At 48.3% G+C, this 111,225-nt stretch overlaps 4 protein-coding genes, 1 long non-coding RNA gene and 2 pseudogenes across 17 annotated transcripts; 1 reads left to right on the forward strand and 6 right to left on the reverse strand.

The window, feature by feature from the left end:
- Nucleotides 1-37,549: 37,549 nt before the first annotated feature.
- LOC115248906 (uncharacterized) lies at nucleotides 37,550-45,445 on the reverse strand. Of its 8 annotated transcripts, none has more exons than XR_003887627.1 (8): nucleotides 43,910-44,425; nucleotides 43,637-43,708; nucleotides 43,382-43,462; nucleotides 43,003-43,201; nucleotides 39,992-40,035; nucleotides 39,839-39,895; nucleotides 39,230-39,553; nucleotides 37,550-38,632 (listed from the first exon to the last, which is right to left on the reverse strand). XR_003887627.1 is itself a non-coding variant. In XM_029832994.1 (8 exons), the coding sequence occupies exons 3-8, from the start codon at nucleotides 43,641-43,643 to the stop codon at nucleotides 39,324-39,326; spliced, it is 618 nt and encodes a 205-aa protein (XP_029688854.1). In that variant the 5' UTR covers nucleotides 43,644-43,708; nucleotides 43,910-44,097; nucleotides 44,476-45,445; the 3' UTR covers nucleotides 37,550-39,323. The 8 variants fall into 8 exon arrangements, 5 of the variants coding, with proteins under 5 accessions (XP_029688854.1, XP_029688856.1, XP_029688855.1 ...); XM_029832994.1 differs by adding an exon at nucleotides 44,476-45,445 and having other exon boundaries at nucleotides 37,550-39,553; nucleotides 43,910-44,097; XM_029832996.1 differs by having other exon boundaries at nucleotides 37,550-39,553; nucleotides 43,003-43,060; nucleotides 43,166-43,201; nucleotides 43,910-44,424.
- A 988-nt stretch (nucleotides 45,446-46,433) lies between these two features.
- LOC115248898 (peroxisomal targeting signal 1 receptor pseudogene) lies at nucleotides 46,434-50,983 on the reverse strand (annotated as a pseudogene).
- A 280-nt stretch (nucleotides 50,984-51,263) lies between these two features.
- Nucleotides 51,264-52,853, reverse strand: LOC115248897 (mitogen-activated protein kinase kinase kinase kinase 4-like; annotated as a pseudogene).
- Nucleotides 52,854-59,873: 7,020 nt separating this feature from the next.
- On the reverse strand, nucleotides 59,874-76,623 carry dicer1 (dicer 1, ribonuclease type III). 3 transcript variants are annotated; one of them, XM_011618603.2, is made up of 29 exons: nucleotides 76,228-76,623; nucleotides 75,016-75,108; nucleotides 74,628-74,822; nucleotides 74,369-74,531; nucleotides 74,097-74,224; nucleotides 73,540-73,674; nucleotides 73,294-73,454; nucleotides 73,056-73,224; nucleotides 72,186-72,658; nucleotides 71,904-72,036; nucleotides 70,745-70,987; nucleotides 70,463-70,617; nucleotides 70,234-70,366; nucleotides 69,939-70,014; nucleotides 69,385-69,524; nucleotides 69,128-69,307; nucleotides 68,832-69,045; nucleotides 68,603-68,756; nucleotides 68,333-68,515; nucleotides 67,842-67,947; nucleotides 67,560-67,735; nucleotides 66,603-67,314; nucleotides 65,306-65,458; nucleotides 64,052-64,681; nucleotides 63,615-63,867; nucleotides 63,231-63,499; nucleotides 62,932-63,094; nucleotides 62,785-62,860; nucleotides 59,874-62,709 (listed from the first exon to the last, which is right to left on the reverse strand). In XM_011618603.2, exons 3-29 carry the CDS (start codon nucleotides 74,739-74,741, stop codon nucleotides 62,544-62,546), a joined length of 5,658 nt encoding a protein of 1,885 aa, XP_011616905.1. In that variant the 5' UTR covers nucleotides 74,742-74,822; nucleotides 75,016-75,108; nucleotides 76,228-76,623; the 3' UTR covers nucleotides 59,874-62,543. The 3 variants fall into 3 exon arrangements, with proteins under 3 accessions (XP_011616905.1, XP_029686404.1, XP_029686410.1); XM_029830544.1 differs by lacking the exons at nucleotides 74,369-74,531; nucleotides 74,628-74,822; nucleotides 75,016-75,108; nucleotides 76,228-76,623 and adding exons at nucleotides 73,780-73,858; nucleotides 73,946-73,994 and having other exon boundaries at nucleotides 62,544-62,709; nucleotides 74,097-74,222; XM_029830550.1 differs by lacking the exons at nucleotides 74,369-74,531; nucleotides 74,628-74,822; nucleotides 75,016-75,108; nucleotides 76,228-76,623 and adding an exon at nucleotides 73,780-73,858 and having other exon boundaries at nucleotides 62,544-62,709; nucleotides 74,097-74,225.
- Nucleotides 76,624-78,030: 1,407 nt separating this feature from the next.
- Nucleotides 78,031-90,818, reverse strand: clmna (calmin a). Of its 3 annotated transcripts, none has more exons than XM_011618602.2 (13): nucleotides 90,480-90,818; nucleotides 85,865-85,926; nucleotides 84,120-84,215; nucleotides 83,899-83,982; nucleotides 83,725-83,817; nucleotides 82,995-83,191; nucleotides 82,697-82,890; nucleotides 82,410-82,492; nucleotides 80,363-82,303; nucleotides 79,985-80,130; nucleotides 79,585-79,663; nucleotides 79,461-79,513; nucleotides 78,031-79,124 (listed from the first exon to the last, which is right to left on the reverse strand). In XM_011618602.2, the coding sequence occupies exons 1-13, from the start codon at nucleotides 90,562-90,564 to the stop codon at nucleotides 79,013-79,015; spliced, it is 3,225 nt and encodes a 1,074-aa protein (XP_011616904.2). In that variant the 5' UTR covers nucleotides 90,565-90,818; the 3' UTR covers nucleotides 78,031-79,012. The 3 variants fall into 3 exon arrangements, with proteins under 3 accessions (XP_011616904.2, XP_011616903.2, XP_029682737.1); XM_011618601.2 differs by having other exon boundaries at nucleotides 80,363-82,318; XM_029826877.1 differs by lacking the exon at nucleotides 85,865-85,926 and having other exon boundaries at nucleotides 80,363-82,318.
- On the forward strand, nucleotides 90,735-92,812 carry LOC115246931 (uncharacterized). Its single transcript, XR_003886033.1, has 2 exons — nucleotides 90,735-90,870; nucleotides 91,533-92,812. It is a non-coding gene; the product is annotated as an uncharacterized lncRNA (long non-coding RNA).
- syne3 (spectrin repeat containing, nuclear envelope family member 3) lies at nucleotides 92,241-108,834 on the reverse strand. 2 transcript variants are annotated; one of them, XM_011618599.2, is made up of 18 exons: nucleotides 108,646-108,834; nucleotides 107,769-107,840; nucleotides 107,533-107,684; nucleotides 106,349-106,521; nucleotides 105,837-106,146; nucleotides 105,543-105,698; nucleotides 105,097-105,456; nucleotides 104,800-104,936; nucleotides 103,744-103,918; nucleotides 98,560-98,742; nucleotides 98,122-98,265; nucleotides 97,654-97,788; nucleotides 96,635-96,796; nucleotides 95,684-95,856; nucleotides 94,682-94,946; nucleotides 94,093-94,422; nucleotides 93,918-93,971; nucleotides 92,241-93,293 (listed from the first exon to the last, which is right to left on the reverse strand). In XM_011618599.2, the coding sequence occupies exons 2-18, from the start codon at nucleotides 107,782-107,784 to the stop codon at nucleotides 93,111-93,113; spliced, it is 3,108 nt and encodes a 1,035-aa protein (XP_011616901.1). In that variant the 5' UTR covers nucleotides 107,785-107,840; nucleotides 108,646-108,834; the 3' UTR covers nucleotides 92,241-93,110. The 2 variants fall into 2 exon arrangements, with proteins under 2 accessions (XP_011616901.1, XP_011616900.1); XM_011618598.2 differs by lacking the exon at nucleotides 107,769-107,840.
- Between the last annotated feature and the right edge of the window lie 2,391 nt (nucleotides 108,835-111,225).

A 111,225-nucleotide genomic window follows, 5' to 3' on the forward strand; every position in this document is an offset into this window, starting at 1 on the left:
TGACAGGACGGAATTAGCCACATATTTCCCCTCCTAACTCTAATTTTCTTTTTCGCTGCGCGAGCTGGGGCCCTAATCCCATCTTTATATGGTCCCATCGCTGAGATGCAGGCTGCCGTACTGCTGCTGGAACCTTCTTCTTGGCAAGATGCATTTGTACAGCTGCCTCAACGTAGCCTTTGTGGGGCAGCTCCGAAGAGGAGGGGGATGGGGGCATTGTGCCAGCTCCGGGTTATTCAAGAGCCTGAGAATCAATCTGGAATTACATTTAAGCCCTGTCGTAATGAGCATCATTAGGGGCAGCTGAAGCATGCACATGGCCAGACTCTGCAGGTACACCTGAAACGCAGCATTCCCTGAGATCTTTGTCATATCTATAATTCAATCATCCTGGAAATGCAGGCAGACCTCTCCCCAAAGCTAAAACCTACCAGAGCGTTACCATTCAGCTCTCTGGATCTTTATCTGAGGACTTTCAAAGATCTACTTCCACACATTTGCCTTGTTCCGTTTCCAAGCAGGCTCTGCAGGAGGAAGAAGGGCTCACGCTGCACAAAGCTGCTCAATTCAATTACTGACCTGGTTTGGGGCTAATTCAAGTCATCGTTTGAGATTTTTCTAATCGTGCATTCAAATGTGGCTTCAGACAGCGGATAGAGAGCCCTCCAGTACCGACATCCCCAGCGTGCCCTCTTCCATGTCCCTGTGATGGAACGTGGTCAGGAGCCTCTGGAGTCCTGCTCAAACTCAACAGTGCCCCACAACCCTTTAACACAGTTTGCTGACAGCCGAATCGGCTCTAATAAATATAGCCTGGTAATGCTTTAAACCTTTACCCTGCCCTCACTGGAATCTCCTGCCCAATTAGCCCCTTCTCAGTATGTTGGTATTGGCACATAACCGCTGCTGATTTCTATCACATTTCAGTAATTCAATAAGCTTTAGGACATTCGGAAGATAGCCTTGCACCACTTGAGCAGGTTATGCTATGGTTAATGCAATACTGGTTAAATATGCATTTATGGGAAAAGTCTGGGAGATGTTCAGATAAAACCCTTTTGAATAAACATCAGAAATGTTCCAAACATAAGCTGTGTAAAGGAAACAGCGGAGCTGTAGAGTGTCTACAGACCACAGGCTCCATAGGAAATGATTTTCTCATCCTTCATAATCAAACACCATAATGCAAAACAGCACCAGCAAAAGCTGCTCCAAAACACTCCAAGAACCTGGGCCAGAGCCTCTGGTACCATGAACCAGAGCAGGTTCTTCACCATGCTCCATGGACAGATGGATGGATGGATGGATGGATGGATGGATGGATGGATGGATGGATGGATGGATGGATGGATGGATGGATGGATGGATGGATGGATGGATGGATGGATGGATGGATGGATGGATGGATGATGTGGATGGATGGATGGATGGATGGGAGAGGTCTGTGTAACTTCCTGATGCTGTGGCTCAGGAAGGTTGAAGGTTCTAAATCAAATCAAATCAAACCAAATCAATCTCTATTTATATAGCGTCTTATACAATCAAATTGTTTCAAGGTGCTTTCCAGAATCCCAGGGCCTAACCCCAGACAAGCAACAGTGGCAAGGAAAAACTCCCCTTAACAGGAAGAAACCTTGAGCAGGACGAGGCTCATGTAGGGGGATCCTCTGCTGATGGCCGGCTGGGTAAAGAGAGAGGAGAGGAGAGGAGAGGAGAGGAGGAAGGGAGAAGGAGAGGAGAAGGAGAGGAAAGAAGGAGAAGGAGAAGGAGGAGAGAGAGGAGAGGACGGGCACAGAGCAAACACAAAACACACACAAAAATACACTATTTATACAGGGGGTCAGCGGGGCCGGAGGTCGGTTATGCAGCTCCGAAGGCAGCGATACCTGTAAATGAATAAGAAGGGGGGGAGAAGCAGAAAAACTACACAGGAATCAGCATAACTAGTCTGCTTGATGACGGAGGAAAGGAGAGGAAAGGAGAGGAGAGGAGAGGAAACCATGACCCAGTGGGGGGGGACAGAGGCCTGTCAGGTGATCATGTTTCCGGACCCCGGCAGCCTTGGTCTATAACAACACTCTAAGATGTTAACCTAATGATTAGATGACCCCCTAAGTATGATAATTTGTCTGTCTATGATAGTAACTGGAACTACAGAATTAGTAACAATAAGCTTTTTCAAAGAGGTAGTTTTAAGTCTGATCTTAAAAGTAGATGGAGTCAGCCTCCCGTACCTGGACAGGGAGCTGGTTCCATAGCAGGGGGGCCTGGTAGCTAAATGCTCGGCCCCCCATTCTACTCCTGGAAACTCTGGGAACCACAAGTAGACCAGCATTCTGAGAGCGGAGCGGTCTATTGGGCTGATAAGGTATCACTAGCTCCTCCAGGTAGGATGGAGCTAGGCCTCTGAGGACCTTGTAGGTCAAAAGAAGGGTTTTAAAAATTATTCTAAATTTAACGGGCAGCCAATGAAGAGACGCCATTACAGGAGTTATGTGATCTCTTTTTCAATACCTGTCAGAACTCTGGCTGCAGCATTTTGGATCAGATGGAGACTTCTTAAAGAGTTGATTAGACACCCTGATAATAAAGAATTACAATAGTCCAGCCTGGAAGTAACAAATGCATGGACTAACTTTTCAGCATCATGCTGCATCACTAGTCTCCTGATCTTTGTGATGTTCCTCAGGTGAAAAAAGGCACTTCTAGAGACTAATTTAATGTGTGAGTTGAAGGAGAGGTTTTGGTCAAAAGTTCCTCCTAAGTTCCTCACAGAAGTCTAAATGTTAATGAGATACCATCTAGAGTGATCATGTGATCTAATCTATCCCTGAGAGGTTCAGGACCAAACACCATGACCTCAGTTTTTCCTGAGTTAAGGAGGAGGAAATTTGAAGACATCCAGGACTTTATGTCTTTAAGACAGGTCTGAAGCTTCACTAACTTCTCTGTCTCCTCTGGTTTCATGGATAAATAAAGCTTAGTGTCATCAGCATAATAATGAAAATTTATCCCATGCTGCTGAATAATGTTCCCTAAAGGAAGCATGTACAAGGTGAAAAGGATTGGTCCAAGTACAGAACCTTGTGGAACTCCGTGGCTAACCCTACTGTATGAAGAGGGAACACCATGGACATGAGCAAACTGGTATCTATCCGATAAATATGATCTAAACCAGTCTAGTGCTGTCCCTTTAATCACAATCACATGTTCCAGTCTCTGTAACAGGATGCTGTAATCAACTGTATCAAAAGCAGCACTGAGATCCAGCAGAACCAGCATAGAGACCAGTCCACATCTGAAGCTATGAGAAGATCATTAGTAACTTTAAGAAGTGCTGTTTCTGTGCTGTGATGAGCTCAAAAGCCTGACTGAAACATCTCAAACAGGCTGTTTCTCTGCAGGTGCTCCAGTAACTGAGTCACCACCACTTTCTCAAGAACTTTAGAGATAAAAGGAAGGTTGGATATTGGCCTATAATTTGCTCATACATCAGGCTCTAGTGATGTTTTTTTAAGCAACGGCTTAATCACTGCCACCTTGTAGGACTGAAGAACTAAAGAAACATTGATCTGGTCCAGGATAGAACTGCCTATCAATGGTAAAACATCCTTCAACAGGTTCTAGAAGTGCAGATTTCAGTGGAGACGGTCACATGTTGGTAGAGGTTCCGTCTGCTGGGCCCTGCAAGAGAACACACGTTCATGGAGCTGGGAGATGATGGTCCTCTCCTCTCCTCTCCTCAACCAGATGTTTTCCTACAGAAGAGCAGTGTTGGATCAACAGATTTAACCTGTTTCATCTCTGTAGAATCAGAAGTGAAACTTGGAGGTGTGCAGAAACTTGGAGGTGTGCAGGTCGGATCACGGCCGACCCTTCCCACCCTGGTCACGGACTGTTTTCCCCCCTCCCTCAGGCAGGAGACTACGGTCCATTCGGACCAAAACCTCCCGCTACACAAACAGCTTCTTCCCCTTGCCATCAGGCTGCTGAACACCAAGTGACTTATCACTTAAGCACCATGTACAGCAGCCAGTCAGACTCACGAACAATACATCACATTACTCCTGCATTGACCTGCACTATTTCTTACCACTTACCTCTTACCACTTACTATTTATGTATACTGTATATGTCTTATTTTTATTTTATTTATCTTATTCTAGTGTGGTCTTCTTTATGTTGAATGTCGCAGCGTCTCACCAAGACAAATTCCTAGTTTGTGTAATACTGTGTATTACATGAACAATGGCAATAAATCTGCTTCTGATTCTGACCTTCTTGAACTTGTGGACTGGTCACATGTGCCATAACTGCAGTGCGCCTTGCCTGTGTGTGTGTGTGTGTGTGTGTGTGTGTGTGTGTGTGTGTGTGTGTGTGTGTTTTGTTTTTGGGGGGTAGGGGTTCTTGTGACGGGGAAACTGATTTAGAGCATTCAAGCCTTCATATCAGGTTACAGCCTGAACTCAACTGCTTCAAATTATTTTGAGAATCAAATAATGATTAGTTTAAAAAATACAGTGAGGGAAAACAGAGCTGGACACGCACCAATACACAAACACACACACGCACGTGCGCAGCCATACAAACGAAGCGTGGTGTGTCACTCCAAATGCGATCAGCACCCCCATCAGATGAGTCCCTGCAGTTCTCTAATCCCATCTCAATGAGAACACTCATAAGGAACTCTGTAATTAATCAGACAATAGAGGACAACAAACATGAGGATTAGAAAGACCACCAGCTGTGTGTGTGCGTGCGTGCATGTGTGTGTGTGTCTCAGATGTGACACATTCCAGAGCCTCCTCCCTGATGTGGCACCAACAGCCGTCCTGCTCTCTTGCTGTCCTCCACCTGAGGACTTTCTTCACCCCATAACAGACCATAATAGCTTGTTTTGTTGGGCCGTTGACATGATAGCCCCATCTAGCCCCCAGCTGGAAACTACATCTTCAAGAGTCAATTTGTCTGCTTTCTTTCTGTCTAAAGTGGAGAATTTGCATTGCAAGTGGTGTTTTTCCCCCCTTTTTTCTGTCATCGTTTTTGTAATTATCAGTCAAAAGATGATCATGGTGATAGCACAAATGCAGAAGCTCAAATAAAAACTTCTTTTTAAATTACGAGTTTTCACCACTTAATTTGACTTTTAATGGTAATGGAACTTTTAATATGTGAACGTACACTTATTGTGTTTTTCTGTCTCCCACACAGACACACACAAACATTTGCACACATTTACAGCTGTAAAATCTTTTGTCCTCCAAACAAGGAAAATGAACCATGAACGTTTCCCCAGAACTGACACAGATTGTATCCTAGGAGATATTCTATTTTAGCTGATTAAAAAAGCAAAGGGTTCTGGGAAACAAGGGCCGATTGACATCTCGAGGTGTGGAGCGAAGACTCTGGGCCTCTGTGCTGAGGCTGCTACCCCTGAGACCCAGATAAGCGGCTGGAAGGCGGATGGACAAAGGGACAGAGCCTAACAGTCTGAGGGCCTCTTCCTCAGTCTGGAGGTTCAGTCTGGACAGGAGTCTGTTCCCGGGGGTAAGGATCTGTTAGAACCAGGGGCCTCGTGTATGAGGACTTGCATAGATTTCATACTGAAACCTGGCATGCGCTCAAATACAGAAAAGTACGTATTTGCAAAAAACCTCTGAAGAATGAATGAAAAATACATATGCACAGTTGGGATTCACCTCTCTGCACCATCAGATAATGGAAACAAGCCCCGAGCCCCAAAGAGAAGAAGAGGAACTTTTCCTGTTGGAGACACTTGTCAATGACCTCAAGGAATGCAAGAATCTTCTTTTTGGCACAGCGGTGTCCTCTGGAAATACCAGTGGATGAGTATGTGAGTGAGTGTCAGGCCATGGATGCTGTGGATCGGGGCAGCGCACACTCGTTAAAACGCTCTTGGACGTTAAGGTGGATGTGAAACGGAGGACCGCCGCCCACTATGTGAAATTGCTCCCATTGACATCCACAAACTCATCTTGTGATGGTTCCTTCCAAGCAGGCTCTGCAGGAGGAAGAGGGGCTCACGCTGCACAAAGTCTCCTTACATTAGGAAAACCGGCTCTCAATGCAATAGGTGCTTTTACGTTGACCTGTCCAACTTCAGTGTATCAGGGACGTGGCTGATTTATGGGATGGCTGATAATTCCATCCCACACAGCTGGTACACCTCGGTCCAGATGGGTCAGCCAGTTCTCACTGAAATGAGCCCCTGTTTGGGAAGCCCAGTGTGGTCAGCACAGGTAGGAGCTGGCTCCTGGCCGGGTCATGCTCCAAGTGTGGCCCCACCTCCACAGTTCCTTGAGGATTGTCCTTGGGTCCCTCAAGCAGCTGATAATAAGGAAGGTGATGGTGAAGATGATGATGATGGTGGTGATTTTCAGATCTGAGCTCCTGACCTTCTCCAAGGCAGATCCTAGCCACCCCTCAAAGGAAATACTGGTACAAGAGTTGCTCCCGGACTCTTTAAAAGTAGAATGGGTGTAGAGTCAGGACCCATGGCCCTACCCTAATGTGTAAAGAAGATAGCCCTTCTCCCACTCTGGTGAACTCCAATAAACTGGTGCATAGTTGGGAGGGTCTATTATGCTTACCCCAGCTCTCTACCTCTTACCCGGGACAAGTCCAGCATATAGAAGAGCTCCGATCTTCTCGAGAACTTTGGTTCCATAACCAATTTTGTGGATTCAGGCAAGGCTAGTTGCAGTCTCTCTACTGCATCTTCCAGAAACTTTCAGATTGGGTTAGCCACCTTAGCTACTCCTGGTGCCTCCTCAGAGACACCTACATTGTTGAGCACAATCCATGCAAGCAAATTTCCAAATAGCTAAAACGTCTTTCTGAAACAATGTAGTTTGCTGTTTTTTTTTGCTTGTTCTGGTTTTTGGGTGTCCTCATGGTGCAATTTTTTATTATTTTTTTAAAATTCAAATTAACTTGAGACGGTGCTTCGCTGATTTAATAAAATTGTTGGGAGCCACTTTGAGTGTAAACCCCACATCCCATAAATCATTTAGATTCATATCAACTTGGTTGTTTATTGAACTAAAGTGCATGTGGAAGACATTAGTTTTATAAATCTACCCAAAAAGAACAGGACCACATGGAACTTTTGAGTAATTAATAATAGAGTATTTACACCAGCATCAATTACAGCAGTCACATGTAATGACGTGTGGGAGTTGTGTGACAGGTGTGATTAGGACCCAAAAGCAGCACTCTGGAAAACTGGACCGTGGTAATGACTTATTAGCACACAGGCAAACAGGAACTCAGGAAGACAAGGAAAAACAGGAAATAGTCCGTTCTTCAGGCTCAGGGAGTGGGTCGAGCAGAGCCGGAATGTGGAACCAAGGGGGAAGGACATAAATCCTCAGAACCATGCAGTTCCGCTGAGAGCGGGCAGGAGTGACAGAAAGGGTCTTACAGGAGAGAAGGCTGACGATGTAGCGGAGCAGACTGGGGACGAGCAGCAGCGACGTCGGGGCCAGGCGGAGAAGTCAAAACCAGGTGAGCAGACAGGAACCAGAAGCGCTGAGGCAGAAGTCATAGTCAGGGGCAGAAAGCAGGTAGGTTGTCCAGGGAACAGGCGAGGCAGGCAGAACGAAGACAGGCAGGGTCAGTAACAGGTAATCCAGCAGGGAAATAACGCTGGAAAGTCTCACATCAAAGCAGAAGAACAATCTGGCAAAGACTGAGACTGCAGGGGAGGCTTATAAGCAGGGCTGATTGGGAAAGCTGCAGCTGTGCTTGCAGGTGAGTGGCGTTGAGCTGACGGGGTGGGAGTGGCTGGCAGGTAGAGTGGAGCAGAGGCAGTGAGAGTGGAAAATTACAGGGGCAGAGGGACAGGAGGGAACTGGGGAAATGGGGCTGTGACAAGTTGAAATGTTTCTGAGGACTTTCATGCCCCCCAGTTGTCAGTAGAACTATTGAGACCTCTGTCACAGCATAAACCGGGCCCCTCAGAAACCAGACCTTGGCGTTGGTGTGAATACGTTCACGCCCCACAGAGATGCTGTTATAATGTGGGAAATGACTCCATTCCCAGCCTGATGGTCCCACAGAGGCATCACACTGATACCAGTTCCCACTGAGATCATCCCATTTTCAGTCATGTCTCTTCACGTGCACTTTACTCACTATTAAAGCTGTATATTTGTATTTATGACAACAATTTATGTGGCGATTAAAGAGTGAAATCCTATCCCAATAATAAAGCTGCACACTTTAGCAGTCAAGGACAAGCAGAGCAGCAGCAATAACTCTGCTCCCCCTCCAGAGACTCCGAGTCCAACCAAATCCACAACACTACATCTGTTTTCCTGCCGCTACACAACCTCTGACAAGCTAAAGGATGTTACACTGGAGGATCATTGAAAAGCTCTCATACGTCAAAACTTGGAATAGAAAAGTTACTGATCCTCACATGAGTTTGGGAAGGGATATCAGGATGGGTGGACGGGTGGGTGGACGAGTGGGCAGATGAGTGGAGGGTGGGTGGACCTAGCAGGGTAGGTGGCATGAGTGGACGGGTGAGCAGAACGGGTGGGTTGGGACGGTGTGGGCCAGAATGAGTGGATGGGTGGGTGGATGAGTGGAGCAGATGACTGGTTGGATGAGTGAGACCGATGGGTGGGGTGGAATGACTGGACGGATGAGTGGACAGGTTGGGTGAAGCAGATGAGTGGACAGGTGGGTGGATAAGTGGATGGATATATAGGTGGATGAGTGGATGAGATTATAGGTGGATGAGTGGGTGGATGAGTGACAGGTGGCTGGATGAGTGGACAAGTGGGTGGGTGGCGGACGTCCACGGAAGGATGATGGATGATTGGATGGATGGATGGATTGGATGGATGGATGGATGGATGGATGGATGGATGGATGGATGGAAACAGCACTTCCCTGCTCTGGGCCCCAGCTGGAGTGACGTAGAGCTGAAATATGCTGCTCTGCTTCACCTGCTGTCAAGCTGTGCGGCTCCATCCTGCATTTCTCACATGTGCTCTGTGTTCTGCTGTTGGTTCATCCTCAGGGCAGAATTTTCTGAGCTTAATCAATGTTTTCCTGGACATTGTTTCATTTAAGAGGGAGGAAATGTGACCCCTGGCTCCTAAACAGGAGCTTCACTTCTACTGTCCTTGCTGGGGCTGGAGCGAATGAGCTTAACAATGAGCTAACGCAGCTATTTAACGAGGGAAAGTAGCTCTTGTTCTGTGTAATGTGTCAAGAAAAAAACAGTAGAATAAATGAGAAGGTGGAATACGTAGCCTTAGCATTTAGCAGCACTAGCTAGGGGTTTGTAAGAAGTTGAGTGTGTGAACAGCAGCAAGAACAGTGGAACTATTGAGTTTCCGGTGTCAGGTCCGGTAGTTCTAATCAGAGCTGAAGCAGCCCAGCAGATCACCTATCCAGCTGTGCACTGAACTCTCTCTCTCTCTCTCTCTCTCTCTCTCTCTCTCTCTCTCTCTCTCTCTCTCTCTCTCTCTCTCTCTCTCTCTCTCTCACACACACACACACACACAACACAACACACACACGCACACACACACAAGCACATCATGGCTGATGTCAGCCCTAATCCAGTCGTAAACCGTGTGCACTGATGTGCAGTGACACCCAGGGGAAGTGCAGGTTCAGGGGCCAGGCTCCGGCTGGGTGGGGCCTGCCCTCACCACGCTGCGAGGCAACGGCGGACTGAATAGTCGTGTCCTCCCCACTGACGTCAGGTTTGCCCAGTCCTCCGGTCGCGGAATCCCGACTAGGCGCGGTGTTTCTCCCCTCAGCACCATCAGAGGTTTTCCCAGACTTCCCAATCTAGTTTCCATCCCACCTCCTGCTCAGTGCGCTCTCAAGGCCAAGCCTGCATGAGAGCCCACATTTATCCATTACTCCAATCTACTGGATCCCCCTTCACAGGCTTGAAAACAGTCGGAAAATATGCAGCCGCGCAGGCTTGATGGGGAGCTGTGGTGAACATCATGTCCACGGCGTAATTCCTGTTGATTTTTGGCTGCCGAACAATCTGACAATGGCTAATACTTTTCTCTCAAATCCCTGTTAAAAGCATATAATTTCCACTGAGGGCTCACACTTAACATTCACAGCAAGCGGTTGGAAGGCGTCCAGAGAACACACATTCTTCAGACATCTGAACTGGGAGCTGTGGAAGAACGGCGGAAACAAAGAGTCATTCCGAGGCCTTCAGGTCCAGCTCTTTTCTCTCCCTGCAAAATGAGAAAACGTCCACCGTTATTTCACTGAGAAAGACTCGAGGAGATTCGTTGTGTTTCGCATGAAGCAGGCACAAAGGTTCTGGACGGCTTTCCCCTCCACATTCCTCCTCCGGAAGGACGTTTCCTTACCTGGACTGGGAACAGGTCATCCACACCTTTAATCTCTGGCTTCAAATGACGCTTTGAAGGGTCACTGATGAAAGCTCATCACAGGTCAGAACATCAAAGAGACAGTTCAAAGCAAAGTTCAAATCAAAGCCTGATGAATGGCGGATGATTCTGATCAGATCAACGGTGTCAAGCAGCTTTGTTGCTTCCTGCTGAAACCATGGAAACAGGAGGTGGGGAAACCTGCCGGGACGAACCTCAATGCTGGCAGACCCACACTCTCTCTCACACACACTCTCTCTCTCTCACATACACACACACACACTCTCTCACACACATACACACACACACTCTCTCTCTCACACATATACACAATCTCTCTCTTACAAACACTCACATACACACTCTCACAAACACACATGCACTCTCTCTCTCTCTCTCACACACACACACACACTCTCACACACACACACACACACACTCTCTTTCTCACACACACACACACACAGTCTCTCTCTCTCACATACACACCAACTCTCTCTCACACACACACACACACACACTCTCTCTCTCACACACACACGCACACACACTGTCTCTCTCACATACACACCAACTCTCTCTCTCTCTCTCTCATACACACACGTACATACTCTCTCTCTCTCTCTCTCTTCACGCACACACACACCACACACACACACACAACACACACACACACTCGACTTTTAAATCATTTGTCAGGGGTTTCCAGCAGCTCTGCCCAAGATCAGCTGGTTATGAACGTATGTTTTATCGTTCATTTCTCGTCCAGGTCACATGAATCTTTATCTTCTGCAGGTTCAGGTGCACACATTCACCCATTCACAGACACATTTATGCACTAGCTGTGCATAAACACAACACAGTCCTGAACGGACTGGTACCAGTTGTGCATGCAGGTGGAACCGGCTGGTGAGGATGGTCACGTGGACGTCCATTAATGGGAGAGGCTGCTCGGACCAATTAGAGCAGGGGAACAAATGGACCTCGGGCCATGGTGACAGAATCCTCTGGAACACACAAACAGGCGATTATTATTGTTGTTATTCAGGTTGTTATTACACAGAAGCTGGGAAATCTGTCTGATCCTGTCCTGGATCGCTCTCCTTGTCCTGCGTCCAACAATCATCATGAGGAACTCTTCTGTCCCCTCAGTCCCCCTACAGACCTCAGAGGCTGGGTGGGGGGGATCTATTCCATCATCCTATCCACATGCTGAGCAGGGCTTTTGCCATTTGTTTTGCTTTGAGGAGCTTTCTGTTGTTTTTCGTGGTTTGAGTATCACTCTTCAGCAGCTCTCCACAGACACTAATCCTGTAATGGCCTGAACGTGTCCGTCAGCAGCAGGCAGCCCCTGGGAAGCCCCCATTAAAGCACCTTTCTGACACGTTGTTTGCTTTAAAGGCTTCAATTATCAATGCACCAGCACCTTTTACAGGACCCTGGTGGATGTTCTTTAGCAGCTCCAGGAGATGTCAGTTCTGTGAGGTTCCTCAGCTCTTCCAGCAGTGTGTAAGGGGGTGCCAAACACCCCCACAGCTGCCAGTGGGACATTCCCAAAAACAACAATTCTGGAGTACAGAGGAAGAACAACAGCTCGTTTCTATTCCACGAAGCAACGATGGACCTTGAGAGACACATGAGATGTTTCAGATCGCCAGTCCTAGTATGACCAGTCCATCAAAGCAGCCAGCGATGAGTTGGGTTGGAGATGGCGTCATTATGAATTAAACAAATGCTCCCCTTTATAGAACCTTTTCAAAACAATGGTAGATTGACTGCCGGGAAAAGACTCCAGGAACATTTTCCCCAGTAGATGATCAGGTACCACGTCAGCCTGATAAGATCCTCCAACCGTCACCACACGACGCACAATAATACATATATAATATGGCACAATCAAGGACAGTAGGCTGCAGCACTTCCTCACACAGCCTCTAACTTATTACCTCAGCCAAGGTAATGGGTCAATCCTGGGGGGAAATGTTGAAGGCATCAGCATCATGCTATAAATTCTGCATATGAGTCTGGGGTGGGTGGGTGGGTGGGGGGGGGTGAAAGTTCAGTGAGAGTGCAGGTCTGGCTTCCATCTCCTCGGCAGTTACAGTAACATTCAAAATAAAACAAACACAAATAGAAATTGTGCACGTCGCAAATGTTTTGCATCATAAATAGGATTAAAACACTAAAGTGTTATTAGAATGTTAAACACCATTAATTGGTCTGGACACCAGTAACCCAAGGGAAAAGTGTGTGTGTGTGTGTGTGTGTATACGTGTGTGTGTGTGTGTGTGTGTGTGTGTGTGTGTGTGTGTGTGTGTGTGTGTTGTGTGTGTGTGTGTGTCAGGGTGTTTCTGGACGAATTCCAGCTGAACAAAGTGAATAAAGTGCAATAACTGTTCAGAATTTTCCATCTGTGTGTGTGTGTGTGTGTGTGTGTGTGTCCTTCTTGTAGCATTTTCTCATAGCCAGCTTGTCTCAGAGCAGATTGAACACAGCTGAGAATGTTGCTCTAGGCCTGTAGTGCACCATCCTGGGGGAATTGGCAGGAACCACAAGGCTGGACTTGGCTCTCCCTGCAGCGGCTGAAAACTGCCATGCACTCAGGGCAGGGGTCCAGGTGGATTGGCTGGGGAGTGGGGGAGTAATTTGGGGGTTATTTAAAATGATCTATTAAACCCCTGAACTTTAATCAGGGTTGCTACTATACTGACAGCCGTGATTTACCTACAAATCAGCGGCATGGGGACGGGAGGGGATGCAGAGACTCGAAATTACCGCTTCATCTGAATTATTTTCTGGGGCAACCAACGTTGAGCATTAGCATTGATGAGGCTAAATAAAAAAGGATCACTTTCATGAAAATGGCATTCCCTTCCCAAATCCAACATTATCCATGTCTGGCTGTTGACAAAGAAATTGCTGTATTATGGTTTTTCAATCAGTGTAGCCTCCTGGTATTAGCATGTCCTGGCTCAGAGGCACCTTGGACTTGTCAGTGAGGGCCAAACATGCCTCACACAGGGGAGCAGACCCCCCCCACTACCACCCCACCCCTACACCACCATCTTGTTTGAGTTCTGTGTAAATACAGGCAGTCTCTGACAGCACCTCAGAGTCAAAAATGGTTTATGGTGGGCCAACGACGCTGACAAGGCAGGCCCGGCTCTCATTACTACCGCCTGGCCCGTCACTGGGGTAACTGGAAAACCACAGGGTGTGATGTAATCCTGGAGCAGTTTACATACCAATGTACCAGTAAATACCCAATCATCACAGAACAAAGACAAAAGGGTTTAACAGTCAATCACGAGCCCACTCAAACCAACTTTCATTATTCCTCCCTCATTGATTGTTTGCACAAAATACTGTTCATTTCAACAACTATTTCCCATATCTGCTTAAAATCAAGGTCTCGGCTGGAGCAGCATCGGACTGTTGATACTCAGAAATGCCACATGGACACCATTCAGAGCCATGGAGGAAGCAGCTGGAGTGGGGGTAAAGTACGGACATTCAGGAGGATGTTCGAATCTGCAAAGGTTCCTCCCTCTCAGAAACATCCATACTTTCATGTCAAATCTGGTGAAAGCAACAAATTAACAACAAACTGATGACACAGCAATCAGATACAAAGGGAGGATATGAAGAGCATGACAAGCTTTCATGCCGAGGCCACAGAAAAGGTCAAAGGCTTGGTGAATGCTCTGGAGCCTCAACATGAAAGGAAAGACCCCAAAGTTTGATGGTGGGAGGTGAAGAGGACATCATGAGTTGGACTTCTGGACTTGACCAGGACCAAGTGTGCATGGATGGAAGGAAGGAAGGAAGTGAAGGAAGGAAGGAAAGGAGGAAGGAAGGAAGGAAGGAAGGAAGGAAGGAAGGAAGGAAGGGTGATGGATGGTTTCCTCATAAGCGAAAAACACTAAGATTGCTCGATTGCCATTTTCCAGCCGCATATTTGATGGCCTGCAGTTTAAAGTAAGCCTCATTCATACGCGTGTCGCTTGACCGGCGCCATTTTAGGGGGATCCTTACGCGTATGTGTGCCGCTAATCGATTGGCGAGTGTTTACCGTAGTGCACCCACTAAAGGCCACAGCAGATTTTGGAACTCAGTCCACACACCAAGGCGCACCATATTATAATGCGCACCCATCGATTTTTGAGAAAATCTCAGGTTTTTAGGTGCGCCTTTATAGTTGTGAAAATACGGTAAGCCTGCAGCTGCTGGAGGCTGCAGATGTCTCCTCAACAGTGAAGTTAAATGAGCCGGACGCTGCTAAACTGGTTTAGATTCATGGGGAAAGAGCCCGATAATATCATCCCGGATTAGGATGAATTTAGGGATCAGGGTTTGCTGTCAGAGTGAGAGGTCTGGGTGGTTTGTGTCAGAACGAGAGAGATGATGGCTTGCATTTTGGCTTTAAAACAACAGTTTTCATGCTCCACCAAGGTTCTTCTGTCAAACCTCAAACACCAACACCTCCAGATTCTGTTGAGACGTGAGATTGATCAGTGTTAGCTTGATATTGATGACATCATTTTTCCGACACCAGTGTCAGGCAGGATCTCCTCTGCTGGAGGCAACTGTTTCACAGAGCGGTTCTGGCCAGATCATCATGGAATATTTGTCCAGGTCACTGCTGAGACACCCCCCCCCCCACACACACACACACACACACACACACACACACACAAACATACACGACAGAGAAGGGCCAAGGGCAGTTAAAACCCAAATCTAGGAGGTGACTCCCCGTGGAAATCCTGAGCACCAACATGTGAGGGTGCAAACCGCTGATGCTGGAAACTGCGGGTCGGGCTGTGATGGTAACTGGTCCAGAACACTCCTGGCCCAACGCTTGTCTCCTGATTTCCAGCTCTAGAGGTCTGCAGACCCCCCAAACTTTTCCCTTCCAAAGGTCAGGCCTGTTTTTCTGCTCACGCCCCCCCCCCCCAATCAGCCATCTGAAAGATGGCGGCTGAAGCCAGAGTCTCAGAGAGGCTGATTTCTAAAGCATGAGAAGCAGAACTGAAGCGTGATGACAGAGGACTCATCAGACTGGAATCAAACATCTTTGATAAATGCTCCCTTTCATTGACTTCTTCCTGCAGCGCTCACTCTTGATGAGATGTGGCCTATAACTGATCACCGAGCTCATTGAAAAGCTCCGTCTGAAGGGGAACACAAACGTCCCGGACGGCTCCAACAGATGCTTCAAGATGCTGATTCGTCTACTTCTCGTCGTAAAACAACAGGTATCGGTTTAGATTTGCAGTTTCTTTTTGCAGGTTTTAGCTCAATGTTGGAGAAAGAAAAATGGGAGAAAAATAACTCCGACACGATAAATCAAGCAGCATCGACACTCTGTTACGCTTAAGCCAAGCTAATGAGGCTACTTAAGGCTAACAAAAACCGCGGTAACACCGCCAGTATTTAAACCAGCAAGCTGGAGAAACAGCCAAGTCTATATTTGATACAGCTACAACTCTCCGTGGCAAAAACAGTGAGAAAAGAGTGAAAAATACCCAAGGACAGAATTCAGGTGAATTCCAGGGTTTGATGTGTCCTTCAGAATGTTCGGCTGCTATACGATTCCTCCCTTTGGTGTTAGCTATGTTAGGTGGTCCAGGTCTGGGTCGTCTTTGGATCTGGACAACCAAGATTTGGAACTTGAGACCCTCTCGGCACAATCCCCTGATTGGCCTGAATAATCTCTGCAACCAGACTTCCTGTCTTCAAAGTCGTTTACAGTTGTCTGACTATGAGGAGGGGGCGACATAAAGATGTTAGCCAGCAAGCTAGCAGCTGAATCAGTGGTGGCGATAGATGAGTTTTATACGCCAGTTTCTTGGCTACCATTGGACGTTTTGCTTTTGGGCCACCTGAGAGCCACCATGTGCACTGTGGTAACACTGGTGCAACGTGACCATACTGCAGCAGGCTAGTGGAGGAGGGTGCCAGTCGCTCTTCTGGGTTTGAGCCTGATCGGCGACTTTGAAATTCTTTCAGATACCTCTTCAGGTACCTCTTCAGGCACCTCCACATCGGTCCCACCACACGTGGCACCACTGGGTCACTACTTGGTCACCTCAAGCTTCTGCTTCCAGGTCAGAGAAATACGAGCTAAATGTAGCACAAGTGAATGTTTACTGATAAACTGAAGTAGCTTTGAGTGTTACCGACACTCTTCCTCTGTGGTGTATGAAATACGGCAGTAAAGGGCGACTCACTCCCAAGCCTCACACCACTGCAGAAGTCTTCAGTGGGTCGCAGTGAGTTTGTCCTACAACACCTGCAGTACTTGTGTGAGGGTTTGCCTCAACCTGGGCAGAACCACTGGTTTAGAGTGAAACCTCACACGTGTAGAAGCACTGCAAGGCTGTTTCAGGGCTGTTTGATAGACCTGCTACACAGTCTGCACCAGATTGTGCATTGTCCCTTGAGACATGTTGTCCAACCAGGTCCGCCAGTCTGTATCCAGCTTTTGGAGATTCTGTGTTTTAAGGGGAGCTATCAACTCAACAAGATGCCCACGCTGCTCAGTGTCCCACGTGGGCAGGAGAGACAGGGCCAGGCTGGTCCTCTTGACCAGCAGGACCAGCAGCTGCTGGGGCTGAAGGTGATTCACCACCTGAAGAACGCCACAAATAAACCATCCGCCTTAAATATATGAAAACAAGAAGAATTCCTGCATACCAAGAAACCCCAGAGGTACGATGTAAATCCTTGTAGCTACATGGTAATGCACGGTTGAGAGAAAATACAATATTTCTTTACACTAATTTGTGCTCAAAGGTCGGTTGGTCTGGTTCAGTGGAGCAGAAATCGGTGCCCTCGTGTTGGACCAATGCATCCGATTTGAATGCAGAGATCTCTGAAATTAAGGATCCATCCGTCAGGTAAACACTCTGACTCTGTCAGCCGTTGAGGGCTGGAGGCGTCGTGTTTTCAGCTCTTCCTTTCAAGCCTTCCTGAACTGGAAGAACCTTTCATCTGCGCTAATGCAAAGCTAATCACATGTGTGTCACTGCAGCAGCGACAGGCCAATCGGCCAAGCACTCTGACTGGAAAAACACCCTTTATACAGCACAACACACACACACACACACACACACACATAGCTTTTGGGATGCATTCTAGCAGAGCCTGTGATGGACACGAGAGGAGACTGTCTGACACTGATGGCTGCATCCGAGCACTGAAGGCCTCATTATCATGAGTAAAAAACCAGACCAGCATGAGACCTGTCAGCCCCCATCCATCCATCCATCCATCCATCCATCCATCCATCCATCCATCCATCCATCCATCCATCCATCCATCCCTGCGCCACCTCTGAGGGGCCACAAACGACCTGGGTGCTCCACTGTAAAACATGGTTTCAGACACTGATTCAGACCGTGTGTGTGTATGTGTGAGTGGGGGCTCTGCTCTTTATTCATCCTGGTGGGAGGCTGCTGGGCTGAGCCTGAATAATAAATGAGCTTTTCGGAGGATTTGGCTAATCATCTCAGGCCAATGGCGCCCAGGGACAACAACGGGGGGGCTGGGTGGGGGGAGGGCATAGATAGGTGGGGGGCACTTGAACTGCAGACCCTGGACCTAATTAACGACAACCACAAATGAAAAGCAGCTGGCAATAATTACATAATTTAAGTGCCTTTAGGGGGCAGAAAAGCATAATTTTTGCAGCCATCGCCATAAATCTTGTGCTGTCCAAGTCTGTACGTTTAACATGAACTTTTGCTGAGCAGGTTAACACATTACTCATAAAAACACACTGCGCCTTTGTATTTTGCTTGGACCTGCGTAATAGCAAAGCGTGGCGGGCCGCCGTAGCCATGACGGCCTGATGGAGCAGCAATTGGTGCATGAAGCTCTGACACCTCTGCTCGCCTCCATGTGTGAACGGCACCCCGCTGTCCCTGCCCCAACACCCTCCGCTGCCTGGTCCACCGGGAAGCAGCGGAAACATCCTGCAGCTCTTCCCTCCCGAGAAAAGAAATGTTTTATATAGAAGAAGAATCCTAGCAGCAGAAGAAGGCAAAAGAATAAAAGTTTTCCTTATTTTAGAAGATCCTTTCAAAGCAATGATTTTCTAAATCTGTAAAGATCTGAGACATGTTGAACCCTCAAAGAGCAACTACTGCACATTTTGATGGCGTGAATGAATTTTCTGGTTCAGCTGACAGACTGAATGATTCCGCTCTTCACATTTACCAATTAGCAATAAAAACCTCAAAGGCAACATTTGGTTTTACTTTGGATAATTCTGCTGAAACTCAAGTCGGAGCGACTTTTCCTGCAAAAGCGCCGCTGCCCCCCACACACAAGCAATTAAGCAATTAGGCCCATTTGCTAAAGTAAGCTATAAACACCTCAGTGTTTGGGGACTGGCTCCGCTGGGGCCCAGCTCTGCCGTCCTTTGTCAGATGCTCTTGGGGATGATTAATAGTTTAATTTTCTCAAAATTATTTAGACTCACAAATAATTTTATACAAAAGGGGCTATTACCACATCTTGTAATAGACATGTTACAATGATGAAAGCTTAATTTGTTTTTAGTGCACTTACAAGGGTGAGAGAAGCCACCTCCCTCCCCATCATCAATCATCTGTCACTTAACAGAAGCGCGATGGGAGAACTGCAAATACGCCAGCATAAATGTATGTTGTGCGACAGCCCGTTGGCTCTCTGCTCACTGTTGCACCAGACAGTGTGTGTGTGTGTGTGTGTGTGTGAGGGGGGGGGGGGGTAAAGTCTGAGGCTGCTGCTGCTGGGGTCATCAGGTGGACCACATGGACGTGGACCAAACCTGGGATCTTCAGTGTTTGTTCATGATTCCAGCAAACACAGATCTGCACCAATCCGTCACCGCCAAATCTGGTTAACACAACTGGCTTCAAATCTGTTGTGTTAAACAGATTTGATGGATTTATAATCACTTTAGAATTTACAGTTTCTATTACAGTGGAAAAAAAAACTCTGGGCTGTAATGTGACAATAATAGTGTAGTAAACATGAATAATACTGCTAATAATTATTATTAATATCATATTATTATTGTTATTATTATTACAACCACACACACACACATATATATATATATATATATATATATATATATATATATATATATATGTGTGTGTGTGTGTGTGTGTGTGTGTGTGTGTGTGTGCTACCAGTGAATGCAACATTGTACGGTTACTCAACTTGTCTTTGGGACAGTTTCCTCTGATCCCATCTCACATCACAAACAAACTACTGCATCAAGACACAATGGCATGCTTTTCAAGACTTTTATTATCCTGGAAATGTTTTGCTGTGCGGACAGATGAGCGCTAGCGTGTTTTTTGCGTGTGCTGATGGTTGCCTCCACTCGCCCTGTGGTCCCTGATGTCAGCTGAAGGTCAGCACGGCTTCACTGTGCTTTCATCATCTGTGGGTACGTTCAGAAGGTGGCAGAAAGGCAACCGAGGTTCCTGCCTGAGAGGTAAACAGGTGTGTGTGTGTGCGTGTGTGTGTGTGTGTGTGTGTGTGTGTGTGTGTGTGTGTGTGTGTGTGTGAGCAGGAAGTTCTGTACTGTAACAGTCTAGCGGCGTCTTCTCCCTGTTGACACCGTCAACATGCTGCCACACAAATGCAGAGCTGATTGAAACCATCAGCTCTTCGGTGCATTTCAAGCATTTTGACAGACTTCAGGGTTAAGATGTTCTGAATTAGATTTGAATTACAACCACTAAATGCCCCTGTCAGAACTAATTAGGGCTGACACTGCCCATGTGCACTCAGCCGATTTACTCTCGTAGCAGCAAGTTGGAACAAAGAGATGCCGGAGAGGCATCATCTCAGGAAACGTCGCCGGCTGAAAAGGGCTTTGAATGCACATGGCATCTCCAGAAGCTGAGGCGTCCCTCTGAAGCTCTACAGCAGCTCTGCACTGGCGACAACGCATCAGAGAGGTCAACAATGCTGCTCAAAATCCACTGAAATGGGCCTCTGCAGATGTTTAAACTCACTCTTCCTGACACAGTAATTGCCTGTGTGTGTGTGTGTGTGGGGGGGGAGGGGGGTATCCCTAAACAACAGTCAGCAGTTGCAAAGAAAAATGAAACGCTGATGAAATGAATTAAAATTCTTGTGTGAAAGAGTGAAAATAAACAGTGTGAGTGAAATGGCAGCAGCAGTTCACAGAGAGCAGCTCTGTGATTCCTCAGACCAAAGCCCCACCCCTCCCCCCACCCCCGACAGCCCAGGTGTGTCAGCCCCCACATTTTCCATCCTTCATTACAGCACAACTGTCCTTTTTGTCTTACCTAAATCTGTTTTTGTACATTAAACTAAAGCTTAAATGTGATGCCAGTTCCTTTTGTTCCAAAGAAAGCAATTTTAGTGTACAGGGCGACTAGTGGCCAGGTGAGGAACTGCACGGCGTGAAACTTCCTGATGGCGGGCCCTTTTCCTTGGTCAGTTTGGAAAATAGATTGCTTGTGGAAAGAAGTCCAAAGGGATGCCGTGAGAGCGTTGCCACCGACAGAACGGTTGCTCCAGAAGCCTCCTGTTGGCCCCCAAGTGGATTTGGGGGTGAAGGAAGTTGTTTTCAAAATGTAAAGAGTGTTAAGTTAGGACTGTAAGGTGATTGGAGGTTGTGGAGTTGATGTCTATAGCCCCTCAGTGGTACCGTGGTACCACCGACGGCGGCGGCGTCATCATTGTTCCTGCAAAAGTGCCTTTAGAAATGGGACTAAAACCCTTAACCAGGTCTGTGGCTGCCAACCCAAATGTCTCCATATTTGTTTAAAAGCAGAATAAATGTCTTTTTGCCCCTTCCTGCACACATGTGTTATTCTGTTCCCTCATATGTGGCTCTTGGAGCCTGGTGCAGTCCACTGGTGTTTACAGTGACTCTCAGGAGCGCTGATGTCATTTGACTTGAAACAAGCTCCAGCGACACCTCGTTATTGGCAGATGGAGTCCTGTGGTTGACTCTGACCTCCAGCCCTCGGAGGTTCACGTTTGTGACATCAGCCTTTGCCGTTGCCCAACAAAAAGCAGCTGACTGTTGCGGCAGACTGTTGCTGACCTGTGCAGTTCGGTGCATGGAGCAAGTGTAAAGGAGCTCAGTGAGAAAGAGCCCGGGCCGTTCAGGTCTCAGGAAAACAGTGACGGAGCTGTTACTACCAGGGGCACCATGGCAGCACCGCTGCTCTGTCCATAAATGTGTCACCGCCTCCCAAAGCACTGGAGGGGAAAATCAGTCCCACTAGGGTATTTGTGCATGTAGTTGTGAGGCCACGTATCGGGGCACGGCTTATCTAATTGTCTTATTGTGGACTCATAGCAGGAGGCCTGACTCAGCCTCTCCGGGTAAGGCCCCCCTCCCCCAATCATACTTAGGGGGTCGTCTAATCATTAGGTTAACATTTTAGCTATGCTGTTATAGGCCAAGGCTGCCGGGGTCCAGAAACATGATCACCTGACAGGCCTCTGTCACCCCACTGGGTCATGGTTTCTTCTCCTCTCCTCTCCTCTCCTCTCCTCTCCTCTCCTCTCCTCTCCTCTCCTCTCCTCTCCTCTCCTCTCCTCTCCTCTCCTCTCCTCTTCTCATCAAGTAGACTAGTTATGCTGCCCCCCCCCCCATTCTGTATTCATTTACAGGTATCACCGCCTTCATAGCTGCGTGATGACCTCCGGCCCTACTGACCCACTCAGCCGGCGGCTTGCATAAATAGTGTATTTTTGTATGTGTTTCTGTGCTCTGTGCCTCTCCTCTCCATTCTATCTACCTGTCCTCCCCCCTCTCCTCTCTCTCTATCCAGCCGGCTATCAGAAGGAGGGTCCCCCTACATGAGCCTGGTCCTGCTCAAGGTTTCTTCCTGTTAAAGGGGAGTTTTTCCTTGTCATTGTTGCTTGTCTGGGGTTAGGCCCTGGGATTCTGGAAAGCGCCTTGAAACAATTTTGATTGTAAAAGACGCTATATAAATAAAGATTGATAAAAGATTGATTGTTAGCATAGCTTGACAAGCCTCTGTGTGCCACCATACTCACGTTTCCACTCTGCGCGTTCAACCGTCTTACATTTACAAACAGAATTGGCCGTGTGACCCCCTTAACGCAACACTAATCATTTCTGCTTCTGCTCGGCTGAATCACCACACGGACCAAGGAGTTTAGCAACAGGCTAAAGGATACTGATTAAACTCTAGCAAGTACGTGAGTTGATGAACTCAAAACACAAGGAGACCATCCAGAAGGACCACCATCCGCAAGATGATCCAGGCCAGCATTGCTTGACTGGTGGCGTGATCCTTCTATGACCATATTAGCTTTCCCCGATGAGTTGCTTCAGAAATGGCTCAACTAACAAGTTCACTGATTTCAGTCTAATACGCAATTAGCAGCTATATATGATATAATAAGCAACTATATATATTATGAGAAACTATATATCTTATAATAAGCACCTATATATACTGTATATGTTATAATCACCTATATGTGTTACGGATGGGGGTTGTACAGAACCCGAACGCAGGCCAGGACACAGTGGTAAAATTGTCTAAAGGTTTTATTTACGGGGGGGTGCAATACAAGGAACACGAAGGCTGCCCTCCAGGACTGTCGATCACCAGGGAACAGAAGCGGCCCTCCAGGGCCACAGGAAACTCGGGAACAGAAGCGGCCCTCCAGGGCACAGGGAACTCGGGAACAGGAGCGGCCCTCCAGGAAACAGGAGACTCGGGAACAGGAGCGGCCTTCCAGGAAACAGGAAACAGGAGCGGCCCTCCTGAACCGCAGAACACCAACACACGACGAGGGAAGCCAAAACTCACCAACTCGCGACAAGGGAACCCAAACAAACCAACACACGACGAGGGAACCCGAACAAACACCCTCACACGACGAAGGAAGAGGAACAGACACCCTGGCACTGGCAGGCAGCCACAACCTGCTTAAATAGGCGGCAAGATGTAAATTGCTTACAGGTACGCCTGCCTGCAGTGCCAGCTGCCACCAATTGAGCTCCACACCACCCCCTGCAGGACAAAGATAGACACAACCCAGAACCCCAACAATATAATAATAATATATAATAAGCAACAAAATATATTATAATGAACAACGAAATATGTTATAATGAGCAACAAAATCTGTTATAATAAGCACCTATATGTGTTATAATAAGCAATTATATGTATTATAATAAGCAATTAAATATTGTATAATAAACAACTATATATGTTATAATAAGCACCTATATGTTATAATAAGCACCTATATGTTATAATAAGAAACAAACATCTTCGATGGATGAATGGATGGATAGGATGGATGGATCCATTGACGCTTATCCGGGGTCGGGTCGCGGGGGCTGCAGCCTAAGCAGTGAGGCCCAGACTTCCCTCTCCTCAGCGACTTCTTCCAGCTCATCCGGGAAAAATCCCCAGGTGTTCCCAGACCAGTCGAGAGACCTAAGCTCTCCAACGTGTCCTGGGTCTTCCTGGGGGCCTCCTACCGGAGGGATATGCCCTGAACACCTCACCAGGAAGGTGTCCAGGGGGCATCCTTATGAGATGCCCAAGCCACCTCATCTGGTTCCTCTCAACGAGGAGGATCTGCGGCTCTACTCCGAGCTCCTCTCGGATGGCAGAGCTTCTCACCCTATCTCTAAGGGAGAGCCAGCCACCCTATGGAGGAAGCATAGCCTGGAAAGACTGTCTATTAGCTTACAAAAAGGCCCTTCACAAGGCTAGAACAGCTTATTTTTCTTCTTTAATTGAGGAAAATAAGAGCAACCCCAGGTTTCTTTTCAGCACTGTGGTCAAATTAACCAAGAGTCACAGTGTTTTAGATCCACGTATCCCTTCTTCCCTTAGTGGTGAAGACTTCATGAGCTTCTTCACTGATAAAGTTCTAGCTATCAGAGAGAAAGCCAACCAGGCCATCCCAAAAACTGGATCATCACCAGATGTGCTGACTGTGGGAACATACAGGGTCTCCAACGAGCCCTTAAACTCCTTCAGCCCTATATATTTTTCTGAGGCGTCATCGCTAATTCAGAAATCCAAGACCACCACGTGTCTTTTAGATCCCATCCCAACACACCTATTGAAGGATGTTTTACCATTGATAGGCAGTTCTATCCTGGACCAGATCAATGGTTCTTTAGTGTCAGGTTATGTACCCCGGTCCTACAAGGTGGCAGTGATTAAGCCGTTGCTTAAAAAACCATCACTGGATCCTGATGTATGAGCAAATTATAGGCCAATATCCAACCTTCCTTTTATCTCTAAAGTTCTAGAGAAGGTGGTGGTGACTCAGTTACTGGAGCACCTGCAGAGGAACAGCCTGTTTGAGATGTTTCAGTCAGGCTTTAGAGCTCACCACAGCACAGAAACAGCACTTCTTAAAGTCACTAATGATCTTCTCATAGCTTCCGATCATGGACTGGTCTCTATGCTGGTTCTGCTGGACCTCAGTGCTGCTTTTGATACAGTTGATCACAGCATCCTGTTACAGAGACTGGAACATGTGATTGTGATTAAAGGGACAGCACTAGACTGGTTTAGATCATACTTATCTGATAGATACCAGTTTGCTCATGTCCATGGTGTTCCCTCCTCATACAGTAGGGTTAGCCATGGAGTTCCTCAAGGTTCTGTACTTGGACCAATCCTCTTCACCTTGTACATGCTTCCCTTAGGGAACATTATTCGGCAGCATGGGATAAATTTTCATTGTTATGCTGATGACACTCAGCTCTATTTATCCATGAAACCAGAGGAGACAGAGAAGTTAGTGAAGCTTCAGACCTGTCTTAAAAACATAAAGTCCTAGATGTCTTCAAATTTTCTCCTCCTTAATCCAGGAAAAACTGAGGTCATGGTGTTTGGTCCTGAACCTCTCAGGGATAGATTAGATCACATGATCACTCTAGATGGTATCTCATTAACATCTAGTGTTCCTCTGTGAGGAATCTAGGAGTAACTTTTGATCAAAATCTCTCCTTCAACTCACACATTAAATTAGTCTCTAGAAGTGCCTTTTTTCACTTGAGGAACATCACAAAGATCAGGAAGCTGCTGACGCGGCATGATGCTGAAAAGTTAGTCCATGCATTTGTTACTTCCAGGCTGGACTACTGTAATTCTTTATTATCAGGGTGTCCAAACAACTCTTTAAGAAGCCTCCAGTTGATCCAAAATGCTGCAGCCAGAGTTCTGACAGGTATTGACAAAAGAGATCACATAACTCCTGTAATGGCGTCTCTTTATTGGCTGCCCGTTAAATTTAGAATAATTTTTAAAACCCTTCTTTTGACCTACAAGGTCCTCAGAGGCCTAGCTCCATCCTACCTAGAGGAGCTAGTGATACCTTATCAGCCCAATAGACTGCTCCGCTCTCAGAATGCTGGTCTACTTGTGGTTCCCAGAGTTTCTAGGAGTAGAATGGGGGGCAGATCATTTAGCTACCAGGCCCCCCTGCTATGGAACCAGGTACGGGAGGCTGACTCCATCGCCACTTTTAAGATCAGACTTAAAACCTACCTCTTTAAAAAAGCTTATTGTTACTAATTCTGTAGTTCCAGTTACTATCATAGACAGACAGATTATCATACTTAGGGGGTCGTCTAATCGTTAGGTCACATCTTAGCTATGCTGTTATAGGCCAAGGCTGCCGGGGTCCGGAAACATGATCACCTGACAGGCCTCTGTCACCCCACTGGGTCATGGTTTCCTCTCCTCTCCTCTCCTTTCCTCTCCTTTCCTCCTCCTCATCAAGCAGACTAGTTATGCTGATTCTTGTGTAGTTTTTCTGCTCCCCCCCCTCCCTCTCTATTTATTTACAGGTATCGCCGCTTTCGGAGCTGCATAATGACCTCCAGCCCCGCTGAAGTGATTGTATATCGTATTTTTGTGTGTGTTTCTGTGCTCTGTGCCTCTCCTCTCCTCTCCTCTACCTCCCCTTCACTCTACTTCTCCTCTCCTCTACCCCTCTCCTCTCCTCTCCTCTCCATTCTATCCTCTACCTGTCCTCTCCCTTCTCCTCTCTCTTTACCCAGCCGGCCATCAGCAGGAGGGTCCCCCTACATGAGCCTGGTCCTGCTCAAGGTTTCTTCCTGTTAAAGGGGAGTTTTACCTTGCCACTGTTGCTTGTCTGGGGTCAGGCCCTGGGATTCTGGAAACCGCCTTGAAACAATTTTGATTGTATAAGACGCTATATAAATAAAGATTGATTTGATTTTATTTGATTTGAAGCTCATTTTGGCCACTTGTACCCGTGATCTCTCTTTCTCTCTCTGTCATTACCCAAAGCACATAGGTGAGAGAAGAACGAAGATCGACCGGTAAATCTCTTTACCACAATGGACCAGTGCAGTGCCGCATCAATCCGCCTGTCGATCTCCTGCTCCATTCTTTACTCACTCGTGAACAAGCCCCTGAGGTACTTGAACTCCTCCACTTGGGGCAGGATCTCCTCCTTGACCTGAAGAAGGCACTCCACCTTTTTCCGCCTCGGATTTGGAGGTGCTAATTCTCATCCCAGCCGCTTCACACTCGGCGGCGAACCGATCCAGCGATCGTTTACGGGCCGATGACACCAACAGGAGCACATCATCTGCAAAGAGCAGAGATCCAGTCCTGAGGTCACCAAACCGGACTCCCTCAACACCACGACTGTGCCTAGAAATTCTGTCCATAAAAGTTATGAACAGAATTGGTGACAAAGGGCAGCCCTGGCGGAGACCAACCCTCACTGGAAACTAGTTCAACTTACTGCCAGCAATGCAGACCAAACTCTGACACCAATCGTACGGGGAGTGGACAGCCCGTATCAGGGGGCCCGGCACCCCATACTCTCGGAGGACCCCCCACAGGACCCCCCGAGAGACACGGTCGAATGCCTTCTCCAAGTTCACAAAACACATGTGGACTGGTTGGGCAAACTCCCACGCACCCTCGAAGACCCTGCTGAGGGTGTAGAGCTGGTCCACCGTTCCACACCCAGGACGAAAACCACATTGATCCTCCTGAATCCGAGGTTCGACTATCCGGCGGACCCTCCTCTCCAGTACCCCTGAATAGACCTTACCAGGGAGGCTGAGGAGTGTGATCCCCCTATAATTGGAACTCTTGCTGCAGCATTTTGGATCAGCTGGAGGCTTCTTAAGGAATTGTTTGGACACCCTGATAATAAAGAATTAAAATAGTCCAGCCTGGAAGTAACAAATGCATGGACTAACTTCTCAGCATCATGCCGCGTCAGCAGCTTCCTGATCTTTGTGATGTTCCTCAAGTGAAAAAAGGCACTTCTAGAGACTAATTTAATGTGTGAGTTGAAGGAGAGATTTTGATCAAAAGTTACTCCTAGATTCCTCACAGAGGAACACTAGATGTTAATGAGATACCATCTAGAGTGATCATGTGATCTAATCTATTCCTGAGGTTCAGGACCAAACACCATGACCACAGTTTTTCCTGAGTTAAGAAGGAGGAAATTTGAAGAAATCCAGGACTTTATGTCTTTAAGACAGGTCTGAAGCTTCACTAACTTCTCTGTCTCCTCTGGTTTCATGGATAAATAAAGCTGAGTGTCATCAGCATAACAATGAAAATTTATCCCATGCTGCCGAATAATGTTCCCTAAGGGAAGCATGTACAAGGACCACCATGGACATGAGCAAACTGGCATCAATCGGATAGATACGATCTAAACCAGTCTAGTGCTGTCCCTTTAATCCCAATCACATGTTCCAGTCTCTGTAACAGGATGCTGTGATCAACTGTATCAAAAACAGCACTGAGGTCCAGCAGAACCAGCATAGAGACCAGTCCATGATCTGAAGCTATAAGATCATTAGTAAGTTTAAGAAGTGCTGTTTCTGTGCTGTGATGAGCTCTAAAGCCTGACTGAAACATCTCAAACAGGCTGTTTCTCTGCAGGTGCTCCAGTAACTGAGTCACCACCACCTTCTCAAGAATTTTAGAGATAAAAGGAAGCTTGGATATTGGCCTATAATTTGCTTATTGGAGAACCTGTATGTTCCCACAGTCAGCACATCTGGTGATGGTCCAGTTGTTGGGATGGCCTGGTTAGCTTTTTCACTGATAGCTAGAACTTTATCAGTGAAGAAGCTCATGAAGTCTTCACCACGAAGGGAAGAAGGGATACGAAGGGACTACCACCCCAGTCTGCCAATCCAGCGGCACTGCCCCCGATGTCCACACGATGTTGCAGAGTCGTTTCAACCATGACAGCCCTACAACATCCAGAGCCCTTAGGAACTCCGGGCGGATCTCCTCTACCCCCGGGGTAAGAAACTATATATGTTATAATGAACACCTATATATGTTATAATGAGAAAATATATATGTCATATCCAAGGTAGTTTTCTCTGTCAACTGGACTGGGTTTCTTCTCTTGAAGACGTTTCGCCTTCTATCCAGAAGGCTTCTTCAGTTCTGAAATCGCTGGGGAGAGAGCTTGAAAATATATAGCCCCTGTGGAAAAACCATCCCTAAACAGAGGTGGTGGCCTGAGGCACTTCCTATCACCCACATACAATGCAGTCCTCCACTCCTTCCAAGAGCAAAACAAACATTCACACCATTCCAGGAGACCCAGTGACTCATCACCATGTGATCCAGCAGACAAAGGGGAGACACCTCAACAGAAACTAGGTGAACGACCCGACCAACGACCCTGCCAACGACTCTCAGGTGACCACCCAGATCATTAGCATGCAAATGGTCTACAGGGGCTATATATTTTCAAGCTCTCTCCCCAGTGATTTCAGAACTGAAGAAGCCTTCTGGATAGAAGGCGAAACGTCTTCAAGAGAAGAAACCCAGTCCAGTTGACAGAGAAAACTACCTTGGATACAATGACCTGGATGACTGAGAATTTACACAGATATATATGTCATAATAAGAAACTATGTGTTAGAATAAGCAACTATATATGTTATAAGAAACTATATATGTTATAATAAGCAGTTATATATGTTCAAGATTCAAGATTTACTTTATTCATCCCTGTCGAGAAACTGAATTGTAGTCGCAGCCTAACGTGGATTAATATAACTGTATAAGTGTAGGTCTTGTATTTACAAAGTATAGAAATAGAATAAATAAAATACAAATAAGATTAGAACGTTATAAGCATATATACAGCTTATATTATAAGCATATATATATATTATAAGCATATATACATAAATATAGAATAAAATAGAAATAAAATTACAACATAAACATTAAACAATTATTGTTATTGAGTGGGTTTGGATGAATTATAGAGTCTGGTGGCGGACGGCAGGAATGACTTCCTGTACCGTTCCTGAGAGCAGCGAGGCTGCAGGAGTCTGTTGCTGAAGCTGCTTCTCAGTTTGTCCACTGTGTTGTGGAGGGGGTGGGAGGGATTGTCCAGGATTGTCCCCACTTTTGACACCATCCTGTCCCTCACCACCTCATCCAAGTTTGCAAGTCTACAGCCAACAACAGACCTTTTTAATGAGTTTGTTAAGTCTGTTGGCATCCTTAGCTTTAATGCCTGCACCCCAGCACACCACAGCAAAGAAGATGGTGCTAGCCATGACAGACTGATATAACATGTGGAGCATCCTGCTGCAAAAACTGAAGAAACTGAGTCTCCTGAGGAAGTAGAGTCTGCTCATGGCCTTCTTGTAGACAGCATCGGTGTTTGTGGACCACTCCAGTTTATTGTCCAGCTGAATAGCCAGGAACCTGTAAGATGGGACTATTTCCACATCTTTCCCACAAAACTAAAATGGCGCCCAGAGCGTTTGCCTTGGCATCTTGCTGCGTTCTTGTTTGTCTATTTTTATTTGTTAATTGTGTGTCTGCCTGCTCTTACACCCAAGAAGAGCTACTAAACATTAGGACTCTCACCCCACGGACTTACTTCCAGTTTTTCTGGCTCCTGCAGCCGACCTGGTTCACTTTTTGGCCGAAAAGGTGAGACGGCGGAGGAGAGGAAGACTGGCCGGTGCCCTGGCGAGACTACGCAGGAGAGGCTCGCGCACGGCGCTGCTTGGGATCTTTCTGTCCAACGCCAACTCACTTTGTAACAAAATGGATGCGCTGAAGTTGCTGATGCGGATTAAAGACTTCTCCACCTCGTGTGTTCTCTACTTCACTGAAACCTGGTTCAGGAAAGAGACACCGGACCGCGCGCTCCTCCTCGGGGGATTCCAGCTGTTCCGTGCCGACCGCGACCTGGCGCTCTCTGGCAAGAGAGCAGGCGGTGGAGTCTGCTTCTACATCAACAGCGACTGGTGCACTGATGTGACTGTGATCTCTCAGCACTGTTCTCCTGCTTTGGAATACCTCTTCATCAACTGCAGACCCTTCTATTCTCCGCGTGAGTTCGCTTCATTCATTCTGGCCTCTGTTTACATCTCGCCAGATGCGGACGTGCGCGAGGCTCAGCGCACGCTCGCGGACTGTATTCAACAAGTGGAGCGGACCTATCCCGACGCTCTGGTTATCGTGCTTGGCGACTTTAATCAGAGCAACCTGAGTTACGAGCTCCCCAGGTACAAACAGTTTATCAAATGCCCCACCAGAGCAGAGAACACGCTGGATCACTGCTACACCACAGTGAAGGACGCGTATCGGGCTATCCCCCGTGCTGCGCTAGGACTGTCTGATCACGTGATGGTCCACCTGATCCCCACATACAGACAGAAACTTAAACTAATTAAGCCATCCGTGAGCACCACGAAGAGATGGACCAGTGAGGCTGTGGAGGAGCTGCGCACGTGCTTGGATACAACTGACTGGGACATGTTTAAAGGGGCCACACATGATCTGGATGAGTACACGGACACTGTGACCTCATATATCCACTTTTGTGAGGAGTGCATCCTACCAACGCGCACTAGGGTGAGTTATTCCAATGACAAGCCCTGGTTCACACCGAAACTCAGACAGATCAGGAAAGAAAAGGAAGCAGCGCTGAAAAGTGGAGACAGAGACTGCTACAGAGAGGCCAAATACCGGTTTAGCAAGGAACTGAGGAGAGCTAAATCTGTGTATTCGGAGAAACTTCAGCAGCAGTTTACTGCTAACGACTCTGCTTCTGTGTGGAGAGGCCTGAGGCAGATCACCGACTACAGGCCTCAGGCTTCAAAGGGTCAGGACGACAAAGCCCTTTGTCAGAGCCTGTCCCTCCACTATGCCCGCTTTGACACCTCGTCAGCCATGCCCAACACCTCCCCTCCCCCCAGTGTCACTGCCCCCATGGACCTCACTCCATCAAAGGCAGTTCCCTCCTCCTCCCCCCCTCCACTCACCATCACTCACCATCAGTCCCCCCCCATCACTTACCACCAGTTCCCCCCTCCTCCCCCCCTCCATTCACCATCAGTGAACAGGATGTGCGAAGGCAGTTCGCCAGGTTGAACCCGCGCAAGGCCCCTGGCCCAGACGGCGTGTCTCCTTCCACCATGAGGCACTGCGCAGAGGAGCTGACTCCTGTCTTCACAGACATCTTCAACTCCTCCCTGGAGTCGTGCCAGGTGCCAGCCTGCCTCAAAACCTCAACCATCGTCCCTGTCCCCAAGAAGCCACGGATCACTGGGCTTAACGACTGCAGACCTGTGGCACTCACCTCTGTAGTCATGAAGTCCTTAGAGCGCCTGATCCTGCCACACCTCAAGTCCATCACCACCCCCCTCCTGGATCCACTGCAGTTCGCCTACAGAGCTAACAGATCTGTGGACGATGCGGTCAACCTGGCCCTTCACTCCATCCTGCAGCATCTGGACTCCCCGGGAACCTACGCGAGGATCCTGTTCGTGGACTTCAGCTCTGCATTCAACACCATCCACGCCGCTCTGCTACAGGACAAGATTCAATTCAAGATTCAAGATAACTTTATTGATCCCTTTAGGGGGTGTCCAGCAGGGAAAAAGCTGTCCCAGCTTAGTGTGCCTGACTCCCTCTGCAGGTGGATCACTCACTTCCTGACGGATCGGAGGCAGTATGTGCGGCTGGGGAAGACTGTCTCGGACTCCGTCACCATCAGCACTGGATCACCCCAGGGCCCTGTACTTTCCCCCCTCCTCTTCTCCCTGTATACAAACTGCTGCACCTCAAGCCACCAGTCTGTCAAACTGATCAAGTTTGCGGATGACACCACCCTCATCGGGCTCATCTCCAATGGCGATGAGACTGCCTACAGGAGGGAGGTGGCTTGACTGGTGTCCTGGTACGGACACAACAACCTGCAGCTGAACGCTCAGAAGACAGTGGAGATGATTGTGGACTTCAGGAAAGTCACAGCCCCTTTGCCCCCCCTTGCCCTCATGGACTCCCCCATCACCATCGCGGACTCCTTCCGCTTCCTGGGCACCACCATCACCCGGGACCTTAAGTGGGAGCCAACCATCAGCTCCCTCATCAAGAAGGCCCAGCAAAGGATGTTCTTCCTACGGCAGCTGAGGAATCTCAAACTGCCTCCCAGGATGTTGGCGCAGTTTTATACGGCCATCATCGAGTCCATCCTCACCTCCTCCATCACCGTGTGGTACGCTGGTGCCACCGCCAGGGACAGACATAAGGCTGCAGCGCGTCGTGCGCGCTGCCGAGAAGGTGATCGGCTGCAGGCTTCCATCCATCCAGGACCTGTATATCTCCAGGAAACGGAGGCGTGCAGGTCGGATCACGGCCGACCCTTCCCACCCTGGTCACGGACCGTTTTCCCCCCTCCCCTCAGGCAGGAGACTACGGTCCATTCGGACCAAAACCTCCCGCTACATGAACAGCTTCTTCCCCTCTGCCATCAGGCTGCTGAACACCAAGTGACTTATCACTTAAGCACCATGTACAGCAGCCAGTCGGACCCATGAACATCACATTACTCCTGCATTGACCTGCACTATTTCTTACCATTTATGTATATACTGTATATATGTCTTATTTTATTTTATTTATCTTATTCTAGTGTTGTGTTCTTTATGTTGAATGTCGCAGCGTCACACCAAGACAAATTTCTAGCTTGTGTAATACTGTATATTACATGAACAATGGCAATAAACCTGATTCAATTCAATTCAAACTAATGCAGACCGGGGAAGGTGGGGACTTGCTTTTACTGAAATCCACCACAATCTCCTTTGTCTTGGACACATTGAGCTGCAGGTGGTTCTCCCTGCTCCACCTAACAAAACTCTCCACAAGGTCCCTGTATTCATCCTCTTGTCCATTCTCCACACATCCGACTATGACTGTGTCATCCGAGTACTTCTGGAGGTGACATGTCTCTGGTACTGGAAGTCAGCTGTGTAGATGGTGAACAGAAAGGGGGACAGCACAGTTCCTTGGGGAGCCCCTGTGTTGCTCATCAGGGGGTCGGACACACAGCTCCGCAGTGTCACAAACTGTGGTCGACCTGTCAGGTAGTCCTCAATCCAAGAAACAAGGGGATATAATAAGCAACAAAATGTTATAATAAGAAACTATATATGTTATAAGAAGCAACTACACATGTTATAAGAAAATGCTGCAGATCCAAAATGCTGCAGCCACAGTTCTGACAGGTATTGACAAAATATCCAACCTTCCTTTTATCTCTAAAGTTCTTGAGAAGCTGGTGGTGACTCAGTTACTGGAGCACCTGCAGAGGAACAGCCTGTTTGAGATGTTTCAGTCAGGCTTTAGAGCTCACCACAGCACAGAAACGGCACTTCTTAAAGTTACTAATGATCTTCTCATAGCTTCAGATCATGGACTGGTCTCTATTCTGGTTCTGCTGGACCTCAGTGCTGCTTTTGATACAGTTGATAACAGCATCCTGTTACATAGACTGGAACATGTGATTGGGATTAAAGGGACAGCACTAGACTGGTTTAGATCGTATTTATCTGATAGATACCAGTTTGCTCATGTCCATGGCGTTCCCTCTTCATACAGTAAGGTTAGCCATGGAGTTCCACAAGGTTCTGTACTTGGACCAATCGTTTTCACCTTGTACATGCTTCCCTTAGGGAACATTGTTCGGCAGCATGGGATAAATTTTCATTGTTATGCTGATGACACTCAGTTATATTTATCCATGAAACCAGAGGAGACAGAGCAGTTAGCGAAGCTTCAGACCTGTCTTAAAGACATAAAGTCCTGGATGTCATTTTTATGCTCTATGCCTTTCCTCTCCTCTTTTTCCCTCCCCTCCCCTCCCTATTCTATCCTCTACCTGTCCTTCCCCCTCTCCTCTCTCTCTACCCAGCCGGCCATCAGCAGGAGGGTCCCCCTACATGAGCCTGGTCCTGCTCAAGGTTTCTTCCTTTTAAAGGGGAGTTTTTCCTTGCCACTGTTGCTTGTCTGGGGTTAGGCCGTGGGATTCTGGAAAGCGCCTTGAAACAATTTGTGATTGTACAAGATGCTGTATGAATAAAGATTGGTTTGATTTGATTGGATGCGGGAGGCGCATCCACTCCATCCTGGTCCAGCAGGCACCCCGCAGAACTGGCTGTTCAGGGCCATTCTTTCCAGCTCAAATGTCACCCAGGCTGCCCCCAGACCGTCCGGTTCCCTCAGTAACACTCCCGGTGGCCATCTATGTCCCACGACACTAAGTCCTTCATTACTGCTTGCCCCATGTGTGCCCATGGGAAGTATGCTCGCAAGTCAGACCAAGGCCTCAAGTTCACATTTCAGGTCTGGAAAGCTTTCTGCAATGTGTTGGGGCCTCTCCTCCGGATACCACCCCTAGTCAAACAACAATACTGAGAGGGTCAACCATTCCCTAGAAAGTTGTTGCGATGCATCTTGGCTTGTCACCCCACCACTGGGAACTTATTCCTAGCATGTGTAGAATAACAATTCCCTTGTGTCGGCCTCCACTGGGATGTCACAATTTATGGACTCCCTTGGGTACCAACCAGCATTGTTTCAACTCCAGGAGGAGGAGTAGGAGGACAGACAAATTTCATACTTAGGGGGCCGTCTAATCGTTAGGTCACATCTTAGCTATGCTGTTATAGGCCAAGGCTGCCGGGTCCGGAAACATGATCACCTGACAGGCCTTTGTCACCCCACTGGGTCATGGTTTCCTCTCCTCTCCTTTCCTCCTCCTCATCAAGCAGACTAGTTATGCTGATTCCTGTGTAGTTTTTTTAATGTAACTTTGCGCTTTGTGTATGAATAAAATTAGCATAAACAGACGTAAACTTAACATAAATTAAACGAAGGTGAGACGCTGGAAACGGCAGCGGGAAGAACTGGAGCAATGTAAAAAGACCAAAAAGCTTTCAGAGGTAATAAAAGTAGGATTTCTGAAACTATTCCAATCCGACACTGAGGAGGAAGACTTCCATGGTTTCAGTACACAGGAGGAAGATGAAGACAGCTCTCGGTGACTTTTACCGGTATGTTTTTTTTTTTTTTAACCAGCCCTGTTAGTGCTGTGTTACTGCCGCGTCACAGGCACTGTTTGAAAAGAAAAGCAAAGGTAGTGTAGCGTGTTGCGGAGGGTCAGTGTGAGAATTTCCCAGCATGCTTTGTGGCAGTGTGTCTGTGGGTTCAGGTTGGTGTTAACCCTGTTTTTGTTCGTTGTAAATGTTATCTTTTGCAACTTTCAATGTTAGTGATCTATTTATTGAGTTCTGGTTGTTGATGTATTCAATTACTGTTTTAATTACTGTTTGCACCTGCACACCATAAGCCAGGTTATGTCTGTGATTGAAGACCTCCCTTCGTTGATATGTCTTCTGTTCAGCGTTTAATAAAGTGGCTCTTTCTGCAGTCAAACTGCAAAATAAGCTGGCAGAAGTCTGTGTCTGAGTTCTTCTGCGACCTGTTTCAATGCGGCTTATAGACAGGTGCAGCTTGTATAAGTACAAAATTGATTTTCTTTCTAAAATTAGATTGTGCGGCTTATAGTCCGGAAAATAATGAGCAACTATATATGTTATTATGACACACACAGACATAAACACACCCACACACTCTTGTTCCTGTTGACATGGCGAGGCCATAGCAGCTTCCTCACCATCAGACTCCCCACTGGGGTCATTTAAGGTCATTTGAGATCAGTCTGACCCGGCTGGGGTCACATGATGACTGTGCTGACAAATGTAAACACAGAATATCAATTACTGTGTAAAAGAGGGTCTGGAAACTAAATCTGGGATGCTGTGACTGCGAGGATGTTTACCTGGAGAAGGTGTGAGGATGTTTGGTAATGTGGGGACACAGACTCGGTTGGGGGGAGAGACTTCCTGTGCCAGTGAGAGGCCCGTCATGTGGTGCCTTCTTCTCCGTGGCCCCAGTAGCTACAGTTCAACTGCGTCGGTCATGACCGAGTGACAGGATCATATCTAACGTGATCCACAACCAGGCAGACCTCTGTGTTTGGACCCCATGCTAATATAGCTCTGCAAATCAAGTCCATGCTGGAGCCTAGTGGGGCCATCACAGGGGTATTTAGAGCTGTGCAGAAGCCACACTAATAACACTGTAATATTATACTTGCCCTGCTTTTCCTTTCAAACAGCCCATGTGTCACATGGCAGCATGGCGTTTGTGTCTGGCTCAGGAACACACGGTCTCACTGGAACCCAAGAACCACCACCGTGCCCACCACGGCACAGTCGTCAAGCAAGAACAACAAATGTGACAAGAGCCTTGGAGATCAGATTATCGGGAAGGAGCAGCAGCTCCACTGGTATTTTGTCAAAGATTTTGGTATTAAAACTCTGCTTCAAAGTGGCTAATTACGCTAAGTCCTGATTTCATGGTCACAGCTGCACCGTATTAGCAATCACAACAGCTCTGTGTGGATGGCTGTGGTTTCTCTGCAGGAGGAGGTTCTGTGGCCGTATCCATGTCCCTGCAATGCTCAGCAGAACCATCTGGGCTCATACCTCGTTCTCATCCTCATCAGCCTCCGCAGGCCTCATGGGTCAGGTCCAGGCGGGACGTTTACGCCTTTTACGCTGAAATACCTCCACGTTCTTAAACAAGATACTGTTCCTAAGCGATGGGAGTTTCATTTAAACAGTAAAAACAACAACATAGGAGAAGAAACTGAGGCCACATTAGCGGGATGAAGAACTCCAGGAAAAGATCTGTCGGCGTTGCTAACTCACACTTGCAATTTGAACATGTGTCCACACACACACACACACACACACACATACTTGTCTTTATCAACCTGTGAGGGCACAATTCCCCACATTATTTGTGAGGGCAACCTTTTCCACTGATGTTACAATAGTGCAAAATACAAAAGTTTCACAAGATGGGAGTATAGAGCCAGACTGTAACTTCAAATGTGAGAAAACACAACGTTAAAAAAACTAAACAATTCCTGACCAACTTGTGAGGACCACCCTTTGTTACTAGGTAAATTTCGGTTAGATTTCGGAAGTGTGTATCCTCACTGTTTCTACTCAATTAAATATCAAGAAATTTTAATAATGCAAGTGTGGATTTTTTGGTTTTCATATGAAGATTCATATTTAGTTGTTAGCATTATACATCATGTAATTCTTGTGTTGGTATTAATTACTTCTTGAATATTTATTAATAAAATTATATTTTTATTAATTATAATAATTTACATTATAACTTTGTTCTGAACTTATAAATGTGGGTTTTTGGCATCAATATAATGTTTAATGTTACATTTGTGACTTCAATTTTAAATCTGTTCCAGTAAAATACAAAGATGTATGTCCAATTTTATTGAACACACCTTTGCTGAGAGAAAGAGCTGCCCAGGTGCTTAATTGATTGAATGGGCACCTTCTAAGAAGTGTCAGAGTCTTAGTCTCTTATTTTATCATGTATATAAGAAAGTTTAAGAATATGTAGGAACAGTAAAATTATTTTATTCAACATATTTAACAATTCTAAACAACAACAACAGTTACATAATAAAACTTCAAAATCTCTTGTAAACAAAAAAAATCTATCTGCTAATTAAAAAAAGAGGGCAGAGAAAAAATTCTGCACGACCTTATTAATCAAAGTGAGCTTAATTCTTCCGTTTCTCAAATGCAATCTTCTTGTGAACATGGTACTTAACATCTTTCCATGTTCGTTGATGGAGAACTGGTTCTGCCTTAATTGCATCAACACACAATTGTTTCCTGGGAACTTTCTGTAAAATGATGTTGTTCCCTAACTGTCTCCAGACAGCTGCCTTTTCTTCTTCACTCCGAGGTCTCTGTTGAAACGGTTTTAGGATGTCTGTAGCTGCAACAGAAATTAAACTTTGTAGTTACTGTAAATCTAGTATATCATCTCATATATCAACTTAACAGCAGATACATTACGAATGTACATTCAAGTGTTTCACTTTTTTTCCTGATTTCTGTCTGTAGGATTAGATCTTCATTGCTCTCTTGTCCTCTCTCCTCTGATCCCCTCCTGTCTTGTCACCTCTTTCTTTCTTCCATGTTCTCCCTCTCCTCTCCCTCTCATATTCCTCCATATCCTCTCTCCCACCATCTGATTTGTAGAGCTTGAATCATCCATTAACCCATAAATTCTGTAGTTTTTATATTTACTTATCTGCTGGTATCACTGGCTCCATAGTTATACCCCGACTTTTGACCCCAATGACTCTTTTTTAGAGCTACGTATTTTGGTAACAAACATAACAGTTTTAACATATTTATTGCTCTCCTCATTGTCTTTTCCCTGTCCTGTTTGCCCTGTGTAAAAGGGAGTTTTTCCTGCCACTGTTGCTTGCTGTGGAGTCACCCAATGCTAATTCCAGTTAGCATTCTCTCGTTTACATTCGGTCAGATGAAACTGTGGAGTAACAAACTTAGTTCCTCTAAATCTCACTGGATTTGTCTTCTCTGTAGTTTTAATTTGCCAGCTGATGTTCAGCCCGGAATGATGGAGCAGTTCGGAAACATCTGCAGAGTTGGGAATACTGCTAGAACAATTCCTGAAGCATTATCATTAGAGCAGGGATGGGCAAATCCAGTTCTCGAGGGCTGTTCTCGTTCTCCGTGAGATAATAAGCCTTGATGTAGGTCTCCACGAACTCTTTGTCGGGGATGGGTCGCAGGTCCGTCAGCTTCTCCAGCTTCATGAGGAACTGCTGGAAGTCCAGCTGCATCAGCGCGCGGCCCTCGTTGCTGCACTTTTTCCACGTTAGCGTAGCTGCGGGACAGAGCGTGACTAAAGATTAGCATCTTTAGCTCCAGACATAGTTACACCCCGACTTTTGACCCCAATGACTCTTTTTTAGATCTACGTATTTTGGTAACAAACATAACAGTTTTAACATATTTATTGCTCTCCTCATTGTCTTTTCCCTGTCCTGTTTGCCCTGTGTAAAAGGGAGTTTTTCCTGCCACTGTTGCTTGCTGGGGAGTCTCAAATGCCTCAAGAAAATTTAGATAACAATGATGCCCACAAGACAAAGGAGAGCCAGAACAACTCTACCTGGCAATTTTGACGGCCCTGGAACAGAACTGCTGTCATTTAGACAGTTGTCTTCTTCTGCAATAAAGAGCAAGTATTTTAGATGAGAATTAACTACAAAAAACACAATTAGAATCTTACAGTACGGACATTAAGATAAAGTTTTGGTCATACCATTTGAATCTTTAGTCATCTTTTTGCCTTTCTTTAGAAGCATGCTTTGTGATATAGAAATTAAAACATTATTAATTTTAAATTCGTCATGATTGAGTCCAAGGTAGTTTTCTCTGTCAACTGGACTGTTTCTTCTCTTGAAGACGTTTCGCCTTCTATCCAGAAGGCTTCTTCAGTTCTGTAATCGCTGGGGAGAGAGCTTGAAAATATATAGCCCCTGTGGACCATCTGCATGCTAATGATCTGGGTGGTCACCTGAGAGTCGTTAGCAGGGTCGTTGGTCGGGTCGTTCACCTAGTTTCTGTTGAGATGTCTCCCCTTTGTCTGCTGGGTCACATGGTGAAGAGTCACTGGGTCTCCTGGAATGGTGTGAATGTTTGTTTTGCTGTTGGAAGGAGTGGAGGACTGCATTGTATGTGGGTGATAGGAAGTGCCTCAGGCCACCACCTCTGTTTAAGGATGGTTTTTCCAATTTAACATGGATAGCTTCCTTGACCCCCCTTTCAAACCAGCGGTCTTCTCTGGCCAGTACCCGTACTGGGCTGTCCTTGAAGGAGTGCCCACTCTCCTTTAGGAGTAGGTGGACTGCTGAATCCTGACCTGACAAAGTGGCACGTCTGTGTTGTGCCGTTCTTCTGTGGAGAGGTTGTTTGGTTTCCCCAATGTTCCTCACGTTCCTCCTGGTGCTGTATAGCATAAACAACATGACTTTGTTTGGGTCTTGGTGTCTTGTCCTTCAGGTGGACCAGCCTCTGTCTGAGAGTGTTGCTGGGTTTGAAATGAACCGGTATGTCGTGTTTCTGGAGGATCCTCCTAAACTTCTCCGAGACTCCGGACAGGTAGGGGATGGAAACGCTGTGGCGTTTGTTTCTCTCCTCCTCTCCTTTGCTGAGGTCTCGCTTTCTTGAGGTCCTGGTGAAGGCCCAGTCTGGGTAGCCACATGTTGAGAGCTGTCTTAATGTGGTCCTGTTCCTTCTTCCTGCCTTGGGATGTGGTGGGTATTTCTCTGGCCCGGTGTTGGAGAGTTCTGATCACTCCCAACTGGTGTTCCAGTGGGTGGTGAGAGTTAAACTGGAGGTACTGGTCGGTATGTGTAGGGTTTCTGTCCTCAGTGATCTTGACTGCGCAGTCCAGAAAGGCCAGACTGTTTCCTTTTACATCTTCCCGGGTGAATTTTACATGTTCGTCTGTTTTGTTGAGGTGATCAGAGAACGCTTCCAATTCTTGTGTTTGAATTTTGACCCAGGTGTCATCAACATACCTGAACCAGTGGCTTGGCGCAGTTCCTGTGAAGGATGTCAGGGCCTGGGATTCCATCTTCTCCATGTATAGATTGGCAACTATGGGGGATACTGGTGAGCCCATGGCACAGCCATGTTTCTGCCTGTAGAAGCCTTCTCTGTACTGGAAATAGGTGGGGATGCACGTGAAGAGTGACGTGACATCATAGGATACCATAGTCTCTTCTGGAAGTAGTGTGAGTCCACTGACCTTTTGAGCAAAGTCTTGGGATTTTTTTTTTGCCCCAAGACTTTGCTCAAAAGGTCAGTGGACTCACACTACCATGCTGGACCTGTGTTTGAACACCACCTATTTCCAATACAGAGGCATCTACAGGCAGAAACATGGCTGTGCCATGTGTTCACCACTATCCCCCATAGTTGCCAATCTATACATGGAGAAGGTGGAATCCCAGGCCCTGACATCATTCACAGGAACTGCACCAAGCCACTGGTTCAGGTATGTGGACGACACCTGGGTCAAAATTCAAACACAAGAATTGGAAGCGTTCTCCGATCACCTCAACAAAACAGACGAGCATGTAAAATTCACCCGGGAAGATGTAAAAGGAAACAGTCTGGCCTTTCTGGACTGCGCAGTCAAGATCACTGAGGACAGAAACCTCACCATTGGCATCTACAGGAAACCTACACATACCGACCAGTACCTTCAGTTTGACTCTCACCACCCACTGGAACACAAGTTAGGAGTGATCAGAACTCTCCAACACCGGGCCAGAGAAATACCCACCACATCCCAAGGCAGAAAGAAGGACCAGGACCACATTAAGACAGCTCTCAACATGTGGCTACCCAGACTGGGCCTTCACCAGGACCTCAAGAAAGCGAGACCTCAGCAAAGGAGAGGAGGAGAGAAACAAACGCCACAGCGTTTCCATCCCCTACCTGTCCGGAGTCTCGGAGAAGTTTAGGAGGATCCTCCAGAAACACGACATACCGGTTCATTTCAAACCCAGCAACACCCTCAGACAGAGGTTAGTACACCCAAAGGACAAGACACCAAGACCCAAACAAAGTAATGTTGTTTATGCTATACAGCACCAGGAGGAACGTGAGGAACATTGGGGAAACCAAACAACCTCTCCACAGAAGAATGGCACAACACAGACGCGCCACCTCTTCAGGTCAGGATTCAGCAGTCCACTTACACTTAAAGGAGAGTGGGCACTCCTTCGAGGACAGCCAAGTACGGGTACTGGCCAGAGAAGACCGCTGGTTCGAAAGGGGGGTCAAGGAAGCTATCCATGTCAAATTGGAAAAAACATCCTTGAACAGAGGTGGTGGCCTGAGGCACTTCCTATCACCCACATACAATGCAGTCCTCCACTCCTTCCAACAGCAAAACAAACATTCACACCATTCCAGGAGACCCAGTGACTCATCACCATGTGACCCAGCAGACAAAGGGGAGACACCTCAACAGAAACTAGGTGAACGACCCGACCAACGACCCTGCTAACGACTCTCAGGTGACCACCCAGATCATTAGCATGCAAATGGTCCAGGGGCTATATTTTCAAGCTCTCTCCCCAGCGATTTCAGAACTGAAGAAGCCTTCTGGATAGAAGGCGAAACGTCTTCAAGAGAAGAAACCCAGTCCAGTTGACAGAGAAAACTACCTTGGATACAATGACCTGGATGACTGAGAATTTACACAGACATCATGATTGAGTAATTTCAATATTAATGAAATCTAATTGTCAACTTTATCTGTGCAGAGGAGGATAAGCAGACAGGTGTTTAGATTTTTTCTTTTTCTTGGGCACATCTGAGTTTGGTAATATTATAGTATTTAATAATTTTGTTATAAATCCTTCTAAACAAGAAACCAAAGTATAAGTGAAAACTACAGGGCAGTTAGCATTATCTTTACCTGTTTTCTCTGTGTCCTTTGAGGGATCTAATGGCTCTGTGGAATTAGTGGATATTTTTTTTATTTATTATATTTATATATTTATTATATAGATTAGCTCCACTTGATATTGAAAAATAACATAAACGACATGTGAAATATTCAGAAAATACAGGGAAAAATGCAGATGTAAAGCAGAAAAACTGTACAACAGACGACTAGTAGACAGAAGCTTACCTGTTTCAGTCGATCTTTTTGCAACACCGAACAACATGACTTCTACAGTTGAAGCCTGCTTATTAGAGATGTCTACTTCCTCTATAAAAAAACAAACAAACAATCATAGTGTATTTTCACTCATAGTATTTGATCGCCAATCACTGATTTCTGTGATACAATGCTAAAGTGAGATTAAAAGCTTAAATGAAAAAATGAATCTGCAAATACTTTTCCTGGCAATAAATAAAATGAGATCAATAGATTAATACTTACCATCCATGTCTGAAGCTTGGCTTTTGCGTTTTTTTAATGTGGTGGCTGGCACTTTGCCACTTCCTCTTCCTTCTTGTGTTAAGAGAATGTGTTAGTTTGCAGGTGTCTGGCCAGTTTGCAAGATAAGGACTAAATGAGTTCATTTAAATTATTTTATTTAAGTTAAACCCAACTGTTAAATTACTGGATAGCTTGATAGCAAAATAGCTTAGTAATAAGTAATACAACCAATAAACAGAATGAGCAGAAACCTTGGAGTAAACAAATACATACCAATTCCTTCTCTTCACTCATCACCAGTAATCCACCTTCGTTTAAAATATAATAGGAAAGCCCATAGCTATGATGTTTGGGTAAATATATGTTAGGCAGGAGCCAAGGAGCTTCGATGGGGATGGGGGTGGGGGTGGGGGGGTGGGGGGGGGGCGGGGTAAATCCACCTTCAATCAACCCTTGCACTCCTAAAAAAAAAATTAAATGTTTAAGATGATTAAATTCAAACATGTGCAGTATTTATATTTAAAACATAATTGCATATATAAAAAAACAGACAGAATCAACTTAATTGGCCTAAGAAGCTTCACTCAAAACATGGATTGATCTTTATACTTACACAAGCCGCACAAAAAGACAATTTGATACTATTCACATATTACAATCATAGTTCCACTGTTTTTCCACATCCTAGCCAATAACAGAGCAATTACTCGCAAGCTAGCTGGCAATAGCAATATGATTACTAATTCTTAATCACAGTGTCAGTTTAACATCATAGTAATTCTGCATAACTAATTATTAAAAACACAAAAAAGCCATCATAAGATCAAAAAATGTCTTACCTTATTACTTTTGATCAAATGCTGATAGCACACTTTGACTCCAACCTTTCTCCGTCTCGCAAAGACGTGCAGTGCGGGCACTTCTGTGATAGATTTAAGTGTAGTGGGAAAGACGCAAATTATGTGGAAGTGAATGACGAGGAAAGTTTATTTATAAAATTTTTAAACTGATTGATGCTAATGAAGCAATTGAACTTTCCAGAAAATGTTTAATTTTAATGTAAATGTATTTAAAGCCAATCAATTATTTAGTTAAATTAATCCAGGATCAGCAACGGGCATATTCCCCATGTCATTGAACGCATCCTCACGTGAAGAGCACATACTGCCCAGGTGCTTAATTGATTACCCTCCCTCCCCCCCTCCCCTCCCCAGACTGGCACCAGCGGCCTTCTGTGAAGTATCAAAGAGAAACCCAGCAGGCAGAATTTTATCTGTCTTTCTTTAATTTTCTAGTACTTTTATGACATAATGCTAGTTTTTACTGATTTAATCATTTTAATATTATTTTTTTCAAATGGGACACATGTGTATGTACAGTATATATGTCTAAACACGTGTCAGGGTGTTAACCTATTTAAAAAGCACCCCTTTCTGCCCAACACTCAGCTGGCTGTAAATTTATTATGTTTATTTTAGTCATCTGGGAAAAACTCGCTATATTTCAGCAACTATGATCATTCTTAAGCGCAATCTTGGGCTGAAAGGTGACCAAGAGGCTTGCAGGCCAGAGCAGGAAGGATCCTCTTTCTGTGTATTTCACTTTCACAGAGTTGAAATCAAGGTCACAGAGTTATTTACACACTACAGAATGTTACAGTGTTTTAGATGTGTCTCAGATCAATTAGTAGCAGACATAAACAACACAAGACGTTCCCGCAGACTGCTGTGCTTCTGATCAGTCTCAGATCAATCAGTAGCAGACATGTTCCCGCAAACTGCTGTGCTTCTGATCAGTCTCAGATCAATCAGTAGCAGACATGTTCCCGCAAACTGCTGTGCTTCTGATCAGTCTCAGATCAATCAGTAGCAGACATGTTCCCGCAAACTGCTGTGCTTCTGATCAGTCTCAGATCAATCAGTAGCAGACATAAACAACACAAGACAAGTGGTGTTCCCGCAGACTGCTGTGCTTCTGATCAGTCTCAGATCAATCAGTAGCAGACATAAACACAAGACGTTCCCGCAAACTGCTGTGCTTCTGATCAGTCTCAGATCAATCAGTAGCAGACATAAACACAAGACGTTCCCGCAAACTGCTGTGCTTCTGATCAGTCTCAGATCAATCAGTAGCAGACATAAACAACACAAGACAAGTGGTGTTCCCGCAGACTGCTGTGCTTCTGATCAGTCTCAGATCAATCAGTAGCAGACATGTTCCCGCAAACTGCTGTGCTTCTGATCAGTCTCAGATCAATCAGTAGCAGACATAAACAACACAACACAAGTGGCGTTCCCGCAGACTGCAGAGAGAATATAAATGTGCTGCAGATGACAGGACCCTGAATTCTCTCTATGCTAAGACCATGAGTGCGACGTCTTCCACAGCTGTGGCACTCTCCCCAGCTTCAGGCTCAGGTTGAACATGTGACTGAAGATCCCACACAGCTGGTCTGTGCAGGACTTCAGGAGCCTGGAGCTGATGCCATCCGGACCCGTCACTTTCCTGGCCCTGTTCTTCTTTAGGGCCTTCCTCACCTGGTGGGGTGTGAGGGACAGGCTGGAGCAGGGAGGTGTTGGTGGGGGGGGGGGGGGACGGGCATGGGCCAGAGTGTGAAGTGTCGGGAATGTGTGGGCTGAAGTTCATGAGAGCGGGGGAGGGGGGACAGGAGGAACAGTCTATTGGGGGCACAGACAGTGGGGGGGGGGGGGGGGGGGGGGGGGGGGGGGGGGGGGGGTGTAGCAGCAGAGGAGACTGGGCTGGGGGAGGGCTGGGTACCTGATCAAATCTATTGAAAAACAAGTTCAGGTCGTTAGCCCACCCCCCGGTCCCCCACAGGTTGGGACTTCTGCGATATCTGCAAAAGCTGTGCACTTACTTGTGCTAATTAATTGAATGGGTTATGTTATTTTTCATATTTTTGTATTGTACATTGTCTTAAATTGTTCACTGGAGAAAAAAAAGACAGAAACTGAATCATTGGGATGATTAAAAATGCACTAAATTAAAAATGCAATTTTGCACATTTTTTTTCCTTTTCTTAAGCTATAGAAATGCAAGTGAAGAGGGAAAACTCAGGTATTAACACATTTTGTGGTGAATGACAAGTTGTTTCTTCAAGCAAGATGAAATTTGCTGTTTAAAATTCAATTAAGCTGCTTATATTGAGGGTTTAGTGAAGACAGGTAATTTTGACCCCGAGGACAACGGGTGTATACAGAACATGAGGACAACAGAAGTTAAAGTTGTACTGTAAATGCTAATCGTGATGAATTGCCAAACCATATGCAGAGCGCCAGGCGTGTGCGTCCATCACAGGCCACGTGTACAGGTCAAAATTTCCCTTTTCTCACCTTGTGCAGCTTCTGCGCTGTGTGTGTAGCAGAGTGACCCCCCCCCCCATCGAAGCTCCTTGGCTCCTGCCTAACATATATCTACCCGAACATCATAGCTATGGGCTTTCCAGCAGAGCGACCTGATTGTACCTGCTGGGCCTTAAGATGCAGGCCATCGAGGAAGGTTAAATGTAAATGTATTTAAAGGCAATCAATTATTTAGTTAAATTAATCCAGGATCAGCAACGGGCATATTCCCCATGTCATTGAACGCACCTTCACGTGAAGAGCACATACTGCCCAGGTGCTTAATTGATTACCCTCCCCCCCCTCCCCTCCCCAGACTGGCACCAGCGGCCTTCTGTGAAGTATCAAAGAGAAACCCAGCAGTCAGAATCTTTGAACCTGGTTTCATGGGTTCTATTTAAAAATTACCCATTTCTCCCCAAAATACATACATTGTAATTTGTGGCAATTTGGATAGCTACATTTTTTACTATTTTTGGTATCTTTAATTAAAATGGAAGGAGTTTTATCTGTCTTTCTTTAATTTTCTAGTACTTTTATGACATAATGCTAGTTTTTACTGATTTAATAATTTTAATATTATTTTTTCAAATGGGACACATGTGTATGTACAGTATATATGTCTAAACAAGTGTCAGGGTGTTAACCTATTTAAAAAGCACCCCTTTCTGCCCAACACTTTGACTCAGCTGGCTGTAAATTTATTGTTATCACAATCGGCTGCTTGTTTAGTTTGCTAACGCTCGACAGCTGGCCATCTTGCTTGTGTTTGGGGACTGGAGAATTTAACTCGCAACGCTGTCAGCGCCGAGCGAGCGACGGTCGTCTGGAGTTGCCTTGTCTTTTTTGTTGTGCAGAAGTTATTGTGCAATTCTCTGCTGCACAACACTTAAATGCGTTAGTTTGCTGTGTGTCTGGGGGAAGGAGCTGTAATGCTGTGACAAGACAATCGAGAATCTTAGACTTGCTCAGCTGAATTGCCAAACCATGTGCAGAGCACCAGGCGTGTGTGTCCATCACAGGCCACGTGTACACTGGGGTCACGTCAACTATTCCAGCAAAAATAACAGAATTTTAAAACCACGTTGCCACTTTTTGTCACTTCATCCTTGTTACGATATATAAACAATCGCCCGAGATCTGCCACCCTAGTTTGTAATGGATCAAATGAAACAATGTAAAGACAACAGTACTACAGGAGCCTTTTTGGCCACTCGAGTGCAGATCTGTCGAATGCAAAGATAAACCTGGACTAATCCACCCCCACCTCCATCGAAGCTCCTTGGCTCCTGCCTAACATATATTTACCCAAACATCATAGTGTTACGTTTAACCCTTTTGAGGGGGGGTTAACGTAGAGACTAACAAGCCACCAGGGAAGGACCAAAACAGTTTATCAAGATTGTGCTTTATTTCTTAACACACGTGCATAAATCAAGAGTGGAGGGAGAGGTGGAACAAACGGGTCTGTGCCAAAACAAAAGTCAAAAAACAGGGCATCTTAAAACATCAAAAACACAATGGTGGCCACAGCCCATAACCTAGTGTAACTAACAATCAAAACCTACGTGCAGCAATGTATGCAGCAATGTATGGGGTGGGACGGGGTCCTTACCTCGTCCCACCTGCCCTCCACAACCTCTCCCTGTCCAACACTGAGCGAGAGAGCGAGCCCCCTCAAAAGGGTTAAACATAACAAGTGGGGTTTTTGATCTTGGTTATTTTATAAACTTATTTATTTATTTATTTTGCATCCATTTTGTTGACAGCTCAGGCACAGATGAATCTGTGGATCATGTTCCAGATGACCGAGCTGCGTGGCTGATGCAAGTAAAGCAGGAAGATATTTTCCGTTCTATGATTTTATTTTGTCTGAGCTAAACGTTTAAATGTTAAACACACTGGGTCACTTTTTAGTTGCCTAGTATCTCCACCAGTTACAAAGCACTGGCATTGTATTGCTATAAACTCATCAGGGGAATCAAACACTATTAAAAAAAAAGTGAAAAAAGTGGGGAAATCCTGTTGTCCACTCAAGAGAAAGAGTTGCTGACTATAGGCTTTCCAGCTTCGAGCTTCCAGCTTGAAATGAATATTCATCAAAATGAATATTAAAAAAATAAAATAAAATATATATATATATATAAACCCAGAAAGGTTTCCCTGAACGGCTCTTCGGGATGACGCGGGGCTCCGGACTGAACCGCGCCGGAGCAGCCAATGCCAGACTCCCGCTCAGCTATTAGCTACCTTCTCCATGCCAGCGTAGTTCCATGTGTAGACTTTCTCGCTTTCTTTCCATTCATTGTTCTAAATATTCTGCCATTTAAGTTTAGTGGAATCAGAGGCATTTCAGCGGCGGCTGGAAGCCATAGGCGCACTGGAAGGGAGAAAGTCCAGTGGCGGAGCTGGTTAGGGTGTTGTGGGCATCATGTAGGACTGTCGGGGCAGGAGAGGCAAGGATGGGAGAGACATGGACACTCCCTTGGCGAGACTTAATCTGAAAACATCGTCTGGCAGATTAGGGTGAAGGTTGCAAGGCCCCTGGGGTGGAGGGTTTCCTTCGGGTGGGAATCTGCTTTGGGTGCTGTGGCTGTGGACGTCACCTGAGTCCTTTTTGCTGCCCTTGCTTCCATCTCTATTCTTCTTCAGCACTGCCTTGAACATGGCAAGATGGTTGGAATGGTCTCTGTAGGGTCCCTGCTGTTGGTCATTGGACGCGAATGCGGCGAAAACCCTTTCCCGGTCTTCCAGCAGTTTATCTCCCCGCCAGCTCCGTCCCCGCTCAGACCGACTGGGGAGGCTCCGGGCCCCGGGCACGGAAGTCGATAGCGTAGTCAGCAATGGGCCGACTTCCCTGCTTCACGCTAAGGAGTCTTTGTTCTACAACTCGTGACATCTCGTACACCTGCACAAGCATCATCAAATGAACTCGCTTGACCTTACTGGTTTAAATGATCTATGCTAAACTAAACAACATAAAGCCTTCCCATTGGTGCAGTGTTGTTCGGTATGAATGTTCAACATTGAGTCCCAAACATGGAGCACATTCCTCCTACTCCTGAATTTGACTTCATACCTCTTGAAATAAGTTTTGTTTTTCACCACTTTCACAAACCCCATTTTAGGGCACTTTAACTCTCTTTCTATGAGCGAAACGTTGCCAACAAGCGGAAGCTGACTTGGCAAATTTGGCACAGCCGCCGGGCTTTTTTTCATACCGGTCTGCTGTCTGGCCCTTTCTGGACATTGTCTGTCTCCCAGAAGTCAACATCACTCTCCACTGCAGCTTTAGCGTCTTGGAAATCGGTCGACGTGGCAAACTTGTCCACCCAGGCTTCAGCCGACTCCTGGGACACCTCAGTGTTCTGTAACTTGGGGTCGTCAACCTTTGAGACGAGCTCATTGGCCGTCTGCCTCAGCTCCTCTTCGGGGTTATACTCTTTTGTCCATTCATTCTCCTTGTCTCCAAGATCTCCCAGCCACAACTTCTCCTCCGATTGTTCCAGATATTCCTCAGCCCATTGCCAGGATCTGCAGCCTCGGCGATAAATTCTCGTGTCCGGTCTGCATCTGCTGCATCCGTGAGGGAGGCGACTCCTGGAGCGGACGTAGACTCGGGACCCGAGAGAAACTCTGCAGCCCAGTCCCCCAAGAGCGCCAGCGCCGCCACATCTGGCGCTCTCTGTGGAGCTTGTCTGTAGCTTTGCTGGTCAATTTGCTGCATTTCCTCCAACAGCTGACCCATGTCGAAGGTGTGCGCCGGTCGTGGCGGCGCCTGGAGGAACTCATTCAGCAACTCTTCTTCTGTTGCAATTTCAATTGCTGTGGGAGGAATTGTGGGAGTTGAATGGTGGTGCCATGCTCCCCCTTCCTTGGTCATGTGAGTGGTCAACTTCATGAGGGGATTGGCTCCCCCACATTCTGCCTCCACCAACTCCCGCATTGCCATGGCAACACAAGGACAAGGCGACTTCAGAACAGATCAGAATACCGCCGACAGCCGCTGCTGGAGCCGAACCGACAGTCCTCTTCCCCGGTCTGTCCGTGTATCTACACCCTCGTCCAATCGAAACTGCTGCGGTGTCCAACCTCTCCGTTGCCATCACACCACAGCTGCCTTATACTGGACTATACAAATAGATAAGCAGCTTGATTGGTGCCGCCATCTCATCCTCACTATTATAATAATCAATCGGTTCCTTTCTTCACAATGTCAGTTCCATCTGCATGCTTTTAATACACCCTTGACACAAAGTGTTCAATGGTTGACAAGCACCAGCGGATGAGGGTTACTGGATGTTTGGTCGAGGTTTGAGAATAAGTTTCCCCATATCATCACAGGACATGTTGTATTCTGCTAAAACTGTCCGACAGCGGGCAGCAATAATTGATGGTGCCACAACTCGTTTGTGTATCCCAGCAAAGAAGAGGGCTATAAGAGTCCTCTGTTGCTCTTCAATTCGACGACGCTGTTCCTTCTGCTCTTCGATTCGTTTCTGTCTATCGTGCAAAAGTTGCCTCTTGTGTTCCTCGGGGTCTCGACGTTGAGCAGCAAGCTGGGCCTGCTGCCTCTTGTGGGCCTCGGAGCGCTCTTTGTTCTCCTGCTGAAGACGCTGGAAGTCCCTCCTCAGTGTGGACTCACCAGGTACATTAAGATTGAGCTCGACTCTCTGTCATCTCCACGCTTTTTCTCCTCTTCATCACTGCCACTGTATTCATACTCTGTTTCATCTTTTTCTCCCCGTTTCTTGCGGGTACGATCAATGTGATCTTTGAGTTGGATGCAGACCTGCCGCTCTGTGGGCTGGTCTCGTATAAATGAATGTTTGAGCAGCTGCTCTGTAGATGGACGGCTGGGATACGTCTTCACAAGGCATCCTTCTATGAAGTCTATGAACTTCTTGGACCATTTTTTGGACTTCAGTTTCGGTGGGGGATTCCTGGGAATCAGGAAGAGGGCCCTCATAGGGTGCATGCCACACAAGGGAGGAGCTCCCTCTGCCATCTCGATGGCCGTGATCCCCAAAGACCAGATATCGCTCCTGTAGTCATAGGTGGAATCAGGATTCTCGTCACAGGCGATAACTTCAGGAGCCATCCAATACGGCGTGCCGATGAAAGTGTTTCTACGTCCAACAGTCTAACCCTAACCCTGTCCAACTGAGCGCTCACTCCAAAATCAACAAGTTTGACTTCAGCGTTCTCCGTCAGCAGCACATTCTGCCCTTTGATATCTCTGTGAATGACTTTATGGGCATGGAGGTGGGAAAGGCCCCTCAGAATTTCTCTGCAGATGTACGCAATCCAGTCCTCCTTAAGAGAGCTGCCCTTGGTGTTTTTCACAAGGTCGGTCACTGATCCTGCGCCACAAAACTCCATCACCAGCCAAAGCTGGTCGTCATGTCCTGGGGGACTCTTCTTGACAAAGGCACCGTAGTAAGTTGCGATGGTGACTGTACTTTTTCAGCATATTGATTTCAGCTTAGGCTTCAGGGTCTATTAACCAGTTCCAGGCCCCAGTAGCCGTACACACAGACACCACAAGAAGAATCATTCTCCACCTGCCTGTTGCTGGTTGCAAACAGGAAACATACTCTGTTAATCTCCTCTCAAAAGCCTTGAGGGAATTCATGCCTCCTCGTCCAAGAAGCCCAATGCTGTCTGTGACGTCACTTCCATATTTCAACTGTGTTTTTAGATGCCATCTCATCTTAACAATTAGGTTTATTACATCCCCAAACAAATAAATAGCCCAAAAAACAATTTACATTATATTACAAAATGTTGTGAATACTGAAAATGATCTTTGTACAAAATGGGGAGGGGAACCAGCTTCAAAAACAAAACTGCAATTTCTCCCATGAATCATGTTTTCTTTAATCATCACTGATGATTCAGTACTGCTATATATATATATATATATATATATATATATATATATATATATATATATATATATATATATATATATATCATACCTCTTCAATACCTCTTGAAATAAGCCTTTTTCACCACTTTAACAAACCCCATTTTAGGGCACTTTAACTCTCTTCCTATGAGCGAAACGTTGCCAAAAAGCGGAAGCTGACTTGGCAAATTTGGCACAGCCGCCGGGCTGGCCCTTTCTGGACATTGTTTGCAATGGAATGACCACAGTTGGGAGAAGTCAAGCACAAAGAGGGCTGTGGTTTAGTCTACAGAATATCCAGTTTTGCTTCATTTGGCCCCAGATGCTTTTAAGATGAAACTTCAAATTCTATAACTTGTTAGTGCCTGAGAGATGGGCTGAGCCTCAGCTGTACACAGTGACTAAGGGCAAAGGTCAGGGTGTTCACCTATTTTTTTTTCCCCCGACAAATGAGCTGCTGAAAGTATCTTTATATGTATAGCATCTATAGTATCTTTATCAATGGTGTCCCAGTAAACATCCTGCCAGATTTCAGCACCCTCAGAAGTTCCAAAGGCTAAAGGATGGCAAAAATGTGAATGTGAGGCCTTCAGGTCAGCTAGGAATTATTTTTTCTGATTTCTTCTCATATTTTATCTACAGACAGATTAAAATGACAGGTTTATCATAGGGAGGTGCTGGACTAAGATCTATATATCTATATAGGGAGAGATCTATACAGAGATCTATATACGTATATATAGAGAGATCTATATATGTATATATATCTATATATAGAGAGACGGAGACAGAGAGAGAGATCTATATATCTATATATATAGAGAGAGAGAGACGGAGACAGAGAGAGAGACACAGACAGAGAGAGATCTATATATATATATATATATATATATATATAGAGAGAGAGAGAGAGAGAGATCTATATATCTTTATATATATATATACATAGAGAGAGAGAGAGACAGAGAGATCTATATATATCTATATAGAGAGAGATGGAGACAGATCTATATATAAATATATAGAGACAGAGAGAGAGATCTATATATCTTTATATATAGAGAGAGAGAGACTATATATATCAACTGTGTTTTTAGATTCCATCTCATCATAAAAATTAGGTTTATTACATCCCCAATTAAATAGCCCAAAATTTTTTTTACATTGTACAAAATGGGGAGGGGAACCAGCTTCAAAAACAAAACTGCAAATTCTCCCATGAATCATGTTTTCTTTAATCATCACTGATGATTCAGTACTGCTGAGTTAAAGGCCAAAGAAAGTGCTTCATAGAAGACTGAGTGTAAATCACATTTGGGGAATGAAGACCTGAACTCACCTACATGATAATGGTGAATTTAAAAACATATAGATGAATACTGCATATTGGAGAGATCTCTCTCTCTCTCTCATTTATATATATATATATATATATATATGGGAAATTGAATATATATATATATATATATTCAATTTCCATATATATTCTATATATATATATATATATATATATATTCAATTTCCCATATATATATATATATATATATATAAATGAGAGAGAGAGATAGATATATAACGATATAATTTCCTATGACAAAAACAGAATCTTCAAAAAAAAAGTCAAAACCAGATTTGTCAGTAAAGTACTAAAGACTAAATTTGTTCATTGTTAGTTTCTACAGGCTGTAGAATTTGAGCAACTTCCTGTTTAACAGACCGCGCATCAGAATCACATGACATGATCATGTGATTTCAGTGACCAATCAAAAAAAGATCCTGTCTCAGCCAATCACAAAATTGGTCGTCTGCAAAAAATTATTCCGATTGCAGTACTGGAGTGTGTTCAATTGGGGGCACTCAAGAAGATTGCTGAGAAAACACATTTCAGGTTTTAATATTGCAATGAGGGCAATTTCTGTAACTTATACAGATCAGTCACTAGGGGCACTGGAATGCTTTTACAGGGTTTTCTTTGTGAGGACCATAGAAAATGCCCTCACAAGTAAAAATGTCCTCACACGTAAGGTCGTTTGTCAATGTGTTGTCCTCACAAATTTAGTAATACAAGAACACACACACACGCACACACACACGCACACACACACACACACACACACACACACACACACACTGTATAACACATTTATAAGCACCTCTGTCTTAGTCCACCGGGGCAAAAAAATGTCTGTGTGTGTCTGCTGAACACAGGAGATAAATGATGCTGTGTGTGAATATAAGAGAATTTCCTGCAGGATGACAAATATGAGAGGATCATTTAGGAAACAGAACATCACGATCTCGATTTTAATTCATGTTTTCATCTCTCTAAATGACACCAATGATCAGTTTAAGTGCGTTGGAAAATAGAAATCTTGATTTATTCCATCTTTATAAGGTTCATGTTACACTATTGCGTCACTTTCCGTTTCCTTGTTTTTACCTAAAAGGTTGGTTAGCTAGAACAGCTCCAGTCATCACTCAGGCTGTTTCCGAAACCACCCCCTATACCCTACATAGTGCACTCAATAGTGTGGACGCCATTTTGAAATAGTGTCCGAATTGTTAGCGAGCATCGCTGTACCCTATGTAGTGCACTCAATGTATCCCACAATGCACTGCGAAAAGTAGTGTACAAGCGAGCACCCTAACTCGGAAATGTATCCCATCGTAAAGGCTGATGGGATACATTTTTTAACGTAATTTCTACTGTGCGGTTTGATATATGAAATTTTTGGAAATAAGATTTTTTTTTCAGCAGGGGTCCAATATGATCATCTTAAAATATTACAACATAAATGTGTTAAAAATAAATAAATTAAAAAAAATCAATCAATCTTCACTGATCCCCCCCGCCCCTCACTTAAAATTGTTTTTCTGAATCGTCTGTTCCTCCCCAGGCGACAGAATCTCAGTAAAAGAATATTTACAAAGATGAAAAGTAGCTCTGGATCCATTTTTTGATGAAAAATTGCTTTATTAAATGTTTTCACTACAGCGGAATATGACTTGAGAATGTGCCATCACGTCTTGGCTTGAAAATGTCAAGGGACACTAATTATTTTAGGTAATAAGTAATTATTATTGTATTATTATTGACATTAATATTTCATTTTATTATATAAAGTTAATTATAGGGTAAAATATTGCATTTCCATAAAATGACCGCTGAATGTATTTCTGATGGGTTAAAATAATTAAATGGACCTGGCCACTTTTCCTGGCGACCGGTTCGTAATTATTATGAGACACCATGACGTCACTTTACGTGTGCCGTAAATGACGCCGTTGTCGAATACTAACTTTAATCACTACTCACTAGTAGTGAATAGGGAACGAGTGTGTGGTTTCAGAAACAGCCTCAATCTCCTCTCCCCCCCTCCTCTCCTTCTCTTCTCTCCTCCTCTTCACCTCTCCTTCTCCCCCCCCTCCCTCTCACCCCCCCCTCCCTCTCACCCCCCCTCCCTCTCACCCCCCCTCCCTCTCACCCCCCCTCCTCACCTCTACTCTCCTCCTCTTCCTCTCCTCCTCAGACAGGCAGTCAGACAGACAGATCTCCAATAAACTTCAATAAATTAGTTGAAAGCAGAGGGTGAAATCGAACAAATGTGTGTGCTCTGAGGAAAATGACGACATGTTTGGATATATTATTATCTTTAAAATAACTTTTTTCTGACTGATGTCACACACACACACACACACACAGACACACACGCGCGCGCTCTGGTGGTGCAAGGATAGATCTTTTTCCATCAAGCACCTTAATATCATACTATCAGCGCCTCTCATTCAGCCGGGCTCCCATCATATTTAAAGGGTGTGTGATTGAGTCCCCCACTGATATCATATTTGTCATTGAGGTTAAATCAAAGAGACGTGGTGTCAGGCCTAACCGGCGCTCATTATCATCATGGCAGGAGTGCAGGGAGCAATTTACCTGTGCAGACGCAGCGATGCTGAGTGCAAATAGGCTAGGCAGGAGCTGAAATGATGTTTTTAATTATGTAGCCCCTCTCCCACAGCTGAGATGTTCCCTCAGTGGCCAAACCTCATTTCAATATTTGCGTCTCATCAGACAGAACAGGGCGGGGGGGTGGGTGGGTGGGGGCTGATGGAGGCCCAACACAGCGGCCCTCTGCACAAACAAACAGCACAGGTCAGTGATGGTCAAGGCTGCCTTTGATTATCTGCTTAAGCAGATGCCATCAGCTCATCTTCACACTGGCTAACTCTCGGAGGCTTCAATCAGCAGCTTCAGCCTGATTCCACTTGGGCTCTGTGCTGGTTTCTAATCGAGGAGGCTGCTGTCAGCTCAGAACACTGCTGCTTCAGGGGGGAAACGGCGCTGGAAACAGTCGGTGTCCTTGGATTGATGCTTAATTTACTGTGCCAATAAACGCAGTTTCCATCCCAGGCTGCCTGAAACAGCAGCAGCAGTATGGAAACCACCTAAGTGACGAAACCAATGACAACCACACGTCTCTGGACATACACCGAGTCGTGCCATCACGCCTCCAAACATTTAGAGTCCAACCGTGTCAAGGTCAACCACCTCAAGTCCAACCATCACGCATCCAAACATTTAGAGTCCAACCACCTTGATCCCAATCATGTCAAGTCCAACCATTCATTCTTCACCTCTCATCCACTCTTTGCTGCTGTGTCCTCATGGTCTGTAGTTGCCATCCTCTAATGCTGCTGCTGGGATGTGTCCAGTTTAGCTGAACTGGTTTGAACTGGTTGATCTGAAAATCATATCAGATCACTAATCAAAACTGCACATTCAGAAGAAAGTGTTGCTGGTGAATCCACATGTCCTTTTGGCCCCCACCGCTGACCTCCTGAAGCCCCTACCCCCCAACACACACACACCTCTGCCTCAAGCTTTCAACTCATATTTTTTCATGGGCTCTTGTGTTTGTACAGCAGAGACAAAATGGCTGCTGGTCTCTGCACCCCATCAGCAGAGTCAATAAGTCATCATTAGGGATGACCCCCCCCCCCCCCCCTTTGCAGCTGACTTTAGATCAGATTTACATCCAGTTTAGGACACAATCTATAACCCAGATGATCTGAATTCACTCGGGGGGGAACCTTGGTGGTACAGGGCTTCTTCACCAGTGCAAAGATTTGCATTTTGAGTATGTTTAAAGGATAAAGTAGTGCATCACCAGAACCAAAACACAGTCCCATTATTATGAGGATTAACATACCTGCCGGCTGCAGGTTAGAGCTGATAGAAACCTGAACCCCTTGTTTGGTCCCATGGGGTAGCAGAGCTGCAGCAGTGTAGCCTTCAGGTACCTGGGCCAATGTAGCTGGTGCTGCTGACAAAGCTCAGAGGCAGTGAAGGCAGATACTGACTGAGTTGAGAGATGAAACTCAGCACCAGGACACGTCAGGCAGACCAGGGATTAAAATGTTATGCAGAGTAAGGAGACCCACGCCAGAGGTTTGTCCACCTCCAGGAGGTGCTCTGCTCCTTGCGTTCCTTGGCCCAACCACAGGAGGGCAGTGTTCAGAGAGGGGGAGCACTATTAGATGTGAATAAATGTAGTAAATAATGTCACACGATTACAGAAGACTAACACACATACCTACACACCTAAGGTGTGTTTCCACTGCAGGAGTTCCTGGTAAATACCAGGAACAGGAACTTTAGAGGAACCGTCTGACGTCACGAGTCATTCTGTAGCAACCATCACGTCACCCTGACGATGACAACAATAAGAAGAAAGAAAGAAAACATTGATGAAAACAAGTTCTTACCCTGGAGCTGACACCCGGTTCGGCCCCGGTTAAACCGGTTGGATGGAGCTCATTTTAGTTCATTTAAAGAGGTGGGACCAAGACCATGAACGGCCTCCTATGTGAAGACGTAGAGAAGCCATGACTGGACTACTGTGGTCCCTGTTCCTGGTTCTAGTCAGCTACCTGAGCAGCTGCATTCTGGACCAGCTGGAGAGACTTTAAGGACCTGAAGGGGCAGCTCCCTAAAGGTGAATTACAATACCCCATCCTCGACTAATCTTTCTGCACCACTTTAGAACAGGAAGTTGCTAACTTTACCCAGGTGAATAAAGACGGACCTTGGGACGTGATTGATATGGGTGTATAAAGACAGACCCTGACAGAAGAAGACACCCAGGTTCCTTATGCTACTTTCCCACTGACGTTAGCACACAGCCGTCCATCAGTATCGGGGCATTTTCACATTGTCAGCAGTAGCGGGTTTGACCCCCCGCTGAGAGGGGCGGGGCAGTCATCATCAGCATGACCTACAGACGAATCATGCTGGTCCTGAAAATCACAGGATGTTCATGCAGGATGAAAACAGCTCATTATTGGACCACGTCCAGAAATGGTGACCAGTTCAGACTGGGAACCCTCCGCAACAGCTGCTAAGCGTCTCCAACACGGTTGACCCTTATCAAGTATGTCTCCATCCCCCCCCCATCAAAGACCATGACCTGGCCAGGTGTGAGTGGACTCGCAGCTTAAGCCATGTTTAATTCTGAGCGTGGGCAGCAGTCCATCAAGTTTAGGCCCTTATGTCCATCCACGTCCTGGCCGACAGATCTTCGTTTCCCATCTCAGCACCACGGGGAGCCTCGCCCTCCTGACCGCCATGAGAGGGAACCTGTTTGGTACACTTTCCTGGTGTGAAGAGTCCTTAAGAGGTATAAAAATGTTTCTAACCCATGACCCCGACGCAGGCTCAAAACCGCCCGTGGTCACGAGGGTGCAGCAGGGCCGATGAGGGACGCATTCCCGCTCTCCTTAGTTTCACCCTTTGTGTGCGCAGATTTGAAATGAACCTCAGCCATTCTTGATACAACGCAGCTGCTGGCCACACGGTGGCGACAAACTCCAGCAACAGCACTGCATTCAGGACCCAGGCACCGAAATGCCTTCCGCTTTGGTTTGACTCATTCATGACAAAAAAAACACAACAAACGCACAGAACTTAGTGACCGACATACCATCATTTTATTGTCGTTATACTGGGCTACAGACAAAAAAGGTGACCCAATACGGTGCAGCCTGCATCACTGCAGCTCAGTGTGGATGAGTTCCATTGAGCCGAAATGTCCCTTTAACGTTTCCCACCCCCTTCCCAGCTAACAGTTCACCGTGGTGACCTCTACTCTGCTGCCTCCTCTGGCGCTACATCACTGGCCGCCATGCTGCAATAATGGTGCGACTCTGCAATCCTCACAAACGAGTACTGTCTTACTGGACAAAATCCCCCTCAAACAGTCCTCAGAATCCCTGGTCCTCGAATCCAACAGTTAAGGCCACAGTAGACAGCTGTGCTCCGTTCAGACCTGCATCTGTAGGCCATCACTGCCTGAACCACTGAACACGGGACGAGGACACGGCCTCCATTCTCCAACATAGCTGGATGAGATGATTCTGAAGGTTCAGACTGACTGGGAAACTAATGGGAAAATGGGGATTTCTTCCTTTCAGAATGCCAAGTCAAACACAGGCCAGGCTGATGTGTGCCAAGAGGTCGGAGAGGAATCCAGCCGACTCATGTCTGGCCTGGAGGTGCTGGTTCTGATACACTCTGATGTCCAGACATATGAGGCCCAAATTGCCAGAGAGAACACTTTAGAGTTGTCACATGGTGTCCAGGCCCGCCGTCTGCCCCGACAGCCCCATATTTAGTGGGGAGAGAGATCCCCGCTCCAGGCTGGAGGAATATCTGGCCCCATCTGGAGAGGGCTTTCAGTGATTGCCAGACGACTCAGGACATTCCTTTCCAGCATTCTACAAACGAGGTATTAATGGGTGTCGAGTTTTCCCCAATCTTGAGGGACAAACACCTTTGACAATCAGGTGTTAGCCAAAACCATGCTAATGCTAACACTGGGGTGTAACAAGCCCCTTTGAGCCACTCACACTGCAGGACAGTTTTGACAACAGTTGGACAGTGTCCAAGCTATGGACTGAGTGCAAGAGCAGGACACTTCGGCTTCCGTGCCAGTATGGCCCCTAGATACAGCAGCAAAGCCTGAATGTTAGCCAACCTTCTTTCATTCTTGTCCTCACTTCCCACCCTGGCATGAGGTAAAATATGGCGCCCAAGTGCAAAGCTCATTTGTGCTACATGTACAAAAGTAAAACTCAAATAAAGGGAGGAAGAGACGTCGTCACCTCACGCAATCATCCTCCAGGGTTCCGCAGTTGTTGGCTTGTTGTTACTGTGGCCCAGGCCTGGAGTGGTTTCACATTCATTATGGGGATTCCCCTCACACCACCGCTAGCCACGTTGGGAACCAGAGTCCAGGCCGGGCCAGTGCTTCAGTAACAGCAGGTGGCCTCATCTTCAGAGATGCTCAAGGCAAGATCGAGCAGGACCGACGCTTCCCTCACCAGGAACTGTGCTGGCACAAGTCCTCAGGCAGCAGTCCCTCCGCCCCCGGGTTCTTTCTGCATTAACAGCAGAATCAAGTCATGATTTGATGAGTCATAGCCTGTTGGAGGCTTTTCTTTCATTAGGACATGATTACATCCTCCTTTGTTCTTGGAGTGGTTCCTGGGCCTGCTAAAGGAGCTGGGGGGGGGGGGGGGGGGGGGGGTGAGCGTCACCTGGAGGTACAGGAACCCTGTCTGGGGGGGTGTACGCAACACATCCTCCCTGAGCTCGGAGCACTGATAGATGGGATGTAATCTGCCCTCATCCCTACGGTGTGCATGACTGCTGCAAAGGATGGGAGGGCGGGACAGACAGACACGTCTGCCCCAAAAGAAAACATCCATGGAGGACAGGAAAGCAGAGAGAAAAAACAACCAAAAAGGAAAAAAAATGGTTCAAATAAAGAGGTATTACAACAACAGTGCAAAAAAAAATAAAAAAGGAGAAATTCAAGCTTAATGCAAAACATAGCACCAAAAAAAAGCATGCAATCAAATGAGGTATTTAGGTAAAATGGGGCAAAGCGGTGAGGAAAAGCCATGTGTAAGAAGTGAGTCGGGCGGCTATTGTGGTGCGTCGCGGTGGAGGCCGACAGCCGCTTTGGTAGACACGGGGCCTTTCCTTGCACCAGAACGCCGCCAGCACGTTCCATCTGCGTCCCAGAGGCAGACCAAGCCGCGCCGTCGCGCAGCCTGTCAGTACACAGTATTACGCTTCAGAACCACCGAAACGGCAGGAGCCTTGGTGTGGAAGGCTGAGAGCATCACTCCTGTACGCACGAGTGAACGCAGGTGACCCACACGTTGGTGGTGACTCTGGCCTCCGTGTTACCACAGAAGTAACGGATCCAAATGGATCAAGTGCAAATATGATTCAGGATCCCGTTTCAGGAAATTTCAGGCAGAGGTGAACCCGGTTAAACAAAGGCCCCGACCCGATGGCCTCCAGCTGAGGCCAAGGGCTGCGGCCTTCCTATGACGCGCACGCACGCCAACCTTCCCCCACCCTGGAGGCAAACAGCAAGTCAAGAGAGGAATCGACGACCACCTGACCTTGTTCTTCGTTCACATGTGGCCAAAAGTGAATAAAACATTCGGGGATACACAGAGCAGAAAAGGAAAGATTGTGTTTGCGCAAAAACATGGAACAACAAAATGAGGAAAAGTGTGAAGGATCCGTCTTCTGCAGCGGCGTTAGCACGGCAGGCCGAGCTCAGCTCATCTGCACCTGAGGTTGGTTGGCTTTGAGGCTGCGCAGAGCTCGACGGGCTGCTGCGGACTTGGCGATCCGGTAGCTGCGGCCGACTCCTTTAAACTTGCCCTTCCCCACGACTTCCACCGTCACCCGCACCTTCCCGTCGTAGGTCCGCTCGGCAGGGCTGCACACAGCACAAAAATGCGGGTCAGAATACCGGGGGGGGGACTGCGCTCAGCGGCAAGGGAGGGGCACCTACCTGAATTTGGCCGTTTCTGGCTCCATCTCCAGCAGCTCCCTCACCGGCGAGCGCGGCACATTGGCGGAGAATTTCTCTGTAATGAAGAGAGAGCAAAGCTCATTCCCTCCTCCCCATCAGCATCGTCGCCAAGGAAACCATCCTCACCTATGAGCGGCCTCATCATTGGATAATAAATCTGCCACACCGTTTCCAGGGACATTCTGCTGTCCATGTAAATGGCCCCTGCCAGCGACTCAAAGATGTCTCCCATGGCCTTTGGCACCTCGATGTCTTCCTCCTTTTCCTCGTCTTCTTCGGAGCGCCGAAGCTGAGAAGAGTTGGGCAAAAGTTACTTTATGGGTGTGTCACAGTGGTACGCTACAGCAGCCAAACTAAATCCACCCGATTCCCGCCTCTGGATACACAAACAGATCCTCGGGATCACATGGGGTTCCAGAGCTCACCTCGGAATCCATTCCCTGCATCTCGTTCTTCTCCAACTGAAACTGCACAAAGTCATCGATGACGTGGAACAGCTCTGGTGAGATGGCCTTGAAGTACTTGTGGTAGTCGTACTTGACTGCCAGCGAGGCAAAAATGGTGTTGTTGACCAGTGCCGAGCGCAGGTCGGTCAGCACGCCGGGGGAGTGCTGCCGGGGATCTTCATAAAGGTGCTTGGTTATGAGGTAGTCTAGAATGGCGTCGCCAAGGAACTCCAGCCGCTGGTAACAATCTAAAGACGACCCAGGGAAGGGAGAGGAGGGCGAGTTAGAGTGCGAAGGGGTAACATTAAAAAGGTGGACATCGTATGCCCCCCGCCTCAAGAGGAACTGGGGGTGGGGTCTGACCTGTGATGGTGTTGTAATGGTAGGAAGCGTGGGTGAAGGCCTGCAGCAGGTAGGCCTTGTTCTGAAACGTATAATTGATCTTCCTCTCAAAGTTCTCAAAGCCAGAGATGAGATGGTGGAGCGTGTGCTCAGCGTCAGGGTGGTCCAGCATGCTGCGGGGTGGGATCTTCAGCCAGCCGTAGCACAGATCCACGGCCGTGGTCCCGTGACTCCGCCTGGGGCCCGTCACCACCCCCTCCTCCAACGGCAACACCTAGGAGCAGAGGAAGACATCAGGAGGGAACGGCAGCTGCTGCTCTGGTACAGGCACACAACAGTCGGGACCATCATCAGCAGAGGCCTCCTAAACAGGGGTAGCAAGCATTTGAGGCCACAATCAGCAGAAAAAGCAGTGTTTTGCTGAACTCTGAGCACAGCAACAAGAGGTTGGGGCTCACCTTGAGGCCCAGCGAGCACAGAAACATCTGGGCCGCTCTCTCTCCACAGCTGGTCAGATAACATCCCAGCAATGCCTCCACACAGTCAGCAATGCTTTTGTCAGCTATGCACTGCTCAGTGTGCAGGTCATACGAGATGGTCTGCTTGCCGAGATCAACCCCCAGGTTCTCCTCTGACGGGTTCCAGAAGCCCACCACAAAGTCCTCCTCGTCCCCAGCCTTGCTGGGATCGAGGTAGCACATGGCGTCCCAGGAACTGTAGTCAAACTCCTCCGCCGATGGCCCGCTGCTCACTGATTCCGTGTGGTATGGAACCGTGGTCGGGTGCAAGCTCTTCTTGTTGGCCTTCCACTCATATGACGACTCCAGCAAGGGGGAGGACCCAGAGGACGGGCTGAGGTGTGGAGGGAAGGCGCTCAGAGAGATCTTCTTACCAAACGCACCAGATCCCAACAACATGTTGTCAATGAACTTGATGTGCTCTTTGTAGTACTCCAGGTCCTCTTCCATGTTGACATCATCTTTTGGCTCATCCTTGAGCATCAGCTCATCCTCCAGCTCCTCAACCTCCTCCTCTTCCTCATTGTAGTCATTTCCTGACTGCCCATTGGACAGATTCTCCTCCTTGGTCTGAGGGAGAGAGAACACAGAGACCACAGGTCAAATAAACACCAGCAACAAGGAAGAGACAAGCGTAGGAATACAAATGCCAGACGCATTCAGCTTTAGGCTCGCAAGTGTGATGAGTTCACGTGACAACATTTCAGGTGTCCTCGTGTGCAAGATGTGCACCACTGCTACCATCCATTCATCCAGCAAACAACAGGGTCCCCAAAGACCTGTGCTGGGTTGGGAGCGATCATCATGTGTGTACCTGAACCTCCACATGCCGGTTCAGAGTGTCGGCCCTCCCTCCTTTCAGGTCACGCGTAATTTCTCGACATGGTGTCGCTAGCAAAGGAAAAGTTGTCCATTTACTTTTCAGAAGCACTCTGTGTCCATGGCACTTCCTCTTTAGAGAGAAGAACGACGTAATCTACGGCGTCTTTGCTCAATAACTGAGAGGACATGCGTGCGCGCGTGTGTCGATGCAGTGAAGAGAAAACTTTAAAGTTATCCACAACAAATTGCTGAATGGCTTCAGATCTGAGATCTGACGCTGCTCATGATTAATGGAAATTGTTATCAATCTTTGTGCAACACACGACCCCCCCCCCCCCCAAACACACACGCTGCTGTTCAAGGAAGTCTAACCTCTGCACAGTCCAGTTTGTCGTTATTGCTCTTTTCTTGGTTGACGATGTAGCCTGGAGGAAGCCAGTTAACTGGGGGGTCAAAGATGGACACAACCATCCTGCTGGGAAGCCCCTTCTTCTTGCCCAGGCGGTACAGGTTACAGTTGCTCACCTGCACAGCACAAAGCATCAAACACGGATGGGTTAGAATGTCTGCCAGGCAGTCCCGCTAACAGGGATCTCCCTGGCCACCCCTCACAGCACAGCATATGGGAATACCTTATTTTCACAACTATAAGGCGCACCTAAAACACTGAGATTTTCTCAAAAATCGACGGTGCGCCTTATAATATGGAGCGCCTTGTGTGTGGAGTGAGTTCCAAAATCTGCTGTGCACCTTTGGTGGGTGCACTACGGTAAACGTTCCGCCAATCGATTAGCGGCACACCTACGCGTAAGGATCCCCTAAAATGGCGCCGGTCAAGCGACACACGTATGAATGAGGCTTACTTTAAACTGCAGGCCATCAAATATGCGGCTGAAAATGGCAATCGAGCAATCTTAGTGTTTTCGCTTTATGAGGAGGCGGCATCTCTCCATACGCGCGAGGACAACTGTTACGCAGCGGCTGCCCGTGGATTACCAGGAGAGGGTGACCATCTTCTGCACCTACTGCCACGACAAGATAACCGCGCCCAGCCACATCACCAACATGGATGAGATCCCTCTGACTTTTGACATCCCTTTGACCCACAAAGTGGAGAAAAAGGGACCAGCACGGTGGCGATATGCACAACGGGGCACGAGAAGTCGTCGATCACTGTGGTTCCCGGCTGCCACGGAAACGGACAGAGCGCTGGATGACGGAGGGCGAACACTCCTTCACAAAGACTATGAGGCAACGGTGGGCAAGTTACGCGGGTGGATTGTAGACGCATGGGCTATGATACTGTCTTCATGTATTGTAAGAGCTTTCACAAAATCAACGCTGAACCGGAACCGGTCGGTGAGTCCGATTCAGATGATTAAGAAGAAGAATTCGGGATGTTGGACATTGAAATAGTGAAGCTGTTTAATTCAGATACAGAAGATGAAAACTTTGATGGTTTTGTGGCGAAAGAATGAATATTTTGTTCAATAAATGTGTTGAAACTCACGGTTTTACTTCCGTTGTCATTTTTTACTGTATGTTTCAGCATGCGCCTAATAATACGGTGCGCCTTGTGTATGTTTTAAATACAGAAATAGCACCCATAACTGAGACTGCGCCTTTTAATACAGTGCGCCTTATGGTCGTGAAAATACGGTATATTTACCTTCTTGCTGCGCATATAGCTGAGACGTCCTTCGTGAGCGTCGGGGTAGGTACAGAAAAGGTATGTGGTGATGGCGTGTTTTAGGAACGAGTCCCCGAGCATCTCCAGCCGCTCCAGGTTAAAGCCGTCGCTGGCATTAGACAGAGTTAAGGCCTGCAGGATGAGACCCGGGTTGGGCCCCAGGCTTTTGTCTCCAGACTCAGATCTGTGTTGAGCGGCAATGCGCGGATCAAAACAAGGTGCAGTGAGAACACTGACGGCAGCGGCTTCCCAAGCGCAGACTGAGGTAGCTTTATCGTTGTGGTCCGAGGTCCTCCCAGTCGCATGTTCATCACTCCGTAGCTGAGGACTGGAACTGAGCTCTTGTGAGCTGTAAGAAGGCTGCATGCAGACTGAGGTAGCTCTTTGTATGGATTCTGGGCTCTGCAGTACAGGTGTGCTGGACTTGGAGGTTTGGCAATTCTCATATTGGTGAAGGTGCTCAGTGTTGAGGCGGCCGTCATCACAGGCTAATCGGGCAGTGCTATTGATTGAGTTCATCACACAAGTAGCTTCTGCTGGCTCACAGGGAGACTTGGTGGTGGGGGAGCTGAGGGATCGAGTCACCTGGTCTTTACAGGGATCTTCAGCATCCTTGCTGAAGCACTCAGGAGAGGACTGGAAGGTTTTACCATCAATCGACCTCTTCCAGCCAAAGTCAAGGTTTGGATATCTGAGACACAAAAACAGGAGGGAAATCCTGGTTTGTAGACCAGCATTAAATAGCAATAATCATAGTGCAGTCACGGACCCACACATGGATCCACCTTAGTTCAATGAATCTAGGTAAAACTGCACTGAAAATCCTCTAGAGGAGACGAGGTCCGTCAGCAGACGTGTTGCTGATGTGCACGATGTAACCTTAGTAACTTCAAAACAAGCGACAATTGACAACTTTGTGTTATACGTGGCGGCCACCTGAAGTCTGGGGGTAGGGTCCGTGCTCCCACTCCAGCCTCAATAGCCGTCTGAGCTCGAAGCTCTTCGGCGGTCAGCAGGCAGTGGAGGCGGTAGAGGATGCTAGGCAGACACACGGCCTTCCTCCACAGGGAGGCGGGGATGGGGTGGATAGCGCAGAGTTCTGGAACTAGGATCTGAATGAAAACCAGAGGGGTAAAGGTGAAAACCCCAGCATGCACCATTTTACCAACAGGAACTCTTGAAAAACAAGTCCAAAAGCTAAAATGAGGGTTTGGTTACCTGTTTGTTTTGGAGGCTTTCCCACTTTGCCTTCCTCTTTTCTGCACTGCTGAGAGGCAAAGCTTTGCCCTTCTGGTTCAAGTGTCGGGGGGTTAGCAGGTTCAGCCTAAGGAGAAAATAAAAGCCTCACATCGTTCCCTCAGTGGGACCATGTTCTCCCTCTTAAGCCAAATTGATGCAACCGTACAATTTCATTCAAAGTGTCACGAAAGCGTACACAACACAGCCAGGACCAGCCTGGGTCTGGCCTGGAGGACATGTACTCATCTCTGTTCAGATACCATTTAGCTCAATTGTAATTAGTCAAGGTTCTTGTGTGCTTGTGCGGTGAATAAAGCAGCTCTTCTCTCCGAGTGGGAAAATGAGCAGCCGACATCAGCATACGCTGCAGCTCGTCTGGTCTCGGAGCCCAGACGCCCCAGAGGAACGTAGAGGGCTGAGCGGGTTTCAGAAGCAGCACAAGATCATGCCATTTAATGTGACGGGCTGACCTGGAAGAGGTGTGGTCCACATCCAGGAGTGGTTGATTCAGGTTGGTGAGGTCCAGGTTGTACTTGGTTTTGTAGTACTCTGCAAATGTCTCGTATTCCGGGGAAGGGAACTTGCTGAGCGGCGTCAGGTCTGTATACACATCAGCAACATAGAAGCGATGAGGCTGGTCGAAGTTGCGATACCTGAGGAGAGGAAGAGACACGGCTTAGACTTTAGCCTCTTCTTACTGTGACTGCTGCACCCACGGGCCACTGCCGCCACCACCGTACCTTGGAATAATGACAGCATCCTGGTAGTCCTCCAGCTTGAAGCTGAAGGGATTCTGCTTGGTGTACTGTGTAGTAGGAATGCCAGTACGGGCCTCAGACTTTTCAATGTCTTCCATGAACTGAAAGTCCATGTCTAGTGTGTTGGAGTTCCCAACTGAAATGAAATAAGAGGCTGCTGCAGTAGAACTAGTCCAGTTTTGCTGAGAACCTCAAACTAATACGAACTCACCAATGTTTAGAGGTAAGACACAATATGCCGAGTCGGCCTGCAAGGGCTTGAACTCCAGTGCAGGTTTCTCCAGCCGCAGGATGTGAGAAAAGATGTAATGGTGCAGGCGCGTGATGAGGTCCAGCTGAGCTGCAGTGAGCGAGAAGCCAGATTTCTGCAGCTCAATGGAGATGGTCACCTCACCGGAGCGGGTGTACACTGGAAAATGCGGGATCTTGCGGGGAAAAAGTGTCAATAGTGGGGAATTCCTCATCAAAATGCACGAAAGTCAAAGAGGTTGGTGTCACACAACATACCTGAGGTATCGGTTTGGCTGTGAGGATCCCAAAGCACCTGGTGGTGTCCTCGGGCGGGTAGAGCTTCCTGCGGCGGAAGTTGAGCTCATCTGGTAGAGGGGTGGTGAGGACCATTCCAATCACATACAGGTAGTATATCTGATCCAGCACAGCATAACTGTCCCATAGACACTCAGGGATCTGAGGAGGAGGAGAACGTTGAAAACGCGTATTTGTCAATGAACCAGACTGGCTGGGTTAAATCATGAGACATTTACTGCTTTCGGGTAGCACTGCCTCCTTTTGGTGGAACCAGGCCTGCCTGGTACACTGGTCTCCTCCTCATCGTGAAGGTCCAGCTCCTCCTCATACTTCACCGTCTCTTTTCCCACAGGCATCAGGTGATCATCCAGTTCCCCTGACAAACAAAAGCAAGAAGCCACCGCTTAATGGTTCTGACCATTCAGCAACCGTCTCATTCCAAAAGAACCACCAGTGTGGGGGAAACACCAGGACTGCCGCATTAATATTCAGCTCTTTTTGACCAACGCTAAGGAATTTAATGACAAAAATCAACCTCTATTTTTATTTGACAACAACATGTCTGAGGAAAAGTGTCCATACCCGACACAGCACCTAACAGCCAGTGTTGGTGCTCCTAACTCTAATGTTTAAGGAGGGCAAGACTCCACAGATGTGAGCCACCATTTTTTGGAAATCACATTTTACAGAACGCGTTGGACGTGTTTACTGATGCTACTTGAATCTGTGTGTATGTCAAAAACAGGCCTTCACAAGATGGTGTTACCTATTTTACCTTTATGACATTTACCTATTTTGTGGAGTTTCTCACAGCACAAGAGTGCGACTGCTTTCTCGGCCAGCCTGATACAGTTCATGATGGGGCCCTGTGGGAGAGGGAGACACGTCACGATCAGTGGCGACATACAGGCTTAACACTACAGGTGATTTGCACATGCTGGGGCAGTTAACTCTCCACACCAAATGTTGGATTGACCTCTGGAAAACCTTCCGCTATTTTCAAGCATGCACGATGCTTCGTGTGCATGGTTCTTGGAGAAAGAATTCGCGTCGAAATGTGGACTAATTGCGGAAGGATTCCTCACCTTAACGGGGATTCGCAGAGGGGAATTGATGGGCAAGTACAGCCTGGACTGGAAGAGCCCGCTCTGTATTTCCACAGTTTTACACTTGGGTGCCAGGTGTGTGAATGGATCGCTGGGAAGCCTCGCACAATACCTGGGCAGCACAGCAGAAAGAGAGGAGATATTCCGTGACTGCAGGCGTGTAAGGGTTGTCTGCATCCTTGGACCCAGCTCGAAGCTTTCACCCTACCTGTTAATGTGCCCAATGGCTGTGTTGACGGTGACTCGGGGTCCTCCGTCCTCAGAACGGAGAACGTATGGGGGGATGATGTAGTCATCGTCGAACACTTGCTCCACCTCAAACTCGCTCACTTCCACTGACTTGGAACACTTGTTTCTTAAGATCTGCTCACAGGTAAATTTGGCTTGATCAGAGATCTTCCAACTCACCAGAGGTCCCAAGTAGCCAAAGGGGAAAAAAATAAAAAAATAAAACAGACTAAAAATCAAAAAAACTGATGGAAAACATCACCTTCTCTATGGCTTTGTAGGTACTGAGATCTTCTTTAAAGACCTTGGTCCTCTCACTGTCAGCCAGCATGATGTAGTTGGACACCGGCGCCCGGGCTCTGCCTTTGGACTGGACATAGGACCTGTACTCTGTAGGCAGGTCGAAGCGCACCACCAGGTTACACTTGGGAATGTCCACGCCTTCCTCAACGATGCTTGTGGCAATCAGTAGGTTGGTTTCGTGCGCTCGGAATTTGCGGAGGACCTGTAAGATGGTGAGACATTCCATTATTTTCCATACATTCTTAAACAGGTTACTTTATTTTATAATCAAACACACACACAAAGCTTAAAGTGATGTATTGCTTTTATAATTCTAATAATTGATTCAAATGAAATAAAATACAATCTCAAGGGTTGAGACATGCGAATAGACGATGCTGCAGCACTAATCTAACTTTTGGATTTTGTTGAGATAGTTTAGCCTTCATGGATTGTGCAGCTGCTAAAAAACTATGTCAGTGTCTCTGAGGAAGCCCCGGGAGTAGCTGGGGGGGGTTAATATGGCTGTTGAGGCCAGCATGGAGACTGATGACATCTTTATCCTGCCTCCAGTCCTGTAAGGTCGTGGTAAAAAAAATGTAAAGGAGGCTGTAGTAAAGGAGACCGTAGTAAAAGGGTGTAAAAGAGGCTGTAGTAAAGGAGTATAAAGGAGGCTGTGGTAAAGGAGGCTGTAGTAAAAGGGTGTAAAGGAGGCTGTAGTAAAGGAGTGTAAAGGAGGCCGTGGTAAAGGAGGCCGTGATAAAGGAGTGTAAAGAAGGCCGTAGTAAAGGAGAGTAAAGGCTAGCATGACCAGCATATGCTAAATACACCAGGGCTAAGATGCCATGGCTTGAATTAACCCGTCATCCATACATGCAAACATGGGGTTAAAAGGTCTCTCGTCCATCTATCGTCGTCTCTCGCTCTGACCAGTCACCATCAGCAGTGACAACAGGGATGTGTAACCTAGTCCCACAAGAGGCCAGCACAGTTTTCCATATGTCCAGGTAGACAACCGTCCTATCCTGGCATCTGTTCCTATGGCGACAGCAGCTTTCTGCCTGTTGGCAGAGACTACCCTGCTGGAGTGGGCTGGAGGATCGGGCTGGAATGCCCTCGTCTCCAGAGTGTTCCCGTACCTCTTCCTGTTTCCTGAACTCCACTTCCATCTGCTTGTTCCGGAGCTGGTATTTGCCAATGCTGTGGCCGGTGATGAAGTTGCTGCTGATATAAGCCAACTCCGGGTCCTGTTTTCCTGCCTCTTTGATAAGCCTGGAAACAACGAATCCCAACATTATTTTATGCCGTCACCAGTTTACAGACCCAAGGGAGCTCATGATCTGGACCAGGTTTCTTTCTGCATGTGATATTTCTGTTGTCGAAAAAGGTTTCTGTTCAAGCAGAAGCAGAGAGAGACCTACCGGTTTAGGACAACGGCGGTGTACCGCCTCTCCACAAAGATAATGCCACAGAGGATGTTCGTGAAGGGTGAAGGGAAATTGGCTTCAGGCCTCTCTTTGGCCTCAACGTCCTCATCTTCATCCTCATCCTCAGAGTCGCTCCAGGAGACATAGTTGTCCTGATTCCGGTTGTTGTACCACTCCACACTTTCAAACTGCTGCCGCTCAAAAGGCTTGTACTCTCGCAAGATCTCCAGCAGCCGGAGGACCTTTGGGGTCACAAACTTGAGGTCCAGAGAGGTGGGGGAGAAATGCTCCTCGCAAAGGGCATGAACTTTGCGCAGGATTGTGTCGGTGAAGAGCAGGAATTTGCGACTGAGCTCCTCCTGCTCATGTTTGATGTACTTTTGAAGCTCTCGTACCATGATGCCAGCCGCCTTGTCTGCACACCAGGGCCCAAGCACCTGCAGTACAGCCAAGCAGTCGGCCAAAACCTACAGAGCACAAAGAGACGGTGACGAGCGGCCAAATCAGCGTGCTTTACCCACCGGAGCAGATCTCACTACTCATCAGCTCACTACTCTCATTTACAGGTTTTGCAACTTTATCAATCTCTGCAGAACTCCAACCCATTCCCACCCAGTGCCACCATTTTGGAAGGTCACTTCCGGTCCCAGCCATATGACTGTCCCCGGATCACTAACACCAGGATGCTGAGCACTTGGGCCACCTGAACTTAGACATAGAATTTAGTCTCCGTGGTTTCTTCCGGGCTGGTTACAAGACAACTGACCTACGGCATAAAAGCTAGCCGACAACAACGCGACCAGAAAGTTCACAAAACCCGGATCCTTTAAGCTGGTCTGGTCTGTAGCTGATTTAAGCTCTAACTTGTTTGGAGATGAAGGTGGGGTTGTGGTCCTCTCTGGTCACGCAGATGTTGCAGTCACCCAGGAACCGTAAAGCTTCGTCCAGTTCAGCCTGCAGCCGGGAGCAGAGGCCACTCTTGTCAACATAAGGGCCACAGTCCAGAACCATCTCCCTGGGCTGGGACGCGTATCTGAAACACAAGGGAAGGACTGAGACTCTGACCTTGCAAAGAAGACAAGAAATGAGCATCTGGCGGTACCTGTCCAGGACCACAAGATCAGTGGCCGTTTCAGCGTTGCTCTTCAGGGTCCTCTCCAGATTCTGGATCTTTTCCTCTAGTTCTGACGGGTCGCACTTTCCATTCAAAATGGAAGCGGTCAGGCCCAAAATGCGAGGGCTGTTGGTAACACCCTCAAAATACTGCAGGTGTGGAAGAAGGCACCGAGTTCACGCAATCATGTATCACGGATCCAAGGATGCGTCTACAGAGAACGCAGTGCCTCACCTTCATTATCTCACAGTAGGGATGGTCAGCGATGGCCAGGTGACAGTCGTCAAACACCACCAGGTTGATTTTAGACAAAAGCAGGATTTGCCTTTTCAAAATGTACAAAAATATGTGGCAGGTCATGACCAGCACCTGCATGACAGACAGACAGATAGGAAACGATGAATGGCAGTAGCAGTCGCGGCGTGCGCCCGGGCAGATGCCCTGCGAGCGAACACAAGTTCAGCTTCCTTTGACCTTTTCAGGGTGGGGAGGGAAGGATGCAACTGCTTCGGGGCCAGACTAAAGAGGGCAGGAGATGTGGGAGCACAGGACACTGAGCAGAGAAATAAAACAATGTCAGCAGGAAGCAACAGAGGCGCTCAAGTCCTGCAGGGAGAACTTCAGTAACAGTAAATGACACCTGTGGCTGTCCTGCGAGTCTCCTGCGTGCCGTGGTGGGGGTGGGGGGACTGGGAAGACACAGGGGGGGGAAGACTGAAGGTCTTACCCAAACATTATAGTCACGTCCACGTTTGCAGGGTCTGAAATAAGCAATGGCGATAATCAGCTACCTGATTCTCAGTCATCTCCTGACTCCAACGTTGGTCGGTCCATGTCATCTTCTCAAGGTCCGAGTACTCTCCCACCTGGAGGTCGGAATGAGTCCTGACTGCGGCTGCTTGCTCCGCTACAGACGCAGCTGAACAAAAAATGGGTAAACTGTTGCTCAGGCCCAGGCGACAGACATCATTACAGCGACCAAGCTCAGACAAACAACGTAGGTGGATTCAGGACTCATCGTTGAGTATGTGGTGAACGGATCTAGCGCAGAGGTGCATGTTACCTGTGTTCACCAGAAAAACGGTCCGTTTTGCAGCCTCCCTGTAACATCCTCGGATTTGGTGGGAGAGCTCTTTTGTTAGGAGTACTGCAATAAACGTCTTCCCTGAGCCAGAATTCAAGCAGACGATAGTGTTGTGTTCGAGAGCTGCTTCGAGAAGTTCTACCTGTAGTGGGACAGAGCAGAAGTTGCCGTAGAGGTTGACAGCTTCAGAATACGAGCAAGCAGACGGGATCATCTGAAATGCCCTCCATCTTCTTACCTGATATTTCCTAGGTGTGTAGATGTTGTCATGGATAGCCTCCTGCTGCCAAGGCAAACCAAAGAAAGGTCCCATGGGCGAAGCGGCAGGGGTGACTAACTGTAGGCCTGCCATGCTTCCAAGACGCGAGGGGGCAAGACTCCTCCAGGCGTCCACTTTATCTCATTTCATCATCCTCGGCTTTCTACAAGTTCACTGGTAGAGCAGAAGAGGCAACCGTTACTGCTGGACTACTGCAGACAGCAGGAACAACCGCCTTTTCGGGCGGATTCGGTCCGCATGCGCTCTCTGAATCCGCATCTTTCCAAGAAGAGAAGCGATTGCAGCAAAGCAAAGATTATTCCGGGCACGCTTCTGAGGAATCCCAAATTGTAACAATCGTACTTACAGGAGATTACTGACACTGTCTGCACCAGGAAAGAAAGCATCATTCTGGGCACCGTGAAAGATCTCCTCCAGCATTTAGGAGACCTCACTAGACCTGGTGGAGCACAGAGAACAGCAGCAAACTCAGACAGAATGGTGGCTGTAATCAAAGCAACGAGTCTGTCATTTGACACGCAGCGAGAAGAGCAGACGCGGGGACAGGTGTGACCCAGTGAGCTGTACGTGAAGGATTTCATCGTCTTTCTGTGTGGCGGTAACTATGGTTACCAGCCGGCGTGTCCACACACAGGAGCCTCGGGCGACATGTGCTTAGTGTGGAACTTGCAGCAACTCGTCTCACTCGTCTACATTTGTTTTGGAAATGAGTCCTTCTTCACCTATTAAACCACTCTGATAGCGTTAAGTCCTGCCAGGACATCCAGAGAAACTTGTCCCCTGCATTATCAGCACAGACCATTGGTGGGTAGAACATTACAGTCAGAGAATCTTTACAGTCACAATCAGCCACATCCACACATGCTAGCTACGGGACCCGTTAACCTTTCACTGGACACCACTTGAAACACTAGCCGGCTACTTGATGATAATTGTGATCAACTTGAGCTAACATGGATGGCTAGCATGTATCGAAACGGTGGAAACGAAGTGTCGCATAAAACAGAATGGAAGAATATCCGAGGCTACATCAACTACAATCGATAGGGTATTCTTAGAAATGAGCTATTTAGTCGTCTACTGCAAGAGCTAACCTATATGAAGGGGAGAAACATTTTCAGATGACCATTAAATAGCCAGAGTGTGAGTGTGTGTGTGTGTGTGGGGGGGGGGGAAATCAACTTGCGTCATCCAACCGGACAACTCAAAGCTTAGCTAGCAGTGTAAAATCTTACGCGTCGTGCATATCTGGACTTCAAGAGCCAGAGAACGGACGTGCTCTTCAAACCACCACCGTGTGCGGGATTAATCTAAAGCGAGACACGGCTTCACAAGAAGCAGCGTCCAGCGAGAGACAGCCACAGTTCTCGGGACGCGCTGCTAGCATCGCAGCTAGCTCATATGTCGCGAGACTGCTACACGCAGTTGTGTGCGGTTATTTCGTGAATATGAGTCGTTCTGTGCGATTATGGGGCTCACCTGATGTACGTATTTTAGTCTAACGTCTGGATGGAAAAGAGTTTCAATCATTCGCTCCACAAAGTCAACTATCACTCACTTGTCTCAGCTTCGTGGCTACGCGTCCACCGCGGGAGCCTTTCCTCCTTGTGGCTGGGCCGAATTTACGCCGAAGCAGCAACGTAAAATACGTAAATGCAGGCTACGGCGGTGCTTCTTCTTCTCCTCCAAAATTCCTTCTTCTTCTTTTTCTTCTTTTTCTTGCCAGTTGTTGTTATTCTGGCAATTCTACACTGTCCCCTCCGTTGTGAAGGCGTCATCGCCGCTTCACGTCTGGGTTCTATTTGGATGTTCTCCTCGTTGGTTCCTCTCCTTTATTGTGCACTTTAACTCAGTGTCTATCACATTATCAGAAGGATTCCTTACGATTTAGTCCTTACGATTTGGCCTTTTTAATTTTTTTTACTGACACCCTCTAGCCACCCCCCATATATAACATATAATGTATAACATCGCTGCATTACATACATCCTCAATCTTTCCACTCAACAAAGTCTGTTTCTGTGAGGAAACGTGAAAGTACAACAGGAACTTGGAGGCTCGTCTTAAAGTTGTTCCAGGTTGTCCTGTAGGTGGCAGCACTCCCACACAGCCAGTGCTGGAGTCCACTCAGCTCTGCTTTATTGGGGGGGGGAAATACTCTAGAGACGTTCGCGCACAGCTTCAACTTGTTTTTGATAAGGGACGAGCAAACACCTTCCATAATTATATAAGCTAGGGTTGCCAAGAGGCTTTGAGCACAACACAGAGTACTGTAATCTAAACACCACCAAAATTCAATGTTTCTTAGCCCAATATTAAACATTTCCTGACAATTTCAACTTGTTATTTGGCTGGTTAGCTGACAGGCAGGCAGGCAGGCAGAAGCTGCACCAGCAATCAGTGGACCTCTAACCATGGAGAGGGTTTCTGAAGGAACGGGATTTGATGATGATCATCGTCATTGTCTAATGCTGGAGCGCAAATCAGTGCTGACAGCAAAGTTGCCATGGATACGATGGTAGATGAGTTGAAAGGAACATTTCCATCAAAAATGAGCCAATTGAGATTATCTGCAAAGTGATATATTTTAGTGTTTCTCCAGACTCAAATCTTAATTCCCTAAACATGTTAAAACCATGCGTACAACCATTCAAACCAGTGTCCACACACACATACACACACACATACTGTATATATATATATATATATATATATATATATATATATATATATATATATATATATTATTGGCAGGCAAGGCATACATGGAACGGCATAACCAGGTGGCTGGCATAGTGTACAGGAACATCTGCACTGAGTATGGGCTGGAGGTCCCAGGGACCAGGTGGGAGACACCCCCGAAAGTGGTGGAGAACAAGCAGGCCAAGATCCTGTGGGACTTCCAGATCCAGACTGACAAGATGGTGGTGGTCAACAAGCCTGACATAGTGGTGGTGGATAAACACCGGAAGACAGTGGTGGTGATAGATGTAGCAATCCCGAGTGATAGCAACATAAGGAAGAAGGAACACGAGAAGCTGGAGAAGTACCAAGGGCTGAAGGAGGAGATGGAGAGAATGTGGGACATGAAGGCAACAGTGGTCCCAGTGGTGATCAGGACACTAGGGGCAGTAACGCCCAACCTGAGTAGATGGCTCCAACAGATACCAGGAACCACACCAGAGATCTCTGTCCAGAAGAGCGCAGTCCTAGGAACAGCTAAGATCCTGCGCAGAACCCTCAGACTCCCAGGCCTCTGGTAGAGGACCCGAGTCTGAAGGAAGGAGGCACCGCCCAGGAGGGCGAGGAAGAGATTTATATATATATATGGATGCAGAGCCAAGAGCATCGCTGAGAGCCATTTATAGTGCAAAATACAAGCTTTATTGTACAGATGTTTAGGACGTGTCCACGTGACATTCAGCTACACCTGAGATCAGCCGTAAGAGCCTGCCGGGCTCTTGGCCCCCAAACCCGCCACAGTCCTGACTGCAGGTGCCTGCGGAGCCTTTCCTCTGCAGCCGGGAGATGCATCTTCATCCTCCTCCTCTTCCGGTCTCTGGAGCAGCTCTGACACTTCCATCTCAACACATGACCAGGACATTTTAATCTTTGGCAGTTTTCAAAGTGCAAATATAACTCAAGGAGGAATAAATCATTCATCTTGAAGCGATTCCATGGCTATTAAAAGGTGTGCAGTAAGTCAGTGAGCGTTACAACACAAATGGAAGTCAAACATTCCAGGAGCACAGGGAAGGGTGGGAATATTCGGAATACCAACACCTGCAAGTAAGAAAAACCTTTCAATGTGTTGCTTCTTCTTCAAATGAACAAGCTCATTGCTCTGTGTGTGTGTGTGTGTGTGTGTGTGTGTGTGTGTGTGTGTGTGTGTGTGTGCGTTCCACATTCTGCTTTTCCAGTGTTGGGTATTTCTTGTCATTTGGGATTATGTAACCTGCTGTATTTTCCTTCTGATCAGTTCTAGTTGGTTTGGTTCTGCGACTTGAAGCAGGACAAAGAACCAGACGGTAAACTGGGAGCTGGACTGGGAACAGTGAGCCTGGAGCTGGAATTGGCATCGCACAAGTTGATGGAGATAATATCGGCATAGTGACACTGCGCCTCCGGGGCAAAGGAAAACATAAATGTTCCTTTTATCATTTACACGTGCAGCTTCATTCCCACATCCCAGCAGGATCCGCCTTCAAAAGAAAAGTGGAAAAGCATTTTCTTCAAATATATAAAGGCTTTTCCCAAAGTCGCTGACTCGTCATTTCCACTTAACCGCATACAACGTTGAAGGGCCTAAAATGAAGTGGGCGGCGCGCTGAGGGGGTGTGTGTTCAGAGGTTGAGCAGCAGCCTCGGCAGCATCTTCACGTCCATCTGAGGAAGCAGCCAGAAGCAGTAGAGCAGCAGCCAGAGGAGCAGCAGCAGATACAGCTCTGGGGTGGACCTGCGCGCGCGCGCGCACGCACACACACACACACACACACACACACACACACACACACACACACACACACACGGAGGAAGAGAGATAGTGTATCAGCTCTCTGATGTCAGATGTGGGGTTTCTCTACTGACACATCCCCCCCAACCCCCCAACCTCCCACACACACACACTAAGCTACTTTTCCTGTGGTTGGAGGCTGTGGTGTGTCTACGGGGGCTCCAGAGTTTCCTCCAACAACCCTGGATGGGAGCAAGGGGTGTGTGTGTGTGTGGACACTTCCTAAATCAGAAATCTCTTTGATCCTCATTAGCGGCGAGCTGCGACACCCAACCTTACCCGTCCGTCACATCCTCCCTCTCAGCCTGTTGGGGGGCTGCCTCCACACTCTCCTGCACAAACAGAGCAGAACATTGGTCCACCAGCACTTGTAAAGTGAATGAAATGATGATTCCAGACTGACCAGGGCCTGAACAAAGGGGGGGGCCTTTCTGTGGCGCAGAATTGGGGGAATCAGGATGTCCTCGCCACTGCCGCTGCAACTGAAATAAGGACAACAGGGTTTTGACCTCAGCTCTAGGTTGTGCGAAGTTGCCGCTGTCTTGGAATTGTACATGGATCCGGTGGCGCAAAATGAGCAAAAATGATCGCTTGATGTAGGACAGGAAACAGATTGAGGTCACGGCCCCTGATGAATTCATCCTCAGGAAAGTGGGTCGTCCCAACTGAGACTGCTCCTCCCTTGAAAAACTCCCGTCAGCAACCTTTTCTTGGGGACCTGTGAGGTGAGGTGGAGTGCGTCCTGGACAGAGGGGTCTTGCCCCCTCCTGCCCCAACACTGAGCCCCCAGGGAGCATACTTACCTCGCCGGCTCCCAGTTCTCGCTGGTGCAGCACCAGAGCTGCTGTTCGGCTTCCCCTTCTGCGAAACGGGCCCCCTCCGAGAGTCCTCCCGTCCTTCCTGCAGACAACCTGAGCTGCTCCTCGGACCCAGGTGCTTCATCTGCCTCCTGGTCGGTTTCATTCAGCAGCAGACAAAGATGAGAGATCCAAAAAAGAGAAGATTTGAGTCTCCTGCCCATTAGCACATTAGCTTAGCATGTCTATGAATGTGCATTTCAACCACGGTTTGCCTCAAGTCCTCATCGTATTCAGCACATACACTTGAGATCACGTTACCCAGCTTTAATCACACTGTTCATTACGAACTCGCAGATGGTTTGTCTGAGGTTGACAACTGACCTTGCTATTTTCATGCGACACGTCGTTTCTCTCAGAGCAAGCACGACTTGGCACTTCAGATGAGCCGTCATCAAAATGCTGAGAGGCCGGAGCCGGTTGAAGGGGTGATACGCTTAAAACAGAAGGCCAGGCCTGGGTTTCTCCTTCAGGAGGCTCGGTGTAGATGGACTCATCCTTGTCAGGGTAGAACAGATCCATAGGTTCCAGAGGATCACCGGCGAGGTCATCGGTTGGAGAATTCTCATCCAAGTCTGGTCGAAAGAACTTCATTTGTGGGAACCCTCTACCTGCCGCAGGGCCCGGCGTCCTTACACTGGACGAGTCGTCAGGAACGAGGTCCCCCTGTCTGTCCCGATGTGCAGCAAGTGGGTCCGAATCTGTCGCCAGAGCGAAGGGTTGACCAGGGGAGTCCGGGCGGCGGTGCCGAGGCGACTCGCGTCCTTGAGTGACTCCATTTTGACTGGTGGGAAATGGAGGTTCTGCCACCGACAAGGTGCCGAGGTCGTTTCCCTCACTCCCGTCCCAGCACTCCCTCTCTGGGTCAGCCAGGGTTGGACTGTGCTGGACATTTTCTGATGCTTGGCAAGAAGGCATCTCACCGGGACCCGGGTCTTCAGAGTCACCGGCTGGATTTTGTTTGTCAAGCGCTTCCTGGTGCTCTGGCATTTCTGGCTCTGTGGAAATGGTGATCAGAGGAACAGCTGCGCTAGCGCTCGTCGCTACCGTTTCCTGTAATGCTGGACCTTGGTCTGCGAGATACTGCGGGTCTGGATGTTCTCTCAGAACCCCCTCGTCGGTTTTTAGATGCGCTTCATCTTGAAGTTTCTCTGCTGTCTCCTCCAGCTGAACATCTCCTTGCTTTCCTTTAGCTCCCTCTTCTCCACAGTCAACATCTTTTCTCTTGGTTGGGTTTTCAGCAGGCGGTTTGCTTTCCTGATCCTGATCCTGCAGATCTCCATTCTGGTCCACAGCTTTGTTGGAACCCCCACAGGGCCGCTCTTCTGCACTGTGGTAGGGTGTTGCTAAACCAGTGCTAACCAGAGTCATTATGGGCTGGTCGGTTCTTTCAGCTGGTAAGACATTATCGCCCTGAGATGAGCGACCGCATTTTTCCCGTTCGCTCATGTCATCTTTGTTTATCAGACTTGTACCAACCCACTGCCCGTCTCCCTCCTTCTGACCCCATGCCGAATCTGTTGGTAGGTTTTGGAACTTGCTTTGAACGACGGCTTCGGGATAATTATTCAGAGAACGTGCCTGCTCTTGGCTGCTCTCCAGAGAGCTCAGTGAATAAACGCCTTCGTCGACGCACGACTCGATGGAGTGCTCCTCAACAAGTCCTCCCTCTGTGCTTGGGAACAGCCCTTCGTCCAGGGTGGTGATCTCCACCGGGATGGCTCGGTGAACCTCCCAGGCAGTTCCGCTGTCACACAAAGAGCCGTTGCTGGCACTCTCATAGAGCTTCTCTGGGGTGGCACCGAAGTCACTGTCCACCCAGGAGTCCGGCGAACTGATGGCAGAATCGACGTTCATCGAGTCTGTGTTCAGGGACCCAGGCGCCGATGGATTGGGGGGCGAGTGAGCGGACGTCATCTGGGAAGAGTCTGATATTTGGGTGACCTCTGTGCTCACTTTCATGGAGTCTGAAAGCACGCTCCTCGAACCCCCCCCCTCGGGACACGACTCTGTACTGAAGTCTTCGGTGGACCAGGAGCGCGATGTCGTCGGCCTGAGGGGGCGCGGCCGATGAGCCCCACCCTGCGGTGCTGAGGAAATGAAGATTTTGGGCGGGGCTTGTCCACAGTCCCTTTGGAACCTCGAGGACCTCTCCTTGACTCTGCTTCCATGAGCGCCGTTCCTTCTGTGGTCGGTGTCGCTGTCACGGAGGTTGAGTCGGCACAGCGAGGTGCTTCTTTCCATGATCTGGTTGGGCTCTTCTGGCTGAGACCCCCCCACCCAAAAAAAGGAAGACAGAACTCTGTCAGCACTGAAGGATCTAAGCTAGAATCTGCTGTCGGTGCGCTACGAAAAAAGGACCTCCTCCTACCTCCTCCAGGCCAGGGAAGTGCTCCAGGAACTGTGAGACATACGTGATGATTGACTGCTCATCCGGCGCATCGATCATCACATCTGCCAACAAACACAACCGCCCTGATGCCAGTTCGTAGTGACCCCCCAGCTCCAGTATCATGCGCTATCTACTCTACGTCTGCAAGCATGGAGGGTCATCTGGTGGACCTTGAAGCCCTGATCATTCCTCACCAGTCCAACAGTGTCCTACAACTGTGTCTCAGTTCATTTTATGATGGCCAACCAGCCGCAGCACTGCGTTACCTTCAGGCTCCAGTAGACGTGGGATCCCCAGACTGTAGTGGGCTGTCCTGAACGCTTCCTCCAAGTTCTCTCTGGGGCTCCTCAGCAGTGCCTTTCTCATATCCACCAGACTGGGGTCAATGGATTTAATGACGGCCAGAAAGGCCAGACCGCTCATCCAACTCTTTCCAAAGTCCTGCACCGCCACGCCGAACCTGAAGGAGGATGGAGGAATTCTGTGGTCAGCTTCCCATCGACACAGAGGACCCATTAAAGTCTTCCCATTCCCGAAGAGTAAGCCTTGTGTGTTCCCACTCACCTGCGCGTCTGCTTCTGCACCCACTGCAGCAGCTTTTTAATGGCCTTGTTGTGTTCTCGCATGGCCGCGGACGCAGCCCGCCTCTCATCTGATGCCGTGCTGCAGCAGGAAGTCTCCGATTCCGCACTGGTGGGGATGGACGACAGGCTGCAGGAGGAGGGGAACTGGCTCCTGATGTTCCCAGTTAGTTCCTTAATCTGAGAGAAAGAGAGGGAGAGAGTACAAACGTTCTGGCAGTGGACCGTTAGAACTTTAGGTCTGCTAACGTTAATGTTTGTGAAGCTAAGGAACGGTTGGGGGCTCAGATTGACCAGCACAGATGGTCAGCTAAAGGGTCCAGCGAGGCATGGTCTCACACATTTGATGACATCATGGCAGTGTTTATTTATTAAAGTAAGGTCAAAGGATGCAAACTGTCATTGCTACTGTCATTCCAGTACAAATGAACAGTGGAATTCCAAAGGCTCAAAACTCATAAGGAGTCCCATGACGGGATTGGGCCCCCTTTGATCTGATGCCATTTTGCTCTCGCTAGGCTGTCCTCCGTCTTGTTCTGTGGAAGGGTTCGGCGGTGAATCGGTCTCCACATGGTGACCTACATGATGTCCTGAGAAGGGCTCAGGCCACTTTGGACCCCCCTTCCCCTGAGCTTGGGGTTATCGCCAAAACAACTTTCCTTTTTTGTATTTTGCACCTAACTGGGAGAGTGGAAAAACAGCAAAAAGGTTACCTGAAAAAAGAGAATAATGTTCCAGATGAGTCCAAGGATAATGGAGGCATTTCCGTCGGCAACATTAGCCGCATCGATGCTGACCAGCTTAACCTGAAGGAAGGTACATGCATGAATGTGCTCAGCCAGGCCCAAGCCGGGTGGCGTCCCCATGCGGCACGTGCTGCTACTCACGTTTCGCTCCTCCAGAAAAGACAGCACCTTGGCGATGTTGTTCAGTCTGAAAATACGGTGAGAAGACTTCTTGAATCCATGAAGCTGAAAATCATTTAGAAGGAGAAAAATAGGACAGATTACTTTAAAAAGTGTCAGACAAAGGTGGACTTTGACCTTCAGCACTGAGCACCCAGGTCAGATTCAGAGTAAATAGAGCTGACGAAGCAAAGGAAACGCACCAGTTTGGAGCCAGAGAGCTCCTCCAGTAGGGCCATGAGGATGTATCCATCCTGTATGTCCTGGAAAAGGTCTTCCACCTCGATGGGAGGGGCGCACTAAGACACAGAAGAAAGAGGAGAGAGAAAACTAGAGCTACTGGGAGGGAATCACCACTTCATCACTGGGCCACAAACAAAGACAAACCACGTTCACACCTGAGGCCAATTTGAACGTGCTTGTTCAGCTGTGGCCCAAATGCAGGTCTTTGGAAGCCCCCAGGCTGGGGGAGGTTAATCATTATTGTGTTGTTATTATGTTATTACAGAGTTGATCTGGAACAGGTGATAATAAGAAACATGAAGAAGATCCATATCACTAAAGAGGGCCCAGTTTGAAACTGGAAAGTGAAGGTGTGGTGGTCACTGGAGTTGATGGTTTAGATGTGAGCTGGATGAGAAGGAGAAGTTGTGAAGGGGTGGGGGGGCTGGAGGAAGTGATGCGGGGAGTCGGGACAGGCGGGAGGTGGCCAGCAGGTTCTGCACAGCTACAGCTACTGTGATCAGGGAGAGGAGAGGACTTGGTGGGTGGGTGGACTTGGTGGCGAAGACGGGACCAGGGTCAGGAGTGTGTCGAGGGTGAGCAAAGAAGAAGCTCGATGGTTGTGAAAATGTCCCAGGAACAAGATGTTCCAACAGTTCGACTGTGAGAAAAACCTTCTGTATCTGAAAACATGTGGGAGGTTCTGCTGTGCATATTAGTGCTGGCGCTGACCCCAGAGAGCAGAGGGGGAACAGGGGGACAATGCATGTCCAGAGGACAGAGACAGGGATGTGGTGGACCATCAGGAGAAGCACGAGTGGAAAGCTAACCTCTGTGCTGATCTCAGAATCACGTGTCCAGTTGAAGCGGCTGATGTGGCACAGCTCACATTGTTTTTATTGCTCTGGGAACGTAGCAAGCAATAGATCCCATCAAGTTCAGGGTTCCTGACCAGGTTCTTCAATAACCGTCCTCAAGAACAAGGGAGACATGCAGCGAAACTACAGGAGGAATGAAGCCGAGGAGCCACGCATGAAGTTGTGATCAAGACCGGCAGAACAGCAGAGGACCAGCATGGGTCCAGGCCAAGCCAGAGGACTCCAGATGCAGTATTGGCTTTGAGCTTGTTGACAGAGAAGAACAGAGAAGGTCTGAGGCAGCTGAAATGTGTTCTCAGAACAGCGTGAAGCGGGAGCCACTGGAACTTTCAAAGTTGACACAAGACAAATGTGGGACTGTCAGTTTGTGGGTCAGCTAGCTGAGACAGTGCCAAAGAGCACACAGAAGAAGAGAAAGGGTGATTGTGCTGGAGAAAAGAAAAGATCTGAGCAGACACTGACCTCAGCCTCATCCAACTACGATTGCAGAGCGAAAACTCCAGCTAAAATGTCAGTCAGCCTGAGGTTCCTTCGCTCTGTATCCACCTGTGCTTCCTCCACATCCTCAAAGACAAATCTTTGGGTAATTGGTTGGAGAACAACTGGACCAGGATTCAGGCATGAATGCAGATGGAGAAGCAGGCAGAGGTCAACCCTGTCTTTAGTGCCCCAATCATCTGGACTTCTGTCAGTGTTGTGGCGCACGTGCACGTCACATGACAGCCCGTGGAGGTAGAGCACGGTGGAGCAGAACACCCAGAATGAAGGCGGGACCTGGGTGGGGGTTATCACACTGAGCAGCAGCCCTGTCAGGCTGCTGAGGGAGTAACAAAGAGCTGGGCTCTCACCTTCTCTAAATGCAGGTTGATCCATCGGGTAAAGGTCCTCTTCTGGACCACCTCTCTCTCAACTGCAACAGAGATGGAGAGAAAACCAGAAAGCTGAAGCACAACACCTCAAGATCAACACAAGATCTCCTCCAGCGTCTTTAACCCAAATCTGTCTGGACATCGAGCACGTTTCCTCCAGCTGCTATTGTTCACCTGCTGACAGATGTCACCTTTTGATGGCAACTCTTCCATCATCCCTGATGATCAGTGTACAATGGCAATGGTTCACCTCCGGTCACCACCGGTCACCACTGTTTACCAATGTGAGATTGTTTTAAATTCCCATCAGTTTAAAACACACCATGGAAGAATGATGGATGGATGGATACATGGATGGATGGATAGGTGGATGGATGGTAGATGGGTGGATGAATGGATGGATGGATGAGGGGGGTCAGAGCTGTGGTTCCTGCAACAGCTGTGAGGGGCCTCTCACAACCTGGGGGCAGGTGTTTGGGAGCATATTCACAGATTTGGATCTGACTTTTAAGGGGACTTTGTAGTGTCTTCTGTTCCGAGCAGGAGCTCCAGCACAGCCAACGATCCGAGAGGCCTCCACTGAAGAATAAACTGTGTGCCCATAGCAGCTCATTCTTCAGGACACCATGTGGACATGTCCTTTGTCCTGTCACAAACACCTGTGGCCATCCACTGGCACAGGCTGGTCCACGAGCAGGAAAGAGAGACATCCTCCAGCTGCTCCAGTTACAGAATCACAAGACCAGGAAGAGCAGGACCCCCCCATTCAGACTGGACAACTCTGCCACCAGCAGAAGCTACTGAAGCCACCGACGCTCGGGGATGTGGACGCTGCCTGTCACATGACCTCCATGGCGGGGGTCACAGTGAGGAGTTGCCATTATGAGGAGAAGCTGGGGCTCCTCCCAGTAGGCGAGGAGGAACTCTGGCCACTTCTTGGTTTGCTGCTGAGTCAGCAGGTGAACGAACTAAACTCTCCAGGAGGACCAGTTCCTTTGTTGGTGTTCCAAAGGAACTTTGATACCATCAATCAGCCTCTTTCAGCCTCCTCAGAGCATCTCACAGGAAGTGTCCCCCAGAGGGCGTCCCCCCAGGTTCTGTCCCAGGCTCATTGTTTCTCACTCCTAATCAAGTGGTTTCAGCACTCTCGGACAGAAATGACACCAGCTTCAACAGGGAACCAGTTTCACTTTGAAGTTGAAACAACTGAGAACGGAGGGAAAATTCCACTTTCAGGACGAAAAGAGGTTCAACAATGCGGGGTGCTCGAGCCTGACAGAAGAAGAGGACAGGAGTCCTCAGGGTACAGACAGGCAGCAGCTCAGCTCTCCTCTGAAAAACCCAGTCCTGTTCTCCTGCTGAGAGTACATCTCTGTGGAGCGCCCCTCCTGCACCAGTGTGCTGTTAACTGCTGTTAACTGTTAGCATGCAGTTAGCATGCAACAATTAGCACGTAGCAGGCCAACGTTGCTTTAATTTTCACGTCTGGCGCCTGAAAAGCTGCGAGCATTAAGGACGTTCTCATTAAGGACGGAATCTCCTCAAGCTCGGAAACACTGAAAATAGCCGTTTCCTAAAATATTGTGAATTCTCTGGCGAATTCTCCTTTAGAGCTGGAGAGAGCAGGAAACCAGCCAGGAACAGGTTGGGACAGAGTGGTGTCTCTGCCCTGCAGGGCCGTCAAGCCCACCTCGGTCCCCTTCAGCCTGTCAGAGCCTGTGGAACATCTCCCCACTGGTGAGCCAACGTGAGGAGCCAAGCTGAGCCGAGCCGAGCACAGCTGGAGCTGCTCTGAAGACCCCCACAGACAGGAAGTTGGGACGAAACGTTGGGGAGCTGTAGCGTTCTTCTTAAAACTGCAGCAGTAGACTAAAGCAAGGAGGGAGGGCGGAGATTTTTATTAGGCCACATGCATGGCACAAAATGGCACTCGTTGTCACGGCAACATGTGAATGACTGAGCCATTAATTCACCGTTGAACTGAAGCAAACTACAGAAGTTCTGGCTGCTCCTCCGGTGATGCTTCACCACCTCCTCCGCAGAGAGCCGGAGCATTACTCATCCTCCTCATCTTCATCATCCTCCTCCTCATCATCACCATCATCGTCGCCCACACGGCACACAACTCCAGTGCCTTCACTTTAGCCATGTAACCTCAAGCTAGCCTCAACACACACACAACTGTCACAGAGCAGAGAAAGCTGCCTCCAACACACACACTCACAAACAACACACACACACGTGAAATAACACAGGAAATCATCTCCTCTTCTCTGATCAATTATGCTCATTCTGTCTTCTTCTAATCTGTTTAACATCCTCTTCATCCTTGTGGACCCATGCAATTATTCAATGTTAAACCCTTCATTACCTCATTATTATTATCACTACTACTAATAACAACAATAATGTTATTATTGTAAAATAATCAACACATAACTGAGGACAGAGGACTGACGACGGAGGACAGAAGATGGAGGACAGGGGATGAGGGACGGGGACAAGCTGCAAAAACAGCAGCTACTTTGTCTAAGCAAATAAAGCACATGCAAATTGTGTATCTGCAGAGACGAGCGTGTGGACGGATGCAGCTGTGGAAACACAGACATGGAGCAGCCACACGCCACTGGGAGGACTGGGAGCTGAGACTGGGGAGGGGTCACACCTCTGGAATGATGTGGGCTGGCTCTGGTCTTCAGTCTGACATCCAGAGAGAAACAAAGGTGCACCTGAAGACACCTCAAGCGGGAGAACATGAGAGAAGAGGGTCTAACATCTTTGGCTCCTGGAGGGACAGACCATTGGAGGTGCGGACCACTGGTGGGATCGACCAATGGAGGGACAGACAACTGGAGGGACCGAGCACTGGCGAGACAGACCACTGGAGGGACAGATGACTGGAGGGATGGACCATTGGAGGGGATGGACCACTGGAAAGAAGGACCACTAGAGGGTCAGACAACTAGAGGGATGGTCCACTGGTGGGACAGATGACTGGTGGGACAGACCACTGGACGGATGGATCATTGGAGAGAAGGACCACTGGAGGGACAGATGGTTGGAGGGATGGACCACTGGAGAGATGGACCACTGGTGGCACAGATGACTGGTGGGACAGACCACTGGAGGGACAGATGAATGGAGAGATAGACGACTGGAGAGACGGAGGGATGTTGTGTGTAACTGTTCTGTGTTGTTTCTGGTCTGTGTGTGTATGTGTGTGTGTGTTGTGTCCACCGGCAGATGTGCTGCGAGCAGGTAGCGTTAGAAGCTCTCATGTTCACATCTCTTTCAGCTGTTACCTGCCTGTTTTCTTCAACTTTGGTTATTCTTATAACAATCTGTTTTTCTGCTCTCAGATGTTGGAAGAAAATGGGGGGAAAAATCACATTCAGCCCTTCAAGTCAGGTGAAATCAGAGCTTTTACTTATTCACATGAAGGCAGATCAAATCCGGAGAAGCCGGAGAAACACGTCTCTAAGCTGTTCACACCAACGTGCTCTTCCTCTTCTCCTCTTCCTCCAGATGGACTCTTTCACCTCAGACCCTTGAGGGGAGACCAGCAACAGAGTTCTCCTGATGAAGGTTTCCCCCTGCATCTGACAGCAAACACCTCCGCCACCGTAGCCTTAGCATGCTAAGAGGTTAGACCAAACATGCTTACAGCAAGGTGATTTGATTTCGATCAAGGTTAAATCTTTAGAATCAAACCCGTTTATCAAACATCTGAAGCCTCCAGGCCACACTAAAAGATTATAGCTTAGCATACACAGGAAGTTAGTGAAGCATCTTATCAACAGAACTCCAACAAACAATCAGATGATACAACAGACTCGTTCAGATAAATTCACAGGAGTTGTTTTTTGTTAAAACCATCAAACAGGTCAACGACACCGCGGAGGACGAGAACCACTGCAGACGTTTCAGCATAACTGGTTTCCTCCCTCGCACAGAAATCTAAAGTTCTCAAGGTGGCAAAAAAAAACTGGAAACAAATCAACAACACCATCCAGGAAACATTTGACCAGTAAGACTGGGGTCTACAGACGTGGGTTTCCACGGCAACGGGGAAATCCCAACTGTAATTAGATAACAATTTGCAGTGAACTGAAATGTATCTGGTTTTTGGATACCAGCTCATCATCCATCCCTGATCTCAAACCGGATCTTTCTGAGACCTCCTGCTGTTTCTGAGGATCCTGCTGATCTCCAATAAATTACTGTGCCCATTTCAGCTCAGCGGGGGAAGGGACTGGTGGGGTCGGAGCAACAGCTGAGCCGTGGATGAATCCAGGATCCGGTGCTTCACCTGACTCCAGACCAGACTTTCTCACTCTGAACCACCAACTTTAAGACTAAGTGCAAAAGCCCAGTAAAGCGTCTAAAGCCCCACTCGCCTCCAGGGAACAACGGTTCCGGGTTTGCTTTTTTAGATCCGGATCCGTCTGTAGGTTCCATTTCCTCCAAAAGTTACGTCGACCTGAGCGTTAACAGCGCAGTTTGTGCTCGTGCTGGGGCCAGGAGAGCCTCGCACGCATCGATCCTCAAAAGAACCCCTCGATCGACCAACAGCAGCTCTCTGAGATGCTCTTACCTTGCAGGTTCTGCACTCGCATGTCGCTGATCTGCCCGATAAATTCCTCTCGCTCGAACCAGTCTTCCCAGCCGCGTCCAGCCATCTGGAGCCGCACAGAGAGCCGCCTGGACCCGGGAAGTATCGCTCACAAAGCTCCCCTGGGAGGAGGAGGAGGGGGCTGCTGCAGCGGGAGGGAGCCGTCTATTGTCCAGCCAGGCAGCCTGGAGCCACGCAGACCCGGACGCGCACAGGCGGACATTAACGGGAGGGATCCCCTTCACCAGCGGACATGGCCGCGGCTCACTGCGGCTTCCTCCGGGGCGGAGAGAGCAACAACTCGGGGAGGTGAGGAGGAGAGCAGAGGAGGCCGAGCGGAGAGCAGCTGCAGCACCTGGTTGGTATTTCCGAGGTGGGAGGAGACTCGCGAGTTGACACGCCCACGCCCCCCCCCCCCCCCCCCCACACACACACACACACACACGCACGCACACACACAATGATCTATGAGCTGTTGAACATTAATGCAATAAGTAAGACAATTATCAGGGCGTGTTTATGTGTGTGTGCACGCACGTGTGTGGGGAGTCTGGTGTGTGTCTATAGTGTGAGAGTGTGTGATTTAGTGGTGTGAGTGAGAGTGTGTGGTGCATGTGTGGTGAGGCTCGTGTGTATGTGTATGAGAGGGTGCGTGAGAGTGTTCTATGTGTGCTGCGTGCCCACTCAGCCACAGGCAGCTCTTGCATAACAGCAGCAGTAAAGGGCTCGTCTCATCCTGACAGGCTGCTCCTGATTCCTCGTCTCTGCTGCCTCACATCTGTTTAAAAGCCATCTGGCAAATGTCAGCAGGTCGGGGCTGAGACGAAGGATGCATGTGTGTTTGTCCTCAGGACTGACTGTCTCAGAGGCGGAAGAGGACCTGATTCAGGAAGCTGTTGCTTCAGAACCAACCCTGGACCCTCTGATGTTGAGGCCTGGTCCATGCACAGTCCGCCCGGGTCGATTCATGTGGCTGCTGTCAGTGGTTGTTCACAGCATCATTGACCAGTTTCCTGTGTTTTACTCCCCATTCAGGGTTTTCTTCACATAAACTTGGGAAAGGCTCCAGCGGCTCCTCCAGGTCAGAGTTGATACCCCAGATGAAGGGGGTCAAGCACCCCAGAATGACTGACCTCTGTAGGGGAGCTGGACTCAGACAGAGAGCAGCTCCAAGAGGTGTTTCAGGCTTCTGCATGGAGGACAACCCAGGGCAGATCTGGAGAGCTGGTGTACATTCATCTGTGAGGAAAAAGATCTGGAGCCAGAAGATGCTGGAGATCCTAATGGGGGAGCCTGTGGTTGGCGGGCAGCAGGCTCCAGATTGCTGCACAGCTCGGCCACCAGAGTTGCAGCGTAGGAGGCATCGACGCTTGGAACACTCACACTTTCCATCACGTGTACGCCAGGGAACATCACCACCCCTTTACACCGGAGCTGCCTCACATCAAAGAGGAAAATTGGCCCCCTGATGTGTGTAGCTTCCTCCAGGTCTTTGGATCCACCGGCGGAGCTTTACCAAAATCAGAAGGTGTCAACAGCTTTGATGTCGAGGAAACAAGTGCTCAGCTCTTTTTATTCAACTTTAGATGTTTCTCGAGGGAGAAGAGCAACCGGAGCAGCCCAGAAGCTCCAGAAGGTCCCTGAAAGCGCTCCGGCTGGGTCCATAAGTGTTGCTAAACACCTTCACACATGAAGCACCTGTTCTGGGGAAGAAGGCAACACTTGAATGTAATAAACCACTTCTCCAGGACAACAGGGGCATCTTTATTTAGAGCAACTGATGAATAAAATGCAGCTTTGGGAAAAAATCAGTGTTTTCTTCAGAAAGTCCCATGTTTCCATGGCAGCAGGAAATTCTGGGTCAAAGAGAGAAGTGGGCGTCTCGCTGAAAGCTGGCTGCAGGACAGAAGAGACCCACCAGACCAGGACACAGGACAGTTATACCACTTCGTGCACTTGGCGGCGCCGGCAACATAAAGACAACCGTCCCGAAGGCGCTGCAGAGATTACGCAATACCCGATACTATTAGGCCACTGTTACCGTAGCAACATGGACACTCAATAATAGATGTGAATTCAACCAAAAAAGGGAAAGCGAGTAAGTGCGTGAGGGCATGTGGAGGTGCACTTGTATTTTTAAGGGCATGTCTGGAGGGAACGGAGCAAGACTTTAGCATCGTAAAGGGAACTGTTGCGTTGGATATGGGAGATTTGCAAAACAAGTGTGGCAAGAACATCCTGGTCATGTTTTCCCTGCCGATTCACATTCTCACAGACAGATCAAAGCATTTGAGTTTCTGAGACCTGGCTAAAGACGGGGTAAAGCAAAACATCTCCATGTTGGAAATACTGAGTTGATGCTAGCTTCTCCACAGCTCCTGAAGCTAATAAGCTGGGGCTCTCCTGGCAGCAGTAACCAGGATTGTGCTCATTGTGTTCAGACAGCCAGCGGGGGGGAACATTTGACTTTGAGACAAACAATTTACACAAAGACTTTGGTGGTTGGGCTGCTACCATAGGCTGCCTCATCCGCTATGTTCTCTGTCCTCCAGGACTCGTGGAAGCATTTGGAAGCTAAAGGAGCAATGAGGAGGTCCTGGCACGTCCCCTCCTTTACGTCGGTGGCGGCCCCTCATACCGCAACATAATGCTGAAGGACCGGGCAAAGTTGTTGGTGACAGAGCAGCTGGAGCCCCCGTCCATGAGGGGGAGGAGGAAGGCCAGGAGCAGCAGAGCCAGGAGGAGCAGCCATAGAGGAAGAGCCAGCCGACACACACGCTGCAGCAGGCTGGTCTTCTGCAACAGCAGCAGGACAACAGACGTTAACCACCCGTCATTGGTTCTGGGACCACGCTGGTTTACCCAGTGTTCTACAGCAGGGGGTCCCAGTCTCCAAACACCACCCTGCTGCAGGAAGACCTCCTTCACGAGAGCCTAGGTGGGGTTGAAGTGCCTCCAGAAGTCCCTTTAGAAAGCCTCCGGTCTGTGTTTGTGTGACTACATGACTGGACCAACCACCCTTTCATGCATTCTGCCTGTCCTACTGAGACGGGACGACTCTGTCCTACAGCGAAGCGTGAAGCTCCAATGTTTAAGTTGGACGGGTTTCCTCTGAGAGGTCAAGCCTTGGTCATCGCTTTCCAACTAAAACCTTACACACACCCAAAAAAGGAGCGTTTCTCATGTTTGTGCCTTTAAAATGGACCAGCGGCTTTTGCTGGCCCATTTCACTTCACGGGCATTAAAGATTCATGGAAAAGCAAAGGACACAGCTGAATACCCCCTGAACAAAGCCCAGAGACATGGCTGGACACAGGCATCCACCTGTGTTTCCACTCTAGAGCAACAATCCTGCTTTCTGCTGGTGGGGCATGATTAGTGCCAAAGGGAATCTGTTTTAACCAGGATTTTCCCACTCACCTTTGGAACCTTTGCTGGAGCAGCAGGCTCCTCTTGTGTCTTTGCTTGGACTCTCTGCACAGACAGGACACACAACAATCACACTCTTGTGGCACTCCTCTTCATCCAGTCAAACTGATGGCAACATGGCCTTAGACTGCCACTGTGTGGCCACCGCAGTCATAACACATCCCACCTTGGAGCGCTTCCTGCTCCCGAGCTCTCTCACATCCTTCAGCTTGGACTTGTGCAGCATCCAGCGGTAACGGAGCTCCTCCAGACACACGTCCTCTGCCTGTCCACCAGCGGCAGCAGCAGCAGCAGCCTCCTGGAGCAGCAGCTGGAACTGCTGCTGCCCCCAGCCCAGTCCTGCCCTCAGCACCTTCAGTCTGTCCTGTTGGACCATCAGCTCCCGTGTGCTCAGCCTGGACATCCTGGCACTGAGGACGGTGGATAGAAGATCACTCTGCTTGGAGAGCCAAGCCTCAAACTCCTTCCTCCTGGATGTGGACTCTCCCGCGTCTCCCTGCATGGTCCACAACAAAACAAGCAAATCATCATTAATCATTTATCGTTTCTAGGAAGTTCATGAGCGTTCCCCGTGCTCCTCTGCGTCTGGTGTGTGTGTGTGTGTGTGTGTGTGTGTGTGTGTGTGTGTGTGTGTGTGTGTGTGTGTATACACCCTTCCATGGGGGAGAATGCTAAAGCTACTGCATGTGGTCAGTTGAAAGAACCTACAAACTGAGAGAGAGTGAAAGAGGAGAGAAAGAGTGCTGTGGAGGAACCGTAGTGTGTTGCCTGGCAGCTGTTGCCAGGTAATGGGTGACAGCTCTTCCTCCTAGATCCAGGCCTTCCTCTGCATTGCCTCCATCTCCTCCTGGGTTGTCTTTGGCCAGACAGTCCTGTTGTTGGCCGTCTGTCCAGCTCCTGGACAGTTCTGCCATCACTGAAGAGCTTCCCCCCTCATGGCGTTTGGTCCCAGGAGACGCCCGTCTTCCACCCACCCATGGCTCTGGTTCTGCTGGTGGCTCCGCACAGCTATTCAACAGCCTCCAAGATAAACAGGGACAAGACGAGTAATGGCGTCTATGGATGTACAATACACATGGAATTGCACGCTGCTACACGGCTAGCTAAAACCAAAACGGCAACCATCCTTATCTCCCGTAGCTTTACATACGTTGTTTGTTCACATGCATTTATATTCGGCGCTGCAGCCACTTATCTAAAATTGCAGAACGTCAGCGCAACGCTTCTTCTTAACCTTGGACAGCCATTTGGAAGTGTTGACAGGAGGCTGAGAGGTACTGGGAATTTATTCTGCTCTCCTTTGTGATCCTCTGGCAGCTGCATTAATTGAACATTCAGCTGGGAGATAAACATGATTGGCTGTTAATAAGCATCCAGCTAATCTGAAATTGGCATGGCAGCAGGTAACACAGCAATCGTGGGAGCGGCGGACAGCCCGAAGGAATCCACAGGTGTCCCGTGGGAAGACCACTTGGTTCTTCGTGGGCCATTATGACTGGAGCCTGGCGGTGGAGCTACCTCTGCACAGCTCGGCCTGCCTCTTCACTGACAACACCGGGAGGCTGAGAGCATCGCCGTAGGGCCGAGGCTCGGCTCCCCTCTAGGAGGAGACAGCCCCTGTCTCTGGGCCAAGTGGACAGGGCCACTGACAGCCGTGGGACTGTGAAAACTCTCCCCTGGGTTTTAGCTCTCACGGGTTTAGACACAGGCGTGAGCTGCCACGCTGCCTCTGAACGGTGGAAGCTAGCGTTTGATACCTGTGCAGATCGAGACTGATGGTGTAGACCTCCAGCCAGGACTCCCGTAATCGTTCCAAGTCTCGCTGACCGTGCACCTGCCCATCCGTAGAGGTCTTCTCGAAGACCCTCTGGGCCTGGATCTCCATCTGCTGCAGCTGAAGCTCTTTCTCCGGAAACTCTCCCAGAGCTTTCTGATGATAAACAACACAGGTTAAAGCCACAGCGGATGGAGCACAACCAAGGCGTCCCCGTGATGCCTATGAACAACAAATCAAAGCCGGACTCATGTGGAAGTCAAAATAGAGTGGCTGGCACACCAAATGTGTGTCCACTTACTGGTGCTCCTGAGGGTTGTGTCATTAAATGATGGTATTCATTACAGGCTCGTCTGGTCAAGCTTCTTCAGAGGAGCAAGCTGGTGCGCCCACTCTCAAAGTTAGCCAGCTTTTAGGGTTCACCTTTGGGAGCTGTCAGAGCTTCCTCAGCATTCCCATTTCAAACATGAATGGAGAAAATGATGCTGACCATGCACGCTCTCGTGCCTGAGTTCTACTGAAATGCGCAAGGGCCGAAGGCTGCAGCAGCCTTTCAGCCTGTTTGCTTCTCATCCTCAGTTTCGCTTTAATTCTGCCTGAGATGAAAAACACGCAGCTCTTTAAAGCTTCGCCGCCGCTGACAACAGTCTTCACGCTTCAACAGCTGTGCCAGCCCCTCCACCGTGCACGTCTGACGCGCTCACTGAGCCGCTCTTCCTCTCAGATGCTCTGAGGTCACATGTTAACCAACAATATCTGCGCTGATACAAACAGAAACTGAAAAGAATTCACACTGAACCACAGAAGAGCGTCACACTGGCGTCACCGTGGTGACACCGCATCGCCCTGCTTCTGCTGGTGGATATGCAGGTACCCAAGTACAACTACACACCCCCACACAGAGTCGTCAAAAGAAAAAAAGGCCTACACCCACCTCAGCCTCATGTCGCCGGCCTTCTACACTCCAGTGTCCCGAGGGGCTGTAGAAGGACTCCAGCTTCTGCCTCATTATCATCAGCCACTTCTCCATGTTCAGCAAAGCATGGTGCAGGTTTTCATGCTCCACGGTGCCGTCCTCGCCCTCTCGTACCTTCGCCTACGGAGCACAGCAGCAGGTCAGCTGGGCAGAATATGCTGACGTATGAAAACAGCAATAGCTTTTTGCCTGGGGAGTCACGTGACAGTAAACATTGCGGAAACAAATTGGGGTGGAAGCATTTCTTTTAAATCATTTAGCTTATGGAGCAAGTCCAGCGTTATTATTGGGAAAAACTGAACAGCTGCAACACTTCCTGTCTGTGCAGGAAGTCCTAGCAGCACCCCCTACTTCTTCAGTGGGAACCTCTGGAGAGTGTCCTCTTTATCACCATGAAGGACCCCACCAACCCTCTGACCGTCTTCCAGGCAGGCAGCTGCAGAGCATCAAAATACCCAAAATAGGCATGGAAAATGTTAGATGTTGCTAAAGGGTCCTATATACTGTATGTCTGGTGAACAGTGTGTTTATGTGGCACAGGAGCGGAGTGCAATTCGATCCACCTGAACACACAACGGGTCTGACCAACCACGGCTGGGCTGCCTGGAAGAGGGCGCATGATGCTGCTCCACCCCCCAAACCCCCGATGACACCAGGCCACATCACTGACGATGCGTTCAGGAGCACCCAATACAAGCATTTTACCAATACAAAGAAAAACGGCATTTTATTCCATTTATTTGTGTGTAAGAAGTTCAGTAGGAGATCAGTAGTGTTTGCCGTTTACTTGGCAATCATTTGAGATAAAAAAAAAAAAACACTCTTCCTCTCCAAAAATCAGCATTTTACAAGAGGTTTAGCAGAGCCATGCAGCTGGAAGCAGTTGAAAGGCCTGAGTGAGAATGAATTGATGTGTTCTGCAGAGGTGCCACAGAAAGATTTGTGGCTGATCGATAGAAGCAGCTTTTCTATCTCACCCGCACTGCCGAGCATAGCTGAGTCCACTCATCATACAGCCTCTCAAACTGGCTCCTGTTGCTTTGGCTGCACGACACCAGGGTCTCCAGAGCCGTAATCTGGCCTTCGCAATTCTCCACGTCCTTCTGGATCACCTGAATGGAGTCAAGACACACGGCATTAAAGACAGGGATGCAGATTGTGCAGCTTCTAGAGGAACTCTGCCAGAAAAGACAAAAGAATCTTAACAATGGGTTTGAATAGAAATCATGTGATCAGACAGATGTTGTGAACAGGCCAACATGCAAAATGAGAACAAGGAGGGGGCTAAAAATCCAGAGTTGGAGCTGGCGCATTAACGAGGGAGTGTAGGATGAATAATGAAGCAGACCTATAAAATAATGATGTCAGTGTATGATAAACACAGGCCACGCAATAAAAACAGTCAATTTCATGTGCGTCACCTCACAGTGGGTGCTTGAACTCACCCTAAACTGGTCAGACTGGCTTTTTTTAGCCAGGATATCAGGCTGGGGACCATCAGCTGCCACCAACTGGTCCCTCAGGCTGGCCATCTTGGACACAATCAGCTTGTAGGCCTCAGCAAAGTCCTTGGATCTAGAGATTAGCCCCTAAAGATGCAAACATCTCTGCTGTAAAACACGGGATGCTAGTCTGTGCATCATCTCTTCCATAAAGGCAGAGCAGTTTGGATGGAGAAGGAGGAGGTGGAGGTGGAGGAGGAGGAGGAAGAGTCAGAGCTTAAGCTTAGGTGAGAGGCGCGGCTCCCAGTGCATTGTGGGTGTTAGCGTGAGCAGGCAGCTAACCAGCATGTCATTGCTGCACAGAACCAACCCTGGTACCAGCCCTGGTACCAGCCCCAGCCGCTCTTAGAAAACCTTCCAAAAGATAATTATAATAATCACCTGTAACCTGCTCTTTCTCTGCAACAGTTGGGAATGCAGCAGCTCTCTGTTCCGGATGGCAGCACTCAGGTCCTGGTTCAGGCTGTCGGACTGTTCCGGGCCAAAAACAAAGCCCAGCAGGTCGCCTTTGCTCTGCAGCGCACTGAGGCGCTCCTGCAGCTGGACGCTGTCCTTCAGCAGTTGCTAGAGAGACGAGACAGGAAGGGGGAAGGGGGCATTGAAACTTATTCTGGACTTGGTTTTTAATATGCATCATTTTAACGGCAGAAAAACAGAAGACCCAGAGCAGATAAACACAGATGAAATGCGGTTTGGGTCATAATACAAGCACAATAAGGCAGGAATACAGACCACAAGGCAAGAGCTTGACATAGCTTGGAATATTACACACATATATACTCAAACAAGGGGTGGCCAGGAGGAGGAGTAGTGGACTGTAGTGAACAGAGAGTGAACTGGATGTTCTTACTACTGAAGTCGATCACCACCTCCTTTGTCTTGCTGGCATTGGTGTGCAGATGGTTCTGTTCACACCAGGCGACAAAGTTGGTGATGACCTCCCTGTACTCCAGTTTGCTCCCCTCAGACACACGTCCAACGATGGCTGTATCGTCGGAGAACTTCTGGAGGTGGCAGCTGTCCGAGTTGTGGCTGAAGTCCGATGTGTAGAGAGTGAAGAGGAAGGGAGAGAGAACTGCTGCAGACTACCACGTCGGACTCAGTCACGGAGCCTCACGTACTGTAGTCTGTTGGTGAGGTAGTCGGTGGTCCAGGCAGCTAGGTGACAGTCGACTCCGGCTCCCTCCAGCTTTCCTCTCAGCAATGATGGCTGGATTGTGTTGAAGGCACTGGAGAAGTCAAAGAACATGACTCTCACAGTGCTCCCGGTGCTCTCTAGGTGTGAGAGTGACCGGTGCAGCAGGTAGATGACAGCGCATCCACACCAATGCCTGGTCGATAAGCAAATTGTAGAGGGTCCATCTTGCTGTCCACCAGCTGTCGGAGGTGGGTGAGAACAATCCTCTCCATGGTCTTCATCAGGTGAGAGGTTAAAGCCACTGGCCTGAAGTGGTTGGGCTCCCTGGCGTGCGCAGTCTTAGGAACCGGAACCACACATGATGTTTTCCACAGTAGTGGAACTCTCTCCAGACTGAGGCTCTGGTTGAAGATGTGCAGGAGTACTCCACAGAGCTCAACTGCACAGTCCTTGAGTAGTCTGGAGTTGATGCCATCAGGGCCAGTAGCTTTCCTTGTCTTGGTCCTCCTCAGCTCCTTCCTCACCTGATCAGCTGTTATTGAGAGGCGAGGTGTGACTCCTGGTGGGTGAGGACGGGGGTTGGACTGGGAGGGTCGATCTGGCAGGGGGTGGAGGGAGGTGGCATGGTGTGAGGAGAGAGCTGCCGGTGCCGGAGGTGTTACGGGGGGAGAGGGGGGATGGTGATGTGACAGCACAGTCAGGTCTGGGCTTTGATGAGTGGAAGAGGGAGGGGGGGGCAGCACAGTCAAATCTGTTGAAAAAGGAATTCAACTCATTTGCCCAGTCCTGGCCCCCAGATTCAGGGCCCCTCCCACTGTCCTTTGTGTGGCCCGAGATGGTTTTTGGCCTCTCCAGACTTCCCTGGCGTTGCTCTCCTTGAGGCGCTCCTCCAGCTTCCTCCTGTAGCTGTCCTTGCCTCTCCTTATCCCCCTTCTAAGCTCCTTCTGGACTCTCCTCAGTTCCTCCTTGTCCCCAGATCTAAAAACCCTCTTCTTCTCATTCAGCAGGGCTTTTAGATCAGGGGTCACCCAGGGTTTGTTGTTGGGGAAACACCGAACCTTCCTGGTAGGCACGGTATTTTCCACACAGAAGTTGATGTAGTCCGTGATGCAGGTTGTCAGGCCATCGATGTCCTTCCCCGTGAGGTTAACATAACACATCCCAGCCTGTGGTGTCGAAGCAGTCCATCAGAGCCATGCTGGTCTCCTCAGACCAGCTCCTTACATACCTCTTGGTGGGTGGTTGTTTATTCACCATAGGTATGTATGCAGGGGACAGATGAACCAGGTTGTGATCAGAACGGCACAGCGGGGGGAGGGGGAGGAGGTGTATGCATCCTTGGTGTTTACATACATTAAATCCAAAGTTCTATTGTCTCTTGTGTGGCATTTCACATATTGGGTGAAGGTTGGGAGAGTGGAGGACAGAGAAGCATGATTAAAGTCACCAGAGATGAAGAGGAGGGACTGGGGGTGCGATGTCTGAAGCTTTGAAACTATGGTGTGTACAGTCTCGCAGGCAGCAGCGGCATCGGCCGATGGAGGGATGTACACGGTTATCGCGATAACATGCGAGAATTCCCTCGGGAGGTAATATGGCCGAATGCTAACCGCTAGCAGTTCAATGTCTTTGCTGCAGTACTGCTCCTTCACCCTGATGTGCCCTGGGTTACACCATCTATCGTTCACAAACATCGCAATGCCCCCTCCTTTCCTCTTACAGCTCTCATTAGCTTTCCTGTGCGCTCTCACGAGTTGGAAACCGTCCAGGGTTACGTGTGAATCCGGCGAGAGTCCATTCAGCCAAGCACATGAGGCTACACTCCCGGTACTCCCTATGTAGCCTGGTTAGCGCCGACAGCTCATCCATCTTATTAGGGAGAGATCTCACGTTCCCCATGATGACCGACGGTACGGATGGTTTATACCGTCTTTTCTTCTCCCGACGCTTCGTCCCTGCTCTGCATCCCCTTCTCCTTAATTCCGTGGGGATCACCGGTATTTCCGCGGGGAGTACCGTCGTGTTGCTCAGTGCTAACAGCTGATCCCGGATGTAAACAATGGAGCCATGGTTGAAGGGGTCAGCCGATGTAGATTTAAATACTCCCAGAAGGACGAAAAGACAAAAAGATAGCCTCGCAAGTTGTACACCCGAAGGTGCACACTTCCGACCGAGACTAGTACAAAAGGACGCACGAAAAAAGTATAAAAGTACACTAGAACATGTAAACACGCACGGAGCTACTGTAACAAGCTGCCACTCGTGCGGCGCCATCTTGGAAAAAAAGCACGAGGAGGACAAAACAATAATGTGCTTGGGTTAGGGTTCTCAAGGCTGTGCACCTGTGCGTAGGCCGAGAGCCGCTTCAACATAGTCAAATATGGGCAATGTGACTCGGTTGATGTAAACTATGTAACTAAAGAAACGCCTCCTGCTATGTAATCATGCCTGTTTTAATAAAAGAGACAACTCCGGGGTGGAGTGAGAGTCCCCAGAACAGCGCAACAGCAGATGTGTCTGTAACGGAGCGGGACTCCCCTTGGCCAAGGTAGAAAAGAAACTTTGACGTCTGGTCTCAATTTGTGGTGAACTTCGTTTGTGCGCCTGTCTGAGTACACTTCTGAGGATGATTTCGACGTCAATAGATACCAGTTTGCTCATGTCCATGGTGTTCCCTCCTCATACAGTAGGGTTAGCCATGGAGTTCCTCAAGGTTCTGTACTTGGACCAACCTCTCAGGGATAGATTAGATCACATGATCACTCTAGATGGTATCTCATTAACATCTAGTGTCTCTCTGTGAGGAATCTCGGAGTAACTTTTGACCAAAACCTGTCTTTCAACTCACACATTAAAACAGTCTTGAGAAGTGCCTTTTTTCACTTGAGAAACATCACAAAGATCAGGAAACTAGTGACGCGGCATGATGCTGAAAAGTTAGTCCATGCATTTGTTACTTCCAGGTTGGACTATTTTAATTCTTTATTATCAGGGTGTCCAAACAATTCCTTAAGAAGCCTCCAGCTGATCCAAAATGCTGCAGCAAGAGTTCTAACAGGTATTGACAAAAGAGATCACATAACTCCTGTAATGGCATCGCTTCATTGGCTGCCCGTTAAATTTAGAATAATTTTTAAAACCCTTCTTTTGATCTAAAAGGTCTTCAGACGCCTAGCTCCATCCTACCTGGAGGAGCTAGTGATACCTTATCAGCCCAATAGACCGCTCCGCTCTCAGAATGCTGGTCTACTTGTGGTTCCCAGAGTTTCTAGGAGTAGAATGGGGGGCCGAGCATTTAGCTACCAGGCCCCCCTGCTATGGAACCAGCTCCCTGTCCAGGTACGGGAGGCTGACTCCATCGCTACTTTTAAGATCAGACTTAAAACCTACCTCTTTGAAAAAGCTTATTGTTACTAATTCTGTAGTTCCAGTTACTATCATAGACAGACAACTTATCATACTTACGGGGTCGTCTAATCATTAGGTTAACATCTTAGCTGTGCTGTTATAGGCCAAGGCTGGTCCAGAAACATGATCACCTGACAGGCCTCTGTCACTACACTGGGTCATGTTTCCTTTCCTTTCCTTTCCTTTCCTTTCCTTTCCTCTCCTCTCCTCTCCTCTCCTCTCCTCTCCTCTCCTCTCCTCTCCTCTCCTCTCCTCTCCTCTCCTCTCCTCTCCTCTCCTCTCCTCTCCTCTCCTCTCCTCTCCTCTCCTCTCCTCTCCTCTCCTCTCCTCTCCTCTCCTCTCCTCTCCTCTCCTCTCCTCTCCTCTCCTCTCCCTGTCCTCCCCCCTCTCCTCTCTCCTCTCTCTCTACCCAGCCGGCCATCAGCAGGAGGGTCCCCCTACATGAGCCTGGTCCTGCTCAAGGTTTCTTCCTGTTAAAGGGGTGTTTTTCCTTGCCACTGTTGCTTGTCTGGGGTTAGGCCCTGGGATTCTGGAAAGCGCCTTGAAACAATTTTGATTGTAAAAGACGCTATATAAATAAAGATTGATTTGATTTGAGGAGTGGACAGTAGTGGATAGGAGGAGGAGTGGACAGAAGGAGGAGGAGTGGACAGTAGTGGACAGGAGGAGTGGACAGGAGGAGGAGTGGACAGGAGGAGGAGCAGACAGTAGTGGACAGGAGGAGGAGCGGGCAGTAGTGGACAGGAGGAGGAGTGGACAGGAGGAGTGGACAGTAGTGGACAGGAGGAGTGGACAGGAGGTAGAATGGACAGTAGTGGACAGGAGGAGGAGTGGATAGGAGCACCACCTTCCTCCTAAAACTCAAGGATCTCCGGAAGCTTCCAGACTCGTCATTTAGCGACAGCATTGAAATGTGTTTGAGTGTGTGTGATGAATCTGTGGTGTGTCCACGAATTCATCATACACCACGAGTGTGTTTTATGGGATATGAGCAGGAAGGTTAAAGCTGAGAACTTTACCTCTATGTTCTGGACCAACATGGCGATATAGGAGAAGTCGGTGACATCGGCTGAATTCTCCAGCACATGAGAGACCATGTGACTCCACTGAGCGTAGACCAGCAGAGGGTCCTGCAGGATGGTCCTCAAACCCAGCTCAGACTCTGAGCATAACCGGGAGGCCCTGCATTTCAGGCTGCAACACAAGAGCAAGAAGCAAGAACGTGGTGTGAAGGACACGAGGCACAAACTGGAGCCAAATCTGGAACATCTGGGTCGGCAGAGACGGTTCTGGTGGGATCTAAATGACGACCAGCAGGCACATCCGTGTTCTGTTTACTTCCCCATGTTTAAAGGAAGATGCTATCTGGCTGGGACAAAACAGAGTTAGCAACAACTGCTGGTTCTGGTGGAAACAGTGCTACTGCAGGTCCAAGGAGGAGGAGGAGAAGGAGGAGGAGGACATGTCTGTAGTGAGAGAGATCAGGAAGGGCAGAGTCCCAAGCTGGGAACCTTAGGACGGTCACAGGAAAAGACAGACTGGTTTGGCCTGATCCAAACAAGAACTCGGAACATTCTGTGTGTCCAGGGGTCCAGGTGGAGACAGAAGAGGGCCAGAAGCCGAGCAGCAAGATGTTCTATCATGGTGACGGGAGGAGAAATGGAGTAGGAGAAAGGGGGATATTTTAAAGGGACGGTTTTAAAGTGAAGGTGTGGTGGTCACTGGACTTGGTGGATCAGATGTGAGCTGGATGAGGAAGAGTTGTGGGGGGGCTGGAGGAAGTGATGCAGGGAGTCGGGACAGGCGGGAGGTGGTCAGGAGGTTATGCACAGCTACTGCTAGTGCGATCACGGAGAGGAGGGGACTTAGTGGTGAAGACGGGATCAGGGTCAGGAGTGTGTTGAGGGTGAGCAAAGAATAAGCGTGAAAGCTGTGAAGAGCAGCGGCCCTGCATAGAACCGGGCTCGGGCAAGGTGGCAACATGAGTCGCGACTCATCCACAACTAGGTGAGGATGAGTCCAAAGAAGCCGGCGACCCTCCTAGCAACTGAAGAAGCAACGACTGGAGCACATACCTCTGATGTTCTTTCACAACGGCCAGGACATCATCCGAGAGATGGCGAGAGTCCTCAGAAAACCTGAAGAGCTGCTTGAGCTGACTTTTCAGAAGCTCCACCTGGGACTCCTCCCCTGTCAGTGTGTTCCTCACACCCTAAAGGAACAAATACACGTCAGCTCACACTCGCTGGGCTCCACCGTTCCAGTCCCCCGATATAACGTGGCTTCCCAGAGGTGGCGTGTTGGCCATTCGAGCAGACAAGCACACCCTTGAGCAGTTGTTGATGAGCGCCAGCCCAGCCGGGGTAACCTACCGTATATTTGTTCCACTGGGCCAACAGCTGCTCCTCCACGGGGTCAGTGCTCCCCCCAGCCTCAGAGCTCTGCACCAGCTCCCCGTCCAGCCTCTGCATGAGTGCCCTGAGCCTGCTGATGTCCTCTCCCAGCCGCTGACATCGAGACACATACTGGCTGTGGGAATCCAGGCTGGAGCGCAGCCCCTCCTCGGCTTCACACAGGCCCTGCCTGAGCCTCTGCCATCCCAGCCTGAGCTCCTCAGCCTCCTCCAGCACCGCCTCCGCCCCAGCAGGAGACGTGTTGCTCCGCACCGCTTCTGCCATACTCTCTATGTGCTGTAAGGTCTTCTCCTCTGCCGCTATGCTGCTGTCCACAGCCTGGAAAAGAAAGACACGCCAGTGAAGATGGAGCGAACGGACCCTCAGGGGCTGGACAGAGTGTGCTGCTGCAGCAGCGCCGTCACCTGCAGAGCTTTCAGCTTGTCCTCGGCTGTGTCCTGCTTCTCCATCAGAGCAGTTAGTCTCTTGGTCTCTGTCAGCAGCCACGACTGAAACCTCTTAATGCTGCCCTGGAAGGTCTGATGCTCTTCAGCCATTTTAAGCAGCAACGCCAAACGTTCCTTTGGTAAAGAAATACCGCGCATTTAATAATGTATGTATCGTAATGTGCACATCACTTCACAGACGTAATGCCTTTTTTGGCCGTTTCCATCCGCCTCTCCGGGTAGTTCCTCAGCCTTCAGCAGCCATGGTCTCACCTTCGCTCTATCTCTGACATCGTTGTAAGCCTCCTGCAGCCTTTCCTGGGCCTGGGGCTCCATGCTGGGGTCCTGGGTCCTGTTGTGCAGCGCGGCGGCCTCGTCCAGCAGCCTCTCCAGCAGCGCTGCCTGCCCGTGAATGTCACTGACCACGACCCTCTGCTGGTCCACCTGCCACAGCTTCTCCTTCACCCCCAGCTGGAGCTCTAGGCTCACGTCCAGCTGACGCTGCTGCTTCGACAGCCACGCCTCAAACTCCTCGCTGGCCTGCAGGTATTCGCTCCAGTGGAGCCACACCCACTCAATACGACTGGGATGGAGGTGACACACAGCAAGGGCTTCACTTTAGCTCGGAATGCTACACACAATGGTGCATCTGAAAGGAGCTCATCAAAACAAGTCGAAAATGTCACAGGTCCTGAACTTCTTGGTTCCCGGTTGGCACATTAAAGTTAGCAACAGGAAGCAGAACCATGTGGGAATGGGAGAGGAGCAGTAAAGCAAAGGGTCACCTGTGACAGTGGGTGATATAGGTGCAGGTCTCCTCCCACTGGGACTTCAGCTCCTTGAGCTGCACCTGAGTTTGGGTCTTTAGCTCCTCATCCGCACTCTGCAAAAGGTTCTCTGCGGTCACCAGAGCCATGTCCATCTTCAAACGGCCTTCGTGCTCCGAGTGGCTGATTTTCTACACACAGAGTCACGAGAAGCAAGTAAGCAAACAAATAATGTTAAAGGAAGCTGGAAACCGGCTCTTTGTGATCTGCGCTCATGTCAGGAAGGCCTGTGGGTCTGCTTTATGAGAGGAAATGTTAACATTTACTGTGCCCCGAAATTTTCTGCTAGCGCCCCTAAATTGTAAGCTGGGGGTGGCCCCCAGCTTACAATTTAGGGGCCCTGAGAGTAAGCCCTGAGACGGACTTTCCATGAGCCATTTCAGGGGTAGGGGACATTCAAAGCACCTCTACAATCAAAAGGAGACGAGTTTAACTTCAGCAGGGTTTTCTCTGTTCCAGCACCACTTCCTGTCATTTCTTCTGGTCAATGCTTTAAACCAACGACGTCGTCAGTTCAAACAATGCACAGAGGCGGCTGGCGGAGGTTTCTCACCCTATGCTAGGGCAAACGAATCATACCACCAAACGCTCAGACTGTTCTGGTTCTTTTCCATGTGACTTGTCTGTGAAACCTTGCGGCTTTATTATTATTGATAACTTTATTGCAGGCCTACGGTGACGGTGTTTATCAAGGATCGGGATCAATCTGAGGAGCCAGAAAAGTGGATCGGGCCAACCCTAGCATTAGGGCTGGGGTATTTTTTCCATGTAAAATACCCCTTCAAAGTGTGGGTCGTTAATCTTTTGATGTTCGTGGCATTCTGGACATCTCCTGGTCTAGTTTTAAGGCTTGTTGCAGCACTGAGTCAGCACTTTTAAGGGATTTTAAGGACATTCCATTCCCCGTTGATTCAGGTGACTCTTGACGCTTTCGGATTGGTTCAAGTCCTACTTGTCGGAGAGGTTTTAAAATTGAAATCAGGAACTGTACATGCTCATGTACCCCCACCTTGGGGAGTTCAAAAGTATTGGTATCTGTACTTTGCACCGGTGAGTACCCATACTCAGTCTGAAAGTAGTAGTCCGAGTATGAGGGGGTGTGATGCCGACCCCAAACTAACAACTGACATCAGGGGTCTCACCTCCGTCTCTCTGAGTCGGGCCTCCAGAGCATGGCGGGGCCCGTGCGTGTTGTCCGTCACCTTCAGGCGGCTCTGGACCGTGCGTATCCAGGAAAGGGCTTCCTCCCGGCTCTCCAGGAATTCCTGCTGCGCCATGACAAGCAGGTCTCCGCCTGGGAATTTAAAGCACCACCGTCACTGGATCAAACAAGTAAAGGCAGGAACAAGTGTGGTCCTTGTCCAGGTGGATAGGTCACCTGAGTGCCGCCTCATCCCTTCCTCTCATGCAGTAATGAAGTCAGTCGGTTCAAACTGATGCTAGCTCACTTCTGAGGGGGAATGAAAGCAGACAGAATGACTCAGTTCTCCCACCCCAGAATTCCAGCCTCCTTTTACCCGCTCTGCCTGGTTTTCCATGGGCTCCAATGGACTTGTGGCAGAGATCCCAGCAGGGTTTGAAACCTTTTACAATACAAGTGCGTCTGCTCTGGACCTTCAAGCATTGAAACAAATGATTCCCTGTTCTATGACTGATCCCTATTTAGCAGCATACATCTGTCTTGCGGCTAAGAGGCTAAATAGGTTAAACTAAAGGAGAGAAAGGCTAAAAGAATGTCTTCTGACTATAGTTGCAAAGGTTCTTCTATAATAATAGTCACATAAATAACACAACGAACTCCTGTTTTATTTTAGCTCACTTTTTAAATCATTTAGTGGACAACTGTCGAGTTATGAAAATGTTACACTTTAACTCTTCTATGTGTTCCGATAGGACATTGTTAGATGTATTTCTGTGGTATTTGATTGCACCGTAATTCGTTATTTTAAAAAATAAATTAAAAAAAACGCTTATGGGCCATGAACACATCATCTGCATTTATTAGCAACTTTGTATTATTTATAGAAAGTGCTCAACCTAAAGCTTTTCACTTTAAACATCGGCTCCTGCAACACATGTACGCACTGGTCCTGCTATTCTGAACACATTAAGGCAACTTTCCGGCCATCGGAACAGATCTATACGGGATCTATATGGGATCTTTACAGTACGTATACAGCAGCGCTAGTTTTAGCTTTAGCCTCGGACGCTCGGGATATTAACGCAATCTGGAGCTGAAGGACACCTCTACCTACCGTACGAGAAGGAAACGAGCGGACAGCTTTGCTTGTCGTGTACAGCTGAATGGCAGTAACAGTGCGCACAAGTCTGGATTAATGTTGGAGGAGCCGCCAACATGGAAACAGTCCTGCGGTAACAGAGAAGTTACGGCCGGCAGGAAGTTGAGCCGAGGCCGCCGGAGTCTGCTGCCTTCACGCACTGTGTGGAAATTACACTCACGCAGAGGGGTGGCACGTCGTGAGACGACCTGTGGCCGTCTCCGGCCCTGGTGGTATCGGCGCTGGATGCCCGCTAGGCACTCTGAACTGGCGGTACCAGGGGGCTCCGTCTGTTTATGCTGCTGCCTGGGCTCAGGCTAACTTTGGTTCTTCCACTGCATGTTGGCTTAACTATGCGACGTTACCGTTAACGTTCATATTAGTTAACGCTGGGTAACGTTGAGGTTCTCTAAGTTTTCCTGCAGTCCGTGAACAGATCAGTCTTTTACGATTCATCATACTGGTGGACAGGACAGAAGCCGAATTTATTCCCAGTCTCCGTTGTGCTAACTTAAAAAAACACACAAAAATGAACACACTTTAGTGAAATCAGTCACCAAACAGCCAGATTCCAAATACATATTTGAGCATTTAAATGCAGTCACCTCTATTATTATTGCTGCTATATTTGACATTCCAGCCCTGGTTTTTACAGTTTGAAATGTTCAATGAGCAATGTTATTCAGTAGAGACATGCCTTTAGAGGAATAGACACTGTGTTCTTTGTTCTGTACATGATGTTTGTTAATTTGTTGCAAATAAAGGTTGCTCAACCAAGGAGCCAGACTGAACATTATCATTCATGTTCGGGTCTTCTGGGCTGATCGCTCAGCTTGGTCTCTGTGGTTGGGACAAGGTTTTCTTTTTAAAGGACCTCTAACCTCATGTCCAAACACAAAGGTGAGCAAGGCTGGGGCTGAGGGAGTCTTGCAAGGCTTTGTGGGTGGCAAAAGGGATGGCTTTCTCAGCATGGACTCTAAAGTCTGATAGAATCTCCCTGGCTTTTCAGGGTGATAAGGCTTGCAGCGGACAAGCGATTTTTCAATGTCTGCACGTTAATATCCTGTATGGGGAATGAGCAGAAATCTATTTCTTCAAATCTTCTGAAAAGCACACTGTTACTTAGGATCTTGCTACGCTCCGTTCCGTTCCGTTTTCTCCCGCTTATCCGGATCCGGGTCACGGGAGCAGCAGCTGATGATGCCCAGACAGCCCTCTTCCGGGGGCACCCCCAGCCGCTCCCAAGCCAGGCGAGAGATATAATCTCTCCACCTAGTCCTGGGCCGGCCACGGGGCAGCCTCCCGGTGGGACATGTCCAGAACACCTCTAAAGGGAGGCGTGCGGAAGGCATCCTAGCCAGATGCCCGAGCCACCCCAACTGACTCCTCTCGATGTGGAGAAGCAGCGGTTCTCACCCAACGTTGATGGCCATAGGTGAGGACTGGGACGTAGATCGATCGGTAAATCAAGAGCTTTGCCTTCCGGCTCAGCTCCTTCTTCACCACGACGGATCGGTTAAGCGCCCGCATCACTGCTGACGCCGCTCCGATCGGCCTGTCGATCTCATGTTCCATCCTACCCTCACTCGTGTGAGGGTGATGTTTAGTCACCCGCGCTGTTCTTTACTCTTGTGCTAGGACTCAGACAAACCACGCAAACAACAGGAGTCAGTTCCGTTGTACATAGACAGCTTCAGCACTTCTGTAAAACATTCTCATGTTCCTCTTTCCTTACAGCTTTCTTAAACACTTAAAATCTACACATCACAGTATTTAGATGATAATAGTAATGACAATAATTCTTCTCACACTCGTGAACAAGATCCCGAGATACTTAAACTCCTAAAAAAACGATGGCTGACCTGCGAGACACTGGCCGCCATGAGGCCCCAAGCCTGATGAAATGGAAAATATGAGAATGTAAGCTAATATTCGTCTTGACTTAGTTCCTGTTAAATGGAGGGTTTGTTGAACACATTGCTTGTTTTTTTAACATAGAGCAAGATCTGTCCTCCTCATCAGGTGAGGTGTACCCGAAAGGGTACATAGGGTCTTGAGCATACCACGGCCTTAGGTCTGTGCGAGGAAGTGGGATGTGGTAGGCAGCCCAAGTTCACTGCGACTACCAGGTCCACCAGGTCAGGCCAGAAGATCCTCATCTTCTCTACTCGTTCTGACACTGCCTGTGTTTTGCCTGCACTACAGCTTCCTGCTTCTGATCTACCCCCTGGACCCCCCTGGATCTCTTGACATGTTTTTCCTCCCGGTGGGCCAGGATGGGGGCAGTTTGGCCTAGAACACAACTGAATCCAGTTGCATCATCTTTTGGTGCACTCCTCTGAAAATGGGCAGATCTAACTGCTGTAGAACCTTCACTGACAAGCCACTTTCTTGCATATGAGCTCACCGTTCTCTCCATTTCAACTTTTCCACATTTGAGAATGGGTCCTTATTGGCGAAATGAGACATGGAAGTGGTCCATACTGCATACACCAGAGTTTCAGCTTACCAGGAAGCAGGAACTTGGGGATGTAGTCGAGGCCACTGGCTAGCTGC

The sequence above is a fragment of the Takifugu rubripes genome, chromosome 2 (assembly GCF_901000725.2).
Source record: "Takifugu rubripes chromosome 2, fTakRub1.2, whole genome shotgun sequence".
NCBI classification, from domain to species: Eukaryota; Metazoa; Chordata; class Actinopteri; order Tetraodontiformes; family Tetraodontidae; genus Takifugu; species Takifugu rubripes.

Excerpts from the sequence above, each read along its gene's own strand:
- dicer1 (XM_011618603.2), bottom strand. The coding sequence starts at position 74,741 with ATGGCAGGCCTACAGTTAGTCACCCCTGCCGCTTCGCCCATGGGACCT. Across the intron at positions 70,618-70,744 it reads CCTACAAAGCCATAGAGAAG|ATCTTAAGAAACAAGTGTTC; the intron begins GTGATGTTTTCC and ends ACCTGTGAGCAG. Across the intron at positions 62,861-62,931 it reads AATGATGAGGCCGCTCATAG|AGAAATTCTCCGCCAATGTG; the intron begins GTGAGGATGGTT and ends TCTTCATTACAG.
- clmna (XM_011618601.2), bottom strand. The coding sequence starts at position 90,564 with ATGGCTGGACGCGGCTGGGAAGACTGGTTCGAGCGAGAGGAATTTATC. Across the intron at positions 82,493-82,696 it reads ACGTCTACTGGAGCCTGAAG|ATGTGATGATCGATGCGCCG; the intron begins GTAACGCAGTGC and ends GTTTGTTGGCAG. Across the intron at positions 79,514-79,584 it reads CCCCCTTTGTTCAGGCCCTG|GAGAGTGTGGAGGCAGCCCC; the intron begins GTCAGTCTGGAA and ends CTGTTTGTGCAG.
- LOC115248906 (XM_029832994.1), bottom strand. Across the intron at positions 40,036-43,002 it reads GCTTATCCTCCTCTGCACAG|CATGCTTCTAAAGAAAGGCA; the intron begins ATAAAGTTGACA and ends TATATCACAAAG. Across the intron at positions 39,896-39,991 it reads GATGACTAAAGATTCAAATG|AAGAAGACAACTGTCTAAAT; the intron begins GTATGACCAAAA and ends TCTTTATTGCAG.
- syne3 (XM_011618598.2), bottom strand. The coding sequence starts at position 108,748 with ATGTTGGCGGCTCCTCCAACATTAATCCAGACTTGTGCGCACTGTTAC. Across the intron at positions 105,699-105,836 it reads ATGTCAGAGATAGAGCGAAG|GAACGTTTGGCGTTGCTGCT; the intron begins GTGAGACCATGG and ends TCTTTACCAAAG. Across the intron at positions 95,857-96,634 it reads GCCGGCGACATGAGGCTGAG|AAAGCTCTGGGAGAGTTTCC; the intron begins GTGGGTGTAGGC and ends GTTTATCATCAG.